General features: G+C 48.7%; 3 protein-coding genes across 3 annotated transcripts; all 3 read left to right on the top strand.

Moving 5' to 3' along the window:
• The first annotated feature begins 19,861 nt into the window (after positions 1–19,861).
• On the top strand, positions 19,862–20,903 carry LOC149344106 (uncharacterized). Its single transcript, XM_089547144.1, has 2 exons — positions 19,862–20,593; positions 20,679–20,903. The coding sequence occupies exons 1-2, from the start codon at positions 20,291–20,293 to the stop codon at positions 20,901–20,903; spliced, it is 528 nt and encodes a 175-aa protein (XP_089403270.1). The 5' UTR covers positions 19,862–20,290.
• Positions 20,904–39,142: 18,239 nt separating this feature from the next.
• LOC149344105 (ATP-dependent translocase ABCB1-like) lies at positions 39,143–87,880 on the top strand. Its single transcript, XM_089547143.1, has 14 exons — positions 39,143–39,302; positions 40,557–40,633; positions 41,247–41,382; positions 47,788–47,848; positions 53,016–53,179; positions 63,647–63,874; positions 71,116–71,287; positions 72,102–72,226; positions 76,777–76,972; positions 77,168–77,281; positions 78,511–78,624; positions 80,361–80,486; positions 85,803–86,006; positions 87,686–87,880. The coding sequence occupies exons 3-14, from the start codon at positions 41,264–41,266 to the stop codon at positions 87,878–87,880; spliced, it is 1,818 nt and encodes a 605-aa protein (XP_089403269.1). The 5' UTR covers positions 39,143–39,302; positions 40,557–40,633; positions 41,247–41,263.
• Positions 87,881–88,270: 390 nt separating this feature from the next.
• Positions 88,271–123,934, top strand: LOC149344104 (phosphatidylcholine translocator ABCB4-like). Its single transcript, XM_089547142.1, has 12 exons — positions 88,271–88,483; positions 89,623–89,751; positions 98,120–98,344; positions 105,361–105,465; positions 106,474–106,551; positions 111,552–111,635; positions 111,728–111,931; positions 113,343–113,443; positions 113,754–113,894; positions 120,687–120,843; positions 121,007–121,204; positions 123,530–123,934. The coding sequence occupies exons 1-12, from the start codon at positions 88,271–88,273 to the stop codon at positions 123,932–123,934; spliced, it is 2,040 nt and encodes a 679-aa protein (XP_089403268.1).
• The last annotated feature ends 8,492 nt before the right edge of the window (positions 123,935–132,426 follow it).

The raw sequence follows: 132,426 nt of genomic DNA, 5'->3' as shown, positions 1-132,426 counted from the left end.
AGGAATGCGGAAAGCACCATGTATACCTCTCGGCCACTGCCCTTCACCCTCGATCTCGAAAGCTGGTGTCAGCTGTCTGGAGCTCAGGTTTTAACGTGAATTCCCCTCTCTTCTTCAAAAAAGATAATGGTGGGTGACTAACGCTTCTGCCTCACGCTAACCCCTTTTGTGGGTTGGGCTTTGTCAATAGACCTGTCCCGGTCTACATCATGTTTCTGGCCCGATCGGCAAAGCATACCACGAACCGGGTTATAATTCGGAGAAGAAAGGCTTCGAGGCGTCTCTAATCGGGAGAATAAAGAGGAGGGGGGGGGGGGCGCTTGTCACCAGCTAGCTAAGCCGGTTCAGAAGTTAGAGTGGACGGCTTTGCTCATCGGGCAACGTTTGACGGCACGTTGTTTACACCAGGCAGAAATCTAAGGAGAGGTCTGCTTCGTCTGAAAAGGAATCAACATGCACACCCGTTTATTGCAGGTACAGCTCTGCCCAATACGCAATAATGCCGTCGTGCGCCGAGTGTATCTGCTGCCTCGAAGATTTGCAGGCCGGGCTGAGAATCCTGGAAGGCCACATGAGCGTTACTGAAAACGTCGACTTTCTTACTGCCTCACGCCATTCATACTTGAGGTCGATTACTGGAAGCTTCAGCGTTACCATTTGAGGCGCGTCTCCAAGACACCAGAGAACTGAACGCATGTTATTTGAATGATATTTTCAAAGAATTTTGATTATACCTTCTTCATTATTACTCAGTCGATAGAGACACACTGCCTGCGGTAATTTGCGCGGTGGGCGTATACGGTCGACTGGGCTTCGGCAACCACGTCGTCCTGCCCAGCTGTGTGGTTTGAAAAGATTCCGTCCCTGCAGTACACGGGCTTTAAGTGGTTCTAGGTAAATACTGTAATGAACGCAACGCATAAGTTTTTGTTCATTTGAATCGACATGTATTTCGCAACGCGCAGTGGCTTGCCCCACCGAGGCGCGCAAAGATGAACCAGCCCACCATCGGCACCGCATTGATGCCACGGTCCTCGAAGAGAAAAATATATATTTATTTTGCACCACAAATTTTGCTTCTGGCATATTCTTTCGCTTAACGCAGCACTTAATTCTCTTGAGCTCTCTTTTTAGACATCCAGCTGTTTTTATTGATTTAACTCGCGTTCACAGCACCTGTTCCAAATTTCTGTGCACAGGCAGGAATACCTTTCGACGGGGGAGGAAAATGAGAAGAAAAAGGAGAAGACAGGTCATTTTTTTTTATCAAGACAACAACCATATTGCACGCACAGCAGAGCGCAGATGTGCTGTTGGCACGCGCGTGCCCGCTCAAAAAAGCTGACTTTACAATACAAGCACTTCTACTTGGCCGCCATTTGAATATGCTTCCTTCCTCCGCTATATCCGAACTTTGCACAAGCTGTAATCGAATACTAGCAGGCAAGCAGCGCTCACTAGCATTACGGCGCGATCATCTTCGCTGAGGTTGCGCCAAGACTTTTCTAGTCTACTACAGCAAATAAAACACGTTTAAAACTTTTTCTACGGCGTTTCATTCGTTTTAAGATGTGTGTTTTCACATATAACCAGTATTTATCGCACAAAGTGCTGCACGCGCTACCGGTACCAGCGCTTTGCTCCAGCCGCAACGAGCAGACGCTCCGAACCCGTCCGGACTATTCTCAAACATGCGTCACTTCCGGCGGGCGGCAATGGCGCCCGTTTTTCCAGTTTCGGTATTGAAAACTCCGATTTTTGCGTGCCTTTTTCACCGTAACTGCTTGAAACTGGAGCGTAATATTTTGTGGGTAGCATAATGCGGGGGTGTACTATGAAAAAACAACCTTTTTACGGTTTGAAAAATTTCGGTCAAGTAGGCCTTTAAGCCCCATAAACCAAACCAAACCAAAACGAAACATTTTGCCTTAATCAGTCCAATATAGCTCAAGACCAACAGAACCTGTGAGTGCCTTCGCTGTGTTGGTGCTAAGTTTTCTTCTCTGAATGCGTCACACTCACCTACTCCACGGCACACGATTTGCTCTGTAATGCTCCACAATTCATGTTAACTAGTCTCATATTTCCTGACAGTAGTGTTATTTCTTGTTTCTTGGTGGTTCTTTTCCGGGTTTCTCGAAGCATAGAGCAGGCTGCGCTTGCGGGCAAATCTGGACCGTCTCTGGGGCAGAGAATAAATGCCTAATTCATAGAACCCGCGTAGTGCGGTATCCCTCCTTTCGTTCTTTGTGTTCATGCTAAGCGCTTAAACAAAATATAAAACCTCCCTGTTCGTTCTCTCAACTCCTGCATTTCTCTCCCATTCTTTCTGCCCTTTAATTCTACAGAAGCTTTCTGAACCCATTGCCTAAGATACGACAGCATTAGCACTCATTAAGTTTCAGCGAAGCATGGGGCCTGCAGAAGTTGACAATCTCTATTAAGTAATATACCGGACCGCAATAAATGTTTCTGCCTTTTTTGTTGCCGGACGGTAAGAGAGAACCGAGAAAGGGAGAAACAGCTGGGTTTGGGCTCTTTCAGCAGACACCACAGCGCACACCTTGCTGCTTTATGGTCTGGCGTGACATCTTGCGTGTCGGTGCCCATCCGATTGCAAAGTTTCAGGCTGTTCGACATACGCTTCCGAAAGTTAAACCCAAAGCTATGAGGCAGAAGACTGGCTTGAGGAGATTATTATCAGCCATTTGGTATGTCTGTTATTCGATGCACTTTACTTTCTTCTGGGCAAAAAAAGAAATAAATAAAAGAACCAATTCAACCATATCCCGCAACTAAGGAATTTGCACCTCTGTTTTCAAAACGAAGCACTTTTTTTCTTTCTGAAATTCGTAGTAGTAAGAACAGTACTGTTCTTTTAGCGTGATTATGACTCTTGTGTTGTCTAGGACCTGAGCTCGGCCTGCATACTCGGCGGTCCGGGCCGGGCCCGGTAGGTGAGGATTTCCTCGGGCTCAGGCCGGGCCCGAGCATGCATTAGAGAAAGTTGGCTGGGCTCGGCGGGTAACAGTAGAGGATGCTGGGCCCGGGCCGGCCCCGGACTAATAATCATGATCTATGCAGTGCTCCACATAGTACAGCCATCACGCTGTACGTGGATTCACACTAACACATTTTCATAAAAAACCAACACCCCACGTACACATATACAAGAATACCTTGAAATAAAAGAAACGTGCGCAAGCTAGTCAATTTCGCACATATGGCTCACAAGTAACAATGCACTCGGGTAGTGTAATACCCACCCACATGCTCTTAACTCTTCTGATAACACCTCCAAGTCACCTCCAAGATATTAACACTTACAATTATGAACCCGCAATGTTAGCCCTATCACTTAACATGTTTTTATGATTATGTAAAGCCGTCGCCATATATATATTGCTTTTCTTTATATCGCTATCACTTTTTGTCCACTGCTGTATTGCTTTCTGAAGGGGTGCTAGCCTTTGTCAAGCCGTTACAGGCTTTTTGCTAGCACCCCGTTGCATCACGAGTTCTGTAACATCATTGTTGATGCTAAATAAATTTGAATTTCAATTTGCAAGGCAAATGAGAAAAATAATTAGACGGAGTCTCATGGCGTTTAACTTCCCGAAGTACTAAGGCTATGAGGGCAATATAACAGTCTAATTGTGCAACCGGCGTCACAGCTGATTGCAATATTGTCTATCTGTGTGTATATTTGTTGTGTGTGCCTATAATCCATACTGATTATATCCCTCAGTAGGACACGCCGTACGCAATATAGGAAATGTCACAGCACAAGGGTCCCTAGCCACGTTGGTAAAGATGGAAATAATAGAGATGGAATTTTCGTATTGCATCAATAATACCCAAATAAGGGAAATAACAGAATACAAATACCTAGGCGTAACGTTTACAAACACTCTTTCGTGGTCAAAACACATTGAGAACATTTGAGCAGCCGCCTCTCGAAAACTCGGCTTTCTGTGTCACAAACTGAAAACAGCACCTCCTGATTTAAAACTTGTAGCCTACAGAACTTACATATTGCCAAAATTAGAATACGCAGCAATAGTATGGGATCCCTTTCACCTAAAGGATAAACGTGAACTTGAAATGGTTCAGAGAAGAGCAGTCAGGTGCATCTTCAACAAGTACAGGACCACAGATTCCCCGTCACAAATCATGGCTGTCAACCACATACCTACCTTAGAGTCACGAAGATCTATAGCACGACTTAAATTTCTTTTCACGATGTATCATAAGTCACTGAAATTCAACGGACGGCCGTACATTCAACCATACCTGCCACGCGCATCGAGACACCATCACGCTCACAATTTGCTGCCATTCCACGCACGCACTAATTTATTTAAAAATTCCTTTTTTCCTCGTACAGTTAGTCAGTGGAACGATCTGCCGGCTGAAATTTTTTCCACTGACAATTTTGACCAGGCGCTACTTATGTATTTTGTAACGTAATATTCTTTCTGTGTCATTTTCCCGTCTTTTCATTCAGTTGTGCTCTTTGTGTTTTTTTTTGCGCAGTAGCGCATGCAAGTGCATTCTGTGCTGGTTATGCGGATGTCTTTATTGTGCAAAATTGAAATGCGAATTTGTTCATTTTTGTTCACTTTTGGCTGCTCCCCCCATGTCAAACACAAGACAATAACTTATCACTTGATGTTAATGAAATGAAAATATTGTACACATGCCCACCTGCTTGGTCTCCTTGAGACCGCAGTACTTGTAAATAAATAAATAAATGTGCAACACAGTCCGGCAGTGTCGAAACCAAGAAATTAAGCATGGTCCATCGAGTCTGGATGAAGCTCATGTGCAGAAAAATTGAGGGCAAATGGCAGCCGGCTTGGGATAAGGATGCCGACAACAAAGTGCACTTCGTAAAGCCTTCTTGGGAGAATGAAGTCCTGCAGCCATCGGTCAACGATTCATCGAAATATTTTTATATCGTCTTCTCATTGGACATGCGCGCCTTACGCTCATCTTAGTGACAAAACAAGACGAACCATCCTGAAAAATGTGGACGAGCTTAAGAGTAAATCACATTTTCTTCTCACGCTCAGAACTCGAAAAGGATAGAATGGTTGTTTTACTGTTTCGTAACGAACACACATCCAACGTTGCTCGTAAGTATGCACTTGTTGATTTGTCTTGTGTTTTGTGGTTTGTGAAGTAAGCAAATGTCTTAAAGTGCAGATAAGTTAAGTCTATTGAAACAAAAAAAAAAACAATTTTAAACTCACGTCTGACTGGTGGTAGCCTTAGCGGCTTATGTGCCATAAAACTCAACCTTACAACTGAGAACAGCTAAAATGTTAAGCCCACTTTTTGGAACGATGTAGTTTGCACCCTCAAACCGGCCGAGGCAGAAGTGACGTTGAGTGAAGGGATTTTCGAACCCTTAGTTATTACAGGCCACAGCTGCTTTGAGTCACCTTTCTCGACATTGCATTACTATCAAACAGCGTTTCTTTGTTTTAAAACCGGTGCTAGAGTCTTTGTTGGAATTAATTGTTCTATGCACTCTGGTTCAAGCTTAGCTGTTTCGCTGACTGTTGATAGGCTTTTTAAAAATGTCCCTTTTTCTATCTTTCTGCGTTAGGGGGTTATCGGCTTATTTTAACAAGCTGTGCCACGCCGCACGCTATGACAGGGGGACCTGGGTTGATTTCCACCACCTTGTACTTGCCAAAGAAATATCGTTCGTTGTTGCTTGGCATGTAACCCAGACTGCTGAAGTGGTCGTTCAGAGCGTAAAACCACTTTTACCTAGTGTGCTTTGACGCAGTAAACGCATTTGCAAATATTGCCAGCCCTGGAAATCCGGAAAAAATCTTGTAGTTCGCACGGCTCTCACCCCTTCCCGCATGGTGCTGAACACTAAAAATCAGCGCCGGATTCGAAATTTTTGGTGCATCTCAATGATTGTCTGCGGGCGTCGGAAGTAGTTGGTGTTAGTGCAGGAAGCAGTTTGTAGGTTAGATTTTGCAGTGATGGCCCATGATAGGTACCTTGTTCACTCACTCTCTAGAGGGACATTCTAGTTTTCATGAAGTTACAAGTTTAAAATATCCCCATTCATTTTTGTTGTGTTCCCTACTATGGGCCATCAAATGACGCTAATTGCTGATTTCCAGAAAAGCTGGGCAAGTTGGAGCCTTGGAGTTGGAGTTGGAGTTGGGAACAAGCATAAGCTATAGTGTAGCGCATTTGGGTTCTCCAACCACTTTGATGTTCACCGTTAAGCTCTCGTGGAGGCGGCGGTGTATTCATTTTTCGAGTTAACATCGTCAGCTCACCTATGTCCGCTACAGGAAAATGGCCTCCCCCACTTACATCCAATAAACCTCCTCTTGTGCGAGCTGCTCCCACAGTATCCTCGCAAAGGTCCTAATCTCACCGTTCCTGCTGACACTTTTTGCACCCTACTAGGCGTGCTTTCTCATGGTACCCTCTCCATTACTATAATCGACTGTGGGTTGGCTATCTGGTTGGTTACCTTCCCTTGGCATTGTATGCCGTCGCAACGTTTCTCTCTTCTAGTTGACTTCAGCCAGGATATCATTAACTCGCGTTTTTTGTCTAACCACCTGCGCTCTCTTCCTGGCTCTCAAAGCTACGCTGAAAATTTGACAAATATTTTATGAGCTATGGAAATATTCCTTTTCATAGCTTGCTGCACTTTTCTCACTTTAACTTCGAGCATTTTGCCTTATGGGAGCACAGGCAGGATTTCCTATATGGGAGCACTTGGAGGATACGAGTATTAGTTAAATATTTTCATCTCGGGGGCTCATGGTGAACTTCCATTCATGATATCAAAATGCCTTCCAGGTGCACTCCATACCAATCTTACTTCTTACCTCGTTGTCAGGATCTTCGTTCGCTACCCCCTCGCCCCCTCCCTGGATAAATGTATGCCCAATTCAATGCCAGGGCCTCACAGCATACCGTAAACTGTTGTTCCCTTTTAAGACCGGTGATACTAATTTTACACACTCCTCATTGCTCTAACTGCATGCGACCTCGGACATGTCCTTAAGTTCCTCTCTTGAATTACTTGTAGCGGAAGTCACCAGCAAATTCGAAATCATAATTATGTTTTACATTAATTTTTATTCCTAGCATTTCGAGCACTTTCTATAGTCCATTTCGAAAGCTTTCATTTCAGTGTGAAATCAAGTTAAATTCATGAGAGGTGCAAAGAGACTCCGTTGATGTATTATTTCCTGAGGGCCTAACATCATATCTACCATAGCTCAGTTTTATAGTAAGAATTGTGTCTGAACTCTGCGTTACGTTTTCTTGTAGAGTATTTATGTTTGTTTAGCTTTTTTAGCGCCACAGGGGATGAATGACAAAGCATGATGAATAACTCAGACAGGCTGAGGAAAACGATGCGTCTAAAATAAATATGCACAAAACAAAAGTACTTTTCAACAGTCTCGCAAGAGAACAGCAGCTTACAACTGGTAGCGAGGCCCTGATAGTGGTTCGGGAATACGTGTACTTAGCGCAGGTAGTGACCGCAGATTCTGATCACAAGAGAGAAATACATCGGAGAATAAGAGTGGAGTAGAGCGCATTTGGCCGCTTCTCTCAGATCAGGAATGGTAGTCAACCAATATCCCTCGAGAGAAGTATATTACAGCGGCATCTTACCGCTACTCACCTATGGGGCTGAAACGGGGAGGCTAATGAAAACGGTTCAACTTAAACCGAGGTCAAAACAGAGAGCTATAAAAAGGAAAATGACGGGTGCAACGTTAAGAGACCGGAAGCGGGCAGAGTGGGTCAACGAACAAACGCGGGTTAATGACATCCTAGTAGAAATCAGGAAAAAGAAATAGGCTTGGGCAGGGCATGTAATGTAAGGACAAGATAACCGATGGTCATTAAGGGTAACGGGCAAGACACCAAGAGAAGACAGTGTTAGCTGGTGGCGGGAGAAAGTTTGATGGGCGGATGGGATTAAGAAGTTTGCGGTGATACGGTGGTCGCAGCTGGCGCAAGACAAGATTAAGTTGAGAAGTAGGAGAAGCCGGTGGCCTACAGTGTACGTAGTCAGGCTGATGATAAAGACGGTGATGCAATGAGAACTGAAAGAATTGTGCCAAGTTCCGTCTCTGTGCTACTACCTGCTGCGATTTTGAGCGAAAAGTAGGATTTGCGAAACAGTAAGAAACTGGCTTAATCGTTGTATTTGCCAGGACAAATCATGTTTTTATATTACTACGAAGTCGTCCCTGGCCAAATGACTGCATCCCAGCGACGCCGCGTACGACCCGAAGTAGTCCATGTCGTACGCCTAAAGCCCTGTCATGCACCTTAAAGGACGCCGTGTTTCCACATTCGGTGTTTATTTTTGCACAATCCGTTTTTGATTGTTGATAGCCGCATTATGTTCTAAAGCAAGATGCTTCTTTGAGAGGGGAGTAATGCCGCGAGTCTTTGTAGCGTTTGTTTGTTGTGTTTATTTGTTCATGCTTCAATGCTGCCGGCACGCCGCTTTATCGCTTCGTTTGTGACGCAAGACGCGCCTAGAGTTATCTCGATGGATCGCATGCGGACGGAGCCGACTCTAGTTTGTGCCAGAATGTTCTAGTAACTTCTAAAGCTTTATCTCGATGATTCGCTATCGGCTTTAAAAAGACCACGGCCGACAGCGGCGGGCATTCTGTTCGACGACCGCCGAGCACGCTTGTTGCTACGCCGCCGCCGAGTGATTCAGTTCTTTGTGGGCGCATGTCAGCCCGAATAAAGAGAGTCGTTTCGAAGACGTTCTCGCTGTTTTCCTGTTCGCCGTACTGCAGTCACCACTACGTGAAAATATGTTGAGCGTTTCTTTTCATTTAGGTTTATTTTGAGCTTATTTGTGTTACCTGTCATAAGTGACACGGATTAACAAAGAATTTGCTTATGTTTATAATTCCGGCTCGCTCCTGTAGAACAGCGTTTGCGCATGTGATTACGTGTCGCACCCAACTTTAAGTTTGTTTACAGAAAATCAGCGACGTTTGAGTCACCACGCATTAAGATGAACGCTAACCACATCTACAGACCAAAATGTCCGCTCTCCTTATGTAGGAGCGATTAGACACCACAAAATTTGCCTTGGAAAGGTCGTTTGCAAATACTTCGCCACCCTGCAAACTTTCAAGATTCTCTATGTGACAAGTAACAAGAAGCTATTCTTTGCTCGTCCTGCAGTAGTTCTCCTGGTCTATATGCACTGGCAGCAACTCGAGTACACCACCAGATATTCGTGCGGGAACAAAACAAAGCTGCGAAGAAAAAAAAAACCTTTTGGGGACGGAGAGATTAGGAGTGTTTACAGCATTGCCCACAAAGACGGCACAAAGATTTAGTTCCTGGTAAGGTTCGAAACCACAAAGTTGTTTTGAGGCCGATGCGTCAAAGTGGCAGTTAGCGCACTGCTCGAAAAGAAATGGTCACTTTTCAAACTTAAGCAATCACTAACAAATTTATTTGGCGTACTTTCGACCCATGGAAGCTCACCGCGCCCTAATAGCTTCGACTTCTTGTGAAGAGAAGCAGATTATGTGCTCTTGCAATGCACGCGCAAGGGTGGTCATGATGGCGACAGGTTATACCCATCGCTTTGTGATGCGGCACACGGTGAATTATTTGAACAGTGAATGTTTAATTTACTGAATACGAGAAGGATCTTAATCACGGCGTTGTTTGCGAACGCGTTTATTAATTAAAGTGATCATGTCAATGCCTTCTCTGTTCTACCGTTCACGGCTTTCAGCTTTTCATTCTCAAAGCCAAAGGACATAGGAGATTGGTTTAACAAGATAAGACAGAAATAAAGGCGGACGTGCTTTCACCATTCACTTCCGGTCCCATGAGCATTGCTTTCCGCGACCGCTGGCATTTTGCCCTCGGTTCCTTGTGCCATAAGGCGCAAGAAACGCAAGAATATCTTGGAGTATCTGCATGAAGCACATGTGTCCTGCTCGAAATGTGAACGAACGCGAAGTATATACAAACACCTTTTGACCCGTCGTTGAAGGCGCTAGAGACAGTCCCGGGTTTCTCTTGAAATGTTTGTCTAGAAAGAAAGATGATGCTTCATTTGTGTTAGAAACTACAGTGCAGCAATTCTGACGGGGACGACGTAATGTCAGCACCGGTGTTCTCCATTTCGCGCCTGCCTAATCAATGATTTCAGATTGGCAAATCAATTCAGATCGGCAAAATCAATTCAGATTGGCAAGACTAAATTCAGTGTGTCTATTTTTGTAGCGTCACATTTGTGGTGAAGGCCAACGTACCACCGGAAGGGAGCGCATAAGGTCAGAAATTTCCGTGGGAAGAGTGTGATATGCCGCGAACGGGTGAAAAAGAGATTATTGACGGTCGAACCGAGACCTGGCGACACTTCCCCTTTTTTATCTCGCTTTCAAGTGTTTTAAAAAGTGCTTTTTGCATATTTTCCCTCTGTGAATACGTTATTTGGCTAATTTATTTATTTATTTATTTATTTATTTATTTATTTATTTATTTATTTATTTATTTATTTATTTATTTTACAGGTACTGCCAAGCTTATGCATGGTCTTGGGCAGGAGTGGGTGGCTATGACCGTACAGATATATACGCATCACAAGAAAGTGCACTTCAAGATAACGGATGGTCAACAGCAACAAAATTCGCACGGTTCTTTGTACAGAGTTTGATTGTGACCGGAAAAAAAAGAAAGAAAGAAAATGTGTCGAGGGCGTAAGAGGTGAACATGGGGCACAAGAACAGGTTCAGAGCAGAGTACAATACATTGTTTTTTACTCAGGAGTGCGTCTGTGAACGCATCAAGAGTGGGACATTCAACAGTTTGGGCATCCAGTGCATTCCAGATACGTGTCGTCCTAGGAAAAAAAGAGTTGTTGAACACGTTGGTTTTGCACGTGAAATCCTTAACGTTTCTGTTGTGGAATGACCGGGTCGTACGCGCATGTGCGGGTTGAATATATCGGTTTTTGTCTATTCGTGTTTTTTCGTTGTACAGTAAATAACAAAACATTAATCTTTCACAATACCGGCGTGATTCCAGTGCTTCTAAGTTAGCAGCCTGTAAGCGACAGGCGCGGGACATGCGCCGACTATAGCAGTTGTAAAATAACCTCGCTGATTTGCGCTGAACGTTTTCTAGTTTCGTTATGTTTGTTGTTGTGAAAGGGTCCCAGACGATGGCTGCGTATTCCAAAATCGGTCTAATGTATGTCTTGTATGCTAGTAGTTTTATTTCAGGTGGGGATTTTCCGAGGGTTCTTCTTAGATATCCCAGTCGCTGCATTGCTTTATTTTTAATATAGTCTATGTGCTGGTTCCAACTAAGGTCAGGCCTGATTACGATTCCCAGGTACTTAAAACTTGACACTGTTGTTGAAATAGTTGATAGCCAATTGCCACGTGTCGAGGCATTGAAATTGCTTTCCGGTTTTGTCGGTTCATTCAGTACGTTCAGAATCGTGTCTCACGCGCTTGACGTGCACTCTTTGTTTACTATTACTGTCCCATTCGAATAGGTTGTTGTCAATTCTAATCTTATCATACACAAGCCTTATTTTGCTGCCTGCCCTTCTAGCATCACTCGTGCTTTCCCAAAGATGTTTTCTTACCTATCTTGTGGGTACGGAAAAGTCTTCGGATACGGAAATGTTTCCCCCCTTCAACTTATGGCAGTTTTTTTAGCACACTAATTTTTTCACAATTGTCAAAGAGTTTGAGTATGACAGGACAAGGTTTGTCTGTCTGCTTGCGACCCATCCTATGTATTCTGTCGACAGAAGTCACTGTGACGCCCAACGTTTTTTGGAAAACGCTCTCAGTAACATCTCTGGCAAGCGACTCCGGTGTTTCTTCGTTTTCTCGGATACCGAAGAAGATAAGATTCTTCCGCCGACTTCTGTCCTCAAGGTCAACAAGCTTTTTTTCGAGTTGGTGGACAGCTCTTTCCAAGTTAATAACCTTAGATCCAAGCTCTCTACATATCAGTGCAGTTTCTTCTACTTTTTGAAGTATTGTTTCGATTGCACCTAGGCTTTCCTGTATGGCCTTTTGGCCGCTTAGAATTTCGTTTAGCATTTCATCATGGGTGGGCCCTGGATTCTGTTCAACATCCCCGCATAGTAACTGCAATGACTTGCCAATGTCACAAACATATGAACAAAAAGTGCATAGCCTACGTGGGCACGTCAGCTGGATAAAACAGCGGTTGCTACTTTTAACAGTGGAATGCTTGTTACTGACCTGTGTGAACCGAAGGAAGAGATTTGACATGGATTGCTCGTTGCGCCAGCTGACATGCCCTCTGAAGGCGCTCAGGAAAGGTAGACTCCTTTTGTACTCGGATGATGTCGCACCAGGTGGCGTCAAGTAGAATAGATGGCGTGGTGATTCGTGCGCGCAGTCACCGTAGAAAAGGCGCGCGGTGCTGACCAGGCAAGTTGCATCTTGATGTGCGTTTGCCGCCTGAGTCCAGCCGAGTAGTAGGATCTGTGTGAACAGAAGAAAGGGATTTGACATGGCTTTCTCGGCGCGCCAGCTGACATGCCCACTGTTAGTGTTAGTGCAAGGAGTGTAACTCTGTTGGCGTAAGGAGTTGAATAAACTCCTGTTTTCTTCTGATGGACTGAAAATAGAGCAGAGGAATCATTCCGATAACGCGTAGAGTCCTCTTTCTTGGCCTTACAATCGCGTTGCGTGAGGCATCTTTACGAACGGAAAAGATTACAAGATCAGGGCTCAGTTGCACGAGCTAATCCGCAGGGGTGCGCCTGACGTCTGCTCACCACTGTTCGTAGTGTCTGCGCCCTATAGGCGCGATGAGACAAAGTAGCTACTTAGGAGAAGGTAACGCCGCCCTGTCCGATCGGCTCCATGGCCTCACGTTGTCTCTTTACATGCGCTAATCTTGGTAGGCACCAATGAGCCATTGTATTTTACCGACCCACTCTGATTACGAGTAAAAGAGCGGAGGCCAGGATTCCTTGCTTGATCGGAGGTGAATAGGTGCTTGGCAGCCGTCACATCATTTAATGCATGCCGCGTGAAACCTTCTCCTATTGGGCCGGCGACGTTCCGAGGCCCTTGTGTGCATGTACAGGCGCCCAAATCTTTAACTGGCGTGCGCGAGCGGCGACTTTTCTGTTCGTCAGCGCCATATGACGGGGCGAAGTTGGAAACAGGATGAGGCTAAGCGCATGCTCACAAAGCACGCCTGGCTGGGCCCGTCGTCTGCCAGGCTGTTCCTTCTTAAGGACGTCACCCCTTCTTATCGCGTTTCGAGGGGCATGCTGCATGAGTATACGAATGGTTTTGCTCGCATTTTACGTTCCGAAGAACAGCGTTGTAGCAACCAAGCGAGGAAATAAAACTGAAAGATAGACCGAATACTCCCAATCATGCGATAAGCCGGAGAACATATATCGTTCATGTGTTACTTGCCGACGCGAAAGTTTTTTTCCTCTGCACGAAGGGCGCTTATCAACACTCTACGTCCTTTATGCTTCAGCGTGGCGACGCAACTAAAAGGCCGCTGTGAAACTGAAGTAAAGCTGCTTTGCAGCCGTGTTCGCAGCAGGTCGGAACAGTTGTCATGATGCCACTCCGTGTATGTCAAGCGACAAGGCTCCGAATTATAGGAATGTCATTGGGCGGCTCATCGCAGAAGGAGATGCTAAAGCAACTGCAGTGGCTGGGGCTCATCATACGTGCCTACTGGGACGAAGGTTGGATCGAAGACGCTCCTCGCTACCTCGCCAGAAAAACAATAGAAGAAGACTTGCTGATTGTTGCCTGAGCTAGTGATAACCCTTTCATAACGATAATGACCCATGTTCTCCATTCATAATGATAACGACCCATGTTCTCCGGCTTATCGCATGATTGGGCGTGTTCGGCATATCTTTCAGTTTTATTTCGTCGTTTGGTTGCTACAACGCTGTTCTTCGGAACGTAAAATGCGAGCAAAACCATTGGCCTACTCACGCTGCCTGCTCGTCGAAACGCGATAAGAAGGGGTGACGTCCTTAAGAAGGAATAGCCTAGCAGACGACGGCCCCAGCTGAGCGGGCTTTGTGAGCATGCGCTTAGCGTCATCCTATTTCCAACTTCGCTCCGTCATATGGCGCTGACGAACAGAAAAGTCGCCGCTCGCGCACGCCAGCTAAAGGTTTGGGCGCCTGTACTTCGAAGCCGCAGTATTTTGAGTTCGCCTGCCGACTAGAGCGCTCCATTAATTTTTTGGCGTTGTTTAGCAGTCCGGAAAACTAAAGAGTAGGCATTAGCTGAGTAAGACAAACGACTTTGCCATCACAGCCTGTGTACGCCGTGCGTGTTATACGTAGGATTAAATAGCTAAAAAATCACTTTTGACGCAGAAAGAGCTTGCAGGCTGGCGAATTGTGTGGCAAGACTCAAGAGAATTAAACTGTAAACCTGGGGTCATTGGTTGTACTTACAGCGACGAAAACACGGCGTTAAAAACATCGGGCGCAAGAGGAAGCAAACACGACACGGGCGCCTAAGGCGTGTTTCAGTTCCGGGTCTTTTCTTCCTGTAAACACTTGCGAGTCAGCGGCGCTGCCGTCTTCTCTTACTCTTGTTCGCCCTCTTTTAAATCCGCACTCGAACACAAACAACACACAAACCGCACGCGAGAAACAGCTAGCGGAGGAAAATAAGACACTTAAACGTGAACTTGAGCAGCTTAGGAAGCAGCTAAGCGAGGTAATCAGAGAACTACGTGAATCGAGGACAGGCTATGCACCGCCTAGGACTCAGACCCCACCGGCTAGGGCGATGGAGACGGGGCAACAACACCACGAGGGAGGGACCTCCAACGATGAGCTTAAAACCTTCATGATGAACATGCAGAGGCAGATGCAAGAGCAGATGCAACAGTTAAAAAGCGAAATGCAGCAGGGACAACAAAAGTTTGCCCTGTTAGAACAGAATGTCAGGACGCACATCAAGAGCCAAAACACACAGAGAATAACCAATGATGCTAGAGACAGACTACTTAACGAACGCAGGTTCGGCACAGAAACCCCCAACGCAAATAATGGTAACCCATCATGGCAGAACGCCTCCAACAATTAGAGCTGTGGCAGTGGAACTGCAGGGGGTACAGGCAAAAACAAGGCCTCCTGCAGCAATTCATCTATGCCAGAGGAACCCCACCAGACGTAATTATGCTACAGGAAACAAACTGCACCCCTACGCTTAGGGGCTACACGTGTCAGGAAAATGGCCGTACGGCAACTCTCATTAGCAAACAAGTAGTAGCCATAGCACATAACGAAATAGAGGACACCCGGATCGAACACGTGATCACGGAGATAATCCCCAAAAAGAAAGCGCGATCTAAAAGCACTTATATTATAAACCTATACAGCCCGCCCAGACAGAAAGATGGGGACTTTAATAGGCTCTTTACGGAGGCGAAAAAGTTAGCGGGGAACAACACCCTAGTAATAGCAGGTGATTTCAACGCCAAGAGCCCGAGGTGGGGCTACAATAAAGACGACAAGAAGGGACGTGGCATTTGCGCTGCAGCAGAACAGGCAGAGTGCGAATTGCTAACCGACGAACATCACCCAACTAGACAGGGGAACAGCGTCAGTCCAGACACGTGCCCTGACTTAACCTTCGTAAGGGGCGCCAGACAAGCAGAATGGGAGAACCTGCTCGAGAACCTTGGAAGCGACCACCACATTAATAAGGATCAGCACAACCGCAAACAATACCAAGCGGAAAATAGGCAAGGTCCGCCTAACGGACTGCGACGCCTTCAGAGCACACTGCAAGCAGATCAAGGGCGACATTGTATCTGCGGAGGAGTGGAGCCAGCAACTCAGACAGATCCAAGAACTCTATACTAAAGAGGTGGATAGAACCGAACAAACTCCGGAGGTGGACAAGCGGCTCCTCAAGCTATGGGAGGCGAGACGCGGGCTCACCAAGCATTGGAAAAGACAGAAGTTCAATAGGAAGCTAAAGATTAAAATAGCCGAAATAACTAAACAAGCGGAGGAGTATGCAACGCAGCTGGCTAGGCAAGGATGGCAGCAATTCAGCAACGCGCTGAACGGCACCCTCAGCACGGCCAGGACGTGGCAGATCCTCAGGTCCCTCATGGACCCGAGCAAGAACAAATCAGAAAGCGGCAAATCGATTCAGAGGCTGGTGCACCAGTACACGGGCACGGACGAACAGCTACTCGAGGAAGTCCGGGTCAAATGCTACGGCAGAGACCAGGTCGAAAGCTACCAAGAAGAGTACCAGGGCGAAGAGAATCCAACCATGGATCGGCCCATAACGAGAGAGGAAGTCGTCGAGGCGATCAGGTCGGCAACAAAAAACACAGCAGCGGGGGCGGACAGAATCAAGAACTCGCTCATAAGAAACCTCAGCGATGGAGCCATAGATCAGCTCACAGCCTACTTCAACAAGCTCTGGCAAGAAGGAACAGTGCCGGCCGAGTGGAAACACGCGGTAGTGGTAATGATCCCGAAGCCAGGCAAGAAACTCCAGGTCGAGAACCTCAGGCCGATCTCCCTCACGTCGTGCCTGGGCAAGATGTACGAGAAAGTAATCACAAAAAGGATCCAGTCGCACCTAGAGAAGAACCAACTGTACCCAGACAGCATGTACGGGTTCAGAGCCCACCTGTCTACGCAGGACGTACTACTCCAACTCAAGGAGGAAGTACTCGAGAAAATGCCGAGAAGTGGCGAAAACGTTGTCATGGCCCTCGACATAAAGGGAGCCTTCGACAACGTGAGCCACGCCGCCATCATGGAAGGCATCAACAACACCAACTGCGGGGGAAGAACCCACGACTACATCAGGGCCTTCCTAAGCGACAAAACAGCGACCGTGGGACTAGGCGAGCTGAGAAGCGACGTCTTCACCACGCCTTGCAAAGGAACACCCCAAGGCTCCGTGATATCGCCCGTCCTGTTCAATATGGCGATGATCGGGCTAGCAAGACGACTCAAGGAAATCCCGGGCATCCAACACGCGATATATGCCGACGACATCACGGTGTGGGTCACCCAAGGATCGTTAGGGGAGAAGCAAGACAGACTACAAGAAGCTGCGACCTGCGTAGAGACCTACGTCTGGGAGAGAGGCCTCAGATGTTCGACGGAGAAGTCGGAAATCATCAGGATCGGAAGAAATCCTACCAAAGCCTCGCTGGAAGTAGTTCTAGAGGGGCAACTGATCCAAGAACAGAACATGGTACGAATCCTAGGCATGTGGCTGCAGAGCAGCCGAAAATGCAGCCATACCATCAGCCTGTTGAGAAGAGCCGCGGAGCAGGTTGGCAGAATGATCAGTAGAGTCTCTCAGAGAAGGTACGGGATGAAAGAAGAAGATACCCTCAAACTCGTCAACAGCCTAATCGTTAGCAGAGTTATGTACTCCTTGCCCTACCACGCAACAACAAAGGCGGAACGAGAGCAAGCCGACTGTATTCTCAGGAAGGCATACAAGATTGCTCTACACCTGCCCAGAAACGCATCAAACGAGAAGCTACTCCAACTCGGAATCAGCAATACCTTCGATGAGCTTGCCGAGGCTCAATTGGGGGCACAACTCATCAGACTCAGAGGCTCCTCTAGGGGAAGGGTGCTCCTGAGAAGGTTGGGTCGGAACACGTGCGGACTCATAGACAGATACGCGGACGTAACGGACGACCTTAGAAAGACCTTTAATGTAGGACCCCTGCCTAAAAACATGGGTCCTAACCTACACGAGGACAGACGAAAAGCAAGGGCCGAGCAGATAGAAAGGAGGCTAGGCCGATCAGAGAACACAGTCTATACGGACGCCTCCATGTACGTACATGCAGGGAAGCGCTTAGCCGCTACGGTGGTAGTTAATAGCACAGGAGACATGGCCACATGCGCCTCAGTGGAGGTCGTGGGCATAACGGAGGCCGAGGAAATTGCCGTCGCGCTGGCGGTAGCAGAAGGCTATAGGAAAGGCCGATCCCTAAACATCTTAACAGACTCGAAAGACACGTGTAAAAACTATACGAAGGGCAGAATTAGCGGCATGGCCCTCAGGATAATCAGTGGGGCAGCAGCCTCTGCTGAGAAGACACCCATACAACACATAATCTGGGTCCCAGGCCACGCAGGCGTAGCGGGGAACGAAACAGCAGACAGCCTAGCTCGAGGGCTTACATACCGAGCAGGCATGTCAGATGTTCTGGAGCTTCAGCTACTAGCATGCGAGGGGGGATACACAGAGACATTACAACTATACAGAGGGACTAGATTCAAGTACCCACCACCACACAAAGCCCTCACGAGGGAGGAAGCAGTCGGCTGGCGTAGGCTACAAACAAACTCCTTCCCCAACTTGTACATCTATAACAAGATGTCACCAACACAATACAGAGCAAACTGCCCCTGGTGCGGCGACACACCCACACTATACCACATCACATCGGAGTGCGAACGAAATAAAGCATTCCACCAACACGAATTCCCGAGTGCGGAGCAATGGGAGAGCCGGCTCACCAGCAGCGAGCTCGCGGCCCAAAGGGCCTTAGTGCGGCACGCTACTGATGCAGCGCGACTCAGTGGAGCCCTGGACTAGGGGCCCAACCTTGCTGAAGAGAAGCCTCAAGTCGCCGGCGCCACGAAAGACGACGGAGGCTTCGAATCCGCGAATCTCTTAAAAGATCTAAATAAAAGTTTTCTACTACTACTACTTGACGGGTGTGCACCGAGATATGTGAAACAGTTACTGCTTAATTTCCTTTCCTCAAATACAATTTTCATTTTCTTCATTGCGGGCCCTCTGTGCCTTTCTTCTTTCACTCCCACTTCCTACCTTCCTCTACGGTGCCGCTCAGGTGTCCACTCAGATGACAATGAATTACTGCGCCCCTTTCCTCAAAAAGCGTTGCGTTCAAAGGGCAAGGCATCGCGCCAAACGGGTGGTGGCGTTCCGTGGACTCCCCGGCAGCGCTACTACACGCTATCGCGTTCCACTCCTAGAGGCGAGGCTTAAGTTAATTAATTAGCATTCAGGCATTAATCACCAATTAATCATTAATTAGTAATTTGTCCTCACTTAGTAATTAGTACTCAATTATATGTGACGCCACCAGTGCCACAGAAGAACGAAAGTGGGGCGGAAAACGCTTTCGCCTCTACGCACTTTAGACAGTCAAAGTGCCCCTGAATTTTTGCGTTGTGAGGCATTGCTTCGCTTCCTTACTCCCCTCTGTACACAGGCGCGCTCCACCACATCGCTGGATGATAGCCAGGCGCTATTTGTTCGCTGTCATCAGTCACTTTGGGCAGTTACTTGGTCAAGCAGGTTTCTCCACGTCATGAAATGGCTCATGAAGTCGCGAAAAAGTCGGTATTCGTACCACCGCGATGATCCAGCGATGCTTTCATCGCTGCCTTCTTCACTCAGACCTTGCAAAGCCCGTCCGCTCTCTCAACCACGCGCAAGAAGTCTATGATAACATGACAAACAACTTTTGAAAGTTAAGTTCCACTCGCGTGTTTGTTGACGGCTCCATCATTTAATGTCTGTTGTTTTGTTTTTATGCGAAGCATATTAACGTAGGTTTCGGGCCTTCGCGCGACGCCCGGCGGTGGCCACCATTGACCTTGAAGTGAGATCACATGATGTGACGTCACGTGATGACGTCACACCGGCTGCAGATGGGGCCTCATATCGCGCCGTCGGACGTCGCCCGGCGGAGGCCTCCACGCTTCGGTTCGCGCCGTCGCGCGCGACGCGGCGGCGGCGCCACCATCGCTGCATCACGTGATATGTGACGTCACGCCAGGAATGAAGCGGCGCGCGCCCGCCGTCGCGTCAGGCCCGTTTCACATGCTGCGACTAGAACGAAAATAGTCGTCCTAGTCGGTGACGCCGCAGTGCGATTTTCGGGCAGTGGCTTCACATGCAACGCGTACTCAACGAATTCGGTCGGCGTGACAAGCAGGGTTGCTAGATGTCTGCTCATGCAACCCGTGAATAAACACGACTGTAATGAAACATGGAATGTGTTTATGTTATATTATTCATGCGTACTTTTAGATACCAGGTAACATTTCTTATCTTTTTAGTAAAGTAAACAGTTTTGAATTATTCGAGAAGTACGGTGGTGCGCTGAATGAAACCATTGAGACGTGAAAATAGCCCGGGCCACCAAGGCGTCGATATAACGCTTGGGCTCGCGCTGCTCGGGCTCTCTCCTCAATTTGGCAATGGCGACAGTCGGAATATACGACCCCGAAGGCGTGCGCCTTTTGATACTCGAGGAGTACTACCTCCTCGAGAAAAAAAAGTTGCTGATTGCCATGGACCCAGACAGCGTCTGTGAAGCGGAAGACGTCGACACGCCGGCGCTTTCCGCTTCCTTCGATGCCGAAAATCGCCGGCTCCTGTTGCTCGAGGAGTACTGCCTCCTCGAGAAGAAGAAGTTGTTGGAGGGCCTGCCGACACCGAGGCGTTGGTGGGTGCGGCCAGTCTGGGAAAACAGGAAGGCGGAGTCTGAATTTTACACAGCCGTGAGTTGAGAACTTTTAATGTCGCCTTGTGTGTTTTTCCGCATATTTGCTGCTTGCTGAGTCTAGCCATAATCGTGGTGTGCAGATGCCACTCCTGATCTCGGGAGACCGAGATTACTTTCGGAAGTTCTACCGGATGACGCCGGAGCGTTTCGAGGAACTCCATGCGCTGTTGGAGGATGCACTCACAAAAGATTACGTGACACGTGAGCCACTTCCTTCACGAATGAGGCTCGCGATCACCCTCAGGTTAGTGGCTTTACTGCGTGCAAGTTCGTGGGGTGTCTATACGTCTGCGGCCGATTTATGATGTCAGATTCTTGTTCTCATCCCAATAATTCTGTCATTTCTGCAATCAGTGGTTGTGGACTTGGAAGTCTGAAAAGTCACCGCACATACCAGAACGGGTAAGCGGTCATGTCTCTTACCTTCGTAAGAGACATTCGTAAAACTGAGCTGCAATATCGGGGCAAAAACTGTGTTTTTGACAATCGCTTCGGTAGGCTAACTATTTAATTGGAGCGACACAGTTTTGAGAAAAAGAATGTGGAAAGTTTTTCTAAATTTGGAGGGACTGCTCAGTGCCATAAATCTTGCATTAACTTTCTTCACCTTCTCTTTCACTTTTGTCTTTTAGGTACTTGGCATCGGGGATGCATATGCAGGAGGTGGCCTTGTCCTTCAGGGTAGGCATCTCCACAGTAGCCGGGATCATTCACTTCACATGTCGGCTCCTGTGGAAGGTGTTGCAACCTCACTGCTTAAAGGTATGCTTTATGGCATGTATACCTGAAGACTTTACATGCTTTAGTGATCATGCATGCATTTTTTGGGGGGATGATGGCCACATGACCCATGCTTTCTTCCTTCATTTCGTGAGGAAATTGGCACGTAATGACTGCAGACATAATTCAGTGGTTCCAGTTGTACAAAAGCTCCCAGGAATGTGTGATGAGGGGTCAGTGGGCATGGTGTGAATAAAAACAAACTAAAGAGTGCCAGAGGAGCGTAGGCTTTTAACTGAGAAACCGGAATGTAATGCTCGTCCTGTCTACTCTGCTTTTGTTTAGTCTCTTACAGCAGTTTTGTTTTCAGTTCTACAGTGCTAGTACGGGAAGTGCCAGAAGCCTATGCAGCTACGAGTGTTTACGCATTGCATGTCTATTCACTTTTTTAAAAAATACAAATATTAAGATACACTGAAAGCATTAAATAAAGCAGCATTAATGGACTTGTGTAATGCAGATGAACAGTGTCGTTATAATGCTGGTGCAAGAAAAATGTTTAGTCTTGCTGTGTTAACTCGAGGTCTGTGTTCAATATACCCTTGAAATCTCCATTAGCACTTGAATTTATAAATATACCATCACTGCCTCCATGTAACAATCTGATCTCTTACACCACCCCCGCTCATAAATGTGCATCTGATGGCATGGCAAATTTTTATTTCAGATGCCAACAACTGAAAAGTGGTGCGAAATCGCGAATGGTTTCCACCAAAAGTGGAATTTTCCCCACTGCGTGGGCGCAGTGGACGGAAAGCATGTACAAATACAGGCGCCACCCAATTCTGGAAGCCTGTACTACAACTACAAGGTACTACCAGTGCTTTGTTAGGTTTCAGCAAGAATGCTTATTGTTTTGGTTCCTTGCAGGGCACATTCTCCATTGTACTGATGGCGGTTGCCGACAGCAACCTGAAATTTATTATGGTTGACGTCGGTGGCTACGGTCGGCAGAGTGACGGCGGCACACTGAGTGCATGCAGGTTCGGAAAGTGCCTGGAGCAAGGTGTTCTTGGCCTGCCAGCCCCCAAGAAACTTCCCGGCTCTGCAGTTGTCGCACCCCACGTATTTATTGGGGACGAAGCCTTTCAACTTCGACCTGATTTCCTCAGGCCCTACTCTGGCAGGTGCCAGGAAGAAGAAAAAAGGGTCTTCAATTATCGCCTGAGCCGGGCAAGGTAAATTATGGTCTGAAATGCTGTTCTCAGAACATCTATTCATATATGCTATTTATTTTCAGGAGGTGCATCGAAAGTGCATTTGGCGTGATGGCATCGCGTTTCCGCATTTTTCGGCGTGTCATCAACCTTAAGCCGGAAAATGCGGATTTTGTGGTGTTGGCAACATGCGCATTGCACAACTTCCTCACCGAGGACGCCTACTACAGTGATGGGCAATACGTGGACCACGAGGACCACTTCGGTAACGTAACCGAAGGACAATGGCGCTCTACGCTGGCAGCTGATGGAGGCTCAGCGATGCTGGGCCTGCAGCCTCCTGCTGGCCATAATTTCTCTAGGGCAGCAGCTGAAGCGCGAGACATTTTTTGCTCTTATTTTTCTAGTGCTGCCGGTGCTGTACCATGGCAGCGTGCATCTGCCGGGTTGCGGCCATAATAAGATCTTTTTAACAATAAAATTTCGATGGGGCGAAATTCTAGAGGCCCATCTACTGTGCAGTGTCATCGCATGTTAAGAGAACTCCAGGTGGTCTAAATTTCCAGAGCCCCTTCACTGTGGCGTCCCTCATAGCCTGAGTCGCTTTGGGATGTTAAACCCCCCTAAACCTTTTTAACGAAGATCTCTCTCTTGGGTTTTATACTTTCAGGTGATGTACTGGTGGATGGCCGGCATCGTACCAGTTAAAGGGGGATAACCTAACTCTTTAGCTATCGACCAATTTCTATCACCTCTTCCTGTTACAAGTTACTTGAACACATAGTTTCTATCTAGCTGAAAATAACATTTTGTCACGTGTGCAGCAAGGTTTTCGGAAAGGTTTATTGGGGGTTTAACGTCCCAAAGCAACTCTGGCTATGAGAGACGCCGTAGTGAAGGGCTCCCTAATAACTTCGACCACCTGGGGCTCTTTAATGTGCCCTGACATCGCACAGTACACGGGCTTCTAGAATTTTGCCCCCATCGAAATTCGACCGCCACGGCTGAGATCGAACCTGCAGCTTTCGGGTCAGCAGCCGAGCACCATAACCACTGAGCCACCGTGGCAGTCTGTGTTGTAAAGTGTAGAGTTCATCACAGCAATCTCGTGTCTGTACAAGGGCAATAAGAAGCACTGGTGTACACACTTTCTCAATATGATCCTTTTATCAGGAGTAATGCCATGGTGCTTTTTGAGCTTTCATTTTTTTAAGCTATGGCTATGATCAACGCCAATAACATGGCTACATTTTTGTCTGAGCCCTGCGGTCAGATGTGGAACCTGTGTTGGTTGCTTTGTAGACGTCTGCATGCTCAGTACTCATTCATTGTGACTGCTGTATAACGCAATGTTAGATGTGCTTGTGTATATAGTGTATATAATGTGTACTTATGCATGTTTGCATTATTTGTCTGACATGTGTGAAGGGAGCGACGATTTGTTTTGTGAATATTTGTATGCATATAGATTACACTTGTGGAGCTGTATCTATTCTCTATCCAGTGTTTGCCTATTCCTTGTATTTTCGTACCACTTAGGATAGGATAGGACAACTTTATTTGGCTCTAGCACAAGTGTTTTTTTTTTTATGTGGTCAGATGAGTCCATCCGCAACGGTCGGTTGCCCCTATTCCAGGGCGCGTGTTCGCCAAATGCAGCCGGTACAGCCAGCGTTGACAGCACCGCCCACCGGCAGGTAGCAGCTACCATTAAGGCAGGTTATAAATATTCATTCAGAACGACGGCTTGACATCGCCGCTATGGCGCAGTGGATTAGAGGCACGTGTTGCGTATGGAAGGTCGGCCGTTCGACTCCGCTCTCTGTACTGTAATTTTATTGTTTTTTTAATACATTTTTTATTTCCTTTACCTTTTAGGTCGCAAATCGTGATGCTTAGTGGCATAGAACGCCGTTTAAGATTTTCAAAACATTTTCTGCATACTTTTACACAGATTATTCACAGCGCTGGAATATCAGTTTTGAATTTAAACTAAATATTACATGGTTAGTAACAATAGGTTGGTATAGACTTTTAAGCATTATTCAGGGAATAATTATCCCTTTTAGGTAAGCCGTTGTGACAATCTTCAGTCACCGTGATCAATTCACCGTGGTTTCAAGCCTTGTGGCTGTACAGGCTGCAGTTGGCGAATACGCTTCCAGGGCTCTGCTGGATGCTGCCGTCAGCCGAGTTCGCCGTATCAAACCGATCTGGTCATCGCGGCAGTCGCTGGAGAGCAGACCCTCCCATTATTCCACCCTTGGGTTTTGTATAACTGGAACGATGTCGGCTTTTTGACATGCCCATGTGATGTGATACAGTGTAGGTTTTTCATGGCACCACGGACAACTGTGTGCGTAAAGTGTGGGGTGAATTTTACTTAGTGTGTTTAGATTTGCATATGACCCCATTTGAAGTTGTCTCCATGTGACAGCCTTTTCTTTGTTTAAAGATTTGTGCGGTGGTGGGGACCGCATCCTGCTGCCTTTGTAGTTGTTGAGTATGGCCGAGTATTCCTGAGGTACTGGCAGGGATTCCTCAAGGTCGTTGACGTTGGATGCTCGGTAGTTAGTATATCCTCGAGCTATCCTGTCTGCTCTTGGTTTCCTGCCACCCCCGTGTGCCCCGGTACCCAGATGATCTTATGTTTGATCGGCTTGTGTGGTTTTGCATGTGCTTGTTGCATCTTGCAGTCTACAGAGCGGAGTACGCGGAGCGCTCTGTGACCGACTCCGCCACAAAGATTGCTCGAGGAGTACTGCCTCCTCGAGAAGAAGAAGTTGTTGGAGGGCCTGCCGACACCGAGGCGTTGGTGGGTGCGGCCAGTCTGGGAAAACAGGAAGGCGGAGTCTGAATTTTACACAGCCGTGAGTTGAGAACTTTTAATGTCGCCTTGTGTGTTTTTCCGCATATTTGCTGCTTGCTGAGTATAGCCATAATCGTGGTGTGCAGATGCCACTCCTGATCTCGGGAGACCGAGATTACTTTCGGAAGTTCTACCGGATGACGCCGGAGCGTTTCGAGGAACTCCATGCGCTGTTGGAGGATGCACTCACAAAAGATTACGTTACACGTGAGCCACTTCCTTCACGAATGAGGCTCGCGATCACCCTCAGGTTAGTGGCTTTACTGCGTGCAAGTTCGTGGGGTGTCTATACGTCTGCGGCCGATTTATGATGTCAGATTCTTGTTCTCATCCCAATAATTCTGTCATTTCTGCAATCAGTGGTTGTGGACTTGGAAGTCTGAAAAGTTGTCTCCATGTGACAGCCTTTTCTTTGTTTAAAGATTTGTGCGGTGGTGGGTACCGCATCCTGCTGCCTTTGTAGTTGTTGAGTATGGCCGAGTATTCCTGAGGTACTGGCAGGGATTCCTCAAGGTCGTTGACGTTGGATGCTCGGTAGTTAGTATATCCTCGAGCTATCCTGTCTGCTCTTGGTTTCCTGCCACCCCCGTGTGCCCCGGTACCCAGATGATCTTATGTTTGATCGGCTTGTGTGGTTTTGCATGTGCTTGTTGCATCTTGCAGTCTACAGAGCGGAGTATGCGGAGCGCTCTGTGACCGACTCTGCCACAAAGATAGTTGCGGCAGGCTGCTTGTGAATCAGTAAGAATTGTCAGTGACCGCCCAGTCCGATAGCCCTCCGCTGCCGCTAGAGCGACGGCCGCTTCTTCAGCCTCAGCTATCGTGCAGTCTTGCAGGGAGGCGCTGGTAATCTCGTGTAATTCCGAGTTGACTACAGTTGCCACTGCGTTGTTGGTGCCTTGTCCCGTAGTCATGGCATATGTGGCAGCGTCGACATACACTGTTGTATCTTGGGATGCGTGTGTTTTCTGTAAGCGGTCGGCCCTTGCCTCTCTTCGGTCTTTGTGGAGGTTCGGGTCCATGTTTCTTGGTATTGGTGCCACCCTGAGCGTGCTGCGGTACTCATCGGGGATCGTTTTAGTTCTCAATATTTCTCGAATTTGTTCGGTGTAGCCCAGTTTGTCGACCACCAAAAACCAAACTCTTGGGCAGCAGACCATAAAGGGGCTCTCTATGAGCACTGCCTAGCCAACAATGATGTCCTGAATCCTGGCGGTGCAGGCAGATAATCTTATCCTTTGTTGCTGTGGGAGCAAAGCAACGAAAGGATTTTGACAGCATTTCGTTAATAATGTGCGCTGTCATCAAGGGCTCCAATGCAAAGAGCCATGGGCAGTTTACCTCTGATGACAGTGAAGTTTCACTGCACAATTAGACCGAAAATAGTGTTTTTTTTTCAGAAAGAAATAAATGCCTCGAAATATCCCCCACTATTCCTCGGAAATAAACAAACCCTGCAAAAAGCACGGCCTAGTTAAATGTGAGCAACACCTTATTGTGCTCCTCAGTAGCATAATCAGAAACCGTGGCTAGGCTACGTAAATACAGTGGGCAGTCTCTTCTCTCTTTAGGCAATTGAAACAAGATATTTGTGACTGTAATGTCCTGGTAGCTCAGTTTTCCTTGTCTTTGTCATCAGTGTGCCACGTGTGGTCAACAGGTCTCATTCATTCGTCTTTTGTACCAAAAAAAAGCAAGTGCTACTGTCTGTTTTTCTCTCTTTTCCAGTGCAGATAATATTGTCTTGAAATAGGTTGCAGCACAGGCATAGTATGCGAAAAAAACATAAAGCCTGTTTCTGTTTCAGCTGTTCCCCCTGAACACATGGCATTGAGTAAAGCACATTCATACTATTGTTCTATGAGCCTTACAAGGTAATAACTTGCAGTGGCTTCTTTGCTCCATCTTTTCTTTTCACAACTGCAGCACAGTGAAATAAATGTGGTGCCATACATACCGCATCTCTTATTTATTTATTATTATTTAGTAATACTGCAGGCCAATACTTTGGCCCAAGTAGGAGGGGCATATCACAAACAGGAAAGCACAGAAAAACGTATACAATGCAACATGAAATGAACATAATGCACAAAAAGAAGCACAAATGAGAACGTCAACATCGCTAACTTGCACAAAAATGATTTTGCAATGCAGCCATGAAATCGTTTGACTGAAATACACTAATGGGAAGTGAATTCCAATCGTTTACCGTTCGAGGGAAAAAACTGTACTTGTAAGCGTTTGTTTTCGCGAAGATCGGTGCAAGGAAATACTCATGACTGTGTCGTGTTCTCCTCGTACAAGGTCGACATACAGAAGCTGGTAGCGTCATATTTTTTCCAGAAAGAGTGTTATGTAGTAGTACAAGACGATTAATTTTTCTGCATATTTCAAGTGTCTGTGTTCTATTTTGTAACATTATTGAGGACGGCGAATCCTTCCTGGCATATTTCCCGTGTATAAATCTCACTGCTTTTCTCTGTACTCGCTCAAGTTCTTTTGTGTCTTTCATGGTATGCGGGTCCCAGAGTTCGGAAGCATATTCTAACTTCGATCTCACTATTGCATTGTAGGCTAACATTTTAGTCCTTACAGGCGCGTTTTTAAGCTTTCTCTTTATGAACCACAATTTTTTTAGCGCTGCTGAGCAAACATCCGAGATATGAGTTGACCATGTCAGCTTATTGTTAAGGGTAACGCCAAGGTATTTGTATTTGTCGACTTCGAGGACAGTTCTATTTCCAAGCTGGTACGGAAAAATGCTAGCAAATTTTTTTCTTGTTACGCGTAAAAGTACAGTTTTCACACTCTTCACACTTATTTATTCTGATCGATCAAATGTTTAGGGGAATCCCCCAAGGTGGAGTAGATTTGTTATAAGGGTGTAATTACTCATTGACATTCACCCGAGCGCAGCCATACTGCTACAAAGGAAAGCTGTATAGCTTTCCTTTGTAGCCGTATGGCTGCGCTTGGGTGGATGTCAGTGAGTAATTACACCCTTATTACTTATTTATTCTGTCGTTATCATCAAGTAGTAAAATAAGTAATAAATAATAAGTAATAAGGGTAATAAATAAATAAATAACGTAATAAATAAGTAATAAGGGCGTAATTACTCACTGACATCCACCCGAGCGCAGCCATACGGCTACAAAGGAAAGCTGCATAGCTTTCCTTTGTAGCCGTATGGCTGTGCTTGGGTGGATCTCAATGAGTAATTACACCCTTATTACTTATTGTGCTGTCACAATAAATAGTGACAGCACAAGACATAACTAGGACGGGTTTGGTGCCGGGATAAGGCTATTTCGACGTTTGAGCACAGAAATGTTGGCAAAGCTGCCACAGTAATTTCAAAGGTCCAGAATGATTCCGGTCACTTGAGTGCCTTTATAGCGAACCGACAGCCCACAGCACGTGACTATTTTTCCATTTCGCCGCCACCGAGCCGTAACACAAACTCGGAGGCATTCGTCTCGCGCTGAGCGGCAAACTTTACGGTACTTAACCGGGCACAGGCGTGTAGTCCCAATTCGTGAACAAGACTGGGCATCATTACGCTTAGTGTCAGTTTTCTTGTTTAAGGAATAGAAATTTTACTGAAATGAGAGCCCACTCTGTGCACGTGGTTGGCCTTCGCAGTGTGTAAACAATTACAAGGCCTGAAAAATATGCGAGCAAAAGACGTTTTCGATATTTTTTTTTTTAGCAGAGCACAGTATACTATGGTTCATTGCCGTTTTTATGTTCTCGTTAAACAAAGCAGTGCAGAGTACCACTGTTTAAAACGCCGAGAATCCGCACGTGCAGCTGCGTACATATACAGCGTGCATTGAACATGTTGTCTGCGTCGACCTTCCGAGCCGGCTATCGTTTATTGTCAAACAAGGGGCGGCGCAATCACTCATGATCAGAACTTCGACATTACAATTAACAGCGCGAAGAAAAAACATACTAAAATAAAAATGGACCAAAAGAAGTGGTACTCACCGTTGGGGTCGATTGATCGCAAGGCGTCTCTAACCTCCTCCCACAGTCCAGTTTTGTTTGAATTTTTTCTGTAGTCATTCGATTTCACATTCCACAAAAGTGGCCGCCTCTCTACTTCATCGATGAGAAGTTCATTAAAACACGCGCGCGAGCCTTCAACACCTCGAGGAGCAGACATGTTTGCGCACGTGCGCTCGCAGCAACCAAAACACACTTTGTGTTTGCCGCTGCATTCGTTCTGCTACACGTGACCACACGTCCATGACGTCACAATGCTTCCCATTGGTCAGTCGCAGCGCGATCACATGACGCTGCGTACGGATTCCAACCGGACGGAACCGCTGCACGGAATGTGTTGATGATGTTATGACCCGCGTATTTTTAGATCCAAGGCAATATTTCGTACGTTTTGATTAGAATAAATAGTTTTGCTTACGCCGCGGGAACAACTCCCACGTGACCCCACGCCGAAACGGCGCGTGACGTCACGTCACGTGCCGTCTCGGCGCTGCCCATTGGTCAGTCGCAGGGCGACGCTGCGACTGAATTCCAACCGGACGGAACTTGGTCGCAGGCCGTCTGCGACTAGACCGACGGCCCTCTCCAGTCGCAGACCGACCGAATTCGCAGTGTCGCAGGCGAGAATCGCATGCATGTGAAACGGGCCTCAGTCTCTGTGCCCGCAACCGCGCCAGCGTATTTGCGCCGGGCGTGTATGCAGTCAAGAAGCCTCCAAACGCTAAGGACGTTAATAATAAGAATGCAAAACGAAGGCTGCTTCGCATACACTGGGGCTTAACCTTGATAAGCCTCCAACTTTTTTATTTTAATGGCGATCGCACTTTCGCCTTGTGCAAAGAATTCAGGATTAATTGCTAACAAATCGACTGCTTGGGCTGACGAAAAGACCAAGATATCTCTAAGTAAATTTTATCCGCACATGATTAGCACTTTATACCACCGAAAAAAAGTTTAAAATTCATCCGTAGTAACTATAGTATCCACCGAGACAACTCGAAAGCAGCGCTCCAAAAAACACCAAATAAATTTTGCCGAGTTCTCGAAAATTAAAAACCGAGAATTCCAACTCCTACTTACTAACCGCCGGTAAAGAAATTGGGGGTTAGTTTTTGAGAAACATCACTTCTTCGCGGTTTACTCAGCTTTTGTGCGTGAAGGAGCATTCCTCATGCAAGGCGGACGATTCGAGGCCGTGAAAAGATTTTGTAGCAGAATACGGCAGAGAGTTAGACAAGAGCATAACAATTAAGTAATTACATTTGGTTAAGGCACGTATTTTTAAAACGGGTTTCTAGGTGAGTAACAATATGGCGGTCCTTGCTTGAACTTCCTGGTAATTATCCGAAATCTCGGTGAAAGGTTTACAGAATATTCTGTTCATTTCGAATAATTTTGAAAATCCAGAATTTGATTCTTTTGAATTAAATAAAAGGATATTCGATTCGCTATTTGAAATTTTCGAATATATGCTCAGCCCTACTTTAAACTTTGTTGACGCCTATGCAGTGCCCAGGCTCGTTTTGTTTTAGCAAAAGGATCTCCTCGACATGTCTTAGCACGCCAGCATTTGCTGACTAACATCACGCCACCTGCAATGATGCCTTGTCGGAACGCTTCCGGTTCGGTCATTGCACTTCCGGTCACCACTTGCGTCACTCGCTCAGTCCTTTTAATGAGGCATTACCCGTCCTCTCCCGCCACGTCCGGCCTTCACCGCTCCGGCCGCCTCCCATAGATAGGCTCCATGTCAGAATCCCCGCAAACTGCCCCCAGCTTCTCCCCCTCCCTTCACACATACACTCCAACCTCCTCATTGAACCCCTCCCAGGCAACACATATCCCGAGTACAACGCCGCGCGCAGTGCGGCACGCACACGCGCCCTCGCTACGAATCGGAACATGACGCCGTATGGTTGGCCGCAGCCTGTGCGGCCACGGCTGCAGAGGTAGCGATTGTGGACCAGACGGGCTGTACACTCATCACCACCCCACTCCCACCCACCTCCACCCCAAAGTAAGCAGAGGAGGCTGCAATAGGCGCTGCCATTGCCCACATTGAAGCCCAGTACATGCTTCGCGACTCCAAAACCGTATTACTAAATTTTTCTGCATGCAGAATTCACGATACCGCCTACTCCGTCTTACAGTCCCTTCCTGCTACACCCGCCATGTGGAGGTGATCTGGTTGCCTGCGTACTCTGGAAACACTGGTAACGAGGCCGCCGATGTCCACTCCCGAACACTAATAAACTGGGTGCCGGCGGACTAGAGCCTAGAAGACTCGAGAGAGCGCATGCATACCTTCAGAGAGCTGACGCAGGCCTATCGCGCCGAACGTCAGCTCTACCCCCCACCCCACCCAACCCTTACCGACCACCACAGCATCGTTTGGGGCCGCCTGCAGACCCGAACGCTCCCCACCCCCTACCTGCTATCCCTCATCCACCCGGGTGCCTTCACCCCATCCTGTTCCTTGTGCTGCCACCCCACCGCTACCCTAACCTACATCCTCATAGGGTGTTCTGCTGATCCTCGCCCGCCGGGCTTGGAGCTCTCCTCCTGGGAGGAATGGGAGGCCTCACTGCTCGGGACGGACCCGCACTGCGAGAAGACCGCCAACAAGTGGGCCGCAGATGTGCTGCAGCGTCATGGGCTGCAATGCATCTAGCGCAGAGCAGCGTGACTGGCCCGGGCTTGTAGCCCACACAAGTGGACAATAAAAGTTTCTTCTCTCTCTCTCCCTTCCCTCTCGGGCGTGCGTTCTTTTCTTTGCTCGCTACTTTCTCCTCTCCAGCGGCGCTGGCTCAGTTGTTACGGCGCTCGGCTACTGAGTCGGCGGACCTGAGTACGAAGCATGATCGCGGCGGCCGCATTTCGATGGAGGAGAAACGCAAAAGGCACCTGTGTGCTGTGCGATGTGAGTGCGCGTTAAAGGGCCCCACGGGGTCGAAATAATCACGGCGCCTTCTACTTTTGCACCTTTTTCTCTCTTTCGCTCCCATCTTACTCCCTTCACGGCATGGACGAGGCGTCTACACAGAAGTGAGACAGCTGCTACGCCATTTCTACCCTTCAAAAAAAAAAAGTCAGATTCAATTCCTTGGCATTTCAGCGTCTGTTGGCTCTCGTTCAGCACCAAGAACTAAACATATATATTGGGTATGATTTCTTGACAAGAAAAGAGATATTTTTCTTTCCATTCCATGCAAGCTCGTAACTTCCATCATGACGCCAAGAGTATTAGGGCCTTTGACGAAGCTGGATGGCAGTGTGCAAATCCCTAGAGATTTGCGTGAAAACATTGACTTCGTTACAGATTTTTTGCGATAATGGCTGGCGAAACCAATACCGACATTGTGTTTTTTTTTTACTTCTCTAGCTTACCGTGAAATGTAGTAGCGTGCGGCAGCCGAGCGGCCGCAGCAAAGAACCAGCGAAGACCGGTGCAGGACAAGGAATCAGCGTTTATTTGTCTGACGCTTCTTTTATACGCAGGGGTTGCTTATCCGCTGCTGCTATCAGTGCGCGTCATGGCAAAGTGACGCGTCATGCACTTGACGCTATCACATTCCTTCCCTCCAAGATCTTCGCCTCCACTCATTAGGTGCAGTGACGGAGATCGTGGGAGGTATATCGGTCTGGTGGTTTCCGGGCGCGCTGGCTTCTGCGCGCTGTTGTTGGTGGAGAGTCGGAAGGCGCTTCAGCTTGCGCTTCAGGATGTGCGTTGTGAGCAGCTGGCAGTTGCAATTCTTGCCCGTCTTGTGGTGGCGGGGTCGGGGTTGGTGCATCATCACGAAGAGGGGGTGCTGCCGCGTCCGCGTCATGCTGCGCCCCTTGTGGTGGGGAGGGGAGCGTCTCCTGATGACGCCCAAAGTCATCGGCGTCGGGTCGTCTCGGGGCTTCCGCCCCGGTGTCCAGTCCTGCATACTGGAAACAGCTGCGCGATCGCAAATAATCAACATGAATGTGCCGAACTGTGTTCAGAGTCTCTACTAGATAGGTCACAGGGCTGACTAGCCGCACTATACGCCCTTCCGTCCATGACACCTTCTCTTGCCGGACAGTCTTCACGTACACCCAGTCTCCTTCCTTAAACGAACGAAAAGTTGGTCTCCGTTGGTCATGCTGCTGTTTTAGCACTTCTTGCTTACTCTGCATGTCATCCCAAAATGATGGCCTTAGTAATGACAGTTTAGTGCGCGGAGTTCGTTTCAGAAACAGTTCAGCCGGACACTTGCCTGTTGCCGTGTTAGGAGTTGTCCTATACGCCAGCAGGAAGTCGTCCAGTCTCTCCCGCATCGATCTGTTGTTACCTCCCTTGTTGTCGTGCAGAAGCTGCTTGCGAAGACTCCTTTTTACAGTTGGCACCGACCTTTCGGCAGCCCCGTTGGACTGCGGATGGTATGGCGGGCTGTACGTGCGTCGGATGCCACAGGCATCGAGGAAGTCCTGGAACTCCTGCGCTGAAAACTGGAGGCCGTTATCAGAAACCAGTTGTTCAGGGTATCCGTAAGCAGCAAACATACTCCGCAAGTGCTCGATAGTCTTCGCGGCTGTAGTAGAGCGCCTAGGAAACACTTCGATCCACTTTGAAAACGAGTCCACGCACAAAAGAAATGTCGTTTTTTCAAAGTCAAAAAAGTCCACATGCATTCGCTGCCAACAACGGGCGGGAAACGGCCATGGCTTGAGTGGAGAACGGGGAGCGCTATTTTGCATTTGTTGGCAAATGCTACACGTTTTTACCGTGCTATCGATGTCTGCGTCTAGCCTTGGCCACCAGAGCAGGCTACGTGCGAGCATCTTCATGCGTGAAGCACCGTAGTGTTCCGTGTGCAACAGACTCAACACTGCATTTTTCAGCTTTGTTGGCACAATAACACGACTGCCCCATGTGACGCATCCCGCTTCTAGCGACAGCTCCGCTGGTATGTTATAGTACGGTACAAGTTGAGCATCTCTGATTTGTGCTGGCCATTCTTCAAGCGTATATCTGTAGACTTTGCTGAGAATGCCGTCATACTTGCTAGCTTTGGCAACGTCTTTAGCCGTCAGTGGCGTAGTTTCAAAAACAGCGAGCGTATGTGTCTCATCAACGCTGTTTTCGATTGTAACAGGCAGTCTGGACAGCGCGTCCGCCACTTCCATTTCAGACCCTTTCCGATATCTCAAGTCGTAGCGATAAGAAGCCAGGATTAACGCCCACCGTTGCATTCGAGCAGCCGCCAAAGATGGGACCTGCTTCCGTGGCCCTAAGATGCTTATTAATGGTTGACGATCCGTCAACAACGTGAATACCCTTCCATATAGGTAACGATGAAACTTCTTGAGAGCAAAGATTATTACCAGCGCTTCTCGCTCGATCTGGGCATAGCCACGCTCAGATTGCGATAACGTCCTGGAAGCAAAAGCGACAGTCTTTTCTTGCCCACTTGGAAGTATTTGAAAAAGAACCGCGGCGACCCCATACTGCGACGCATCACAGCTTAGAGCCAAGGGTTGCTTCGGATTGTAGTAACCAAGTACCGGACTGGTCGTGAGCAAGTTCTTTGTTTTTCGAAACGCGCGAGAACACTCGCTTGTCCATTTCCAACGCGTGCCCTTCTTCAGGAGCTCGTAGAGCGGCGTAGCCACAGTCGCCAAGTTCGATAGGAACTTGGAGTAATATGTTACCATTCCCAGGAAAGACTTCAGTTCAGTACCATTTGTAGGCTCCGGTGCACGCTCTATTGCCCTTGTTTTCGATCCCAGTGGCTTTATTCCATCCGCTGAAATTATGTGGCCCAGATAGCGGACTTCACTGCAAAAGATCTTGTATTTTTCCATGCGCAGCGTCACATTGTGCTCCTGCAATCGTGTGAAAACTTCTTCCAGCCTTTGCCGACATTCCTTCGCACTTGAACCTCCAATGATGACATCATCAATATAACACCCTACTTGAGGGATACGCTTGAGAAGCCCGTCCATAAGCGACTGGAATATGGCAGGAGCACTGGCAATGCCGTAAGGGAGCCGCTGGTACTGGTAAAGGCCTTGGTGGGTGTTTATAGTTAAAATCACCTTTGCATCTTTAGCAAGTTCTACTTGCTGGTAAGCGGCTGCAAGGTCTAGGACGCAGAATACTTTTGAGCCTGCCAATGTTGTGAACAAATCTTCTGGCAAGGGAAGAGGGTAGTGCTCAGTCAGCAGCACAGGGTTCACCGTGACCTTGTAGTCACCGCACAACCGCACTTTTGCTCCTCCGTCTTTCGGTACCACTACCAAAGGAGTCGCCCAATCGCTTCTGGTGACCCTTTTCAGTACCCCCGCCCGTTCCAAGGACTCTAGCTCCTCGGACACAGCTTGCTTCAATGCAAAAGGCACGGGACGGGCCTTGCAAAATACTGGCTTGCTGTCTGGCTTCAAGAGGACCTGTGCTTTGTAGCCCGTTATCAGCTCCATCTGCGGTGAAAACAAAGACTGAAACTTCTTAAGTTCCTCCACGGCGTCGTCTTGCTGTATAGCTTCAACTTCCTGCCAGTTTAATTTCAGCTTCATCAGCCAGTTGCGGCCGAGCAGACACGGCAACAATTTCCCACCGTCATCTACTATCAGAACAGGTAGAACGTCAGTTTGATTAGCATGCTCAACACGCACATTAGCCGACCCTACGACCGGCACTAGTTCTCCTGTGTACGTTCGTAAAGGAACTGTAGCCGTCGTTACTGTCAGATGGAGAAACTTGCGATGAAAAACTGACTTCGGCATGACGGTGACGGACGCTCCTGTGTCTATTTGCATCCTTACGGCCAGTCCTTCCACTAGAACTGTGACATAGTATGCAGACTTATTTGTTGTCATACTGTATATTTCTTGCTCTTCGTCTGATTCATCGGCCGAGCTATCGATTGCATTCAGCGCCTTCAGTTTGCCTGTGCGCTGCCTGCACTTTGATTTCTAGTGACCTTGCTGTCCGCAGTTATGACACTTGTACTTGCTATATCGGCAATTACTGGCCGCATGGCGTTTACCGCAACGGAAGCACTCTACGGGCTCAGTCTTGCTTCGGTAGTTGTCCTTAGCACGGTCGCCTTGGTTCAGAACATCAACTTCTATTCCTGAGCGCCTTTGTGGTAATACTTTGCAGCTCTTCTAGCTTTACTTGTTGAGTCTGGGTGGTGGCTAGTTTTCGATTTAACGCAATTTCGCACGCCCCTTCGAACGACAGCTTTTCAGCTGCGAACAGCTCACGCTGAGTGTCGACGCAGCATAGCCCGGCGACAAGCCTGTCTCTAAGCGCTTCGTCGAGAAATTCGCCAAACTCGCAACTTCTGGCCAGGTGCTTCAGCTGCACAATAAATTCGCCTACAGTCTCTTGCTCAAGTTGCAATCTTCGGTTAAATCGGCACCTTTCCGCAATCACGGCGTTTCGGGGACTGTAGTGGGTTTTCAGTACCGCCGTGACCTCGTCATACGTTTTGCTGGCAGGGGAATTCGGAACTAGCAGGTTCCTCAGTACTTCATACACTCGAGGTCCAACTACAGTCAGGAATACGGCTAGCTTCTTGCCTTCAGCCACATCATTTGCCAAGACGTAAAGCTCAAATCTTTCCAAGTAGGACTCGAAGCTGTCGCTCCTTTCGTCAAAAGTATCAATTTTTCCAACCTTGGCCTTTGCAGCATCGGCTAGGCAGTCGTCTTCAGCAGCAACCGAAGAAAATAGCCATCCGCCTCGATCCCATGCTCGTCGCCAGTGAAATGTAGTAGCGTGCGGCAGCCGAGCGGCCGCAGCAAAGAACCAGCAAAGACCGGTGCAGGACAAGGAATCAGCGTTTGTCTGACGCTTCTTTTATACGCAGCGGTTGCTTATCCGCTGCTGCTATCAGTGCGCGTCATGGCAAAGTGACGCGTCATGCACTTGACGCTATCACAACCAAACCTGTGTTTTGAGTATAAGCAGGCCCCTTATTACAAGAACACGGTAGTGAAACAATATTCTACTTACACCGATTACCAGGAAACATTAGTGGCACATTCTTAGTGCAGGAGTTGATCCGGCGATTAATATTTACTCTCAATATGCACAGAGGAATTAAGCTTCCTCGATGCAGGTAAATATGTCCCCTTTGCGCATGAAGTACCTGCCCAAGCCGACAGCCATAGTGAGCATGGAAAACCGTTCCGTTGTCTCATAATTTGCAATCACAGGATCTTACAGGCGTTTTACACACGAGCTGTCTCGACTCAAGACTGTGAGAGGGACTTTTTTCTTCTTATTAGTTCCCACTGTAATAATAACCTTCCTATTTTTTTAAATCCCCTGTTGTACAAATATCAGCTGTTCTACTGCAGAAATTGTGTCGCGATGGTCTACCCTGGTGCAGAAACGGATATGGAGTGCTGTTGAGGAACGTCACCAGTAAATTGAAAATAGGCTTCGCCCAGAATTGGGAGACATTTTAACGATCGTTAGAGAAGCGCTCGGATAGTGTCGCACACACTGTCTGAATGCAATCTCGAAAGGAGATGGCCGCCGCCCGGAGTATTAAATGTAAAACATGAAAATTATTACCGACTTTTAAAAATTGTGAAATTTCCGCCGCGCGGCGACAAACATGGTGGCGTCTTTTGAAGCCGGACCCATCGCTTCGGATTTAATTCTCGTTGTTGCTGCCTTTTTCAGTGCGTTCACTGGCCAGAAATGCGGCACAGGTCTTTCGCTTCGTCTCACCTCGCCTCTAAGAAAGCATGTAAGTGATAAATTTGTTGTATTTTTTTTATTCAGAGTGACGATTCTGCCGCTTCTAGGCTTTAGAGCAGAGTCGGTTGTTGACAGTATGACAGTAATGGTTCCCGCCCTGACAACCAGATGGCGCCACTATAGGCTGAGTTTATTTTTGTGTCTGTGCTAGCATACGCTGAAATAAAAATGAGAATGTGCCTGCGTTTAACGTACATAAGCATGCATACGCTTATGGTACGTAGCGTAAATTTATGCTCTTTTCTCACTATATCTGTGTGTGCCGCTAGCAGCGACGTGGTGTGGAAGAGCGAGAAACAGCAGCGGCGCGGCGGATCCGCCTCGCCCGCTCGTGAACAAGTGAGAACAGGTCCTTGTTTTCGCCGCCGGATTTCTGGGCAAGTGTGAACGGGCCTTTAATGGCACATACCCGCGGCAGATAACATATTTTCTTCTTCTTCTTCCTATTAAAACATGCCACATACCCGCTTAGGTGGATTCGCCAAGGTGTAGTGGCTTAAATAAGGAAATTTCCTTAGATGATTACGGCAAGATTTTTGCGCCAAGCATGAATTTTTTAAAATATATGGATGAAAAACGACAGAAGAATATTTAGTCACATAAAAAACCGCAATGTGCTGAAAAAAGAGCTCAAGGAATTTTAAAAGTTAGCAAATCAACCTACCAGTTGCAATTACGTAACCATGGAGGAACCCATCAATTGAATCCAATGCAAATCCTTTGGCGCTGGCACCGAACGATAATAACACTGGCAGAGAACATTTTATCTGCGATTTATTCACCTTCATCTGCCTGTTGCGATTAGTGCCTAGGTACGTGCACGGTGACAGACATAATGGGAGCGAATTCCCTGCCTATACCCCTATACCTTCTCTCCAGCAAACGCCTGCAGGACTTGCTTCTCAAAATACGTTTACTGAATTGAATTCCATTATTTTATTTTCCTCTCATTCGGAACAGCGCATCCTCTGGCGTACCGCCTCCACGAGCGCGCAGCAGACAAAGAAGGAGAAGACGATGACTGCAGCCTCTCCTGCACGCGACCGCCTCACGCGCAGTCTTTGTTCGACGTACGCAGCGTTAGGCCACGGTCTTCCCTGTCTCGCCGCAGCGTAACGTTCCTGTCCACTGGCACTTCCTGAAGGTGAGTGCGAATCCCTTCACCAGCCATCCCTTTCTGCTCAGGGCCTCCGGGCGTAGCTGTCTCATAGGAGGTTCTCAGTCCTAGCTAAAGAAAATAGCCCTTGACACTTCCTGGCCCCGCGAATCTCTAGCTTTTGAGGCTAAGGTTCCCCGTAAACTGCTAATTTTCACTATTCTTGTTGCTGTTTCACCGCTAGGTCTTTGCAGGGTAAGTCTCTAGATGCGCTGTTCTCTATTTTCACAAAGTCCTCAAGCAACGTTCGCGTTGTTCCTCCAAGTAGCTGGTTCATGCAACGCGTGTGGGCAGTGTGCTAGAAGGCGTCTCTTGGAATAAATGTCAGCTACCTAAAAAATGTAGCTCATTTTAGCACTAGCCGCCTTACTATCACCGCAGTGTTCTGAGCCCATATCTCCACTAGAGGAGGTTTGTTTGTCAGAGTTATTTCGGGATTTTCCCCTCTTAGCCTCCAGTATCTTACCATTCTTGACTACTAGGTTGCGAGGTGCTGCGGCTTCCACTGTTTAGCACGGAGACCCCGAGGTGTTTTATTCTCGGGGCTCTCCAAGCTCTCTTTAACAACGTTTTTACCATGTGAAGGCGCATGCCATAATCTGCATATGATCGCAGCATTAGGCGTGACAGAAAACAGTGCGAGAGTGAGGCCCCATACTAGACACAGACTACAGGGTTATCGCGTAAAAATGCGAGTTTACTTCAAACACAGTACTGTGCTGCACGCGGCTCCTTCTTGCCGGACTTTCTAGGTATGTTACGTAACGGCGGCCGTCTCTCCAGAATGTTCACTTTGCGGCATAAATGGATCCCTGCTTCATGTGGACCGGTCCCTTTACTGTGCTTGCTTGCTTATTGCGATATGAGGTGGCGGCATGTCACTGAGGCATGTCAACACAGCTCTCAATGCTCGCAACAAAAGCAACTTTGCTTGAGTCGGAGGATTGGGACGTTCACTTCGTTTCCTTAAAAAGAAGGCGGAGTGCTTGGCTTTTCGTTCTGGACGGCCGAGATTCAAGCACCCGCGCAGCGGACGGAACAGTTCATGGGGACGCCTGTCCTGACTCACCTACCTGTGGCGGTCCTTTTTGTCGACAAAAGCCCGAGCCATCCGTGCTCTGGACTACTTTAAATGAGTCCTGGCAACTGTTTCTCCTGCTGCGTGACGAAAATCCATGACATAATTGAAATTAAACGCACGCCGGCCAACAACTGAAGCGAGACAACCTATACTCGTTCCAGACGATCCGGCCCAACTCGCTCCCGTACATCAGCCCTTCAAGCAGTGCAACAGCGGACAATCGTCAACCCGACTACTGGTGAGCCCACTGCCGGCAGGTTTTGGGGCTGTTTGCCGTGAGACCGGCTTTCTCAACCTGGTGTCCGAAGTTGCTAGTCCCCTAACATTGTAGCGAATACTTTGCGAGAAGACGTCGCTGTACAAGCGGGTGATCAGTGCTCCTGAATCGTGAGCTCGGGCTTGTTAACCATTTTCTGTTATGCTAGAGGCTAAAATCAGCTCGGATAAATCGGATGACGACCGCGGTATATATACGGATTAGCGTCTAGAGTTCTGTTATTTTCAAGACTGGATTGTCTCCCCTTCAGCAAGCACTATAGTAAACGCAGGAAGAGAAAGCAAGGAAGCTATAAACTGACACATGGTGGAAACAGCAACAGACCGTATAACATAAGCTGGAACTACTCCTTGAATTACCACATCAGCAGAAACTGCGAAACGAGATTGCGGGAAATTTCACCTAGGCTCGTTACCATGTCTTTCTCTTCGCTTCTCGTTGACTGCAATGCTTCATTTACAGAGCCACCTCCACAATCTCTTCAGCCACTGTACGGCTTTGCATGCTTTCTAGAAATGCCTCATTTTGTTTAACCTCCCCCAGCGACCTCCGCCCCTTCTCTCCGCAACCACAGCAACAGCAGCAGCAACCATGGAGCCGGCGACGGACACCACGGCCGCTCCAGACACGAGCAGCACCAGCGCGGCCGCGGGGGGATCGACCACGGGCGAGGTCCCGTCGGGAGATGCGGGAGCTGCCATGGAAGCAGAGTGAGACCGCCTTCTCTCTTTCTTCTTTTTAATTTTTTTTTCAGCTGCGCACTTCATTCAGGTCTTGGTCAACCCAAGCTGGCCACTCTACGGCGGAGCGTTTGGCTCACGTGACGTTCTTCGAAACGGCGCGATGCTTTCTTGAGAATTGCATTGTAGCGATCCTTTTACCCTCAATCCCTTCTCATACGGCGGAATTCAGGCATCCACCGATAGCTAGAAAATGACCACGCCCTTCCTTTCCTTATAACCCCCTCCTTACTCGCTGGTGCATTCGCATGAGGTTTAATTGATGCCCGACGAAATTGCCAGCCCTAAACTAAAGGCTCCATGTTCAGCGTTAGTCAGACGGAAAATTTGTTTGTGATATGAATTGGGCTGTTCGAATTTCCTCAAGAGCCCTCCAATACGCCGCCTCTCTGTCTTCCTTCTTTCACTCCCTCTCTAATCCCTTCCTTCAGGGCGCGGTTGAGGTGTACAACCCTACGCGGACGCTCAGCGGTTAGCACGCTCGGCTACTCAACCGAAGTACCCGATTTCGAACCCTCCGTGGCGGCCGCGTTTCCAAGGAGGCGAAATGAAAAAGAAAAAACAGCCGGCCGCGTTCTGTGCGATGTCAGTGCTCGTTAAAGATTCCCAGGTGGTTTAAATTATTAGTAATGCTCCACTATGGCACTTATTTATTCCACCTTTCACTACTTTCTTCATCGCTTCCTTCACAGAACGGTTCAGGTGTCCACCGAGAAGTGAGCTACTGCGCTATTTCCTTTCCTAAAAAAAATTTACGCGTCCAACCAGAAATTAAACGGTTACGGCGCCTTCCCCTTTCTCTTAAACTAGTCTTCTCTCAGGCCATATCATTCCCTTTCGCGCTTTAATTTATGGCTGGTGCTATCGTCGTGTATTAGGACGAAGCAGAGATGAGTTGCTAGATATTTTTACGCGCTCGCTTTACTGGCCGCGGTGACAACTTGAGCTATGTGTTCAGTCTTTCTGAATCACATAAGAAAAAAACAATAAAAGAGATTCCACGGGTTGGATTCGAGTACGGAACCTCCATGCTATAGTGCCTAGAATATACTATATCCATGCTACGACCAGTGCGCAGAGGTGAGCACCGTCTGTGCGGCAAGGCAAAAACATTGGCAGTTGGACTTTGCAAGGCCTCATCCTAGGTGCCGTAACCGAAGAAAAAGTGGATGACTTATACAAACTTCGCCTCCGCGTCCATCGACGCCCCGCGGTTGCTCACGTGATTCCGACGCCAATGGTGCCCCCCCCCACCGTAGCCACCAGTAGTAGTTTCAAACTTAGAGAGCTGGGTCGGCTGAGCACGTCTGTAAAGCGGTGTGGGCGGGAGTATCGGTCAAGCGGGGCCGCTAGGAGTGTATACGATGTTGTCAGATGGCGCAACCATTGGCAGTGATGTTGCAAACCCACAAACATCGCAAGATCTTGCTCGTGGATTGCCCATCAGAATAGTGCTTTCGTACTAAAAGGAAAAAGTGTTCCCAATGGCCAACTAATTGTTTGCAATATGTGGCTTGAAAAAGAGTCAAGCAGTCGTTAGTGTGGTCAACTGCTTGCTAGTGCATTCAAACCTTGCACTTGCAGAGCATCACCTGTCATTTTTTTTTCGAGAAGCGCAGTTGGCGTTATTCTTTCACATTCGTGCTGCTACTTTCACGCCGCGTGTTTAAACAGGTGCGTAACTGCTGTGAGCACTCCTCCTTTCCGCGGAACGTTTTTGTTAGCAAGTCCAAGCGTCCTTCAGGAAATATAAAGCGGCAGTTAAGAAGGCACAACAGGGAAACTCCGCCACACTTTCGGATGGATGTGTTTTACCCCTCTCAGGTAACTTCAAAGATTTCAATTACAAACAGCATTATTCATTATGGACGCGCATATGGTCTCTAACTTGCGACTGGGGATATTGTGCCGTCCTGAGGCCTTGCTTTTACTCGACGAGAGAACAATTCTGACACGTGGCTGTAATTTTGCTTAAGTTCTATGGTGATTCGCAGCTCTTGGCTGGCCGCCCCAGGCTGTGCCCTGCTGTCCCTGATCAATCTTGACCTCACCGGACCTCCTTCATATATCTAAAGTACTCTGCTCACTGTGTCCACATGACAGCTTTGTGTGCGCCTCACTGGCTGCGCTTCTACGGGACTCGGGAACTGGCTTACTCGTTTCCTATATGCTCAGACCTAAAGGGGATCATGTGAACGGACACCGCAGGGTGTTCCCAAGCAATAAGGAACCCACGCAGCGCTTTTTCCATACATTAATCCTATAGTGCACTTCCATCGGCTGATTGCTTCGGCTTGGTGTCATGGGCCTGTGCCATGGGTGGGGGAACATTGTGGTTACCACATAAGCAGTACTCTAAAACACACGTGTTAAGCGGCATCTGCCTGTGCGGGAACAGTTGCGGCCAGTTCTCCGATTGATATTTTAAAACGAGCTGTATCTGTAAGCGCGGAGTAGCTTAAGAACGATAGAAATTGCGGGAAATGTGGTTTTTCATGCTACCTGCATTCGAACGATGAAGATAACATGGACGGGAGATATCCACGACATACAAAAAATGCAAAGACCATAACACGAGAGGAATTACTGAAGCTGGAAGAGGGCATCGCATCGGGTGAACTGTCCTGCAGCTAACTTTCTCCTCTGTTTGCGTAGGAAAAACTCACTCGCTTGAATGTTTGCAAGAAACACTTAGGACTGTTTTTTGTAAATTCCTTGTGCATTGTGTTTTTTTCTCATTTCATTCGTTGCGCATCGTGCTTCGTACATACTGCGTAAATCTGTCAACTTACCACGTGTTGAAAACAAGCGATGTGTTTCCCTAGTGTTCTGTTCCTTCCCGTTATTTCCGCTATTTTGTTCCCGTTAACTATTCCGAACCGAGCGGTACACAATGAGTTTATTTTCGGAGCGACCACCGAATATACACTAAACAGGGACAATTTTCGAGACGCTTATGCATATACGGTGCACCGGAAAATTGTGGTGAGCCATTCCTTATCATTTGGGGACTGAAACGAAGCAGAAGAACGCCCGTGTTGTTCACTGGCTCTCATGCTCTGCAAAGCTACACGCCCCCTCTTTCAGTGAGACAGCGCAAAGACGTTTTGTTTTCTGACATAAGTTGCCTGCATGCAAACAGTTCCTTTCTGCAACAGCTGAAACATGTTTCGACATGATTTGCGGGTTCCCTTGTGCATTCGGGAACTGACCCCAAAGGCGTGAGACCTAACCCCAGCCGCCTCTGCGCTGTGAGAGTTGAGTGCACGTGAACTATCCCCAGGTTGAAGTAATTAATCCACTGCATACCATTGCGGGACCTCTTTCTCTCAACCTTCTGTGACTCTCTCCTTTCTAATTATCTCACGGTGCACTTCAGGTGTTCACCGTGTTATCAGAGTTACAGCGTCTCTGCTTTCCTCAAAACCTATTAACTTGCGCTGCCTCTATGCAACCGGTCCCAGCAGGCCGCCTCCATAGTCGATGCATATGCTGCCGACTGTGGTCTCCAATGTGCTCCCGCCAAATCAGAGCTTCTACACGTCAGGACAAACCACAAGGACAACACGTCTCTACACATATCTCTGTCGGACGGTCCCATCAGAGAAGTGGCAGAGCTCCGGATCCTGGGTCTGTTCATCAATAACAAGCTTAGGCCGGACTCTACTACAGCGAAACTCAAGAGCATAGGTGAACAGGTAGGGCGCATGATCCACCGTGTTTACAACAAGCGAGGTGGACTGCGGGACAGGGACGCGCTACGGCTCGCCCATGCCTTCGTGACCAGCCGGATCCTCTACGCCATGCCGTACCTACGCACCACCAAACAACAAGACGAGCACATTGACGCCATCATCAGGAAGGCAACAAAGCGAGCACTGGACCTCCCGGTGGCTACCTCCAACGCCAAACTGAAGGCGTTGGGAGTGGTAAACTCCTATCAGGAGTTGCAGGAGGCCCACCTCGTGAACCAATACGCGGCTATCGCAGACGGTTCCTGGGCACCGCCTGCTAAACCGCTTACACATCCAACACACATGCATACCAGAGGGGACGAAGAACATCCCGGTGCTGTGGCGCCACATGCTCTGGGTCGCTCCGCTCCCGCGTAACATGGACATAGCTTCACATGAAGGCAGACAAGCGCTGGTTCGCACGCTTGAGAGGCAATATGTATATAGAGAGGGCGTCTACTACGTGGACATCACAGGGCCGTCGCCCGCGAGATTCTTCACGGCTGCCGTAGTCCACCGGGGAATGAATATCGATGGGCTATCTTTTCGGGCCCCAAATTCAACACGAGCGGAGGAAGTCGCGATAGCTCTCGCTGCCGCCATTCCAAAATCGAGAACGGTTATCACAGACTCTCGCCGGGCCTGTGAACATTATCTTGCAGGCGAAATATCACCTGTTGCCTCCCGAATTCTAAGACGCGCTCCCGCCGATCCAACTCCACAAAAGTGATCTGGACTCCTGGCCACCAGGGTCTACGAGGCAATGAGGCCGCTGATGCGGCCGCCCAAGCGCTCACACACCGGGTTCCTCATCCTAGCTCTCCTGGCTCAGAAACCGCTTCTGCTGTTCCGCGAAATCCTAATTCATTATTGCGACAGCCACCGTCTCTACCCGGCACCTGCTAAGGGGCTGAGTAAGGCAGAGGAGCGAACTCTCAGACGCCTGCAGACAGGAACTCTTCTCTGTCCTGCCATAGCAAAGCACTTCGATCCGAACGCAGATGGGCGCTGCCCGCAGATGGGCGCTGCCCGCACTGTGGAGAGATCTGCGATATCTTTCACATGGTGTGGGCATATACTCAGAATCCTCACCATCCCCCTTCCCCCACCCCCACCCGAAAGGCATGGGAGACTGCCCTCCTCAACTACTTCACACTGGAGTCTCAAAGGGCTCTAGTAAAGCGGGCGCGAGACGGGGCCTCGTCGTGCGGTGTCCGGGACTAAGGATACCGACCATGCATCAGGGTTTTTATGCGAAGCATATTACAATAGTAACCTAAGCCCTTCGTGACGGTTACACGCCGTGCACACCACGTGACACAATGACGTCACGACAGATGAGAGACTGGGCTCCAACTCGTGCCGTCGCTGCGGTTGCACGCCGTGCAGACCACGTGGTATGGTGACGTCACACCACATGACACAATGACGTCACGACAGATGAGAGACGGGGCTCCAACTTGTGCCGTCGCTGCGGTTGCACGCCGTGTGAATCACGTGGTATGGTGACGTCACACTCCCGCGCATTTCGAACGCGCGTTCACACTCGGTGTAGGTGAAACGCTCGCTCCACCGGGCAGGCGGACGCGGCTTCCGTGGCAATCCAGGCGCTCACCCAACGCGCGTCTCGGGGTTAGTCGGCGTTCCGCTGTAGCCATGCCTTTGTCTTCCCCCACGACGAAGGCTTCTAGTGGTTGTATTAAAATCAAGTATTCAACCAAGGAAAGCCATGTATTACCAAGCCTAGCCATCAATATGCTTCGCATCTGACTAGGCTTACCCTTAGCTAAGCCTCAGCCATATTTTTTGACCCTCAAACTCTCTTTGAATATTAAAGTTTTTCACCACCACCTTATGTGCAGTCGCCGTTCTTTAGAAAGGCGCCCTACGATGTTGGTTTCCACGCCGTTTTGAAGCAGCACAAAGCTGAAAATGTTTGCTTGGTGGTGTGGCATGACGTATCTCAGCCACGACTTGTCGAATAGGTTGTGCCTCCACTCGGGACAGGGACATAGCAGAAATAGCGTTGCCACAGCTTACCACAACTTTTTTTAAAGTGCAGTCGCGCAGCGCACCACGCCAGACATTTTCCAGTGAGTTAGTGTCGATACTTGAAAATTTTCCACTTCGGGCAATTTCGCTCGGCGTGCCCGCACAGTGGCCACGCGCATCGTGTGTAGCCCGGCTCGCGTCGAGTGATGCACATTGAGGGAAGCCAAATTTACGCCTTTCTTCCTGAGATCCAGACACCCACTAATGACCAGCAGTTCTTTATGATGAAAAGTAAAGCTTAGTAATTGCCTCTCTCTCGCTGGATACCCCGCATTGTCAGGACTGAGCCGTGGGGGAAAGCATGAAGGAACCGTAAATCAAGCGAGAGAGAGAGTCACCGCTGTTGTAGGTCATGAATCATTTCGACCGCCTGTGCGGTCCTTCAACGTGCACTGGCGTAGCACAGGACACAGACTTAGTATAACGCCGCCGTCGAAATGCGACCGTCGCAGCCGGTATTTCATGCCGCGCCGTCATTCGCAGCATCCAAACTAAATGTCTACTATTTGGTTTGCTAGGCTACAGAAGATCTCATGAAGTGATGCAGTGAACGTGAATTTTCCTTTTTTGGTTTATCTTTTTGCTGTAGGAAGGAAAAGGCCACCAGCAAATTCGAAGAAGAAGCGGAGCCGGCCTCCTTCCTGCAGCTGGTGAGCGCGAGTCAAGGAGGCTGCTGTGCCTGGATTTAAAGGTCCTGAAACAAGTCTCTAGGAGGAGGTGGAAAAGAATACGAAAGCTATCCGAGCTCAAGATTGTAGCTTCTCGAGCATCAGCAATAGCGGCTAAATGAAGGGACGGAACCAGCAAGCTCGCCATCCGCTGCTCTAAATTTTCCGCAGATGCCAAGACTGAGACCTTTTCTCTAGAGCAAACATACCTATTTTTTTATGAACACCGGGTCAAATGCGTTTCAGTTATACCTCCGTGTTATAACTAGCCTGTTGATAGTACTTTTTTCTACTTTTCAAAGTTTCCTTAAACGCACTGCTCATTACCCCCTCCCTCTCCGCTCCTATGTAACGCTCGCTTAACCTCGTCCTTAGGGGCGTCCTGAACAAAGAAATAAATATGAGTACCGCCGGACGGGGCTCAAGACGCTGCTTTGTTTTCATTCCTGTATGGCAGCAAAGCTTAACATTTCCAGGCGTCGCTGGCAGTTTGTCCTCAGAAAATAATTCTTACGCCAGAATTGTCTATGCAGGCCCCAAGAGAGCCATTCAATTAACCAGGGTTCGGACGCAAGACACCTAAGGATATTTAATAAAAGGCATATGAAAACTTTATTAACAATGGTTCAAATTTCTAACTTCGCAACAGCTGAATTTGTCAAGTGGACATCACATAGCTTATTTTGAAGGTGCCCGGGACGCTAAACACAGAGAAAAAAATATTACTAGTGATAAAACTTCTCTCGATGAATATGAAAGAAAACATGCTAGCACGCTAATCGTTTGGAGAAACACTAATTACGGTATTCGCCAGCGGAGATAAAGGCTTCACCTTGTAATACCAAAAGCGCTAAATTCGTCTAATACAAATAACTCACTGCTACCTGTGACACACTCCCAGAAAACGCTACGAATTCGCAATGTGCCTTAAAATGTAAGACTAGTAATAAAGGAGTAATTACTCATTGACATCCACCTGAGCGCAGCCATACGGCTACAGAGGAAAGCTCTGCCCTACCATAAGCTTGCCGTCCCGGTTAGCTCAATTGGTAGAGCGACTGCTCTGGTGAAGCGGTGGTGCCGGGTTCGAACCCCGGACCAGGACGAATTTTTCTTTAACTACGAAGCTTCTGAGAAAGCTGTATAGCTTTCCTCTGTAGCCGTATGGCTGCGCTCGGGTGGATGTCAATGATTAATTACTCCCTTATTACAAATTTACTCCACCTTGGGGGTTTCCCCTAAACATTTGATCAACACAGTTCCCACTTCGAGTTATTGATCAATTCGCTCTCGCTCTACCATAAGCTTGCCGTCCCGGTTAGCTCCATTGGTAGAGCTACTGCTCCGGTGAAGCGGTGGTGCCGGGTTCGAACCCCGGACCAGGACGAATTTTTCTTTAACTACGAAGCTTCTGAGACAGCTGTATAGCTTTCCTCTGTAGCCGTATGGCTGCGCTCGGGTGAATGTCAATGAGTAATTACTCCCTTATTACAAATCGACTCCTCCTTGGGGAATTCCCCTAAACATTTGACCAAAATGTAAGACAGAACACTCCTTGTTGGCAGTTCTTCCACTCTCGCCTCAGCAGGCCTCAAAGGTGGCGCTGAGCGGGGCGCGTTCCTTGTGATCGATACTTAACATCACAATATAGGACCAGGGTACAGCCCATTTCGGGCTACAAGAGGCACCGCCACGCCGTTGTGATATTGCTGAAAAAGGAAACACTTTTTGGTTAGACAGGCTTATACGCCGTGCAAGATAATTTTCAGGATTAGAAGTGTTACTTGAAACCGAATTTAGAATTGATTGGTACTGAGCCTGGAAAAATGGCGTCCTCCCCTTTTTTCTGTACAGCCCTTGCGCTCACGTTGAGCTGTAATTCTACGATATGTTCTCTTATATTCGCTGCAAGGAGTCCATGGTAGATAGAGGTTGGTCAGATGGTTCTCGATAATCACAAAACGAACAAGGTAGGGAAAACCTCAGGGTGTTTGCAAACATTTTCACAAGAGGACTTGTCTTCGTCTGCGCAAAGCGTTCTTCATTAAGACAGAAAATTTTATTTATTATTTATTTATATTTATTTATAAATACCGTGGTCTTGAACTACAAGACCATCGCAGGTGGGTACATGATTTGTGTAATACTCAAGGACAATGAAAAGGAAATACAGCAGACAAGGCGTCGCAGCAACGAAATTAGTACATCACACTGTACTGTATCAAATTCACAACCTCAGAATATATATACTGCAGTCATAGAGCCAAGCATATAATTCAGTAAATCTAAACAAATTACTCATCAACCGAACATTCAAAATTTCTTCACTTGTTGCAGCATCTCCTCAAAATGGGACAAATTATTCTCTTCGACTATATGACCAGCAAGGTTGTTCCATTCGGTAATGGTTCTCGGAAAATAGGAATATTTGTAGCAGTTCGTTCTTGTGGATAAAGGTTTTACGGAAAGAGAATGTCTCAGGCGTGTTGCATAACCACTAGAGTAACTAACAATTTTCGAGATGTCAATGTTGTATTGCGCATGAATTAACTGGAAAAAGAATTTCAAACGACAGATACGGTTTCTATCAGTAACGGATGGTAAGCCACTCTTTTTAATAAGATTAGTGATAGAGGTGCGGCCATAGGAATTATAAATAAATCTTACTGCTTTCTTTTGAATCCTTTCTAATTTGTTAATGTTAATCTTGGTATATGGGTCCCAGATCATTACGGCATATTCTAAGATTGGCCGCACAATAGTGTTATACGCAAGGAAACGTGTTTCAGGAGTAGCGAACCGTAGTGCACGCCTCAAGAAGAATATTTTGCGCAGAGCATTTGCCGAGATGGTATCAATATGTTTGTTCCAGGAAAGATTATTGGAAATCCATAGGCCGAGATATTTGTAGCATATTACCTCTGAGAGTGCACTATCGGAAGTACCATACTAAATACATAGAGGCATTCCTGATCCACAAGTGTAAGAGCTTACAACCAGCAGGGATTAACATATCCAGAGGAAATTAGAATCTGTCAAGTACATTGCGGCACTGGCGTAATTGTTTAAACAGGTCTTGCAGATATTGATTGAAAACATCTTCGTTTGCTCAATACTCTTTGAACATGTGGATCAGCCGCCTAGTCCAATAGTCAACTGGCTGCTGCTGCTGCGCTGGCCCTCCCCACCAGCCAGTGCTGACGGTCAGGATCATCGCTGAGCAGAATAGCCTCCCATTGCTCCTCTGAGGGGTTTGGAATGCGGTCAACTAAGGGATTTAATTGGCATGCCCACACCATGTGGTAGAGGTTAGCTACCTCTCCACAGTGTGGGCACTGCGGAGAGTATAGTGTAGGCTACCACTGCTGTAACTTAGCTGGCGTTGGGTATCTGTTGGTTTGTAGTCTCCTAAGGGTGTTCTCTTCTAACTTATTGAGGAATTTGTGTGGTGTTGGGTACTCCGTTCTGGCTGTTCTGTATGGCGCGAGATTGTCAGCACACACTGCTAAACCTATTAGGTCGCGGCACCCTTCATGGTCATCAGGGGGAGACGCCCGGTATAGAAGAGCTCGGGCATGCCTGTGGGCGGCTTCGTTTTCTCCTGGTAGTTCCACGTGACCGGGAAACCAGATGACTGAGGCTTGATTGGGTGGATGCTTAGTCAGCAATGACAACCCTGACCTGTGAATTAATCTGTCATTGAAGTTGCGACAGGCGTTCTGGTAATCAGTGAGCGCAACGGCGTTGGGGTTAGATGCTACAGCTAATGCAATAGCTGCCTCCTGTGCGTTAGTGGCGTTAGCTGTTTTCATCGAGGCGCAGTTCACCATCAACCCTGAAGGCGTTGGGACCACAATAGTCACGATTCCATTCTTTGGTCCTGCTGCGTCTACGTAAAGGGTGTTAATTTGCTGTCCCATTTCTTCTGCAGGGCTCCCCTCTTGCTTTCCTCCTCTCGATTTTATATGCGGGATGCATATTCCGCAGAATGGGGTGCACGTTGATGCATCGTCTCAGATCGCGTGGGACCCTCTTCCCTTTGGTCTATTGTAGAGGGCTGATCAACATGGATTTTCTCGAGCAGTTCTCTGCCAGGTTTTGTAAGTGCAAGCCTATTGAGTTGAGAGCCCTTGTGCTTCCCATATCACTTTCAGGATATTCCCACATCTCTTTGAGGGTATTATGTACCCCTAGAGCCATGAGCTTTGCCGTTGGCGTGGAGTTCGGTAGCCCCAGTGCCATCTTGTAGGCTTTCCTGATGAGTGTCTCCAACTTTTCATCGAGCAAATTCTCCGGGTGATACATCGTATCCGAAATAAACACCATTGCATGAAGGAAAGGGACACCATCCGCTTAGTGCAAACTTTCGTGATCTCCAGGTCGGAAATTGAAAAGGTCTTGCAGATAGTCACATCGTTTACCAACACTTCATACCGCCGCTTGATCGTTGCTTTCACCCTACCATTCCGCCCCGACCCGTCCTTTACCTCCTCAATGGCATTGTTTCCTCTCTCTTATTTGTTCAATTATCTTTATCTTGTGCCCTGCTTCTCTTGCCTTCCGCATGCCTTTCCACCCCCTTCCGCCTCTTTCGTTTCATACTTTCTCTGCTTGCTTTTTTTGCTTTATTACAATTTTCCCCAGGTATTTTTTGCCACCCTGCTGAATAATTCCTTATCTCAGTCTATCAGGTCAAAGCCCCCAGTGATACAAAGCCACCTGCCCCAGCTGGACACTTCCTTTCTAGCGCACGCTGGTTATCTCTTCACGCTCCACACCCCCGGATTTTGCTGAGCTGGCCTTTTTCTTGTCGCAGTTTTGCAGGTCAGCCGGTTAATCCTCCGTAGCAACCATCATGACTGGGCATCATTCACTCTCCCGATCCTAACACCATTCCCACTTCACACCCTGCTCCCCTCACGGGGCCTTCCTGCTTGGAAGGATGACCTTAGTTAAACCCCGCCAATGATGAACTCTTTGTCTAGACGAAGACAGATCCTTTTTTCGAAAAGTTGGCAAGCGCCCTGACCTTTTCATTCTCATGTTCACTTTGTGATTATTCGCTATAGGGGTTGTAAATATGCCTAAAGTTAACCGTGTGAAACTGCACTAAGCTCCCATATAGATATAGGTGTTTTCAACCCCGCAGTTCAAGTACTCGTCGTTCAAGGACCGCGCCTTCACAGCCATTGGGTGTGCGGTGGCCGTGGTCACAGGCTTCTCTCTGCCCACCTTGATCGTGCTCATGGGACACCTGTTGCGCAAGTTCATCGTCTTCCAGTCGGTAGAGGCGGAGCTTTGCGGAAACCAGAGGTGTGTACAATTGGTCCCGCTCCACGCCATTACTGTAACCTTTGAACCGATTTGACACTACACGCTGCTAACGTACCTTACCGTCTGCTAACCCAGAAAAGTGCAGCTAATTCCTCTCCACAAATAAAGTGCGCAATTCAAGTCCAACGTTCTTGGACATTGCATTTAACTGTAAGGAAGCTGTGGAATATCGTAGGGTACTATTATGAACATACTGATTGGAAGGGTATAACCATTGCATGCGTTGCAAAATCTTGTATTTAGTGTTGGCGTTCGTATCAAGTAGTTAGGGCTGCCATAGAATATGAGGGGGACCTTCTTTTGACAATGATTGTGAGGCGACTGTGATACTGCATTAGTAAGAGGTGTACTAGTACTTGTAAAGTTCAAGCAACTGCTGTGGATTGGTCACTGCGGCGTCCGACTCTTCGGGAGTCGACGAGAGATGAGGTCGCCAGTTCGATCACCGCTGAGACAGCACCATTAGGGGGAGGCGAAAAGCAAATGATATCCGGAGGGCGAGATTTGAGAATCCGTGGTCTTTGCAATTAGTGAGGAGCCCCTCAGCAAAATGTTCGTGGGTAGCCAAAGAGTGGCCTTGGCAGGTGCAATTAATTCCTTGAACTCCCTTTCTTTTCTTTTTCTAAAGCTACTCAGGTCGATGTTCCGTTCTTCAGCTTGAAATATGAATATGGATATTGCCATCACTAATGGAACACAGCATTCAATAGCCAAATACGCATCTTCTTGTTGTTCTTATTTCTTTTATGCTGTTTTGAATTCAATTTTGCGAAGTCTGACATCACAAACGAATGGTGGCACATTTGGCGCTGATTACGTGGTCATGTGCAATGGATTCTTAAGAATGAATATTTTCCTCCATGCCATCTAAGCCACAATATGCGCCTGTTAGCATTCACAATGACTAATTCTGCGTGCCGCAGCAGTTCTTTCTCTTTGATGTAACGATAGTGCCGACTAAACTGTTTTGATTTCCAAAACTACGTTCGGAAAGTATAGTTACGAATTACCTTTTGTGATTTGGAGGATCATTGTTTGCGATTTAAACCATGTTTCTTTATGTAGACTATTCTGGTCCTGAATTTTCATATATCTGAAAAGCTCTATTTCCTCTAGCACAACGCACCGACATTTCAAGTTAGTGTTTTGCGGATGTCTGCCACAGCTGCTTATGGGTAATAAATCCCAACAGAGACACACGGACACACAAGCAAGCTTTGCTCACTTATGGTCCTTGTGTTTGCCTTTCAGTTCTGCAAGAATACCTTACATTTATGCTACTCAGGCGAATGAAACGTAAGTATGAGATTCTCTTGGCACAAGAAAGGATTGGATGAGGGGTGAGCTTTGGAGCGAAATAATGACACTAAATTCAGCCTGCGTTTTCACCGCGAGATTTAACGGAGTGCGGTATGCGCACAAACCTCTGTATGCGAACAGCCTCTATGTCGGCTTGTTCCCTTTCTGATAAGCCATTGCGTTTATTGTGTGAGCTCATGAATACATGATGGGCCCGCCTATGCTAGAAGTTGTGGCCATGCGCTGTGACGTTGTGCTTCATGTAAGTTAAGCTACATACTTAAATGTATTTGTTTTCTATTACCATGTAATTACTTGTGGTTATTTGAATTTGAAACACTGAAGGCAGGTGAAAAAGTTTCTTATGAAGTTGTAGAGCATCACAAAAACTCCTTTTGGTAGTATCTTGAAAAAGAGCGGAAACAACTATGACGTATACGCGCGCAAATCAATATGCTGACTACGTCAACGCCTGCTCTGATAATGCGGTATTTTGGTGGTGGGCATTCGTTGGCCGCTGCAGTGTGTGTGTGCGTGCAGTGTTGTGCTAGGAGACAGCTTGTTGTGCGACTAAATTAGAAAGCTGTGGGCACTAGGCGATGCCTTGCATAGACCGGGGTTTTCTCTTTCACTTGTGCACGAGGGAACGACAGAGGCATCTAACCACGCAGGTTGCACTAGATGCTTCTGTACCAGTGCAACATAGTTATTCCGAAGTACAACGGAGAAATTATTTTAAATAAACGTTTGCCATGCTTTGCTTAGTTGCTGACTTGGCGAATTTGTTGTGAAGTGGAGTCGCTTTTACGCCAGAGATTGAAGATGCGAGGTTTCATGCACAGATGTTGCGTTACGCTGTCTGCTGAACCGCCATAATTATATCAGTGCATTGAATTTAAAGGCAGCAAAGATAGACTGCTTAAGTTCAGAATGAAGCCTTTCACGAGGTAGTGCTTTACACGGACTGCACTGCTTAGTACGGAAGTCTAACCGTCGCTGCGCACAGGGCAACGCATTTCCTAATGCAGTTTTCCTCTCCATCTATAAGAACACCAGGTTTGGAGCCCGAACTGTCTTTACCACTGTTGGATATTTTTTCGTAGAGGTCGCTTTGGAAAATCTTGCTGCACGGATGACCTTCTCTGAACCTACTGTTTACGTAATGCAGCGAATGTTTACGGGATATAGGTGCGCAGAAAAATGCTTACTTCAGCGTAGCCACGCAAGCCAATCACTTGAAAATCCTCCAAGAATCCGCGGACATGTACACCCGGCCAAATCTTTGACTGGCTGTGGTGTTTCATCGCTAAATGCACCTTGTCAAGGGTTCTTTTCGGCTACACCGCTTGTGTGAGATGGCATTTCGTCGTTCCTTTTTGCTCGTATGTTTGAGTGAAGTACTTGCGCGTTTAGATCAAAGTTATCAGAAATATTCATCGTCGACCAATACGAAGAGCCGAAACAAGCGGAATACGCAGCACTGGTTCTGGTGGCGCATTTGCGCTTACTCTTAGTAAACCACTTTTCCGCCATGAAAGGAGTGGTAGTTTACCCAGAGAAGAATACCACACGGACCAGAACCATTGCTGCGTATTCCGCTTTTTTCGGCTCTTCGTAGTGGAAGACAATGAATATTTCCGATAACTTTTAACTAAACACGCAAGTAGTTGACTCCAACATTACATGAGCAAAAAGAAACCACGAAATGCCATCTCACGCGTCAAATTACAGCATTAATATGCCGGTTTTTCAGCCGAAAAGGACTTTTTACAAAGTGGATTTAGCGATGCAACACCCGAGTCATTTGGTCGGGTGTACGCTCCATGCGCCGGTACCATTATCATGTGACTCAATAGTAAGGCAGCCCTCTAGTAAATTTGTTAGACACACGCGTCACGTACACGTTTGCTGCCGTCTCTATTCAAACCACGGACATGACATTGTTGTGAGCAGCGCTGTACGGACAGCGAGGGCAGCTACTGTCTTCGTGGCTGTGTGCGTAAGGTGTGCTTTCTAAAGCACGGATGTAGCCAGAAGGCGCGCCTCGGCGCATAAGGGCAAGAGCACGTTTCCGACCTCTTCTGTGGTGCATATTGCCACCTAGTATTGCCAGGTGGCGCATAGGAAGTAGGGCGACGACGACGAAGTAGGGCTCGCGCCGTGTGGAGTCTGTCGCTGTTGTTGCCCCAGCTTGCCTGGCCTTCCCTTTCGTGCCTGCTCTAATAAAGCCCCCCTTCGTCAGCAAGTACGTTACAGTCTGGTGTAGGCGCTGGGTAAGATCCCTGTATATGTCTAATACTCCTCCGCATACCCTGGGCTCCAGTCCTTCGCTGGTGGACACCCCTGTGCACCGTGCTTGCCGGGGAAACCAAGGCCTACCTCCCGAACACGGGCTTTTGGAGTCTGCAAGAGCACCCACCCATCGACCTGTTATGCCAGCTGCAGCCTACTATACCTTGCAGAATCCGCGACTGCCCAAACCATTCCATGGCAGTCAGCTCGAAGACGTCGAAGACTGGCTGGTCGAGTTTGAACGCGTGGCCTCGTTCAACCAGTGGGACGACGCAGCTGAGCTTCGAAACGTCTTCTTTAGCCTGGAGGATGGGGCACGTACGTGGTACGAGAACCGAGAAGATGCGCTAACATCATGGCATGAGTTCCGCCGACGCCTGCTGGAGACCTACACCAGCACGGATCGCCGAGAACGGGCTGAACGGGCTTTGCAGTCTCGCATTCAAATGCCGAATGAGTCTGTAGCCATGTACGTGGAGGATATGACTCGGCTCTTCCGGCGAGCTGACCCGGCCATGCCCGAAGAGAAAAAGGTGCGCCAACTCATGCGCGGCGTCAAAGAACAGCTCTTTGCAGGCCTCGTGCGCAGCCCACCATCGACCGTCGCTGCATTCCTTGCCGAGGCCGCGACGATGGAAAAGGTTCTTCAACAACGTTCTGCGACTTACAACCGGCCCGTGCATGCTGCTGCAGTCACCGAATCGTTTGCCACCGCCAGGAGCCACCCTGACGATTTGCGCGAACTGATTCGCACCATCGTGCGTGAAGAAGTCCTCAAGTTTTGCAGCCCTTCGCAGTCTGCACTTGGTTCGATTTCCGCTCTTGTTCGCGAGGAGGTGCAACAGGCGTTCAGGGGTCCTACCGTCGAAACACCACCTCTGCCGGGAGACTACAGCCACCCCACCTATGCCGAAGTTGCGAGACGCCCGGCTGCAGCTTCGCCACCGCCGATTCCAGTAACGCCTCCTGCACCGCTGTCCCCAGTTCCACCAGTCCCGTATTTCGACGATCGCCGAGTGCACTTGCGGAAGGCCGATGTCTGGCGCACACCTGACAACCGGCCACTCTGCTTTCACTGCGGAGAACCAGGCCATCTCTACCGCAATTGCTCTTATCGACGCCTCGGTCTGCAGGGCTTTCGAGCCGATTCGCCCAGACCCCGGTTTGGCCACCGGCCTCCAGCTATTGAAGACTTCCTCGCGGAACAGCGACTTTCAGCCCGTGCGCCGCATCAGCCGCGCTCATCTTCTCCGCGGCGCTCTTCCCCGAACCCGCACAGCTCCCCGCGAGCAGTACAGGGTCGCTCGCCGAGCCCTCGCCGGGAAAACTGAGACCAGCGACCTTCGGGGGCGAGGTCGCTGGGAGTCGCTGCGCTGAAGACCTCCCGCCGCCGCCGCTACGCTCCGACCGTGAACAGCTAGTACCGTCATCTGACCAAAACAGCTGCGTTTCCTTGGACATACCTGTTCTTCTCGACGGTCACAGAGTCAGTGCATTAGTGGACACCGGGGCCGACTATTCAATTCATCATCATCATCAGCCTGACTACACCCACTGCAGGGCAAAGGCCTCTCCCATGTCTCTCCAATTAACCCTGTCCTTTGTCAGTTGCCGCCACTGTATCCCTGCAAACTTCTTAATCTCATCCGACCACCTCACTTTCTGCCTTCCCCTGATACGTTTGCTTTCTCTTGGAATCCACTCCGTTACCCTTAAGGACCAGCGGTTATCTTGCCTCCGCATTACATGCCCTGCCCAAGCCCATTTCTTCCTCTTGATTTCAACTAAGATGTCATTAACCCGCGTTTGTTCCCTCACCCACTCCGCCCTCTTCCGATCTCTTAACGTTACACCTATCATTTTCCTTTCCATAGCTCGCTGCGTTGTTCTTAACTTAAGCTGAACCCTCTTTGTTAGCCTCCACGTTTCTGCCCCATAGGTGAGTACCGGTAGGATACAGCTGTTGTATACTTTTCTCTTCAGGGATATTGGTAAGCTACCATTCATGATCTGAGAGAACCTACCATATGCGCTCCACCCCATTCGTATTCTTCTAGTTATTTCCCTCTCATGATCCGGATCTGCGGTCACTACCTGCCCTAAGTAGACATATTCTCTTACTACTTCCAGCACTTCGCTACCAATTGCGAACTGCTGTTCCCTTGCTAGGCTGTTGAACATTACTTTGGTTTTCTGCATGTTAATTCTCATCCCCACCGTTCTGCTCTGCCTGTCTAACTGATTGATCATGCTTTGCAGTTCTTGTCCTGAGTGGCTTAGCAAGGCAATGTCATCAGCGAATCGCAAATTACTCAGGTATTCTCCATTAACTCTTATCCCCAACTGTTCCCATTCCAGTCCCCGGAATACCTCCTGTAAGCAGGCAGTGAAGAGCATTGGCGAGATCGTGTCTCCCTGCCTGACCCCTTTCCGTATTGGAATTTTATTGCTGACTTTATGGAGAACTATAGTAGCTGTGCATTCGTTATAAATATCTTCCAATATTTTCACATAACACTCTTCTACACCCTGATTCCGCAATGCCTGCATGACAGCTGAGGTTTCCACCGAGTCAAATGCTTTCTCGTAATCAATGAAGGCTATATATAAGGGTTGGTTATATTCTGCGCATTTCTCTATCACCTGATTGATAGTGTGAATGTGGTCTATTGTCGAGTATCCTTTACGAAAGCCTGCCTGATCATTTGGTTGACTAAAGTCCAAGGTTGTCCTGACTCTATTAGCGATTACCTTAGTAAATACCTTGTAGGCAACGGACAATAAGCTGATTGGTCTGTAATTCTTCAAGTCCTTCACATCTCCTTTCTTATGAATTAAGATAATGTTAGCGTTCTTCCAAGCTTCTGGTACTCTCGAGGTCACAAGGCATTGCGTATAGAGGGTGGCTAGTTTTTGTAGCACAATCTCTCCTCCGTCCTTCAACAAATCTGCTGTTACCTGATCCTCACCAGCTGCTTTCCCTCTTTGCATTGCTCCTAAGGCTTTCTTTACTTCCTCCTTCGCTATTCAATTATCAGTGATAAATTGGCGACTCTTCTAAAAAAAGTCCTTACGCCTTGTTCTGTAGTGCATCTCCGTACTGCCGGTGGTCATCTCGTTACTCCAAAGGGTATTTGCACGGCTCGCGTTCAGATTCAGGGATCTACGTTCGTCGTCAGTTGTGTAGTTCTGTGCAATTGCTCCCGCGATCTCATTATCGGCATTGACTTTCTGCGGGAGTATGGTGCTGTCATCGACCTCCGCCGACGAATCATCACCTTTTCGACCAGTAACGCGACCCACCTCGCCGACTCTTGCCACCGCAGTGCCGCCCTTCGTGTTTCTGCAGACAGTGTCACGTTGCCGCCACGGAGCAGTGTTTTGGTTGAAGTCACTTGCAACGACTTGCATGACGCAGAAGCAGTCGCCGAGGCTAACCGTTCACTCCTGCTTACTCAAGGCATCTGCGCCGCTCGCAGTCTACTGACGTTTCGTGGTGGCCGGTCTGCGGTCCTGGTCACTAATTTTTCTAATGAGTACCGGCACCTTTTTGCAGGAAGGGCTATCGCTTCTGCCGAACCTGTTACCGATATTCCCGTTTGTTTTGCGTCCGCGGCAGCCGGCACTGACGAACCTTCCCTTGAAAACGTCGACATAAACTGCCACCTGTCTCGGGAGCAACGCTTGGCTTTGGAACAGCTGCTGAAGGAATACAAGTCGTGCTTCGCTTCCTCCTCGAAGGTTCGTCAAACACCCATCACGCAGCACCGCATCATCACCTATGACGACGCTCGCCCTATACGACAGCAGCCTTATCGTGTTTCTGCTAAAGAACGGGCGGTTATCCAAACTCAGGTTCAGGAAATGCTTGACGACGGCGTTGTTCAACCTTCCCAAAGCCCGTGGTCTTCACCTGTAGTCCTTGTTAAGAAGAAGGACGGCACTCTCCGGTTTTGTGTCGACTATCGCAAACTGAACAGTGTGACCAAAAAGGACGTCTACCCGTTGCCGCGCATTGACGACTCGCTGGATAGATTACGGCGCGCTAAGTACTTCTCATCCATTGACTTAAAGAGCGGCTATTGGCAAATTGAAGTAGACGAACGGGACCGCGAAAAAACCGCATTTGTGACTCCAGATGGCCTCTATGAATTTAAAGTGCTTCCTTTCGGTTTGTGCTCTGCCCCGGCTACGTTCCAACAGATGATGGACACCGTCCTCACAGGCCTCAAGTGGCAAAGCTGTCTTGTTTACTTGGACGACGTCGTAGTTTTTTCGGAAACGTTTGACCAACATCTCCAGCGCCTGCGGGCTGTCCTCGAAGCCCTCCGCTCGGCAGACCTTACCCTGAAGCCCCAGAAGTGTCATTTCGGTTACGAAGAGCTCAAATTTCTGGGTCACGTTGTGAGCGCTGAGGGAGTGCGGCCGGACCCCGAAAAGACTGCCGCCGTCGCACGTTTTCCCGTTCCGACCGACAAGAAAGCTGTCCAGCGCTTCCTGGGTCTCTGTGCGTATTATCGGCGCTTTATTGCGGACTTTTCCACGATTGCTGAGCCGTTGACGCGCCTCACAAGGAATACCACCTCCTTTGTCTGGACCACTGAGCAACAGACCGCTTTCTCTACGCTCCGCCAGCGCCTTCAAACACCTCCCGTTCTTGCGCACTTCGACGAAGATGCCGATACCGAGGTCCACACCGACGCCAGTAACATCGGTCTTGGCGCTGTCCTTGTTCAACACCAAGACGGCCTTGAGAGGGTTATCGCCTATGCTAGCCGTACTCTCTCCCGCGCCGAGAGCAATTACTCCACGTCTGAAAAAGAATGTCTTGCGGTCGTGTGGGCCACCATGAAGTTTCGCCCTTATCTTTACGGCCGCCCATTCAAAGTGGTCACCGATCACCACTGCCTATGCTGGCTGGCAAATTTGCGAGACCCATCTGGACGCCTGGCACGCTGGAGCTTACGGCTCCAGGAATTTGACATTACTATTGTTTACAAGTCCGGCCGCAGACACGAAGACGCCGACACACTGTCGCGTGCACCAGTTGATCCTGCCGACGCAGCGCCCGATGACGACAGCGGCTTCCTTGGTACTCTCACCGCCTCCGACCTACTGACTCGGCAGAGGGCGGACTCGGACCTTCGCCCTCTCATTGACGCCCTTGAAGGTAGTGATACGGTTATACCTCGCCACTTCTCTCGACGTCTTGGCTCCTTCTGTTTGCGGCAAGGTCTCTTGTACAAGAAGAACTCGAGAGGCAACGATAGACCTTACCTTCTCATCATTCCAGCCGACCTCCGATCTGACGTTCTTTTCGCCTGCCACGATGAGCCCACGTCTGGCCACTTGGGCTTTTCACGTACGCTCGCCAGAGTGCGGAACATGTATTACTGGCCTGGACTTTCTGCTGATGTCAAACGATACGTTAAAAGCTGCCGAGAATGCCAGCGCCGGAAAACGCCACCACTTAAGCCGGCGGGTTTTCTCAAGCCCGTTACTGCCCCTCGCGCTCCGTTCGACCAGATCGGCATGGACCTCCTCGGCCCTTTCCCCTTGTCGCAGGGCGGCAATAAGTGGATCATAGTTGCTACCGACTATTTGACTCGCTACGCCGAGACCAAGGCGATCCCTCGTGGCACAGCTTCAGAACTCGCAGAGTTTTTCATGCACAACATCGTCCTGCGACATGGCGCTCCTTCGCACGTGATTACAGACAGAGGGACGGCGTTTACAGCGCAACTAATCGACCACATCTTTCGGCTGAGCTGCACAACACACCGCAAGACCACGGCCTACCATCCGCAGAGCAATGGCTTGACCGAACGATTAAACAGGACCCTTGCGGACATGTTGTCCATGTACGTAGATGTTCAACACAAAACTTGGGATGAGGTCCTGCCGTATGTCACCTTTGCCTACAACACCGCCCTGCAGGAAACTACGCGCTTCTCCCCGTTTCGCCTTGTGTACGGACGCGAAGTCCAGAGCATGCTTGATGCCATGCTCCCGTGCCCAGAGGATGACCAACTCGCCCCAGACGCCCAACAGTTTGCCCAACGTGCTGAAGAAGCCCGTCAGCTGGCCCGCGTGCACATCGGGCAACAGCAGAGCTCGGATGCGCGCCGTTACAACCTTCGCCACCGACAGGTTGACTACAAACCCGGTGACCAAGTCTGGGTGTGGACTCCTGTTCGTCGCCAAGGCTTGTGTGAGAAACTGCTCTCCCGCTATTTTGGCCCTTACAGAGTGGTACGGCGTGTGAGTGAGGTTAACTATGAAGTGGTTCCGGACGGTGCTGCGCAACCGCGACGCCGACAGCCCGACTCTGACATTGTGCACGTTGTGCGGCTTAAGCCGTACTATACACGGTGACGCAACCGTGCTGATGTTTTCGCGAGCTTCAGTTGCGGCAGTTTGCTTGTTGTTTTTTTGTTTTTTTGTGTCACCCTTACGTCGACAGCGACAGCGTTTTTTTTTCTTCATAAGGGGGGAATAATGCCACCTAGTATTGCCAGGTGGCGCATAGGAAGTAGGGCGACGACGACGAAGTAGGGCTCGCGCCGTGTGGAGTCTGTCGCTGTTGTTGCCCCAGCTTGCCTGGCCTTCCCTTTCGTGCCTGCTCTAATAAAGCCCCCCTTCGTCAGCAAGTACGTTACAATATTATTTGTGAAACAAGGCTGCCAGGACCAATTTCTCTTCTAAGCATTGCTGCTTTTTGAGCCATAAGCCATATCTGTGAAAGTAATCAAATTTTCCATGCAGCTTATAAAGACCACATTATTGTGTGAAAAGATGCATCATTCGAATACGTGGTGCCAATGCCAATGGTCTCGGTCGGGTTGGGGAGAGCAGGCTGACGATCGGCCGGTTCCAGAGCGAGGCGAAGCTCATCGCGGGCTACATGGCCCTGGTCGGCCTGGCCATGCTGCTCAGCAACGTCATCATCGTGGGCAGCCTCGGCATGTCGGCCACCAAGCAGTCCTTCCGCATCCGCCACTACTTCATGCGGGCCATGCTGCACCAGGAGGTCGGGTGGTTCGACACCCACACCGCAGGGGACTTCGCCGGTCGCATCACGGCGTGAGTGACCGGAGGGATTAGCCTTACAGATGCCTCTCGCCAACTGCTCCGCCTGAATCGCTGAATCCCTCTGAATCGGGGCGGTGGCTGGTGCCTCTTTGCACAGCACCACCGAAGAGGAGTTTTCGTGAAAGCAGATAATAACACAACTAAAATCTGCGGCTTTCGTTGGTTCTGTGGCACACTAGGGTAGCGCTTTCCTTTTGAATACTTTCTAAATAATTTATGTTCAAGCACTTCGGGCTATTTACTATCTTTCTCAATAAATGTTACCTTTCAGGATAGGTTTTGAGGTGCTGCTGAGCCGAAATGCCCGTATACAAAGCTCTGAGGTTTTTCCCCCTCTGCGAGGCGAAACTGGAAGTTGGATTGCTGTACCCTGGAGAGAACGGAATTTCGCCCAGCTAACGGCAGTGCAATAGTTGAGCTCCCTCTTGCAGCTGCGTAACTTATTTCAGTCATTGTGTCAATTTTCGTGCCTGACACGGAAGTACTGAACTAAAATTTGCAAGCAACTGAAGTGTTCAGGCGCAAAGCTTGTGCAAAGCGAATATAAAGCATATACACAGCCGTAGTAGACCTTGAAAGTTCTCTTGTGCTTAGTCCATTTTTTATGCTTAGGGTAGTCCATTAAACAAAACACACATTTTAAACATTTTGCTTGGTGCACGACAGCCTTAGCTGGTTACGTGAAATAAAAACTGAGCAAACATTGCATAACACAGCTGAAATTAATGGATTTCTTGAAACGGAGTAATTTGCAGTCGCAAAACTGCCTAGACAAGGATGGCGTCGAGAAAGTGAGTTTTCGCACGCAGAACTTTTCGAGCTTAGTTATTCTTCGCAGCATATTCTCGACATGGCATTATTATGCAACCGCGTCTTCTTAGTTTTGATGCTCTGCTACTGTTTTACAATAATTAATTTGCTTACGTAGTGTAATTAACGTGGAGGTTTTTCACCAAGTGTAATATGTTTCTTCTAAATGTCTCGTTTTGAACCTTGCTAGGTACGTGGGATTATTAGGGCCACTATAACAAATTATGCCACGTCCTGCGCTGTTAAGGGGTGACCATGGGTTGGTTTTCACCACATATGACATGCCAAAGAACTGCTTTTCGATGCTGCTTTCCTTGTAGCCCGGAATGCTAGCGTGCTGCTTCAGCGCGTAAAACCACCTTCCCCGATTTTGCTTTTACGCAATAACATTTGTAAGATATTTCAAGCACAGGAAATGTGGACAAACGCTTCAAGCTTTCACGGCTGCAACCCTGGCAGCGTGCCGCTGTACACTCGAAATGAGAGCGAGAATCTGGAGTGTCCAGTGTTTATGAATGTTCAATTTATTTTCTATGGAAGCCGAAAATAGCTTGCTGTCAGCGCAGAAAAGGATTGTACACGTCATATTTTCCAGCGAGGAGGAACAGTTGGCCACAGAAATGACCTTAACCGCAGAATCTCTGCCGACTTTCTAGTTCTCTCCAAATTGTCAGTTTAATATATCGCCATTAAGTTGCAGGATGCTCGCTACTGGCTGCCAACAGATGACTATCGCTTATGATATCCTGGAAAGCTGGACGTGTTGAAGCCTAGGCGCCGCGCGCCGACTGTGTATTGTAGAGCATTTCGGTTCTCCGATCGCTTTGGTGTACGCTATTAAGCTTGAATTTATTTATTTATTCGTACTATCAGCTTATTCCAAGACAGGAGTTGCAATTTTTGAACAGTATAAAACATAATACAAAGCTGTAATGTACAATCAAACATGACACAATTCAGTAAATAGTATTTAGTGTAAAAAGCACTACATAACAGAAACTGATCAAAATTGGTTTCCTTCAAACCATTCAAAAAGGAAAGCCACAAAAGTAGCGGAAATAAATAATCAGACGCAAGACGCAATACATCAACAGATCACCGCCTCAAGAGGAATACGAATAATACTAACAAGCAATTTGAAACGATACCGCATCCCAAGCAGGCGCAAACAGCAGGCAATAAATTGTAGGAAGGATGAAGACAATGACATGTTATATTGGTCAAAGATATACCAGTTAAAAACAGTCACAAATATTTCGCGAGGCTATTTTCAAAAGCTTTTAAATCCGAACACTGCATAACCTCTTTTGCTAATTTATTCCATTCGTGTATACTGCGATCAAGAAAAGAATAATTGAAAGAGTCTGTTCTAAGATCCAGCTGTGGATGTGATATGTTTGGAATGTTTCGTTCTGCTGCCAGAAGTATTCTGTGGTCTAATGTGTCGGTCCAGACTGACCTTGTTGTCACCACTCAACACATAAATAAAGAATATGAGCCTGATTAAACTGCGTTTTCTCCTTCACAGTTGTCCGCCCAGACCTGTTTCTAAGTTCAGACACTGATTGGGTTCTAGAGTACGAGTTCAAGTTAAATATGAGAGCTTTGTTTTGTATGCGTTCACATTTTGAAATGTTTTATATAGTGTAGGGCTCCCAAACGTGACTAGCATGAGTGAGCACTGGAAGCACAGTCATCTTGTAATCTATTAATTTTACCTCTGCAGTGGCATCATGAAGTTTTCGTCGCAATAACCACAGCTTTCACATGGCCTTATTGCAAACGTAGTAAACGTGTGTTGTCCAGTTTAGGTCTTGTTTAAGGTCAATTCCTAAGTATTTTACATTAGTTACTTGAGTTAATGCTGCACCATTGATACTGTAAGGGTAGATTAAAGGGACCCTGAAATGGTTTCTTAAATCATATTTTATTGCAACAACTCTGTAGAGGTGATCTCTGCGAGTATTCTAGTCTGATTCAGAAAGCTGCGCGTGGAACCAATAATTTACAAACAATTTTCCAAACTTGCCGCTCACAGCCGATTAGGGCGACATCTCACCGCGCGTTTTTACCCGCCCCCCCCCCCCCCCTACCACATGACGTAAACTGGGCAGTCTTGGCCATGGACTGGGCGACCCTTCTCATTGGATTCATATTTGCTAGCGCTTAGTGAACACACGGGACAAGAACACAAATACACAGGACAGACGCTAGTCTTCAACAGCAGTTGAAGTCTAGCGTCTGTCTTGTGTATTTGTGTTCTTGTCCCGTGTGTTCACTAAGCGCTCGCAAATATGAATCCAAATGCTTTCCAACTAGCCCAAGTTTCCGCCTTAATAAGTGTCTTCTCATTGGCTCTGCCAAATGACGTCACGCGCAATTTTTGCAATATTTAATTTGAGACTGAGCACTGATGCTCCTTGAAATACTATTTTATTGATTGCTTATTATTTTTTAAAACACACGTATACAGAGGTAAGAATCCAGCGCATTTCTTGAAATCAATGTGGTACTTCAGGTAAAGAAGGAAATCCGTCTGCTCACAAAAGCATGTGTTCCCGTCAAATCTTGGCGCCCGCCTTTGCGAGTTTCCTTTTGCGCCGACGAGTCGCTGCTATAGTGTACTAGAATTATATATATCGCTGCTGTCGTCGCCCTGTGGGTCTCAGTATGGCGTGTACTGAAAGGCTCGAAGCCCATCTCAGCGCAGCCGCGCTTCGAGCTCCGGATCCATGCCGTTCGAGCAGCAATCAGGAGACACATGTGCGAAAACTTGGACGGCGCGCCGCACCGATCGTCATCAGAAAGACTGCCAGCTATACTCGAGCAGAGATAAAGCATGCCTGCTTATGTTGGGAGCTATCGGCAACGGCACCGCTCGCGGGATCTCCGAGCGACGAGCTCTGCTGCTGCCTGGCTGCCGTGGTCGTCGCTAGGCCTATAGCTCGTTTCGCGACGAAGCCGCAGCGGCCGGCGCTTCGGAAGTCGCCTGAGCTATAATAAAAGGCTTACTCTACACATTGCTTTACAGTCAACAGCATCATCGCACAATAAAGTAATAGTATGGTCACTTTCCGCGACGCCTTCAGCCGCGAAGCGAGCGGGCGCCAGGCGAGCCGCACCCCAACGTCAGGCCAGCGCAGCTGCAAGGCGGTTGTGGCCAGAAATTTGCTCGTATCACAGTTGTTACCTTTACCAGCAGCTCAGTATTGGTCAGCGATCCTCAAAAATGACACATTTTTCACATTTCTTGGCCTAGGGTTTATTGTTTACGTCAAGAACACTCTTTAGCTCATTTTTTATGACGCCGGCCGACCTGATCCAGGCCGGTCGGCCGGCCGGCATGCTCGGCGTACTTGACGTTCGCACAAGGAAACACAAAACAGCCATTCTACAAGAGATGATGCTTCCTAGATTCGAGCAACCACGACATGTCAGTTCAAAAGTAGATCTTTTGGCAACGACACCGACTGCGGCAACGCCGGGCGACGAACTGCGCGCTGGTCCCAGGCTGCCCAAGTCGTCGCTAGGCCTAATGGTTTCGCATCGAAGCAAGCGCTTCGGGAGTCGCTTGCGCTATATCAAAAGGCCTACTCTTCACATCCCGTTACTGCGAACTCGTCCCATAATAGAATATATATTCGATTTCCACGACGCCTTCAGCAACGGAGCTAGAAGGCGGCAGGCGAAGCGCCGCAGCAGCACCAAAGCGGCTATGGGATAAAATATGCTAGTATCGCATTCATCACTTTTACGATCAGCTCGGTATTGGCCAACGACCGTCAGAAGTAATGCATTTTTGACATGCATCTATCCCAGGGCTTACTATAAACGTGAACAAACAATACTAGCGCGTTTTTCACTCGCCGGCGGCCGGCATCAAGGCTGACAGGCCGGCCCGGCGTGGCTCGGCCCCGAGCGCCCTGAGGAGCGCGCTTAACGTCATCACGACGCTGCCGCTCTCCGCGCTCGCTTTGGCTTCCGCTTCCCGACGTTGCGTCTGCCGAGCGCGGCTTGTCGTTGACATCTAGCAAGTTGCACGCAGGCGACGAGCTGCGATCGGACGTTGCGACGCCGTTCGCAACAGCGCACCGCAGTGAATCGCACTCACTTTCGCACATGTGTCTACGACCACCGGAAGTAAACAAGCAGAGCGCCATTGCTTGACGTATGCATGGGCGGAACATCGGCCCGTCTTTTCTTTTTTTTTCGGAGCGAGCCCCGCGTGTATGAGTTGACGGTGGTATGTGGGGGAGAGGAGGAACATCATTTTTAATCGGCGATATCTTCGGTGTTGATGGAGTTCGCTTAACAATTTTTGCGGTGCGGCGACAAGTGATGGAACACCGATCTTTCGTGGGCTTTTGCTAACCTTGACAAAGAGCTTTTCAGGGCCCCTTTAATTAGGGGTCGTTTTTGCGTGTCATGCGCATAAAAAATGATTTCAATGCATTCAGTTCCATTTGCCACTCGTCACACCAGAGACTTTCTCCAAATGGTTGCTAAGTTCTTGCTTGTCAAGAGGAATATATTTTTTAATACACAATGGTCTCATCTGCATAATGTTTCATCGCATGTTCTGAGGGAAAAACCTGTGCTCAAATCACTGATATATATTGAAAACAGTAAAGGCCCTATTACCGATTCTTCATCGGTAATAACCTCATCGAATGGATATTTGAGAACAAAGAGTAGAGTTTAATGAAACAAATTGCTCCCTTGTGTCAGCGGAGGATTAACTTTTAGAATTATCTTTGTCAGCTCACTTATGTCGGCTGCAGCCGAACAGCCTCTACCACTAGATTCCAATTAACACCTCTTGCCAGCTGCGGCCACATTATCCCTCTAAAGGACTATCTCTCTCGCTGTGCTGGCTCTCGCAGCCTACTACGCTTGCAATGTGTTAGAATCCAGTCCGTTACAGTAAATTTTCACACAGGTTCTTTATCTTCTTCGCACCGGACGTGCCCCCGCCAGAGACGGTTGGTTTCAACTCGAAGACTGAAGCTTCTTTCTTCGCACCATGGGTGCCCCATCAGAGACGGTCTCTCGATGAGTTCACACGCAGGGATGAAAAAGGCAATAACTGAAGATTTATATACAAATAGACACAGAATATACAAGTTAGATACAACGGCAGAAATATACAAAACAACAAACAGGGTGGATCTGGCTAATACTAGGGGAGACCCCTACTCGGCGTTGCCGAAGATGCGTTGCATCTCACCTTAGCCCAGAACCCCGCTTCCGGTTCCGGGGCCCAGTTTTAAAGACTTAAAGGCCCGGCCCACATTTGGTGGCTTCCAATCATGTTACGATGTTCACATGATTGGTTTATCGAGAGCCTGGCCAGCCCTCCAGCTTCCGTAGGGCAAAACGCCCTTTCCACAAACCCAAACGCACGGTCGTGTCAAATGAAAATAAACACAAATATACATTCGTGCTCGGTACCGCGTGTCGGGTGGCCACCCGTACTTCCCGGCGCGTTCGCGAGCGGCCGCGTTCCAAGAAAGGAGACGCTCCGCTTTGAGTGCCCCCAGCCGCGTTCCGATGACCCCCGCGAACGCTACCGATACCTTACAGTTACCATAACAGATTATGGGTTTGTTATCTTGCCTACACATTACATGCTCAGATTATGTTCTCATTGGTTTCCACCAGAATGCCGCTGAGTCGCGTTTATTCTCTAACCCGCTCAGCTCTCCTCCTGTGTCTTATGATTACGCTTATAATTTTCCTTTTCGTAGCTAGGTACGCTTTTTCGGATTTTAACTTCAAGCGTTTAGTTTACCCTCCACGTTCTTGCCCCGTATATGAGTACTGGCGGGATACAAATATCTACTGTAGTATCTAGGGATAGTGGTTAACTAGTTCACTGGCATTCATAACCCCAAAGTGCCAGCCACAAATTTACTTCACACAAATTTTACATTTTACCTATATCACTCGAGTTGTTCGGACCTGTGGCCACTATGTGCCCTAGATAAAAGTACTCCCATCGCAATTCCAAAGCTTCACCGCTTAACCCTTGCAAGGCAGGTGATCTCCACCGGAAACTGTACAGAAACTGAAGACTGCAGTTTTCTTCATATTATTTTCTTCGTATTATTGCTTTGATTGCCTGCCACCTCGATAGCGTGCTAAAATTTGTCTCCAGAGTTACTCAGCCATGAAATGCCGCAAGGAAACCGGATTTTATTATTGTGTTCGCCATTGACATTACGTCCAGCACTTTGAGCACTTCCCCAAAGCCATTTTTAAGCTATCATTGCACTGGGAAATCAAAATATTGGCATTCTAGCGCACAAACCTCCTAGCGCACGTGCCAAACAATGATGCCCTGGAAGTTTTCATACCGTTCTTTTTATAAAGTAGGCGAGTAAACAGCGTGCTTCGCGTCGTTTCTTCTTGTCTGTATGCAGCGACCTGGAGAAGATCCACGACGGTCTGGGCGAGAAGATCGGCATGTGCCTCTTCTTCCTGTCGACGGCGGTGGCGTCGCTCATCTCCGCCTTCTGGCACGGCTGGCAGCTGGCGCTGGTGCTGCTGGCGCTCGTCCCCTGCCTCGTCATCCTCACCACGGGCATCGCCAAGGTGGGCGAGATGCGACCCCCCCCCCCTTTTGTCCAGCGCTGCACGCAGGATGCGACCCTTTCAAGACCACTTCCACCGCTGTAATGAGGGGTGCGGGTTAGTTCCGAGAAATTGGGCTTCTTGGAGGGACACTAAGGACAAATTGATGTTGGCCTGCATGGATCGAGTACCGCGTTTCAATCACAGAAGCTAATCTCAGTGAGGAAGGAGGTTATGCAAGCTAGAGGATAATAGAAAATTCAATGCAAATAGCGCCGCCACCTAGCGTTATTGCAAAGGCTTCGACACCAATTTTAACGCGGATCTGTGAGGTTAGGCTACTTTGCCATTCATGTCTCAGCGACAAAGTGGGAACCTTCTTTGAGTTTGACGTCACCAGTTAAACTCTGGCGATGGGGAAACCAATTGTTCTATTTTCAACGCAATGTTTCCTCCGATAAGAGTGCATTTTGATCTCGAACAAGCTTCAACATTACCAAAAGGAATATCATGCCATCGATGTTTACAAAGAACAAAAATTACATAACGTCTTTCTCACGCGCTCCAAAGTTTCGAGGCTACAAGGGCAGATTCGCACTCTACCTCCTCCATTAGGTGGCTTTCGGAGCCGGAATGAAGCCCATAAAATTTTGCTGAAAGCGAAACGTCACAGCTACTGAACGACAGCAGTGCGTCACAGCCAGGAACTCCGTCCTTCTTATGTCCTCGTTGATGTTCAGACAGCAGCCTGTCGTCGGTGCGCGCTTAGCAGAGTCTCCACCGTGACCAAAATTCGTCAGTTGATTCCCTCAAAGCTCGCGGTCGTGCTCCGCAGGTGCAGAGCAAGCTGGAGGGTGAGGAATCGACCGCGTACCGCAACGCCGAGGCTGTGGCGATGGAGGCCGTCACCTTCATCAGGACGGTCATCGCCTACGGGGGACAGCTGAAGGAGACGAAGCGGTGAGCTGTCTAGTAATGAGCCAGGAGGAAAGCATGGAGCCTCAAGCCTTCACCGGCGCGCACTGTACACAAAAATCAACCCAAAAGGAAGTTGAAATGGTTGACGTCGCCCTTTCAACTCCATGTTCAAATATTTACAACATCAATGAGGTGCTCAAATCATGTAAATGTAGAAGTGTCATTTGAAAGGCCAGTTGGTTCATGTTTGAACTCAACGTGGCGCGAAAGGGACACGGATGGAAGGAAAAGGCAAGATTAGTCGAGCGCCGACTACCAACTGACCTATTTAGAGCTTGGCAGCATCGTTCTATACAATACACCACAGCAATTGGCGTGCCATTTCACTGCGCACGCAAACACACCTAAACACAAAAAAAAACTTGGCTACAAATATGGCATTCAAAACATCCTACAAGATCGGTACTGCTTCCTAATCTACACGTGTCCTGCTAAGAAACCCTTGTCGCTGAGTCCCACGGACGGTGTGCTGATGCACATGTTGCTAGCATGCTTAGGCCTCAATGATTTCGCGTGCCCATTGCCCCTTACCTTTGGCGATAAAATTTCGCTCTTTTGAATGTGAATGGTTCGCTTTTTTCTGGTTCCACATTGGCCAAAGTGGCCGAAGATTTAACGAGAAAGCGCGTGAGCATAAGCGCTGGGTGAAAATCAATTCAGGACGGAACCCACCTGATCATTTTAATGTGTGTAAAGAATGTGACGGAGAAAACTGCGAACCGTTCACTGGAGACGGCGTGGATTTTCGTGCGCCTTTTATCGAACAGTAGCGATGGCAGCAGCGATGCGATTGTCCGAGGTGACAGCGAAGGCAGCGGCCAGAGGCAATCCAGATCGGGAGGCGTCGGAGCCGGGCAGTAGTGCACTGTGTCTTGCGGCGAGGCTGGAAGAGGCTAGCGATCAATCTGCATTGGAAGGAGTTCAGGCTCGAGCGGCAGGGGAAGTGCTGTCGACCCGCTTACAACACAGTGCACATCAAGGCCTTGCGGCAGAAAGCAGGCCACGTTTCAGGCTCTGCACGAAACGCAGTGGCGTCGTGTGAGGTGTACGCATTGTGACTGCGCTGCTGAGCCGACTCACTTGTTCTTGGTAGGTATTCGGCAGAATCAGTGCTAATGAAGCTCTGAGTCTGCCCAGCGGTATCGTGTAAACTACCGTGTAAACTCTGTTTCACAAGGTTGCACGGGGAATGTGAACCTCAAAAACGCCAGCATCAAGACGCTGCTAGAAGCCGAAGGTAACAGTGCACGCGTTTACTGTTGCCGAAAACATTTAGTATTACCGTTTTGCACTCGGAAGAGTCGAATGCAGGTGTCCTTAGAAACTGGTCAAATCTAGCGAGTTACAGGGTCACTAAGGCGTCGCTCCCAAGGTCTTCATCCACGCCAGCTATACATGATTTTAGTTTCGATGTCTGGGCGCCACCATCTTACTTTGCTGGTGACGTTCCGTATGAGCCAAACCTAAAATCCCGCACCGGCTCTTCTAGGCGTCATCTTAGGCTGTGCGGACAGTTTGGTGCAGCGGCTACTGGTCTGGGCTTGTGAACGCTGCCGGAGAGCGTGTTGTTTTGCGGTATTCCTGAAATTATAAAACGGCTGGAGTTGTGTAAGTGAGCCCACAAACCACATCTTGCGAGTAAGAACAGCTAATGCCGCATGACAGAAGAGGTTGCAAGCAGCAGAAGCGGCCAGAGTGACGCCGAAGGGCGGCGCTCCTCTTACTACCGAGGTATCTAAGTTTTATCATTTGTGGAGCACATAGCTGAAGTTATGAATTGTAACTAACTGTAACTGCAACTCTGTATACACAAGCACACAGCCCAGGAACCACATGCGGAGCTACCGATCGGTTTGGTTGGTTTGGTTTATGGGGTTTAACGTCCCAAAGCGACTAAGGCTATGAGAGACGCCGTAGTGGAGGGCTCCGGAAATTTCGACCACCTGGGGTTCTTTAACGTGCACTGACATCGCACAGTACACGGGCCTCAAGAATTTCTCCTCCAAAGAAATTCTAGCCGCTGCGGCCGGGATCGAACCCCCGTCTTTTGGGTCAACAGCCGAGCACCATAACCGCTGAGCCACCGCGATCGTTAGATGCAGGTATATATCGGCTAGCTCCAGTATACTTACACCGCGCACTGATCATTGCGCTGTGCAGCCTGTTTCGTTTATATCTCTTGATAGCGCCTGTCACAACTAAAATTGTACTACCTTCATATCACATGAAATAATTTCAAGTTAAACACTCCACTTCACATGTGTATCGTTTACCGTTGGTTATGATATTTTTTGTTCCGTGCCAATGGACCTGAAATCATATATTATGTCTTTTATCTCCTGTGCTGTCTTATATTATTGGGCTGGTGATTTGCGTCATCAAACTCTGGGTATTGAATGTGCGCTGCCGGACATTTTTGCATCTCATCCTGATAGAATTCGTTGATCGCGCTGAGCGGCAGCCGCAGAAAATGCGGTGGTAAGCAACGAGCATTGTGACTGGGCCCCGAAATCGGGTTACGGACGTTTGAGTGCACTGTGGGAACTATCACTAGTGCAGAGATGTTGCGCATGTTGTCTTTAACTACGCTCACTGCACAAACCTTTTTATTAGCTAGCTTTTTTTTTTAACATGGCTCCTCATACATCCGCGGAAGTCGTCGAAATGGTGGATAACGTAAGAGAGTGACCAGAAATTTGCGGTGCCCATATTGTGCCCATACTGCTAATGCAAGGTAGAAACCAAGTTTGCGTTTGCGGACGTGCCCACAATGCTTTAAAGTCTTCGTGCAGCACCGCGATCATACCATCAATAAGCAGGTCAAATTTAACACAAAACGGAAGTAAATTTACAATTGCTGTTTTGACATGACCTTAATAGCTTGTTAAGCAGTGCGCGAAGTGATCAGAGTAGAGAAATCGCATGACTTACGCTTATATCTATGGGTTAATTAGCATTGCCTGATTTTCTTCCGTTCGCCTGCCATCCGCGAAATGGGTTTAACATATCTGAGAGTTCGTAATTAGTACGAAAACATTCCCGTTTTCGCAAGACGTGTATTAGCAATCGATATCTCGGTCGGCGGGAAGGCGGTGTAGCAGAGAATTGTCGCCACCGCATTGGGACTGCCGTCGCATGTCCCCGCACGCGCTTTGGGCGATCCATTTCCTATTTCTGTGATTATTTGTGTATCCCACGATCAAGCAGAGCTGTCCTGGCGACCTTGCCACCGAGGATGGCATTGCCAAAGGAACACAAATATTTTAAACGGAAAAGACTTACGGAAGCGGCTGCTCTAGAATGCATAAAATACGTGAATGTACAGCCAACTCGAGACTGGCAACAATGGACCGGCAGAAATAGAAATGGCAGTTCACGCGCATTGCATGGGGTCAGAGAGTGGTCTGCGCCTCCCCAGGTTGTCTTCAGTGAAATTATCTATAGAACAGCATCGGCGACTGCTTTGTTCTCCATTCGCCGCTGTGCGTACTGGAGAAGAACCACTGTGCACTATTCATCTGCATGTGAATAATCGAAACGTGCAAAGCGTGGGTGCTGAGCAACTTGTGTAATGGCTGATGGAATGATAAAAGCGTTGCAAACGCAACCTCTGGAGCGAAAATAACAAGGTAAAGCATCCCTCTTCTGCGTAAACTAAAACGTTTTCTTTGTGCCAGTCACGCATGTGAGCTCGGTTACCAATTCAGCAATTCAGCAGGATTACTGCCCTTTGTCATATGAGCAGCCCGCACTGAATAGGTGCGCTTGTTGTTATCGGTGACCGTCAGATGGTGGTCTTACAGAAAGGCAGACAAGAAACGGATACTAGAGGAACAGGGGATACAGGGGCAAGAATAAAGAGAAAGATGAGCGAAAACGAAGTTCAACATGCAACATTGTGCCTCAAGCTACTTTCATTTTTCTTTCCTAAACGCCCGAACTAATGAATGTATCTAGCTCCTCATGCATCTGACTAGGTATCTAACTAATTAGCAGTCTAAAAAGTACAAGATCCCATGTAAAACACCATAACGTGTGCTTTCAAATTTAGTTATGCATAAAAATTGCAAAAAGGAGCTGTCTTCCTGAAAGGACTCGCGCTTTCCTCATATCAAGCGGCTGTTTTAGTTGCATTGGCGACTGCTATACTTCTCAAGTTCAATTCCGCCCGTGTTGGAGACGCCCTCTCTTACCTAGCACTTTTTTTTTCATGCTCGATTCTCATTGAAACGGAACAAGCAAAATCCATGGTTTCGTTTCGGTATGTGAAGTAGCGCAATATGGGACAAGGGACAGAGGAAGACGCACAAAAAGGGGGCAAGGGACACAGAAAGACGCACACAACACAGGCGCTAACACCTGTGTTGTGGCGCTAGGGCGCTAGCGCCTGTGTTGTGTGCGTCTTTCTCATCCCTTGTCCCGTTTTGCTCTACCTCACATACCATGGATCACAGTTACCGACTCGCTCAAGTTTCTACCCTTGTGAAGCTTTTTTTGAGGTTTCTATACGAAACCTATAATGTGTGCCGCAGGTACTCCGACCGCCTGGCGAGCGCCAAGCAGACGGGCTTCCGGAAAGGCCTGGTGGCCAGCGCCGGCGTGTCCGTCATCTGGGCCTCCATCTTCGCCAGCTACGCGTTCGGCTTCTGGTACGGCATAGACCTGATCGTGGCCGACTTCGACAACCCACCCGGACAGAGGAAGTACCTCGCTAGCACGCTCATAATCGTAAGTGAACCGCGCTACGCTCGCTCACTGTGGTGTTGCTTTCTTTCTGCGAGTTCTCAGCACACATCTGTTAAATGCTAATCGAGGGCTCGCAGGTTTATCTGCCAACTGCAGTGCACATTATGTGGCGAAAGTGGAAACCAGTCGCCTGTTTAAGGTGCCGCATTTGAAGCACGAATTCCTTCTTTATTCCAGGTGTTCTTTAGCGTGCTCATGTTCTCCATGAGCTTGGGACAGGCGACACCGTATTTCCAAGCCTTCGCTAATGCGAAGCGTGCAGCCGGGAAGGTCTACCAGATCATCGACAGGGTAAGCTTTGCGTAGTAGAGGCACTACAAGGGACCTTGAAATACTTTGGAAAGAAAAAAGAAAGTGCTGCATGCATTGAGAGTACAAGGTCATTGATTTTTGAATCTCATTTGGCTGGGATTTTTGAGGTCCGTTTTGTAGAATCGGAGATAACGAAAATTAGCATTAACCCTTCCCCTTCTACGGATCTATTCTTATCTCTCTCGTAAATCCTAGCACGCTCGACTCTTTGCGGCATTTAGCGGTGCCATCCAGTGAATTCCCAGCGTTGAAGTAATGATGTCGGTTTTTTTTTAATTTGTCAAAAGTCAGCTACTTCAGACACCACAAACGATATAGGCGCATCTGCCGACGAAGCACGGCAGCGTTTTTTTTGTCTGCTCGTTATTTTAAATTTCCTTTTCCGGTTGTTACTACGTAATGCTCCTGTGACACCTGATGCTGCCTAACGAATAGGATTTCTGAACATATCCATGTAGATTTGTTATTCAAAGGAGGCGCAAGTCTAGGAAGTGGAAGAAAATAGAAAGATTTCTTTCGAGCATAATTCAGCGTTCTTTGGTGCCCCTCAAGCTCCGGCCATTTTTTAGTTATATTGGGGTTTATGGCACATAAGCATCTGAGGTATAAGATATTTATGAAAACGCAACCTCACGGCAATCTCACGAGTGAGCGAACTTAATTTAGACCTTCGAAACGTCAACTGGACGCTTCATATTGTGTCCCGGTTCAGGGTATAGTGTTTTTTTAAATCCTCACATTCGCATTTGAATTTTCAATCTACACAGCTGCTGCTTCGGACAATATGAATGGTAATTTTTTTTCCCGTGCCACAGTCTTTTCTATTCATTAATTCGCAAACGTCGACGACTACTTAAAACTTTCTTCATGTCTCTCTGAAACGCGTTTTCCTCAAAATTGCGAAAATAATGCATCCTGCTGCTCATGCACTATTTATCTAGCTTGCGAGTCGTGGTGGTATAGGCGATAAGAGTAGCAGGACAGTTGACTGATGCAGCAACCGAAAGTTTTAACATGCGCAGGCATAGCTTATATTCCTGAACGCAAACATTCTGCGCTTGCGCTCATATAATCAGTTGTTAGTTGACGCTCATCCTATCTACTACTGCTTTCTTGCGCCGTTACATATCAGCTGTGGTTTACCGCCGACAAGTTGTGAAAGTAAAAGTCTCGCTGATAAATTCGCATCATTTCTCGCCCCTTCGTAGAAGCCGACCATCGACAGCAGTTCTTCGTCCGGTCTCAAGCCAGCGGAACTGGAAGGCGCCATTCAATTCAACGAGGTTACCTTCAGCTACCCTTCTTCGACCGCAAGCACACCGGTGAGCCGTTGTTTGTTTGCTATAGGATTTGTTTACTATAGTATGTTTACTTCTGCTGTTGAGCGCTGCTGAGAAAAATGGCAGTCTAGTTGGCAGGACCGCTTTTATGCTCATCCCCTGGCTCTACTGGTAGTGAATGATTATGCTCACTTCAGCGTTAAGGCCGCCGCGGTGGCGCAGTGGTTATGGGGCTCGGCTGCTCACCCGAAAGAGGCAGGTTCGATCTCGGCCGCGGTGGTCGGATTTCGATAGCGGCGAAATTTTGTGCGATCTCAGTGCACGTTGTAGAACACCAGGTGGTCGAAATTTCCGGAGCCCTTCACTATGGCGTCTCTCATAGCCTCAGTTGCTTTGGGACGTTAAGCCCTGATAAACCAAACCAAACATTAGCGTGAAGTAAATATATGTTTTTCCGGCATATCACGAATGCACCGTTGGGTGAACTTGAAGGTCAACGTGTAATGCGCTAGTTCCATTAACTCTACCAAAACAAGGCATGCACAGTGCCAAATATGGCGTACGTCAGAGCTTTGCCGCTTCGGATTGCTGTGATATATTATTCAGCCATCTACTCAATCCGGAACGCATCTTGATATGAGCTTCAGATATCGAGCACAAAAACTTTTTGCAAGGAAAATGGGAGGTGGTTAATTAGAGTGTATTGATAAGAGCTCCACCACGCTTAGAGCGACCTTGAATGCACGAAGACTTGCTACGGTGGTTAGCATAGCTTCTTGGTTGTGTCATGACCTCCATATTTCGCCTAGTTTTTGTGCAGTCACTCTTCGCAGTGAATCTAAATAATCCAGCTTCCCAGCCATAAATGCGGTAGAGAAAACCGGCGATCCCGTTCCGCCCACCATCGATGAGTACATGAGTCGAGGGTGTCGTGCCAAAGAGCTCTGGGTTTTGTGCAACACACGGCACGCCCTGTTCTTTGTTGCGCACTCTGTCCGCTTCCACAGTGCCTTCCCGCGTCACTCCTCTGTCCTGCCTGCGGACTCTCGTGAGACGGCGCCGCTGTTCCACCTTTATGAACGGCTCTGCTACCCCCCTTGTTGCACTCGGGACAACATCGAAGGGACGGCCAGTTGATCGGGTTCTTGGCAGCAGTTTTAGCATTCCTTATTGGGATAGATTTCTAAGCGTAAACCTGCTTTTGTAAATTTGCGCTGCGAAAGCTTATATTAATAAGGGAGTAATTACTCATTGGCATCCACCCAAGCGCAGCCATACGGCTACAGAGGAAATGTTTACGGGCTGCGCTGGGGTGGATGCCAATGAGTAATTACTCCCTTATTACAACTCTACTCCACCTTCGGGGATTCCCGTAAACATTTGACCAACACAATTCCCACTTCAAGTTACTGATCAATTCGCTCTCGCCCTACCATAAGCTTGCCGTCCCGATTAGCTCAATTGGTAGAGTGACTGCTCCGGTGAAGCGGTGGTCCCGGGTTCGAACCCCGGACCAGGACGAATTTTTCTTTAACTACGAAGTTTCTGAGAAAGCTGTATAGCTTTCCTCTGTAGCCGTATGGCTGCGCTTGGGTGGATGTCAATGAGTAATTACTCCCTTATTAGAAATCTACTCCACCTTAGGGGATTCCCGTAAACATTTGACCAAAAGCTTGCATTCGATCGAAGTCATTTCTGAATCTGGACATCGATTACCGAGTTACTCGTAGTGAGCAACGCTTTCTGACCGTTGTGAAGTGACCCCTTTTTGTTCGCAGGCGCTCCAGAAGTTCACCATGACTATCGATCCTGGAGAGACGGTCGCTGTTATCGGGAAGCAGAAGTGTGGCAAGAGCACCATCATCCACCTTCTGCAGAGGTTCTACGATGTAACGCAGGGACAGGTGACCACAGCTATGCCCCAGATTATGCGACTTTAGTCTGTGTATGCGTGTGAAATAATTGCGTCAAATAATAAAGAGACTGAGCCGACAAACGAACCCGCTACATGCGGAATGTCATCCCTCACCCTGCTTGCCGCAGGAGTGCTGTATGTATGTGGTGGAGCAGTACAACGCCCACTTGAAGTTCAGCAAAGCTGGAAGAATGCCACCTTTGCTTCTGTGATCATTTGACTTCGTTGTGTATGCTGTCAAGGTAACTAGTGATGCAAAAAATAAGCCTCGTAGTGTGGACAATATTTATTGTTTCGAAGGGAATTATTTCAGATCATCTTGTTTTGCATTGCTTGGTAATAGTGATTTTTTACTGTGTAAGGAAAAGCCTCACGTTTAGTTACACATAAACCTTTTGAGGAGAAACACTGGATGCAACGATTGAAAACAATGCTGCCAATACCCTTAGAAAACCCGCTTTTCAACTGTTTAAAAATCTTAGCTATAGCACTGTATTAAGCCTCCATAGCAAGCCATTATTTTGGTACTTCGTGGAAAATATTGCTCATTTAGCGGTTAGACTTGCCTTTCTCCTCGGCTTCTTTCTTTGTGAATTGGTTTGTGAATGCATTGGCTGTTTTCTAGAGGACTGCTATGTAGGTTTACGCAAGGAAGAACGGAGTCTCTAAAGTTCCTTTAAACGGTTTTGTGAAAGTTCTCAGCTCCCGTGATCGTATGAATTCCAGCCTTCCTCTAACTGCCCGTAGTTTGTATATTGTGCATAAATGTTACTTTGTTCTTTCCTTTTTTACCCATTTCCCCCAGGCATTCCGCGGTCTCCTAAAACATGCAGACAGGACGGTTCCGTCCTAGACTCAAAGGCCTTCGTGTGCGCATGCGTTCCTCTCATGTGTGTTTTCATTTACCGCGGTTCGGACTACATTTGTTGATGCAACCATTCTTTTTTAGCATCAACAGACTTCGAAAATGAAATGCAATCTTTATTTGCTATCAAATACAGATGGGGGGATTGTAGAAGAAAAGCTGTCCTTGGACAACTTGACGGGTCCACAATCCCTCCTTTTGGCACAGTGGCGGCATCACATAACATATTTTTGATATCCAAACATATACATACTTATTTAATATGATACAGATATAGTACTCATAGTAAACGAAAACAGAAAACAACAAAAAAAAGAACAGAAAACAACAGCGGAACTCACTGCTACAAATCCAAAAGAAAACAGCAAGGCTAGATAGCATTACATAGGAACCAACTACATCGACCGGAGGTCCTTGTAGGTTGCCGTGTTGAGGTCAAAACGGACCGAATTATAATTGAAAAGCGTTGGTATTGTGCACTTAAGGCACTGTTTCCCGTAACTTGAACCTGACATCGGTACTGACCAATCCTCGAAGTGTCTTGTAAGGTAACTTGGAGTTCTGTCCTTTAATTGGGATAGGTTACGTATATTGTTGATATTCCTGTGGATTTCCTGTTTACATACATGGCTTAAGCGATATCTATAGAGATTGTGAGCTGGAATTACACCAGAGTTGCAAAGAAAGTTGATGTGGCAGCAGTATACGAAGCATTATATGTGTGTCGGAGATACTTTTTCTGTAACAGGTGGATGTGTTCTATATTAGTGGATGTTGTGTTTCCCCATACTAGATGACAATAGTTCAATTGTGACTGAAAGAGTGAATGATAAAGCAAACGTTTGATGCGTGTGGGAAGGATATACCTTAAACAACCTATTACACCAGTTATTTTACTTATTTTGCTTAGCCAGTATTGCTGTTCACCGCTGTCAAAGCTCTGTTATCAACCTCCCACCTGCCTTGTTCGCTCAGCTTCTACTTTACGGCGGGAACATCTCAATTACTCCTTGTATTCACAAATACTGACACCACCACCCTGGCGGGGCTTGCTCTTCACCACAAGGGCATCGAAAAACTTGTGGATGGATACCACATAAATTGGCTGTAATATAGTTATTAACTACAATTTATTAAAATCGGAAAACGAAGTTCTCACATTACTGTTCTTACAGCGAATCTTGAGCGCTGCCTTTTCTGCGTGGATGTATGGGTGTCCCAAAAAGCGCCGCCGATACAGCGCACTGCAGAACACTATGTAACTAGGTAAATATCATAAACTGACATGTTGAGTCTCTAAACATTCAGTGCCGTTTCGAGAGTGTCGAATTCATTAGTCCCACTTAGATCTCTAAAGAGCGGAAATAGCGACTTCAGTAGCTGTCGAAATATAGGCTCATGACTCGCATTGCAGAAAAGGCAGTCCTTCCAGTTTGCATCGCACCGATCGAAAATGAATGGACTTTGAAGCGATAGAGAATGGACGCAGGTCGCAGCGGTGGTCTTGCGTCAGGGCATACGCCTCGCAGCTGGAAACTTCGTCTGGAACAAACTGCCGCCCAAAAAATCAGGTGGCTGTTGCAGCGCCCTTGACCTACTTTTACAGCGCTGTTCAAAAAACGCTCATTTCAGGACCTCGCTAGATTTGAGACCATAAAAAACATGATTTCTGCACACGAACTCCGCGGCGACAGTCTTGTGCAAGGCATACTTTCGTTGTGCACCTGAGCCTTACGCTGATCGTCTTTGAGGCGCCTCTTATCCTCCGCAAAACGGACTTCTTTCCGGCAAGATTTTGCCGAGTTTTCAAACTTGTTTGAAAGTCATAGGGCAGCAAGGTCGGACGAAGTCTTCCTTTACTTGTCACCGGAAGGCGCGGACCCGTCTTTGGCAGCTCTGTCGTGGTGGTTTCCTTGATCAGTCCTTCCACTCTGCTTAACATCTGCATTCAGAAACTTGCTGCCGTTCCTTCTCACGCTCACATAATGCTTAATCCAAGCGATTTTCTCGTGTGGTAAACATCTATTTTTTTTTCAGTCATGACCTAGGCTCTTCGTAAGGTTTTCAGCGCGTTACTAAGCATTCAGCATAAAAATTTCAAGGCTTGTATCTTTGACCTCCGTATTGTAAATATACCGTTAAGATTTACTAGCTCGAAATTTTATGGTTTCCAAATGCTTTTTGCTTCATTGTCCTGGCATTGTTTACGCGCTGCTTGAGTTCTCCACTGCGGAAAAAACAGTTGCTGCTTTTGCAGTAGCCATAGTGATTGTCCTAGTAGTCCGTTCTTTGAATTGTGGCGGCCTTTGGAGTAGCAGAAGCATCAAATTGAATGTATCTCTGACAGTGCGGAATTCAAATAAGTAGACGGCAGGAAATAAAATCGCGGTAAGGTTGTCGTCGGGGGATGTTCCTCTCGTATTGCTACAGTAGCGTGTTGTGTGTGACTTATGTTCCGGAGGTCGCATGTCCATCACAGTCAACTTTTAGCAGAGGCTCCAGTGCTTTCGGAGAGCAAAAAAAAACTAAAAAACTAGGAGATATTCACGGCATGCCCGAACTAGGGAGCTGCAATGATGGCGTCTTCGTATCTAGGTTGGTTGGTTTATGGGGTTTAACGTCCCAAAGCGACTAAGGCAATGAGAGACGCCGTAGTGGAGGGCTCCGGAAATTTCGACCACCTGGGGTTCTTTAACGTGCACTGACATCGCACAGTACACGGGCCTCGAATTTCTCCTCCAAAGAAATTCAGCCGCCGCGGCCGGGATCGAACCCGCGTCTTTCGGGCCAGCAGCCGAGCACCATAGCCACTGAGCCACCGCGGCGGCTCTTAGTGTCGACGATTTGGTCATACGTTTCCACCTTGGCGCTGAGAGCGCATGACTACCAATTATTTCCTGGTGACAAGTGCAGCTAGACCGGATAGCACTGATTGAAATACGTGGCTGTTTCTTTGAGTATATCTGTGGTTTCCACAGTTTGTTTTTACTTGATGTTCTTGGTAACCTGGCTTCGCATGTTTTGTAGCACAAAAAAACTGATTTCAAGAGTTCTAGCACTTTTTTCGGGATTTCAGTACCGTAAATACACTGGAGGAAACCTTTTTCATTCAGCGTAAAGGCACTCAGCTCTAGTCAGTCCGAGCTCGGTACGAGAAGCTGGGACTAACCATATCTTGCTCTAAGCATATCAGCCACTTCTTGCCTACCCCAGAAACCTGTAGTCGCCTTTAGTGTTGTGCCGTTATTTTCAGCTCCTTTGTCGGTATCGTGCCAAATGAACTTGGTCGCCTCCTTTATGCAAGACCCAATTTTGGGACATGGTTTCGAAATGGAGTGCATGCTCGGTTCCTCACATGCGCGGCAGTTGACGCAACGTGGTTACTCATCACAAATGTCATGTGCCTTCAGTGGCTGTCATTATAGGGAAGGCAGATTTGGGGTTCATTGCTATAATGTATTTCCCCTGCGAAAAACATTCGCTTGTGATCAATGCGATTCACGTCGCAGAGTATTCCTTAGAGTTAGTGCTAACGCCGCACGGAGCAGCCTCTGCCGATAGCAGGTTGAAACCCTGCGAGCGGGTGGCGTGATCCAGTCCGTCAATCACCGTTTTACACCATACCTCCGCTCCACTGTCTCCACCTCTCAACTCTGCTTACCGACCGCGGTGTCCCTCTCCTGAAACGCCCTTTCTCACCCTCTGTTTCGTGCTCCCATTTCACTCTCCATCCCCTCTCTCAAGTGAAAAGAGGGCTTCCGTCTCTTCCCTTATCCTCCTGTCACTTAATGCCAACGGTGGACTCCTTTTGCAACAACGGGAATTTAATGCTAATAGAATAATTGCCAGCACCATTGCTAGCTCCGTGTCTGTTCGTTCTTCGCCCCAAGGCAGGCGCGTACATACACACAGTATCAGCAGTGCAATTCCTTCTCCCTCTTGTGCCGGGCGCGCGTCCCCATTGGTGAGGATCTGGAAGCCTTCCAGAAGCTTCCAGACCCTTCTTGCGTTGCGCAGCCACCGGCGCACGTATGAAGGCGCGTGGGCATCAATTAGCACGCTCAAGGCTACGCCCTCTCCGTCGACAGCGAGCAGAAATTAAGCAGACATTCTAGAACAATCAAGCCATCGTCTTCCTCCTGTACTGTCGGGAATGTAAAGGAGCCGGGACCCTTTGTCAAGCTGTCACCACAGCTTTTAGTCCCGGCTCCTCCTTCGTAACAAAGGAAATAAACTTCAACTTCAACTTCAACGACGCGCTCTGATGCAATTCCTCTGGCTCTGCGCCGGAGAGCGAGGGGTAGGAGACAGCAACACACACAAGGCTTTGCGCCCTCCGGAGTTCTTTCTTCCCTAATTCAACTTTCCGCGCTTGCGAGATTGCTTCCGCGCGGCGCCATTTTTTTTCTTAATATGCGCCAAATTTTGTGACGATCACAGATCTTGGTGGACCAGCGGGAGCTGCGTTCGTACAACCTGGGCTGGCTGCGCGGCCAGATGGGCGTGGTGAGCGAGCGGCCGGTGCTTTTCGACACCACGGTGGCCGAGAACATCCGGCTGGGCCTGGCCACCGCCACCCAGTACGACGTCGAGCAGGCCGCTATCGCCGCCAACGCGCACCACTTCGTCATCAAGCTGCCCAAGGTATCCGCACTCTGCTACGGCTACCTTGCTGCCCACAGTCACTCCGGCAAAGCACCTGTGCACGCGTTCTCCTTGTTAACTAGTTCTCCTGTCAGCTGCAAAAAATAGTTGCAAAGTCTGATTTATCGACGGCCCGCCGTGGTGGCGCAGTGGTTATGGCGTTCGACTGCTGACCCAAAAAACGCGGGTTCGATCCCGAGGCCTGTGTGCTTTGCGATGTCAGTGCACGTCAAAGAACCCCAGGTGGTCGAAATGTTATGAGTCCTCCACTACGGCGTCCCTCATAGCCTGAGTCGCTTTGGGACGTTACACCCCCCCCCCCCCCCCCATACCAAACCAATCATTTATAGATGGGATTAACCGGTGGCATCGACAGGATCATTGCAATCATGCGTACTGAATAGAGAAGAGTGTTCAGTGATGGCGCTAAGTTACATGGCATGGCTCTCGTTACAGGACAGGGTGCCAAACTGAGCGAAGTCCAATCTGAGCAAACAGTATCCGCGGTAATGCGAGAAACATGGCAAAACTGCGTCTAGCCTACGTGTGAAATAATGAAGCATTAGCCAGGCACAGGTAAAAGCCTTCGCCCTTAGTATGAATCCGTTACCGATAACTATCCCTCTTTTCCATACGACAGATAGGTATGTACGCAAGCATAGAGTAAGCACGGAAGCATCCAAAAAATTCTCAAGTGGAAGCTAGCGGGGTGGCGAACTAAATTTTGTGTATAACACTTTGTCCACAGTCAAATCGATCTGCCACGCCCGTTCCTTTTTTAATAGTCATCGTGCGTTCTTGTAGCCTTGTTAGCATTTCCCTGGTTTCCGCGCTATCTGTGGTTTAGTGTGGGCAAGGCTGTAGACATCTCACACATTTATTCTGTGATGGTTTTCTTGAAACGTATGGATTATGAGAAAACAGGTGGCCACTTGTTCGCAGAAGTGTGTGCATGCGCCATCCTGCCGTTCGTTCTTTCTCTGCGTGCTTTCCTGCGCTAGTTATTGCGCTATTTCTTCAAACGCAGTTAATATGGGATTTCTTATTCAACCCACATTTAATTCGGTGCACGAGAGCTAGATACGCTCATCGTTATTTTCGGTATATTCGCTAAAAGGGACATCGCGAAGTTAACAATTGAAAGTTGTGATGAAAAATGCCCGCATTAACCCTCCACTGAACCCAAAGGAATAGTCAAGGTAGCCATTCCAGGCATGCGCGAGGTTCGCTTGATTGGTTTTGTTGTAGAAAACATTATAATTATTTAACAGAAAAAAACACTGTTTTATGCTGCATAAATGCGATAAAAATGCGATCCGGAGTGTACATGATTGCGGGATCAGGTTCTTTCCCTGCTGCTTGCGACACTCATGTTTAGATAGTTCATTGGGGCTACCAAGGCACGACACATAGCAATGGTTAGCAAAACGAACAACATTCTTCGTCGACAAAAATACTAAGAACGCATTCCAGTCGGTGGCCTGCAGCATGTTGTATTGCTACACGCACCGGAAAACGTGCTTCAGTGGGTGATACGGATTCAAATCCTGAGTTCTTGTTGGCCGAGTCAGATTTTGTGTTCCTTCGAAGAATCGGGGTTCTGCCGATTGTACTACGCCATATGAGCTTCGCAGATGAGGCACAATGGAGACAAGTAGAGACCGTTTGCCTGCTTGCAGAAGTACGACACGGTGGTCGGTCCCCACGGCCACCCGCTGAGCCCGAGCGAGACGCAGCGGCTGGCCATCGCCCGTGCGCTGGTGCGCAACCCGCGCATCTTCCTGCTCGACGACCAACCGGCCACGCCCGGCACAGAGACCGACCTGTCGCTGCAGGCCGCACTCGACAAGGTGCGCCCGACGCATTATGCCTAGCTGCGCATCTTGGCCTCTGTTGACTATGCCCGATTATTGTTGCCACCCAATCCCATATTTAGGGAGAGCGTGATGACTTTGCATAGGCTGTTTTTAGTCCCGATCTGCCTGGTGAGGACAGGTATTTAGCGGTCCTGAGACTGAATAGTAGACACAGGGCGTTTCAGAGCCCCGCACCAGATACGTCAAACAGCACTGCCGCCATGGAGATTAATTTTCGTTGCGAAAAGTTTGCGGAGGGACGAAAACTGTCAGATGCGCGCAGAAAACGTCCCATCGTAGATGCAAAGCATGCTAAACACCCTCCTTAAATCTTGGTATATGCAAAGGTACATCCTCAGAAAAGACAACGCTCTCCAACCGTAAATTTTCCACTCCTTAATACCACTCATGCTCGGCCAGGCCCGCGAGGGGCGCACGGCGCTGATCGTGGCCCAGCGCCTGTCGACGATCCGCTGCGCCGACCGCGTGGTGGTCATGCGTGCCGGCCGCGTGGTGGACATGGGCAGCCACAACGAGCTCATCAAGAAGGGCTCCGCGCCGTACCTCGACCTCATCACCACGCAGGTAGCGTTTGTGGCTGCACTGCCCTTCTCTTGTTCGGTGGGCACGGGTGAACCCCTCGCGAAACGGTTCGTGTGGAGTTCGAAATGCGGCACCCAAATCCGACAAAATGCTTCGCAGCAGTTCACTAACCTCTCTTTGAAACGTGATGGCGAACACCAAAAAGAGACTCGCTTGAAGATTGCAACGAGTCTGGGACTAGTCACATGAACTCATTGGTCATTACGGCCAGATGTAGAACGTGTAAGTTATTCCGCTGCTTGGCCTCGAGGAGAATCACATGGGAGGGCAGGGTGGAGTATGTCGTCATTTCACTGAATCAATATTGGTGTTAGGTGAGCTCCTTAAGGTAGACCCCCCCCCCCCTAAGCAGCAGCCTGTGCTGCTCGGTTAGTGACTGATTTTTTTCATTTCCAGTTTCTTAAGAGCAGAAAGTTACTCTTACGTACGTGCTCGACAAAGCGAAGGCTTACACTTGATCAGTAAAAACTTTCGCGATCCTACGCTCGATTTCTAGCTTAGCGCGCTTTTAAACAGCGAGCACAGCTTTTGCAGTCCTTGGCCTGTCGTATATTTAAAAGCCGGTCTACTCGCTCAAGACCAATTTAGCTAGCCAGGCCACTTTAAAGGGACACTGACGAAAACTCCTTTAGGTTGTTAGCAAAATCAACTCTGTGCATCTATCTGGCTATGATGCTGTTTATTCCCGGCAGGAAACGACTAATGCATTGCTGAATGGTTGCTCCGCTAAATGCACCGCTTTTGGTGAGGGCAGTCTCTGTGTAATTAGAAAGAGGAAGCCTATCGATGCCGGCGTCAGTCACCCTTTGTCGCAATAAACATAGACAAACACGTAATGCACATCAATTCTTCTTTTCTTTGTATAATGGAGCATGGTAGATGGCCTCAGTAGCTGGCAATGACTGTCCCTGCCTTGGCGTTGGTCTTTCTTTGAGCATACGCGCGCATTACACAGTGGCAGTACGCATGAACCTGGTTGGGTCTGGCGAGTTTTTCGGAGCTGCTCAGTCCACAAAGCCAATCGTGACCGACTCAGCAATAAATAACTGAGCTGTGCTCAGAAGCAATCCCCGATCCTAGAAAAGTAACCTTCGTCGTGATATTAGCCTCCTGCGCTGATCTGCTGCTGCTCTTGCGCTGTGCCTTCTTTTCCGCAGATGAGCCCGCCGAAGGAGGACGCCGCCATGACGCCCCCGCGTCACCGGTTGTTACTGCGCCGGACAAACGCACTTCCGATGACGCCGCCCAAGCAGCCGGCGCTGCCCAGGAGCTTCCAGCAGGGCGACGTGCGTATGCGCCGCATTCGACACCCCACTCGCACCCAATCTATTTCTTCGCTCAGAACGCGTCTATGGACACACCGTGAGACGAACTAAGAGGGCCGAAAGCTAGGCTTAGGCAACGAGTACAGGCTTTGTTAAAAGTAAAGAACCCAACGGATTAAGTTCTCTCGTTGAGCACTGGGCTCTTGTGACTTCAATGCAGTCGTAACTTTCTGAAAGAAGGACGAAAGTTCCTCACTGTTTTAACATATTTCGCACGCTGAGGATGGGTATGTGTACTGAGCCACATAGCAAGGTTCAGATATAAACCTCTTCATCTCGACGCTTTCGGCAAAGGGTGTACAGCAAATCGTCAAAATAAACTGTGTTAAATGCTCATTACTGCATGTACAGTCTTTGTCAAAAGTTTAGAGCCCAGGGCGTTTGCTTCTAAGCCAGTAGTTGAGTTTCTGCAACATTCGTGGACGGGGCAGGACCAAAAATCTTCTTAGTCTCAGCAGATTCGGAATGCTGACTCTGGGAATGCATTACGAGTCACACGGTCTGGCTCGGAAGGGGATTCCCTGACTTCTAGTTTTTTTATAAAGGACCTACCTACATACTTGAATAAGGTAGTAGAAAACGCGACCTGCTGCGAAGTGCAATTCCGCTGTCCTACAAGATGGCGCCTATAAGCCTCAAGGCAACTCGAACACACACCCACAGCTGAGTGCACAGTACGATGCGGGCTCGACAAGTCGAGGATTTTTGGAAATCAATTTTAACTGTGAGGCAACTACATGTGGAATATTGTACGATACTGTTATAGAAATGTTGAAGGTAATGGTTCATTCTTACGATGCACTGCAAAACCCTTCTTTTAAAGTTGGTCGATCGCTCGCGTCGCGTAGTTAAGACTGCCACTGAAAACCGATATGGAACATTTTTGACCTGAGCAAATGCGTTAATAGCAAAAAAATTTCAAGAGTGACAAAGGGAGATCTGCGGATATTGTGATTGTTATGGAGAAATCTTGTGATATGACATTTGCGTTCATAAACAACTTCTCGTTGAAAACTGCATCATCATCATCAGCCTGACTACGTCCACTGCAGGGAAAAGGCCTCTCCCATGTCTCTCCAATTAACCCTGTCCTTTGTCAGTTGCCGCCACTGTATCCGCGCAAACTTCTTAATCTCATCCGCCCAAGTAACTTTCTGCCGTCCCCTGCTACGCTTGCCTTTTCTTGGAATCCACTCCGTTACCCTTAAGGACCATCAGTTATCTTGCCTTCGCTATACATGCCCTGCCCAAGCCCAGTTCTTCCTTTTGATTTCAACTAGGATATCATTAACGCGCGTTTGTTCTCTCGCCCACTCCGCCCGCTTCCGATCTCTTAGCGTTACACCTACCATTTTCCTTTCCATAGCTCGCTGCGTTGTCCTTAGCTTGAGCTTAACTTAAGCGTTGTCCTTGTTAGACTCCACGTTTCTGCCCCATAGGTGAGTACCGGTAAGATACACCTTGCTTGTCCATAATTTCTGGGCATGAGGTACCACGCTTGTGAGGCGAGCACCTCATTGATTGTTGCCAATGTACTTTTTATGGCCTGCTGCATCGACCGCAAAGTCATCGGGCGTGCTTGACGCCGCGCGTAAAGCACAGCCATACACACTGTTGCACTGTACACTGTTCAAAGAAATTTTCATTTCTGCGGCAATGTACAGGTCTATGCTGTCAGCTGTTGTGACGTTTTGTGATTTTGTTGTGGGCTGTTCTGTGCATTGCCTCTTTGATTGGTTTCATTAGCTCTCGATGACACACCGGTGAAATGCTGTGCTTGATGTGTGACTGCTAGCAGGGACGCTGAAACTGAGGAGAGGGAGGAGAAGAGGCTGGGCGGGCCAGACACCCCCAAGTATTTTAAGCGAGGTGGGGGTGGGGGGCTCAGTAAATGTAATGAGATCTGGTTGCGCCTGTGTTTTCCACATAGGTGGTACGGAGGGTAAAACATTTGCCTGGAACACCTGAGCTGCGTGTTGTTTACGTGTTGTTGTGTGCTGCAAAAGCCAAATCTTGCGATAACGCCTGGTTCCATACAGGCTGGATGTGAACGCGCGCTGCTGCATTCGCGATAGTGCACCATCATTTTTCCCCCTGCTGCTCGCTGCGGCTTTGACACCCGCTCTTGCAGACCGGAGCACGGACCTGGCGTGTTGTATAAACAAGTGTAAGTGTAAGAAGTAAAGCTAATCGCGTGCTGTGTTTTACTTGGAGGAATTTAACTTTCACGATTTTCTGCTAATATGGGAAAAGGAGATACTCTAATTGTCTGAATGTCTGCGACCGGTCTGGTATGAGAAGTTCTAGGATTGACCAATGCAACAATATGGAAGGGCAAAGCTAGTAAAGTTTCACAGGTTCTTTCGTCTTCCTTATTGCACCAGCGGTGCCCCGTCGGAGACGGTTGGTTCCAACTGGAAGACTGAAGCTCTTCGCACCAGGGGTGCCCGTCAGAGACGGTCTTGTGTTCAGTTGAGACGCAGGGGTAAGGCGAACACTTCAAATTTTATGTACAGTATTTACAATAGATACAAGTTAAGGCATTCGAGACAAATTAACGGCACAAAGGACAAGCCACACAACAAAAAGGTGGATCTGGCTAATACTAGGGGAGGCCCCTACTCGGCGTGGCCGAAGATGCGTTGCATCTCACCTTAGCGCAGAACCCTGCTTCCCGCTCCGGGGCCCGGTTTTAAAGCCTTAAAGGCCCAGCCCACATTCGGTAACTTCCAATCATGTTGTGCTCTCAACATGATTGGTTCTCAAGGGCATGGCCAGCCCTCCGGCTTCAACAAGGTAAAACCACCCTCTCCACCACAAAATAAAAACAAACACAAATAGACGTTCGTGCCAGCACGTGCGCGAATCGATACCGCGGGGCGGGGGACACCCTACTTCCAGGCGCGTTCGCGAGCGGCCGCGTTCCGAAAAAGGAGACGCTTTGCTTTGAGCGCCCCAGCCGCGTTCCTATGATCCCGCGTACACTACCGAACCCTTACACGCCCTTACCAAGATTCTACAAAGGGCTCAAATGCCACTTTTAGAATTACAAACAAAAGGGATCGGTGTCTGACACGAAACTACCCTTCGGGTGACATAACATAAACAAAACGTACACATTCAAATGCGCGTTTCACACCTGTAAAACCAGCGCATTCACCGAAGTCCAAGCTGTCGCGCTGCGACCAGTTGCACGAACAAAACCAAAAACAACAAAATGCACACGGGCACCAACACAACATCACGCAAAATGCACACTTAAATACACACAGTGGCATGCCTGCCGTGCGCCGTAACACAGCGTCCAAGTTGGTGCGTTGCACCCAGTTCGCCTGCATGCACGCCGTCGTCCTGCTCGCGAATGAGCACAGACACAGACACTCGCGACTGGAGCGTTCACAGCACTCGCCCAATGCCCACGTGAGCCTCCTTAGTCGCACCGAGCGTCCCTGTGTACATTCGAGCCACCACGTATTGTCAGTAACACAATTAACGCCTAAACGGTAACTCACTCATTAGGCTGGCGCCACAACGGGGCGCGAACTGAAAAGATGGTGCCCTCCAGGATCAAAAACGTCCCGGGTTTTGATGGGTCCAAACCCCTCACTACACGACGCACCTGAGGGCCCGCTCTCTCTAACGCGCCGGTACGAACCGCGTGCTGCGTAAGGAACATCTCTCTTGCCGAGTTCAGCTGTAACAGTGCGGCCGGCTTTGCTGAACATAATTTGGCGTACCGCAGCACGGAACGTACTGTTCCACGCGCCGGCATTCACTGTGAAGGCTATGCGCCTGTCCCCTGGTACTCTGGAGCGTTTGGAGCTATTTGCACCGTTCCTGCACGGGCAAACATTTAAATCGCCGCTCCCTGCTTGATAGACGCTGGCCGGCTTCGTGGCATCGTCTGCTACACGAGCTGACTCGCCGTCGCTTGACCCGAGCTTGCCTTGCGGCAAGTCTCCACTCATTTCCGGGTACTCAAACGACCTGGCCAGACACACATCGGGTGCGTTCCACAACTGTGTGGCGCTCTGCCCGGTCGGCCCAGCAAGCCCGCCTCCGTTCCCTGGCTCGCATGGAACGCTCTTTCCATCAATGACGCTACGGGGCCCTTCATGCCCTATGACCGACAAAGTGTGCGGTTCCAGCAACGCTAGACTTTCTCCTGTCACTAGGTCCGCGATCTGACATCTGTCGTCGCTGGCCATTCCCTGCTGAGCTAAATGCTCTTTTCCGCAGCTTGCTTGAGACTGCGTTTTTGGAATTGTGAGACTCACTTCCAACAATCCTGAGCACGCGTCCGCGTCCCTGGTGTCATTTGGGATTGAGCTAACCTCGGCGGCCGTGTCGTCGGCGTGCGCGTTCACCGCCTCTGATACCGCGACGCTGCGTTCCGTCAGGCTGCTTTCTTGAACTGCGACTCCAGCTTCGCAGAAATCTGGCTCACCCTTTACCTCTGCCCGGCTGTCCTCTTGACCTGCGCCCGGCAGGCATATGCCGTTGCCTTCCCGCACTGGCGACCTCTCTGCTCGTGACTCGGAGCAGTTCTCCCTGGCTAGTTGGCTAGCTCTCCTAGACTCCTTGATCTTAGAAATCTCGAGCTCTACCTGCTGGCGTCTCGCTTCTAATACCCCCAAGACATACTTAACATCCTGAGGTTCTTCCTCGCGCAGCAGCGCCTTTCCGCCATTTACTTTCGCAAGTTGAGCCTGAAGGTCCGCTAAGCGCGCCTTCGCTAACTCAACCTGGTACCTCACATCGAGTGAGGGCTGGCTTGGATAATTCTCCATACCGCCTTCCGTACCCTTTCAACTGCCCTACCGGCTCGAACACAGGGACGTGAACAATGCGACCAAGGAAACTCACGGTTTCGATGCGTCGATCCGCATTGCCAGCTCCTTGGCGTTGGAGTACACCGCCACTTTCCCCGGACGCTGCGATGAGCTGTCGCACGCCGCTGGTCCGCCGCCGGTGATCGTCGAGTTCCCGACGCGCTGCTTCCTTGACCGGACGCAGTCCCGCGTCGCTGGACTACTGCCGTGGTCCTTGCGTCCTTGCCGCCGTGTCTCCGCAGGTCCGTTCACGAACGCTGACCTGTCGCCTTGTCGTCACCTTTCTCCCTGCCTTGTCTTCTTCCTGCGCCGTCTTCCGATGGCCGCAGGATCCTGTCGGCTGCGCCAGTAAAGTTTCACAGGTTCTTCCGTCTTCCTTATTGCACCAGCGGTGCCCCGTCGGAGACGGTTGGTTCCAACTGGAAGACTGAAGCTTCTTTCTTCGCACCAGGGGTGCCCCGTCAGAGACGGTCTCAAAATGTGTTGACACGCAGGGATAAAAAAGGCAATAACTGAAGATTTATATACAAATATACACAGAATATACAAGTTCAGGCACAACGGCAAAGAGACAAACAACCAAAAGGCGGAACTGGCTAATACTAGGGGAGGCCCCTACTCGGCGTGGCCGAAGATGCGTTGCATCTCACCTTAGCGCAGAACCCTGCTTCCCGCTCCGGGGCCCGGTTTTAAAGCCTTAAAGGCCCAGCCCACATTCGGTAACTTCCAATCATGTTGTGCTCTCAACATGATTGGTTCTCAAGGACATGGCCAGCCCTCCGGCTTCAACAAGGTAAAACCACCCTCTCCACCACAAAATAAAAACAAACACAAATAGACGTTCGTGCCAGCACGTGCGCGAATCGATACCGCGGGGCGGGGGACACCCTACTTCCAGGCGCGTTCGCGAGCGGCCGCGTTCCGAAAAAGGAGACGCTTTGCTTTGAGCGCCCCAGCCGCGTTCCTATGATCCCGCGTACACTACTGAACCCTTACAGATTTCAACTAGGATATCATTAACGCGCGTTTGTTCTCTCGCCCACTCCGCCCGCTTCCGATCTCTTAGCGTTACACCTACCATTTTCCTTTCCATAGCTCGCTGCGTTGTCCTTAACTTAAGCTTAACTTAAGCGTTGTCCTTGTTAGACTCCACGTTTCTGCCCCATAGGTGAGTACCGGTAAGATACACCTTGCTTGTCCATAATTTCTGGGCATGAGGTACCACGCTTGTGAGGCGAGCACCTCATTGATTGTTGCCAATGTACTTTTTATGGCCTGCTGCATCGACCGCAAAGTCATCGGGCGTGCTTGACGCCGCGCGTAAAGCACAGCCATACACACTGTTGCACTGTACACTGTTCAAAGAAATTTTCATTTCTGCGGCAATGTACAGGTCTATGCTGTCAGCTGTTGTGACGTTTTGTGATTTTGTTGTGGGCTGTTCTGTGCATTGCCTCTTTGATTGGTTTCATTAGCTCTCGATGACACACCGGTGAAATGCTGTGCTTGATGTGTGACTGCTAGCAGGGACGCTGAAACTGAGGAGAGGGAGGAGAAGAGGCTAGGCGGGCCAGACACCCCCAAGTATTTTAAGCGAGGTGGGGGTGGGGGGCTCAGTAAATGTAATGAGATCTGGTTGCGCCTGTGTTTTCCACATAGGTGGTACGGAGGGTAAAACATTTGCCTGGAACACCTGAGCTGCGTGTTGTTTACGTGTTGTTGTGTGCTGCAAAAGCCAAATCTTGCGATAACGCCTGGTTCCATACAGGCTGGATGTGAACGCGCGCTGCTGCATTCGCGATAGTGCACCATCATTTTTCCCCCTGCTGCTCGCTGCGGCTTTGACACCCGCTCTTGCAGACCGGAGCACGGACCTGGCGTGTTGTATAAACAAGTGTAAGTGTAAGAAGTAAAGCTAATCGCGTGCTGTGTTTTACTTGGAGGAATTTAACTTTCACGATTTTCTGCTAATATGGGAAAAGGAGATACTCTAATTGTCTGAATGTCTGCGACCGGTCTGGTATGAGAAGTTCTAGGATTGACCAATGCAACAATATGGAAGGGCAAAGCTTCTTCCGTAAACACCAGACTCCCCTCAGTTTTTTAGCTCGTGGATCAGGTGCCATCTTCGCATTGCCTAGCACTGCCCTAGGCGGTAATATCTGCACGGTAAGGCCTGTCAGTCTGTGAAAACAAGTATGTCGTGCTTCACGAGCAGTGGGACTCAGTCGTTTCCGGAACTGGTTCGAATGGTTCCCCTGAATTGTTCGCGTTCGGGTTAAGTTCGAAAAGAGCGAAAAAAATTACGGGTTCGGTACGCTTCCAGTACGAAGCAAAATAACGCGTTCATTGCCGGTCAAGTGTCGCTTCAACACTTCGTCACTTTATGAACTCATCTGCGACGTGTCCAGTAGTCACGCATGGCGTTAGCCGGTAAATACGATGGTTGCTGCCTAGCTGGGAAAAAATGCCTGTAACCTTCAGGTAAGTAGGTGGGTAGGCATACAGGTAGGCGGATAGAACATAACTGGCGAAGCTGTTAAAGAAAATATAATGGGCTAGGAATACAGCATGCTCGCAAGGACGGAGGTAGCCTGAGAGCGATCAAGAGGATTTATTATCCTTATTATTTATTATTATTATTTATGATTTATGATTTATTATTTATTATACGCAGAAATCAAATGTACGCGCTAACTGACAAGGAAGGAAATAGCATATAACCTTACTAATATGGGGAAGGCAGTTAAACTAGCCTAATAATTCTACACAGGTCTCTATAGCAGTCGATAGAATCCAGACGGTAATTATGAAGCCAGTGGTGAGGACAAACTGTACATATACCGCAGGTAACGAAAGGAGGAGAAAGCTTTGCAAGCAGTGCGCAGAGGGAGAGAGGCAGGTAAGGATCAGGTAACTGCAGAATTATTGAAGGATGGTGGAGACAATGTGGTGAAAAACAAGCACCCTGTATACGCAGTATGAGTCAGGATCTCGATCGTACCAAAATCATGGAAGAACTCTAAAATAATCGTAATCAAAAGGTGACAACAAAGCGTTGAGAACATATGTAACAACCAGCTTCTTGTTCGATTGTTAAAGTAACCGCTGATAGCGATTAGCCTGAGTTGCTTTGGGACGTTAAACCCAATAAACCAGCCAACCGATAGCGATTAACAATTCACAGCGGCGGCCACCCGCCCTTTTCGGCAAAGACGTCACGAGCTGACTCCACTTGCGGGAGTATTTTTAAATCCAGCTTTCGCGGCGGTAGATGCCTGTCTTGCTGTAAAAAAAAAGGTGAAACATCAGTTTTCACTCATTAATAACTGAATGGAGTCGGCGTCATTGTCCCTTTAATGTTCAGCGCCATGCGGCGCGTGGTGATAACCGCGCAGACTAAAATCATCTGTGTACATTCTTCTGCGCACGGCTCCCGCCGAGAGTTTCTTTGCTGCTGCGGGAAAGGTGACGCGAAGGCCGACTTACGCGCGCAGCAACCTCGGCCGACCAGCCCTCCCCTGGTGCACGTGGTGGACGGCAAGCCGGTGCCAGTCGCATCCCCGAGCGAAGAGCGGCCTTCGGCGACCGAGTCGCTGACGGCCAAGCTGAAGCGCCTGACGGAGCCCGAGCGCCGCTACATGGCCGCCGGATGCGTCTGCTCCTTCCTCATGGGCTTCTGCGTGCCCGTGTACGCCATCTTCCTCGGGGACATGTTCCAAGTACGGACGCCGCGCTTAAGGGTATATGGCGCCCTTTTTGCCGCCCACACCCTGCCCTCGAGCGAACTGTGCCAAGCTTGTCCACAAAGCAGTACCGTACGCTCATTTCTTTGCGCGCAGTCTACTAACACGTGGTTTACCACAGCCGTACAAACCACCTACTAACTTACACGGGAATTCTCCAACGCCGCACAGGTCCAGAGAGGAAGCTAGGTGAAAAAGAAATTACACCCGGACACTTAGACAGATTACTCAATGTACAGCCCAAAGATGACCAAGAGGATATATCCGGAATTACAAATCAGAATACGTACACTGAAGAAAGGAGGATATCCTGTAGCACATGGTATGTCACTATCAAGAAACCCCGACATACCTACAATACACAACCCGATGGCTGAGCAGGGGCTTGATTCTTAATCCGGCTCTGACTTGCGGCAACAACAGGAGTTGGTGTGGCGAGCTCCCGAGCAGCATCATCGTCAAACGGACTCCGGAATAGGGGGTTCGACCCCATAAGATTTCTTCAGCACAAATCCTTTCTCTCCCTTTCTAAACGCCTTCTCGTAGGCAAATTCTTCATGCGTGTCGCGTGGGCCAAAGGCCAATCGCCAACGAACGCGTTTTTGCTGTCGTCTCGCGCCTTTTGCAGACATTTCTTCTGAGTGATATGCATTTGATACGACGCGTCTATCTTTTTGCGTAAATTACCGGTGTCTTTTGTTAAACTTCGTGTGCCGTGTACAAAATAACGGAAAGGCGGCACCGCACTTCACTATGGCTTGGAGCGCGAGCATTTCGGCAGATATCTTTCCAGTCGAGACGTGGATTAGAGAGAAAGCAACTGATACTCCTACCAAAGTCTAACGGAAGAAGCAACGGTTCGGTGTCTACTCTGCACCTTCTTCAGGGTGAATTGTGTAAGGGTTCGGTAGCGTTCGCGGGGGTCATCGGAACGCGGCTGGGGGTGCTCAAAGCGAAGCGTCTCCTTTCTTGGAACGCGGCCGCTCGCGAACGCGCCGGGAAGTACGGGTGTCCACCCACCCGCGGTACCGATTCGCACACGTGCTGGCACGGATGTGTATTTGTGTTTGTTCTATTTTAATTTTAGGGTGGAGGGAATGTTCTCTGCACGTACTGGCACGACCGTGCGTTTGTATTTGTGGAAAGGGCGTTTTGCCCTACGGAAGCTGGAGGGCTGGCCAGGCTCTCGATAAGCCAATCATGTGAACATCGCAACATGATTGGAAGTTGCCGAATGTGGGCCGGGCCTTTAGGGCTTTAAAACCGGGCCCCGGAGCCGTAAGCGGGGGTTCTGCGCTAAGGTCAGATGCAACGCATCTTCGGCAACGCCGAGTAGGGGCCTCCCCTAGTATTAGCCAGTTCCGCCCTTTTTGTTGTTTGTCTTTTGCCGTTTAATTTGTCTCGAGTGTCTAAACTTCTGTACGCTGTAAATATCTGTACATAAACCTCAGTTATTGCCCTTTTTTTCCCCCTGCGTCTCAACTGAACACAAGACCGTCTCTGACGGGGCACCGCTGGTGCGAGGAGCTTCAGTCTTCGAGTTGAAACCAACCCGTCTCTGGCGGGGCACCGCTGGTGCAAAGAAGAAGACGAAAGAACCTGTGAAACTTTACTGGCGCAGTCGACAGGATCCTGCGGCCATCGGAAGACGGCGCAGGAAGAAGATTGTAGGCAGGGTAGAAAGGCGACGGTCAGGCAACAGCAGCGTTCGAAAAAGGACCTGCAGAGACACGGCGGCAAGGACGCAAGGACCACGGCAGGTGTCCAGCGACGCGGGACTGCGTCCGGTCAAGGAGGCAGCGCGTCGAGAACTCGACAGTCACCGGCGGGTCGCAGCAAGGCGACAGCAGCGGGCACATGACCAGCGGCGTCCGACAGCTCATCGCAGCGTGCGGTGAAAGTGGAGGTGGACTCCGACGCCAAGGAGCTGGCAATGCGGATCGACGCATCGAAACCGTGAGTTTCCTTGGTCGCATTGTTCACGTCCCTGTGTTCGAGCTGGTAGGACAGTTGAGGAGTACAGACGGCAGTATGGAGGGCTATCCATGCCGGCCCTCACTCGATGTGAGGTACCAAGTTGAGTTAGCGAAGGCGCGCTTAGCGGACCTTCAGGCTCAACTTGCGAAAGTAAATGGCGGAAAGGCGCTGCTTCGCGAGGAGAAACCTCAGGATGTTAAGTGCGTCTTGGAGGAATTAGAAGCAAAGCGCCAGCAGCTAGCGCTGGAGCTCGCTGAGCTCAAGGAGGCTAGGAGAGCCAGTGAATCAGCCAGGGAGAACTGCTCCGAGCCAGATTTCTGCGAAGCTGGAACCGCAGTTGAAAAAAGTATCGTGACGGAACGCAGCGTCGCGGTATTAGAGGCGGTGAACGCGCACTCCAAAGATCAATCTGCAGAGGTTAGCTCTACCTCAGATAAGACCAGGGACGAGGACGCGAGTTCAGGAATAAAAACTCGGTCTCAGGAAAGCTGCAAAAAAGTGCAGTTTGTTCCGCGTGAAACGACCAGCGACGACAGACATCAGATCGGCGAGATAGTGGCAGCGGGAAACCTAGCGTTGCCGCAACCGCATGCTGTGTCGGGCATAGGGCGTGAAGTGCCCCTTGGCGTTTGTGATGGCAGGGACATTCCATCCGAGGCAGAGAGCGGAGGTGGGCCTGCTGGACCGACCGGGCAGAGCGCCGCGCAATCCTCGAACGCACCCGATGTGTGTCCGGCCAGGTCATTTGAGGACCCTGAAATGAGTGTGGACTTGCCACAAGGCAAATTAGGGTCAATTCACTGCGAGGGGTCTCATGCAGCCTCAGGGTTAGAAGATGCCACGAAGCCGGCAAGCGCCGATCAGGGAGGTTGCGGCAATTCCAGTGTTTACCTGAGCAGAAACGGGGCAAATGGCTCCAAGCGAGGTAGAGTAACAGGAGGCAGGTGCGCGGCTTTCACGCTGAAAGTCGACGCGAGGAACAGTATGTTCCGTGCTAGAGGTCGTCATATCAAGTGTAGCGAGACTGACTGTACTGCTATATTTGGACGGGCCAGGGGCTATGCTATTTACGCACCACGCGTGTCGTACTGGTGCGCCGGAGAGAGAGTGCTCTCAAGTGCGTCGCATGGTCAGAGATTTTCACCTATTGATGAACAGGACGTTTTTGATCCTGGAGGGCACCGTCTTTTCAGTTCTCGCCCCGTTGTGGCGCCAGCCTAATGGGTGAGTTACCGTTTAGGCGTTAATTGTGTTACTGACAACACGTGGTGGCTCGAATGTACACAGGGACGCTCGGTGCGACTAAGGAGGCTCACGTGGGCATTGGGCGAGTGCTGTGAACGCTCCAGTCGCGAGTGTCTGTGTCTGTGTGCTCATTCGCGAGCAGGACGACAGTGGGCATACAAGTGAACTGAGTAGCCTATCAACTTTTGAACTCCGTTTTACGGCGCACAGCAAGCGTGTCACCGCGTGTATTTGAGTGTGCAATTTGCTTGAGTTGTTTTGGTGCTCGTGTGCATTTTTTTGTTTTTGGTTTTGCTCGTGCCAGTGTTTGTGTAGCTGCGGTATGTCACCCACAGGGTGGTTTTGTGACCCGTACCGATCCCTTTGTTATAATTCTAAAAGTGGCATTTGAGCCCTTTGTAGAATCTTGGGAAGGGCGTGTAAGGGTTCGGTAGCGTTCGCGGGGGTCATCGGAACGCGGCTGGGGGTGCTCAAAGCGAAGCGTCTCCTTTCTTGGAACGCGGCCGCTCGCGAACGCGCCGGGAAGTACGGGTGTCCACCCACCCGCGGTACCGATTCGCACACGTGCTGGCACGGATGTGTATTTGTGTTTGTTCTATTTTAATTTTAGGGTGGAGGGAATGTTCTCTGCACGTACTGGCACGACCGTGCGTTTGTATTTGTGGAAAGGGCGTTTTGCCCTACGGAAGCTGGAGGGCTGGCCAGGCTCTCGATAAGCCAATCATGTGAACATCGCAACATGATTGGAAGTTGCCGAATGTGGGCCGGGCCTTTAGGGCTTTAAAACCGGGCCCCGGAGCCGTAAGCGGGGGTTCTGCGCTAAGGTCAGATGCAACGCATCTTCGGCAACGCCGAGTAGGGGCCTCCCCTAGTATTAGCCAGTTCCGCCCTTTTTGTTGTTTGTCTTTTGCCGTTTAATTTGTCTCGAGTGTCTAAACTTCTGTACGCTGTAAATATCTGTACATAAACCTCAGTTATTGCCCTTTTTTTTCCCCCTGCGTCTCAACTGAACACAAGACCGTCTCTGACGGGGCACCGCTGGTGCGAGGAGCTTCAGTCTTCGAGTTGAAACCAACCCGTCTCTGGCGGGGCACCGCTGGTGCAAAGAAGAAGACGAAAGAACCTGTGAAACTTTACTAATTGCGTTGACGCTGGAAAGAAAATCCTCGCCTTGCAACTTTCGTAGTCATATTTGAAAGCCTGTGTCATCGCGCCGCGGCAACTGTGGTTTATATTTCAGTTGCTCCACGAGATGCGAGGCGGTGTAGAGCATGTCTCTCTAATGTGAATAAACACCCATGTACTCAAATTTTGATCTGCACGGAAGAAACCCGAGGTATCGTAACTTATTCGTGATTCCTGCACTATAAGGAATACCTTTGTGGCTCTTAGTGCCACTTTGATAAACCTTTAGTTTAGTACCTAAAATTCTTGTGCTTCTCATCACTGCTGCCGACGCCAGTACTCAAGCAAACAAGCAAAGGCGACAACAGTGTCGCTGTGTGTAATAGCGGCTAGACAATGCGGTTGTATAGTGGCGTCGGTTTTGTAGACACACGTTGAGAGAAACGTGTGAACAGCCATAGCTGGAGTCCGCCGCGGTGGCTCAGTGGCTGCTCCTGACCCGAAAGACGCGAGTTCGATCCAGCTGGGGCGGTCGCATTTTGATGGAGGCGCAACGCTATAGGCCCGTATACTGTGAGATGTTGGTGGATGTTAAAGAAGCCTAGGTGGTAAGAATTATCGGAGACCTCCGCGGCGTACCCCTCATAACGTCAGTCGCTTTGGGACGTTAAACTCCTGACGACCAACAAACAAATAACTGCCATGCAGGTAGGATTGAAGTGTTGAATGTCTTACATTCGAACTGTGAGCTCCTGCTGGTGGTGGAAGGAGAAAAACTTCCTGGTCAATGTCCCGTCTAAGCCGCCCTGCCCTTTTCAAGAGAAAGAAGTTAAAGCCGATCTCTGTACAACTCGAAGCTTCAATTAGTAAGGAGACGTTAATATTCCCGGAGATCTTTCAGAAGTTTGATACGGCAATATACAGCGTTTTTTTGCTGGAAAAGAGGTAGGCTTTGGATTTAAATGTGCTCATGGTGATCTGAGGCCGTGCTTACATACTTACAGAGGAGCTTTCAGTCATATTAAATTTATTTATTTATTACCTCAAAGGCCCCGGTTGTGGGGCATTACATGAGGGAATGCTTTTGATCCGCATAGTGGAGCACTTAAGGCACCCTTAGAGAACAAAAAGCCCTGCAAGGCTACGCCAAAAGTTCTTATTGCATGTAAAGTTTCAAGCTTGACGGGTGCATTAACATTTCAACTGCATGGCTGAAAGCAAACCGATTGCCGTGATGAGTCTTGACGGGGGACGTACCTGGATAAAAGGCCACTAAAGCGCACTTGTTTGAACAGCGGAATTGAGTTATGAGTTGTGTGTCTGCCCGCTGAGAACAAGCGTATGAGAAAGCTGATTCCGCCGCAACCTCATTTTCGCCCATTCAAAGCTCCCTGCCTCCTCTCCCCGTGCTTGACGCTCCCCTCAAAAAGAGGCCCTTTCCATCCTACCTTCCCTTCTCTCTCTTTTTATACACCTATTACATACTCGAGGGAGGACAGTGGAGGCCTTATTTCGCCGCCTTCCCAGCGTCATCCCTACCACTGCAAAGCCGCCGTCACATTTTTCTCACCTGCGCACCAAGTCTCCTCAAGAAGTAGTTTTCTAGGCTGCCGTCGCTATAATATAGTCCCCCATGAAGTCAGCAATAATATTCCGATCAGATAGGGTGTCAGGCACGGCGACGCGATTTCGCCAATGGTATTCCCCGCCTGTTTACAGGAGGTATTCGGAGCCCTGAATTGGGTACAGTTGGGGATAAGTGTTGATAGTGTATAGCTTAGTAATCGCCGATTCGCTTCTGACGTTGCCTTGCTAAGTCATTCAGGAGATGAACTGCAAATCATGGTCAATGATTTAAACAGGCAGAGCAGACCGGTGGACATGAAAATCGTTATGCAGAAAGCGAAAGTAATGTCTAACTGTTGGGAACAGCAGTCCAAAGTTGGCAGCGAAGTGTTGCAAGTGGTAAGCGAATACGTCTACTTACGGCAGGTGATGATCGCAGATCCGGATCCCGAGTGTCAAATCACTAAAAAGATAAGAATGGGGGTGGAGCGCATTTCTCAGGTTCTCTCAGAGCATGAATGGAAGTTTACCAATATCCTTCAAGAGAACAGTGCATAACCGCTGCATCTCACCGGAACTTACCTGTGGGGCAGAAACGTGGACGCTAACGACAAGGGTTCATCTTAAGGACAGCTTAGCGATTTATAGACAGAAAATAGATAGGTATAACGTAAAAAGCCAAGAAGAGGGCAGAATTGGACAGGGATTGAAACGGGATAATGACATGCTAGTCGAAATAAAGAGGAAGGAATGGGCTTGGGCAGGGATGCAATGCGAAGGCAAGATAACCGATGGTTCATAAAGATAGCAGACTGGTTTCCAAAGGTAGGAAAGCATAGCAGAGGGCGGCAGAAAGTTAGGTGGGTGGATGAGATTAAGTTTGCCGGAGTAGGATAGCCGTAGCTGGCATAGGTCAGGTTTAATTGGAGAGATGTGAGACAGGCCTTTGTCCTGCAGTGGGCGTAGTGTAGACAGGCTGGTGCTGATGGTGATGACGAACATAAACGCCCGTCTAAGCAAGCTTGAGACTCTCGCACTGCGTGGACCGTCCTGACGTGGTCCCGTTCCCTTCTCCGCAGGGTTTGAGCACCGCCAACGCGGCGTCGGTCAGGGCCACCACGCGGTTCTACTGCTTCCTCTTCCTCCTCGTCGGTGTCTTCACGGGAATTTGCGCCTTCGTGCAGGTAGGCACCGCAGCAGAGTGGAATGGTGACCGTTATTTCTGCTTAAGAGCCAACCCTCAGCGCTCTCCGGATGTGGATATTATCCGTCCACGGTAGATAAAGCAACGACAGTCACAGGACGCACCCCTGCCCTCGAGTTGTCCTTCCCGTTGTAGTTTACATGATTCTCTCATAAGGGATGCTGAACGCGGTTTCTGGTGGATACATCCAGAGCATCTGCAGCTCTGTCTACAGGTCTTGTATTATTTCGCTTCTATGATTTTCGGTAAGAATGAGCAAATAAAATTCTAAGTTGCACAGCTCAACTGAGGGAACGAGTGGCACTAGTGTGTCCGACTTGATAGCGGTGATTAGTCGCGTTCGGTTAACATGTGATACTAGCAAGACGATTTATCACCGGCGAGACATTTGCTCTATCCACGTGCAGCGTCTCCATGCATCGCTGAAAACGCCTAAAATATGAAATAAACAAAATCAACACGGGCTACTCTTCACTAATGGCACTTACTACCGACATTTGATTGAGGCATATTAATGCAAAAGCATTATATGGGTCGTCTGTGGCGAAACCCGGCGTCGGCATTCACCACCTACAGTTGTACTAAAGATCTCGGACGACGTTAACATGGTACCAAAGAAAAAAATTTCGCTTCCGAAGGTGCGGGGAATTGAACCCAGGATTTATTGCGAGGTGAGCACACAGTGACCCACACTCCACAAATCCGCGTTGCTTCTTGGCGACGAAAGGTGAACCTAGTATATGCGTTCCCTTAAGACTGTATGGTAATGAGTAGGTGTGCTATGAAAAAAAAGAAGAGAAAGGGGTCAAAATTACATCAACAATACTTTCGCATTCAAAGCACGTAAGTAGACTTAAGTGCCCTACATAATGTTCACTGCAATGGTTGCCAGAGGCCCTCCGCATGAACGTCGGCGTTCCCTAGTGGGCGGTTCTGGAGAGCTAACTGCCTCCCAAGCAGGCATTGTGTCTACCCTCTCTCATCGCAGACGTTCACATTCTCCGTGGTGGGTGAGAACCTGACCCGGAGGCTGCGCGCCATGACGTTCGCGGCAATGATGAGACAGGTGAGCCCATACTCGACAGCCGCAGCTGATGTGTCGGAAGCGCGTTCTCAGCCTGGCTAATATCCATAGGTAAGGTTCTTCTGGCCTAGTTTGCAGCGTATTTTTTCTTCGATAGAGCATGGCCTATATAAACATACTGTCAGGTACAAAACCTGAATTAAGGTTTTCAGAAGACTGGTTCGTGCTAAAAGCATCACCTAAAAACCATTCCGTATGTAATGTTGCGTGTGTGCCTCTGTCTACAGCGTGCTTACTGAGATAGGTGACTAATTTTACCGTAATCATCATTTGCCCAAGATTGCAGTCGGAAAGGTGTCAAGTGCCGGACAACGAATTTACGTACACATCCCAGCGGCTGAGTGAACTTACTCTGTTGTAATTATCGAGCCAGTCTTCACCACGAAGTCCAGCCAAAGCTTACTCGTGGTCGTCCAAGTTGCAACAGCGGATGGAACAGGCGTGGATGATGGAGTAAGCGGGTTCTTTCACTGTCCTGCATACAGGAGTGTTGTAGTCGCAACCAGCGGCCCGAATAAAGCTCCCCGGAGGAGAACGTCGCATTCAGGGCAAGAAGTCGAAGACTTAGAACCCCACCACCTCCACCTGAGACCCAGCACTTGAAAAATTCGGGGGACACTGAAGCTCCGCTTTAAGGTTATGACGTGGTTGCGTTAACGGGTAACTTCAGCGGCCTCGTGGCCTCCTTGCATACCACTTCCTAGACACGTACACTGTAGGACAAGACCCACGAAGGTCCCGCGGCAGCTTAGGGGTAGCACATCTTACACGTGGCGCAATGGTTACGGGTTTGATTCCCATCTTACCCCCAACTTCAGCGGCCTCGCGGCCTTTTTGCGTACCACTTCGTAGACACGGACACTGCAGGACAACACCCACGAAGGTCCCGCGGCAGCTTAGGGGTAGCACATCTTACTCGTGGCGCAATGGTTACGGGTTTGATTCCCATCTTACCCCCAACTTCAGCGGCCTCGTGGCCTTTTTGCATACCACTTCGTAGACACGGACACTGTAGGACAACACCCATGAAGGTCACGCGGCAGCTTAGGGGTAGCACATCTTACTCGTGGCGCAATGGTTACGGGTTCGATTCCCATCTCACCTCCAACTTCAGCGGCCTCGTGGCCTTTTTGCATACCACTTCGTAGACACGGACACTGTAGGACAACACCCACGAAGGTCCCGCGGCAGCTTAGGGGTAGCACATCTTACTCGTGGCGCAATGGTTACGGGTTCGATTCCCATCTTACCTCCAACTTCAGCGGCCTCGTGGCCTTTTTGCATACCACTTCGTAGACACGGACACTGTAGGACAACACCCACGAAGGTCCCGCGGCAGCTTATGGGTAGCACATCTTACTCGTGGCGCAATGGTTACGGGTTTGATTCCCATCTTACCTCCAACTTCAGCGGCCTCGTGACCTTTTTGCATACCACTTCGTAGACACGGACACTGTAGGACAACACCCACGAAGGTCCCGCGGCAGCTTAGGGGTAGCACATCTTACTCGTGGCGCAATGGTTACGGGTTTGATTCCCATCTTACCCCCAACTTCCGCGACCTCGTGGCCTTTTTGCATACCACTTCGTAGACGCGGACACTGTAGGACAACACCCACGAAGGTCTCGCGGTAGATTAGGGGTTGATTAAAAAACTAGCGCATAAAACTAGGACAAAGACAGAGAAGGAGACTTATCACATTAACAGGGAAGGTGACAAGTGTGTCAGCACGAAGTCACTTGCCCTGACCAGGAAAGAAACCATGTATCTCCGAAACAGTTTGCCACTTCTTGATTAGTTTGAGCTCTTTGTAACCCAGTGTGCGCATGTGCCACTGAAGTGTTTTTAAGTACCTGTTTGTTGTAGTAAACCTTCAGTTGATGTTTAGCGCTCGTCCTGTCTACTTCTCTGTCTTTGTCCTAGTTTTATGCGCTAGTCTTTTAATTAACTATGACACACCAACTAGCCCAGCTTTCCGCCTTGATAGCTCAGGGGTAGCACATCTTACTCGTGGCGCAATGGTTACGGGTTTGATTCACATCTTACCCCCAATTATCAGCGAAGTTAATTTACTTTACATTCTTACATGTCTAACGACCTTGGAGCCATGTTGCGATCTTATAAGGCATATTTATCTGTGTTTTCATCAATTTCACTTCTATGTGACGTAACGACCCTGTAGCCCAATGAGAAATTTCGCTCACATTTTCAGGTTCCCGCCGAACCTGCGTTGTAATAATATCACATTAGTAATTCTTCATGCTCGTGAATCTCGGCACGCAACTAGAGATGTGAAGGCCTGAAAAAAACACTGCAATTTTGGAAAAAAACCGGTTTTTTTCGTTTTTTTTCAGACGACGAAAAATGGAAAGAAAAATCGAAAATTTCACAATGCAATTTCAAGGTTTTATAATTGCTTGCTTTTAGTTTAGACTTTTGATTTTGCTTTGAAAATCATTACAATGTGCATAGTTGAACGATTCGAGAGCAGTCGTCATCGCCTGTGCCAGGTAGTGTTTTTAAAACGTTCGTGCTGCGAGTACGTGGGTTGAAGGCCAGGTCACATATAAGATCCAGGCTTGAATTAAAAACACTAATATTTGAACTCACGGCTCAAGTAGAACAAAATAGCTGCAAATTCTACAGCGCGGCACACACGGCATAAATAACATAGGCTGCTGTGTACGTAAGCGGTTTTAGCCAAATACAAGCCTAGCTTCTTGATTTCAAACGTAGCAGAGTAGAGGTCATCCGCAGGAATTTGATCCAGGACAGGGGTCTGGGACTCAGCGATGCACGTGGCCCCATCTACCTGGTGGCAAGGCCTTTGCACCAACCAGCCGCTAACTGGTCTGGCTTGCCGACTGCTGCCGATACCACAATCAACTGCCAGCTGCGAACGAAACTGGTCACGTTTCGGAAACGTGCCAACAAGGATTCGCAACAGGCTTTCAGGGGAACGCGTTCGAAAGGTTGTGTATGTGCAGTCGAACCTAGCTGTGGACACAACTTCAGGCCATGCTGCTGCGCGTAGTGCCGCATCCAGCGACAGTGACTCTGAGTCCGATATGGAGTGACTTAAAGATCAGTTTTCATGTTCCCTTTCTCGGTGCAATAGAACAAGAAGTTCGTTCCACAAATATGATATTTATATCTCCATATTCGCCTGAAGTGCAAATCATTATTTATCTTCTCGGTGCAATAGAACAAGAAGTTCGTTTCACAATACGACATCTATAACTGCATATTCGACTGAACTTCGGAGAATTATTATTGATCGTCGTGCTGTTGCAAATAAATCTGTTTTTGATACGTTTTGCAAAATTTCCAAATTTTCATGAAAAAAACCCGAAAAGAATGGTTTTTTTCACGCCTTTCAAAATTTCTTGAAATTTTACATCTCTACACGCAACGTACGTAGCATACAGCATGACGAGCGATGACCATTATGCACGGACGAAAGGCGTTAGAGGTCATTCACAGCATGCGCAATATAAGACGGGGTCGCTTTTTTCACGGGGACGTCTCTTGTCCTGCATACATTGCCAGAAAACTCTGGAACTGAGGCGCAAGGCCGCTCTTTCAGAATACTTCTGTTCTAGATTTGGGGATTTTTAAACCTCAAAAAGAGGCTTCACAATAGGTAATACGGAAAAAGGCTGTATTAGCTGTTTCGGATGTCGGTTTGCAACATTCCAAGTTCAATAAGAGGAGCTTCATGTACAGCGTGCATAGCCCGCGCTAGGAATTTTTTTTATCAGCTAACTACGAGGTGATTTTGCATGCATGTGATATCTTTCAGGATATTTCCAAGCGTATTCGCGTTTCCACTGCGCAGAAAACAAGGAAGACCACGCGCTCGCATCGTGCTTCACATATAGACGGTGTGGAGGCATGAGCGTGTCTGCATGATCGCGTATTAAAGAAAGGAAAAGAAACAGGCACTTAGTACTTTGAGAACGCCCGCAGCCTCCATAGAGTAGCCAATTCGACGTCTGACATTAGCAGGAAACCTCTTCACCGCCTGCATAGTGTTGGGACTGGTGGTCCGAGCCAGGAAACGGTCGAGGCGACGGTGAGTAAAACGACGTTTATGTACAGTATGTACAAGGGCTTTTACATGATACAAGGGTCAAGAGCACCACGGGCAGGCACCCAGAAGAAGGGCGGCCCCGGCGGCGAGCGTTGCTCCGGCGTGATGGCTCTTCTGCTGCCCGTCTGCTGCTCGGGTTCAGCGCGGCTCCGTTTTTATAGCCGCTGGTAACGGTTACGGCAGCCAGCCGTTCAAATCCTCCAATCACTGGCCACCGTTCAAATTAGACCAATGGTCGAGAGCCGGCGAGCGTCGGTGGAGTTCGCACCGACGGAGAGGAGGAGAGGAGGAAGGGTCCGTGTCGGCGCCGCGGCGGCGGGATGAGTCACGCTGCATGTCGCGACTTGTCCGAGAAAGTCTGGGCCTGCTTTGAGCGCCGGCGGGCGCGCAGCGCTGGTTTAGACAGGCCCGCCAGCGAAATGTGGGCTCCGGCACTACAATAGTAAGCCGCACAGAGACGTCTTTGACGTCTCGCGTTTTTCAACTTGCTCCTACAACGACCACACGCAGCCTGCGCGCACATTATGCGAGGCGGAATATTCAGCACTCGTTTTTATGTCTAGTCTTTCTCTCCGTGGTCAATTTTACGCTGTTCTAATTATTAAACTCTTGCCACTCTACTCTCGCCGCACTGCTTTTCCTTGTATTTTGACGGCTATCGCCCATTGTAAGCGACATAGCGTTTTGAGAGGCCGTGAAATAAACACGTCATAGCCGGAATGGTGCGAATCCGCGAGTGGCTGTTCGCCGTATTATTTGCTTTTATGCAGTTTTCTGGATTATAAGAGTTTTGTTGTCAATAAAAATGAATTGCTATCACGGAACGCTAAGGAACCAGTTTATCCTTACTGAATTCTCCTTTACCTTTAATGCTCATCGCACGTACAGGACATGGCCTGGTACGACGACCTGGAGAACACGCCCGAAGCTCTGCTGACGTCCCTGTCGACCGACACAGCCCGGGTTCACGGAGTAAGTCGCCTTGTTCCTGTCGGTGAAAGCACACACTAATTTGCTTGTTAGTGTATCCGCAGGTAGCAAGAGACTTGGCGTGGTGTGCGCAGGGCACGTGCAGCAAGCTGGCGACGCTGTGCCAGGCGTTCTCGGCCCTGGTGGCGTGCCTGGGGATGTCCTTCTACTGGGACTGGCAGCTGGGCTTCATCGTGCTCGCCTTCGTGCCCCTGGTCCTGCTCGCCACCTACCTGGAGAGCCGCATGCTGCGAGGGAAGCTGGTCGCCACCAAGCAGGCGCTCGACTACTCCACCAAGGTACACCTCGGTACACTGCTCGAAGGATGTCGAGGACAAATTGAAGCTTGTCTGTATCGATAAGGGACAGCGTTTAATTGTGGATAGAGCGCTTTCACAGAAAACGGAGGAGAAAAGACCAGGAAACGAATTAAAGGTGTCGTCATCATCGGCTGATTTGTGGAGTAAACTTCATGCGGTTGCACTTCATTTTTTGGCGGATCTCAAAGGCTCTGCTACGCTGCCTTTCAGTTTTCTTAGCCATAAATTGTATTTTCTTTCTTCTGTCGGCCAAACGCTAACATACTCAGGAAGATTCAGAAAATCAAGTTTTACTGAGAACTCTAATTCGACGCAGTTGTACCCAGGTTAACTTTAACATAGACACAAGCCTCAGTGAAGAACTTAGACTTCGCCCGCCTGCCTTAAGGGCCAGAACCAACGAAAGAGTCATCGCACGTAATTGCACACTTGTAAAAAAGGAAGAAGTAAATATTCTACACAGACGTGGGAGACGCCTTTGCCCTGCAGTGGACGTAGTCAGGCTGATAATGATGATGATGAGTCTTCCCTTTGGCGATGACATTAGATACCTAGGTTGTTCCTGGAAGGCATCATCACTCACCAAAGGCATCAACATAGAAATGAAATAGTACATAAAGAGATGCTGTCATATCTCTATTCCTCCGTACAAAATAAACGCAGTTGAAAGTCGAAGGTTAACGTGGTGTTCCGTTTTGGCGTCCTATTCTCTCTATGTGCTTTCTATTTTTTCATGCTTTTTGGCCTCGACTTGGTGACTAGCAAACAGGGTTTTTCTTCTCGTCTATCGTTTCCGCATATGTTGTGCACTTGACCGCTTTTTCTTTCTTTTATTCGATATTGTCCGTAGAAGAAATGCCCTTGTGGACCCAACGAAAGGCGTTAAACGTTCCAGAAGAGGGCAAATACGGGCTGGTTGGTACATGTTTTACGAATTGGAAAAGCAGCGCAATCATAGACGAGACACAAGAAGGGCAAAACACCAGCGCTGGTGTTTTGTCCTTCTTGTGTCTCGTCTTTGATTGCGCTCTTTTTCCAATTCGTAAAGCGTTAAACGTGCCTGACTGGCTTCCCCCTTTCCCTCTCTATTATAAACTCAGAACCACACAGTACAAGATCAGTATAGAGACCAAATGTAGCACATATTGGCGTGACATCCGCTATTTTCAATCCGCGAATGGTTTTCGTTCGCCATAATTTGTTTGTAAACGCGGCTGCTTTAGGTGTTTTATCTCCTGGATAATTTCGTAAAATTTCACAAGTGGGCAATATCTTATTGGATTCAAGCTAAATTTTGGATTGCTCGGACCGCTCGCCTTCGCGGGTACAATGGGTGGTATCACCTAGTCTGGGTCAAAACAGGGACAGGAAATCTCGTTTTTCGATGCAGGTGGCAGTCGAGGCCATCCAGAACATCCACACGGTGGCGTCGCTGCACCAGGAGGAAGTCTTCTGCGCAAACTACGTGCTCTCGCTGGCAGAGCCGCAGAGGTAGGGAGGATGCATTGCCGTGTTACACCCGACGGTCCTGGAGTGCACCTCTTAGGACACTGCTGAATGAAGGCAACTAACTAGAGTAAAACTGGAAGGCTCGATGAGAAAGCCTGTAGGTGTCGGCGTTGTTGATTTGCTGGAAGGCTCGATGAGAAAGCCTGTAGGTGTCGGCGTTGTTGATTTGCTTTCGTCATCTATTGAATTACGTGTTGTTGCTCTGAGGAAGCATCACAGGAAGAGAGCAGTCATCCCGCTAGCCGTAGCTTAGTTGCATATTGCAGTCACATTCTTTGCGCTTCCTGTGCAGGATCATGATGCGCAAGGCCGTCGTCCGCGGCTTCACGTTCGGCGTGGCGCAGTGCATCCCGTCCATGGCGTACGCGACGTCCCTCCTCTACGGCAGCTTCCTCATCGGACGCTGCGACCTCCAGTTCGGGAACCTCTTCAAGTGAGGGCCCATCATTTTAACGTCGCATCATGCACCTACTCAAAATACATATGAAGATATAGCAAACCACTAACTTCCTCAGCCTGGCAGGGGGGGAAAAGCTAGCAGATATTCAACTGACGTCAATTCAAGGTAAATGTGCAGAATTGCTCATTTTTTTTACACACGAGAGTGCAAAGCTTTTCACGTTTAGATGTGAAAATTCCTGAAAAAGAAAAACACGTGAGTGCGGCAGCAAGCAGATTGTCAAAAAGGCTTTCATTGCGTACAGTTCACCTCGCGTTATGAATTGGTTTGTCGCAGTGACGGGATTTCATCACACGCCCGTATGCAGATCTCTCCTGCTACGCTGAACAAGAGAGAGTTTACTCAACTCTGAGGCTATATTCTGGCCAGCACCGCGTAAGTTTCCTGAATCCCGGCCCTTCTGCAGGGACGCACGAAGAGACTTTGAAAATATGGGAGATAAGACTAGCATGCTAAAGTAAAAGCTTTTAGCGCAAAACGACTAAGAAAGGACGGTGTAAGGGATCGGTAGTGTACGCGGGGTCATCGGAACGCGGCTGGGGGCGCTCAAATCGAAGCTTCTCCTATTTGGAACGCGGCCGCTCGCGAACGCGCCGGGAAGTACGGGTGTCCACCCCGCCCCGTGGTACCGACTCGCGCACGTGCTGGCACGAATGTCTATTTGTGTTCGTTTTTATTTTATTTTGTGCTAGAGAGGGTCGTCTACCTTGTAAAAGCCGGAGGGCTGGCCATGCCCTTGAAGAGCCAATCATGTTAATAGTGCAACATGATTGGAAGTTACCGAATGTGGGCTGGGCCTTTAGGGCTTTAAAACCGGGCCCCGGAGCTGGAAGCGGGGTTCTGCGCTAAGGTGAGATGCTACGGCATCTTCGGCAACGCCGAGTAGGGGCCTGCCCTAGTATTAGCCAGATCCACCTTTTGGTTGTTTGTCTTTTTGCCGTTTTGCCTGAACTTGAATATTCTGTGTATATTTGTATATAAATCTTCAGTTATTGCCTTTTTCATCCCTGCGTCTGTACTCATCGAGAGACCGTCTCTGACGGAGCACCCCTGGTGCGAAGAGCTTCAGTCTTCGAGTTGAAACCAACCGTCTCTGACGGGGCACCCCTGGTGCAAGGAAGACGAAAGAACCTGTGGATCTTTACTGGCGCAGTCGACAGGATCCTGCGGCTATCGGAAGACGGCGCAGGAAGAAGGTTGAACATAGGGAGAAAGGCGACGATCAGGCAACAGCAGCGTTCGAGAAAGGACCTGCGGAGAGACGGCGGCAAGGACGCAAGGACCACGGCAGAAGTCCAGCGACGCGGGACTGCATACGGTCTAGACAAGCAGCGCGTCGATAACTCGACGGTCACCGGCGGCGGACCAGAGGCGTGCGACATCTCATCGCAGCGTCCGGGGAAAGTGGCGGTGGACCCCGACGCCAAGGAGCTGGCAGTGCGGATCGACGCATCGAAACCGTGAGTTTCCTTGGTCGCATTGCTCACGTCCCTGTGCGTATGTTCGAGCCGGTAGGACAGTTGAGGGGTACATACGGCGGTATGGAGGGTTATCCATGCCGGCCCTCACTCGATGTGAGGTATCGAGTGGAATTGGCGAAGGCGCGCTTAGCTTACTATCAGTCTGAGCTTGCAAAAGTGAATGGAGGAAAGGCGCCGCTATGCGAGGAAAAACCTCCGGATTTGCAGGCGTTAGAAGCAAGGCGCCAGCAGCTAGAGCTCGAGTTGGCTAAGCTCAAAGAGTCTAGGAGAGCTAGTCAACTAGCCAGGGAGAACTGCTCCGAGTCCCGAGCGGAGAGGACGCCAGTGCTGGAAGGCAAAGGCCTGTCAAGTAAAGGTCAAGAAAACAGCCAGGCAGAAGTAAGAAGTGAGCCAGATTTCTGCGAAGCTGGAATCGCAGTTGAACAAAGTATCGTGACGGAACGCAGCGTCGCGGTATTAGAGGCGGTGAACGCGCACTCCGACGATCATGCTGCACAGGTTAGCTCTGCCCCAAACGACACCAGGGACGCGGACGCGAGTTCAGGATTGTTGGAAGTGAGTCTCAGAATTCCAAAAACTCGGTCTCAGACAAGCTGCGAAAGAGAGCAGTCGGTTCAGCGTGAAACGACCAGCGACGACAGACGTCAGACTGGCGAGCTAGAGATAGGAGGATGTCAAACGTTGCCGCAACGGCACACTGTGCCAGGCATGTGGCATGAAGCGCCACGTAGCACTATTGATGGCAAAGTCCTTTCATTTGAGGACAGGGAAATTCGTGGCGACTTGCCACAAGGCAAATTAGGATTAAGTGGCTGCGAAAGAGCGCAGGTAGCCTCAGAGTTATATGATGCCACGAAATCGGCAAGCGCCTATAATACAGGGGGCGTAAATTTCATTGCATGCCCGTGCAGGAACGGGGCAAATGGCTCCAAGCGAGGCGAAGCAACAGGAGGCAGGGGCGTGGCTTTCAAATTGAAAGTCGGTTCGAGGAACAGTACGCTCCGGGCTGCGGTATGTCAAATTAGATGTAGCAAAGCCGGCCGCACTGTTATAGTTAGACTGGACAAGGCTAATGTTCCTTACGCAGTACGCTGTTCGTACTGGTGTGCCGGAGAGAGCGTTCCCTTAGGGGCGTCGCATGGTCAAAGATTTGGACTTATCGAGGATCAGGATGTTGTTTTCGATCCTGGAGGGCAGCAATTTTTGAATTCTTGCCCCGCTGTGGCACCAGCCTAATGAGCCGAGTGGCAGTTAGGCGTTAATTGTGTTGAGACGCGTAGTGGCTCGAACGCGCACAAGGACGCTCGGTGCGACTAAGGAGGCTCACGTGCCCACTTACGGACGTCGTGCGAGTGCTACTGAACGCTCAAGTTACGAGTGTCTGTGTGTGTGCTCGTTCGCGAGCAGGACGAGGGTGTCTACTTGGAGGTGGTGAACTGGGTGCAACCCACCAATTTGGACGCCGTGTTACGGCGCACGGCAGGCATGCCACCGTGTGTATTTGTGGAATTTGCTTATGTTGTGTGTGCATTTTGCATTTTGCTTTTGTTGGTGCCAGCGCTGGTGTAGCTGCGGTATGTCACCCACAGGGTGGTTTTGTGACCCGTACCGATCCCTTCTTGTTATAATTCTAAAAGTGGCATTTGAGCCCTTTGTAGAATCTTGGGAAGGGCGTGTAAGGGATCGGTAGTGTACGCGGGGTCATCGGAACGCGGCTGGGGGCGCTCAAAGCGAAGCGTCTCCTATTTGGAACGCGGCCGCTCGCGAACGCGCCGGGAAGTACGGGTGTCCACCCCGCCCCGTGGTACCGACTCGCGCACGTGCTGGCACGAATGTCTATTTGTGTTCGTTTTTATTTTATTTTGTGGTAGAGAGGGTCGTCTACCTTGTAAAAGCCGGAGGGCTGGCCATGCCCTTGAAGAGCCAATCATGTTAATAGTGCAACATGATTGGAAGTTACCGAATGTGGGCTGGGCCTTTAGGGCTTTAAAACCGGGCCCCGGAGCTGGAAGCGGGGTTCTGTTACCGAATGTTACCGAATGTGGGCTGGGCCTTTAGGGCTTTAAAACCGGGCCCCGGAGCTGGAAGCGGGGTTCTGCGCTAAGGTGAGATGCTATGCATCTTCGGCCACGCCGAGTAGGGGCCTCCCCTAGTATTAGCCAGTTCCACCTTTTTGTTGTTTGTCCTTTGCTGTTTAAATTTGTCTCTAGTGCCTTAACTTGTATCTATTGTAAATACTGTACATAAAATTTGAAGTGTTCGCCTTACCCCTGCGTCTCAACTGAACACAAGACCGTCGCTGACGGGGCACCCCTGGTGCGAAGAGCTTCAGTCCTCAAGTTAGATAAACCGTCTCTGGCGGGGCACCTCCGGTGCGTGGAAGAAGAACAACCTGTGAAAATTTACTGACGGCGACAGAACACAGACGCAAAGGAGCGCTACTCTCAACTAAATTTATTGCCAGGGGAAACAGTGATTTTATACACTGGTTCCAGTACAGAATCTGCTCACATTCCGAAGACTGCGTACATGCGCACATGTGCAGCGTCACTTGGCGTGTGCGCATGTACGCAGTCTTCGGAATGTGAGCAGATTCTGCACTGGAACCAGTGTATAAAATCACTGTTTCCCCTGGCAATAAATTTAGTTGAGAGTAGCGCTCCTTTGCGTCTGTGTTCTGTCGCCGTCCTTTCTGAGTCGTTTTGCACTAAAAGCTTTTACTTTACCAAGATGAACCAACTCGCCCAGCCGAACGTGTTACTGAAAGACTAGCATGGACCATGCGTACCGTTGCCCCCTCCGCCGGAGTGCTGTTGCATACTAAGACTCTTGTCCAGAAACACTAGATCCCCCCCCCCCGACACACACACAGCACACATCGGTTACTAGAAACCCACTGACAGCGGAAGAAAGTCCGGGCTGTCAGTTCCGAGAAGCCAGCGTGCAGCTGACGTGGCCTTGCCGGATTCGTGCCAAGGAGGCGGGCCGCCCAAGAGGCGAGCGACGCGCGAGCTTTGAGCGTCAGTAATGACTTGAGCGACGTGCTTTTCGGACGTGTGAGACTCGAGCTTTCCGAGTTACTGCGTTCAGAGGGCTCACTGTCCTTGTGTTGTAAATATTTTTGCATACTGCATATATTTTGTTTGTGTAAGTACATGCTTCGTTCCATACATAAAAGGCCAAAGCCGCCAAAGCTACCACGCCTGTTCGCACAGGCTAAGTCCGCGCTCAAAAAATAGTCCACCATGTAACCAAAGTGAACGTAAGAATATTTTGTTGTGACAAACCATAAGTGCCGCGACTGGGACCTCCTTGACTTCGTTTTGCCTCTGGCCACACTTCCGTCCTGCCACTCATCACGACTTCGAAAAGCAAGAATTACATGTGGCGGTATGATACGCGGTTGGTAGGGCGGGTCGTTTGTATTTAATCCGCGCCCCAAAAGTAGTTCACACTCAGTGAAAATTATAGCCAGAGGGCGCGAGCTCTAACTGCTTCTACTGCGATTTTCAATGCTACCACATTGTTCTATATCACTCTTTGTTTTCGTCCAAACACTCACTGGAGTTCTCTCGAAGAACGAATGAGACTTGGCGGAGTAATGTGCCTTCGTGGAGGCCCTACTTCCGCAGCCTCCGCAGCGTTGCCTGCTATGTATGAAAAGGAGTATAAGTGCGTTCAAGTGCAGTTGCGGTCAAAAGTAAATGGAAGGCGACTTTGTAAAAAAAATTTAATTTCTTTAAATTTAAAGCATAATTGTCCGTGTTTGTTGGTGCACAGTGCAATTCGCACAATCAAAATTAGTCTGCACATATGTATTCAAGGATGCATGATTTGAGCGGGCAATAATTCAATTTTTTTCATTAATATTGCCTTCCATTTACTTTTGACGTCACCTGTACAGCCCTTTGTCGTCACTGGTGCCAACTGTATCCTTCAGACAACAACCTGAATATCACTGAAGGCTTGCGTATGTCTAATGCAGTCATTTATTTGTAAACAAAAAGCTCTTAGGTGGTCCTCGGTGTATCGTTTGAGAGCGTTAGCAGCTAAACATTCTTTGCATCCGAGGTTGACACACAAACGTTCGTTATATCCGCTGCGGTGGAGTTATGTTCGGTATATGCATAGTTAACACACTACAGTTATACCTGAGGTGGCATACTAAGGTTCGTTACATCTGAGCTTGTATACAAATTCGTGTAGGTAGCATCCTAAGTTCCCTCTTATTCCGGTGGACAGGTTGGCACCCTCCACTGGCTACTCGCAGACTGAGGTCACCATTTGCGCTTGCACTGACACAACACACTAATGATAACGTAATAATTAGGAAGCTGTGCTCACGAATATAAGGTATAGTGAATGATTCTACGCTGATAAGCAAAATTTACTGAATATGTTCGAGACGACTGGTAATCAGTGGGACTAGATTAGGTTAATTGGTGGTCGCGCCATTATATGTTCGTTCAGCAAACGCACTCCGGGCTCTTTGCAGCGAATCTGCTGCAGTTTCCGTACAGCGCCTCTTGAATATGAGGGTCGTGTTCTCCAAAACGTAAAATATATCGATAGGTGAAAAAGAGATAGGTGAAATATCGATAGGTGAAATATATCGTTAGGTGATGTCGATAGGTGATATCGATAGGTGAAATAGTTGGTTACGTTATCATCGAAACGATGTGGATTTTGTTCATTCTTTTCGCAAATGCCTAAATTTGTTAGAGAAAGTGGCTCCAACAGCCGCCCCGATTCAAATGGTTTGCCGATAGAATGCAAAGAATTCAGGGGGCACTTTGGCTCTCTAAAGTGCTGCAAAGCGAAAGCGCTTCCTGGCGCACTGTTTCTTATTTCCTTATTATTTTTCATATTTTGTTTTTTATATTTTTTATTTTTGCTCCTTTTCTTATATTTATTGCCTTTTATTTTTATTTTCGTATCTTATTTCTATTTTGTTTTTATTTTGTTCATTTTGTTATTTTTTATTTTTTATTTTTCCTTTTCTTGACTTTATTCCTTTTATTTTATTTATGAAACCTATGCATCCACTGGATGCGCCTTCATTCATGCTCGAACCTTGAGCCTTCGTGGCGGAGTGGTAGCGTCTCCGCTTCAAATGCCAAAGGCCCTGGTTCGGTTCCCACCCTCGGCGCACTTTCTTTTTAAGCAGTGACGCCGAAAGGCGGACAAATCTCCCGACGCGTCTGTCGACACGGCTGCCGAGGCGTCTGCTAACGACAGTCTGAGGCACTAAAGGCTTTCGCCTTAATAATCTATTCGTGTTCAGGGTGGTGGAGGGTGTGATCCTTGGCACGGCCATCGTGGGCCAGGCGGTGGCCTACTCGCCTGACTACCACAAGGCCAAGGCGGCTGCCCAGAAGCTGTTCCGATTCATCGAGCGAGTGCCGGCCATAGACTTCCTCGACACGAGTGGACTCACGCTGGTCAGTACCGCAAGGATCTTTCGCTCGACGCCCTACAGCTGTCAGCCCTAGCCTAATGGGAAGCAGTACTGGCAGCCAAACTCAGTGTAGTTGCCCTGCGCTTGCCCCGGGCTCTGCTGGGGCCGACTGCAAGGTGTTTTACTCTCTGTCTTGGCTACCGCAGGAGACTGTGCGGGGCTTCCTGACGCTGAACGAGGTGACCTTCTCGTACCCGAACGAGCAGGAGACCAAGGTCATGGACCGCGTGACCTTCTCGGTGGAGCCCGGTCAGCGCGTGGCCATCGTTGGCGCTCCCGGCTCCGGCCGCACCACGACCATCAACCTCGTCGAGCGCTTCTACGACGTCCTCGAAGGCGAGATCGTGAGCTTCCCCTTCTTTGTGGATCAGACTTACATTCTCTTGGATCATTTTGGACAACTCTCGGTGCCTTGCGAAGGAAATAGCAACTAACTGCACCATACATTTTAAGGCAGAAAGGATTAAAGAGAGCGCAGAGGTTAATCTTTTGCGGTTCATTTGCGTTGATTAGTCCCTCAGCAGCAACTATTACTCCCTTAGCGAAGAAATGCAAAGCGATTATTCCTCGCACTCTGCTTGTGGGCCAAGTGCTACAGTTTATTCCATTTGACCAATTTGTTGGCTTCGTGTGGCCGTGCGTACCGCCAATTCCTTTAGCGGCGATTAAGTCCATGAACTCAGACGCATCAGCGGCTAAATTTGCTGGATTGTTTCTCAAGCTTGGAGCACGCACTGGCCGCTGTGCTTTGAAGTGCGAGACAGTGAGGACTGCCTGTCACTTAGTCGATTATCTTTTCGAAGAGGTGACAATATTCTTGTGACCAGCTGACATTCGGCCGCAGTTCACTGTCCATACCGGTTACGATTCACGAATTCCATGTAATCTCGAAAATCTCGAGTTTTCGACGCCAGTTTATATTTAAATATCCATTCACATCGGTATGACCTTTTTGTTTTGCCAGCTTAGACAAGTATTCTCGTCAATATAAGACTCGTACCTGCGAGCAATACTATTAAAATCTCGATAATGTCTCCTGTGTATGCCTTCCCAAATGGTCTTTGCGGACACGAATGAGTGCCGCAATTCCATGGATCAAGGAATAAACGTCTGTTGTTCCTGTTCTCCAGAAACAGGCGACCATCATTAGCTTTATTCACTCATCGATGCTGACAAGTGTATGCTGCTGTCCAGGTTGACAATGAATATGATCAGTGGATGTCTCCGTTTGAGTTGTCACAGAATTTTTACATTTCCTTGCCTATTTTCGAGTGAAGTAATTGGGGTCAAAACTCTTGCAACACTGTGAAAGCAAGCGCTGATGAAAACTTCACTCGAGCCATTCAATTTTCAAGAAGTATGGCGCCAGAGAATGCATGAGCTGCTTTTTTTGTGTGTTCGTTGTCTAGCGCTCAGTACCGTTAATAGGTTATATAAGCTTTCAGGTCGGAAAAAACAGCGAGCAAAAATTCGCTTCGAGCGTTACTTGCTTTGACGTGCCATGAAATTGCACGTGTCACTTGCGTTTGATTCAGAAATAACTAATAATATATCTATAAGCCTCAACCTCAAGTCATTTAAATCATCGTAAAAACTTTCTTCACGTCCTACTGCATTGCACTAAACAAGGCGTGTCATTACGGGCGGTTAGGGCACACTTAGCGTCAGTGCACTGCTGCAGACAAATATCATGTCAACGCATGCAGCCTCGAGAAATTAAGCGCTTAATCTATTCAAGGCAAAAACACAAGAGCAATTAACCCTTTCTGCCCAGCGTTCCTCAGAAGCAACACTTGAAATATTTTCTCGTGCACTAAGATAACTTTGATCATTGTGTTGCCCTCTATTCTAAGACAAGGCCCTTTGAACTCATCACATAAAAAAAAACAGATTACTGCTGTCATCTACATTTTTGTTTAAAGCGCACTGATTGATGACGGTCGAACGACCATCGCATGTTCAAAAAAATGTTAATGACGAGTGATTCATGTCATTACCGTAGGTCACAGGAAGCCACAAGTATCTTTTTCTAATCACTTGAAAATGTAAGGGGCTCAATACTGAATCTACATAGCCTAGCTATAGCTTGTGATGTTGAAATTAAGAACAACGAAAACTGCCCCCTGGGCACGTACAAATAATGTTAGTTGTTTTTCTTACTCCATTGCATTGTAAGCTATTACACAACTATTCAGCTTCTTGCACAACAAGATGAACTTTTGGGTATGAAAAGGTTAACAGCTGGTATGCGGTGGTAGCCCACTTAAACTGCTGACAAAACAACGCCAACCACGAGGTCGACACGGATTAAAATGTGTTTGCCGTGTATTCCCGTCTCTTCTTCTCATTTACAACTTAGCCAAGCCGCCGCCATGGCTCCGTGATTGTGGTACTGGGCTGCTGACTCGAAAGACGCCGGTTCGATCCCGGCTGCGGCGGTCGGATTTCGATGAAGGCGAAATTCTAGAGGCCCGTGTGCTCTGCGATGTCAGTGCACGTTAAAGAACCCCAGGTGGTCGAAATTTCTGGAGCCCTTCACGACCGCGTCGATCATAGCCTGATTCGCTTGGGGACGTTAACAACCCTAAACCAACAACTGAGCCAATAAGCAGGCTTCGAGTGGCGCTAGCGAGCTTCTTCTAACTGCACTGCTCTGACGTTGGGCGCAGCTGATCGACCACTTGTCGACCAAGACGATGCGGCTGTCGTGGATGCGCGAGCAGCTGGGCTACCTGAGCTCGGAGACGCTTCTGCGCAGCTACAACGTCGCCGACAACATCGCGTACGGCGACAACGGCCGCGAGGTGTCCCGGGACGAGGTGGTGGCGGCGGCGCGCAAGGCGCACGCGCACGACTTCATCGCGCAGCTGCCGCAGGGCTACGACACCGCGCTGCAGCCCTCCTCGGCCCCGCTGCTCAGCGCCAGCCAGGCCAAGCGGGTGGCGCTGGCCAGGGCGCTGGTGCGCGACCCCCGCATCCTGCTCGTCGACGACGCCGTCAAGGGACTCGACGAGCAAGAGCAGCAGGCGAGCATCCACTCACTAGCACAGGCCGGGTCATTGTTGGGCTCCTGAACTTGCCAGGACATTTCAGTTTGTTAAAGCAGTCCAGTCAGCAAATTGTGTTTTTTTTTTCGTCTTTGGTATATTGCGCAGGACATTAGTACATCCGGTTCACCCCATCGAATTTCAGTGCACCGGTTAATATGCGATTGCATTACGCCATCCATGCTGCTTCAGTAATAGTTCGTCGCTTTGATTCCCGTGGACTCTTACGCCAGCATGCCTTAAGGGTCGCAGTGACAACGAATGAAAGAGAACAGCTGTGAAGCCGGAACTGTTAGTCCTATACGTGAGCTGCAATTAACTTTGGCGCTATCTATGGGCATGGGCTCTATGAAACGAAAACAGCACTAAAGGAAGAGTTCATTAAGTTATTTACCAGGAGTAAAAAATTTCTACATCGCTATTTATGCTCGCTGTTTCATCGAAGATAGCGCGGAAAAAACAGCCTGAAGTAGGTGTCTGTACTTTCCAGATAATATCCTAACTGCGCGCCTTGGTGGCGCTGACATAGCCACTCTACAGACAAATAAGGCTGTTATTGTGGATCGCTACGGAAGAGTAAGAGCAGGCTCAAAGGCCACGTGTTCTGTCCAGGAAGTGAAACAACGGTGTCGTTTTATCTGGCCTCTCTTTCACTATACCGGAACTTTCGCACTTCTGGGTCACAGCCATTGTGCTACCCGCGGCAAACAAGAAAGGGTGTCCGCGCGAGCAGCTGTGATTTGCAGCAAGCGACTGGTGGGGACACTCGTCGCAGTTCCTGGACCACCGCCCAATACAAATTAAAAAATAATTGTACACCCTGCCGGGTAGCCCTGAAAAACGCACTCCACTTGCATGGGCTGCATTCTAATCTCCTGTGGTCACCCGAGCGCCGGGGGAAGTGCGCCTCATCAGCGTGTGCACGTTCCAAGCTCACAAGCTGGAAAGACACAATTTCATTAGTTCGTAATGAATACGTGAAGTGAAAGCGGCATTCTACGTGAAAGACAAATGACTGCGAAAGCTTCGCACTATAAAAAGCTGTTGCTATAAAAATATGGACGCAATAAGTTCAACGGGCAGCTGTCTCATATCTATTGCCGTCGTTGGCTACGTTAAAAGACTTCCGATCGGAGTGGCAGCCGTTAAAATAGATAAGCGAACGGCTGCCCAACTGCTGTCCCTTTTCGCTGCCACGATCATCGCCTAGTGGTTAAGTCAAGACGCGTGAGTTCTAGCGGCCGGCCGATCTACTCCTCGCTTTCCTTCTTGAATTCCTGTATGCATACAGGCGGATAAGAGGAACGTTAAAGGTAGAAACACAGCGTGGACTTTAAGGCAGACTTGTGTTAATTATTGTTTCACAAAGTACTTTATTTCGTATGTTTTCCCATACTACTGTTTCTGCAGGCTTGAAAACGTCGGCTGACTGCGGTACTGCAAACGATGGTAAAGGGGCTTAGCGTGCAAAAGATTTCACATTCATGTCGCAAACAGTATAAAGAGTGAGGTGCCTTAAAGAGTATAGACACCTAAGTTTTGGGTGCGTGTTTTCTTGTTTGTACTGATGCGTAAGGAATTGTTATACATGAATTACCATGTATGTGGCATTCTCTTACGACCGCTAAATGGTTTATAATCGAATTTCCTTCTCGACCGTTTTCGGTTTCGGTTTCAACAGCCGACCAATGACTGTGACGCCAAAGTGTGGCTGAAAGGTCACGTGAGGAATGAAAAAACTGCAATATACTTGCTGCTGCTACATCCATTGTTATTCCGGCTCTTGAGGAAGGCTGCCTTCAGCACTGTAGTCAATTAACAGTGAAGCAATGATTGTATCGAAGTTTTCCTATGCCTCACGTCACAGCCATCGTTTGGCTGTTAAAACTGAAACAGCACGACAGAAAAATTCGATTATAAATTATTTAGCGGTCGTAGGCGAATACTACATGGTACAGAATAAAACATGCCACCAAAATTATGTGTCTATACTCCTTTAAGATTCGCAGTTGTGCGGCATCAATTGTGCTCACGCGGCATTCCCCGCGGACGGGAACTGTTGCGCAGCCTAGATGTCGATATATTCTACAACGTTAGTTGCACAGCTTGCACTCTTCAAGTTGAGCTTCAGACCACCTGAAAGCAGACCAGAAGCGCTTTCTAGCGGTCGCGCCGCGAAACACCGAGCGAGCAGGTGAGTGGCATCGACGCGTGCAGACACAAGAGAGGGATCAGAAAGAACACTATTGGATGCATGTAGTAGCTACCCAGCGAAATGAAGCAACGGTGACAGGTGCATGTGAGCCACCGTTCACGAACACCCCTTCTGAAACGGAAGCCTTCCAATGCGATCCGATGTCTCGAATGTAGAATGCCATTTTTTATGCAGAAGTTAATGTTCACATGAAGAAAGAAACGGAGGTTACTTTATTTTTCTCAACGTAATAAAGCACGACATCTTTGACTTTTACTTCAGTGAGCGTTCATTAACCCTGTCTCATGCAGTCCAAACAATTCAATTATGGCACTTCTCGAGCTAGCTGTACTCAGCCATTCTAATCACATCATCAAGTTTACTTCAATTATACAAATTTACCGCGACTAAGAACGGTGCAAAGATAGAGTGATAGAGTACCGCTGTGGGTTTTCGGGGCTGTAGAAGATTAGTTGGGAGCAGGCTGATCCCTTCCAAAACGGCAGTGTGAGACGCTATGAATAGGATACCCCTTAAAGATGTACAGTGACTATAGGACAGACGAGTCGCGTGCACGCCCTTAGCTAGTCGCTGGTAACTGCACCTTATCGCGGAATTGAATGGCATATTTCTTTGTTTCTCAAGGGCGGCTTAGCACCAAAAGAAGCTGGTCCAGAACAGTTCCTTATGTGTCGCTGTAGGGTGCTCTACGTATCACTCTGGGGATATAATAATGTCAAGTTATTCGGGGGATGTGGAGAGGCACAATGGTGCGCGGGTTTGACGTTTGTAGACGCTGGATGCCCTTGGTGTCTGCCACAAATCCCGAACTTGAAATAAAGGAGAGGACAGTCGGTAGGCTTGCCTGAGGGCACATGCAAACACTTCAAATGAGGCAGTTGAAGGGGATATAGAGTGTCCGGCATTCGAATCGCGTGAGACAAAAAAGTAACGCGCAGTATGAAGCACGCTTGAGGCAAATGAATGAGAAACGATGGGAGGCAAAAAATATACCGACTCAGAATCGCTACTACATGGAGGCGAAGAAATAGATGGCTTGCTAATAAATACAATTGTAAACTATGGAATGCAAATGTTGTGCAATGTAATTCCAAGACTGTTAAATAATCTTAACAAAGGCCATACAATGCATGAACATACTAGAAACCTTGACGTCTTGTACAGTTGATTTTATTTATGGTATATGAATTCTGATGAATGCAGTTAATGTGTATATGTGTGTGTTAAAGTGGTGTATTATGTCGACATTTTTTTACACGGCAATAGAAAATTGCCACTCTCTGGTTTGTGAAATTTGCATGTTATTACAGTATTTATAGAGTTGCCATGTGTTTTGATAATAATTGTTTACAAAATATCTAATTTCCTAATGTTTCGCGCATGTACTGTGTCTGCCCTTGTCCATATGTAACAGGGGGTGCGAGCTTGTCAAGCTGCCCGTAAGGCAGCTTTTTTCTCTCGCCCACTCATGTCCTTTCAGTACATGAAATAAATGAAATGAAATGAAATTCTAGAAAGGAAGAAGCCGATAGTAAGACAACTTCCAAACGAAAAGTACGATTCTCAGAGAATACTCAGTGGTGAAAGAAAATCCTGGATAAGCCGACGCTGGACGTTGGAAGGGAAAACTTTTTCGACAATTTTGGAGGGGAGTGGTTTACTTTTCGACGCCAGGGCTGGGTGCTTAAAGATGTGTTACTGGCAAAAATTTGCCACCACAGATGACGATTGCCCATGCTGCACTCAAGACAGAGAACGGATAGAACATTCATATACAGTGTAACACCCTCCAACCCTAAGCGCCCGATCCCACCGCAGGAATCCGCGGAGCACTAGGGTGTCGAAATACAGGACATGCTCAATTTTCACAAAGTAGAAACAAGAAAAGACGACTGGAGGATTGGTGGAGAAGGTCAAGACAGTAGTTTACAAACAGGAGGCTAATGTTTATCTATATAGGCGCTCCTCAGTTTCTAATAAGGTTTCTATGCCTGCGAAGCCACCTTTTCGAAATTTTTACTTTATAATATCGGCTAAAGCATCATTTGGTGCGATGACATTGCAAACGACAAAGCGAAAATTTGGTTTGGTTTTCTGGGGTTCAACATCCCGTAGCGACTATGGCTATGAGGGGCGCTGTAGCGGAGTTCGTATAATTTCGACCACCTGGGGCAGAGTACGCGGGCCTCCAGCACTTCGCCTCCATCGTAATGCGACCGCCAGGGCCGGGATCGAACCCGCGTCTTCCGGGTCAGTAGACGAGCACCATAACCAGTGAGTTCCACCGCGGCTGCTCAACCAAGGGAATGGCGCACCACCATGCAGAATAGACATTCATTTAATGGAAGAATTTTTCCTTACACACGTGACGCCTATGACGTCCGCCACATAATGACCCTTTGCAGCAAGTATCAAGCGCTTCCCTTGTTTCAAAACAAGCCAGATAAAGTGACTTCGGAAGAAGGCTTCTCGTTGTAGCTCTCCCATTCAGTAGATTAAGTGCTTACAAAAGGGTGTTCTGAGAGAGGGGTCACAGTCATTATCGACAAAAGACAGTGAATTGCCGGACAAATATTTAATTTTAGCGCGACAGCCGTTAATCGCCCATTCCTGGGTTTCGCGTCGCCGTCGTAATAGTAGTAGTATGTTCTAGTCGTCGGCGTAACCGGTGGTACATTACATGATCACTCTGAGGGCGGATACCATGAAAGGAGGAGGGTGCGACGTAAGTGGTGGAATGCGTAACTGGTGGGTGGTTACGAACGGAACCATCCCGAAGGTGGTTACCGTGGAAGAAGGGTATTGGGAGACGGTTAGCGCAAAAGGAAGACAGTATGGTGGATGGGTAAACAGGCATGACCGATGATTAGCTGTCGCGCAAACCAGCCGCAGGGTAGTTGCCCTAGAAGGAGCAGGAGAGTTACCATGGAAGAAGCTAATAACGAGTAGGAATATGTAACCGGAAGGTGCTTGCCATGGGAACCGTCCCGAAGGTGGTTACCGTGGAAGTAGGAGGGTGTGAGGAGTACGGAGGAATGCCCAACCAGAGTACGGTTACCGTGGAAGGTGCACGGTATGGCGTGAGCGTAAGGCGCAAGCGGACGATGGTTGCCACAGGAACCACCCCGAGGATGCCTGCCGTGGGAGGAGGAGGAAGGGTATGGGCCGCACACCTAGAACGGCAGACGGGAGAGGAGAGGTAGTCGAAAAGCAAGTATGTGCGGAAAACTAAAATGACGGCCCTATAACTGTATTACAAGTCATTGATATATCTGGTAACTATTATTATGTACCCCAACATATCGTGAAATATAAATGCCTTAACAGCTGTCGCTGAACCTTGCGTTACTCAGCGGTAACAGTCTTTATTTTCTTTTCTTCATATAACCTCATGTGGTGCGTTTCAACAATATGCACGGGTCCTGTTGCCCTGAAAAAAAAACAAAAAAAAACCGATCAGGCCGCTGTCTGAACACTAAACAGAAAGAGTGGCGCAGTGCCGTCAAATGTAGGCAGACGTTACCGTTTGTTCAGGCATAAAGACAAACCCGCGATAGGGGTAGCGGAGGTATTCTGTATCGACAGAATAGGTGACCAGTCTAGTGACCAGTCTGTTAGCCAGCTTTCGATAGCTTGTCAAACTATGGAATAACCCTGCTTTGTTCAAGGAGATATTTGACGAAGCAGAACAGGAGAAAGAAAAATTTGAGAGGATACTTCAGCTCCGCCATAAGTGCATGACGGGATAGCGTAATGGATTGATTCCCATATGTACAGAATTGTTAATTCTCTACTTTAGATTCATAGATATCACTCGTAGCTCTCATACCACTCTTGACGCAATGGTGCAGCAGTTACGCGGTGCGCAACTGCCCTGCTAAGGCAGGTGCTGCCATGGGTATGCCTTCTGCGACCCAGGTTTCTCTTCCCGAGCGGGCCAATCATTGATTTAAGTGTCACCTGTCATTGCGAGCACTTTGCTCACAATCCGGTGGGCAAGTTGTGATTACGTCGCAAGGTAACGTGACCTAGCTGGCCCGCCTGCGTCCTAGGTTGCTTCTGTGTGGATTGTGTTCGCGGATTTTTCGCTCACAGTCAACGATGCCCGATTTTGTTTGAACCGAGCTCCTTTTCACTATGGTGTTAAAAGTCCAGGTAGCCAGGTTTTTTATGGCGGTAAATAGGAGCTGACAGGCGACGCTCATCGTACGAGCCGTGCTTATCGAACGAGTCACGCTGCTTGTAAGATGCAATCGTACTAACACCCAGTCGTGTGTTTTGTTGCCTGATAAAGCTCTCTTGTTGAACTCTGGAACCTCGTCACGGCAAGGTGCCCGCATTTTTCTCCTCAGGTGGTGCGCGACGCCATCAAGGAGGCGAGCACGGGGCGGACGTGCGTCATCGTGGCGTCCAAGCTGTCCGTCATCAAGGACGTGGACCGCATCTTTGTCATGCAGCGTGGCAAGGTGGTCGAGAAGGGCTCGCATGCCGAGCTCATGCGGCGACAGGGCGTCTACCACAAGCTCTACACCGAGGAGGAGGGAGAGCCTGCCGCCGCCGAGGGAGCCACCGCAGCCGGGACCAAGGACGCCGACGTTCCCGCCGCTAGCGGACTGTCCTTCTCGCCTGCCTAGATTCGACACCCCCCCTAATTCGCCATGACGCTTTCATTTCACTACATACGTTCCCATAGAGACACTGCTTACGTGATATTGTGGTGGTTACGATGCGTGCCCTCCCGAAGACGGAACTTCACAGACTGCTACCTTCATTGATCATCGTCCATGCGCAACCGGGCAAGATGCTCAGGGGGCGCCGGGTGCTGGCGTTCCTAAGCTGCGTTCGCCGAGACTGAATGTGCAAGTGCCCTCGCCTTTCGGAGCGAAGCGCATCTTGCATACGCATATCAAACGATCGATAATTAGTGTCACCGCGCGTGAGTGCAACGCCAGAGCACTAGACGCTGGAGAAAATTTATTGACCTCTAGTCACATACACACAAGGGCTCTGGTCCTTGGAATTGCTGATACGAACATCGCTGCAGTGAAAGCATTCCTGGAAGGCCCGCCTGGATCCAAGGCCTTCGTGGGAGAGCAGCCTTAGCCAGTTATGACTAATTATGCTTTCCTCCACACAACTGCATAACTAGGCGCAATAACTGGCGCTACCCCAGCCCTTTTTGCTGCAGTGGTGATTGCAGGATGCCTGTCACTTTTTTTACATTTCCGTAGCGAAATTTTTGAACTTCTAATTCAATGCCGTAGGTATCTTATTGTGTAAATACTGTGATTTTTCTTGTTAATAGCCAGTCAAGGCGCATTGTGGTTCGCGCTTTCCTAATGACGACCTTGCTCTGACAGCTATTTCAATACAGAAAGAGACGGTACGCTTTGCTTTCCGAGGAAAACACGGCAGTACCCATTTGTCTGTTTTGCTGAACCTCATTATCTTACAGTGACCTCGCATGCCCCTATGTAATTGGCACTGAATCCTTAGTTCGTATCACAAGACAGCCCTAAAAAATTGCCGCCTTCACATACGATTTTCCGCGGCCATTCGAAATCGTGAGCTTGGGATGCCATCCTTAAAATATATTTCTTCTGCCTTACAAAGTCTTGGTACCGAACGTACCACACAGAAACGCGGGGGAAAAAATGACGACGTGCACCGCCGTTGAACGAGAACAAATTGCTGTTTAATGCAGTGCAATTGCCCGATGAGTGTCCGGGATGCCTATGGTTGCCCGGAGGCAAACTTAAACTCGCTGACGTTAGTTTCTGCGTACCTTCTCATCACTGATTTGCCGCGGAAAAGCCGTAAATCATTCACTGCTTTCAATCAAAACCGCCGCTTTATGAAACAGAGGCATTGTTCTATTTCTTGTTTCCAAAGCGTACGCCGTGGGTTCCTGCAACGACACTTTACGATTAGATGCAGCAGCTTTGCTAGCCGTGATGACCACACTATGCGTATCGCTTCTGTCACATATGCGATCTTCGATCTGCTGTCATGTCACACTGAGGTCCAGACGCTGCAGCCTGATGCAGAAACCAGCACATAGAAAGGACATGAGAGTTCCTCATTTTCGGACAACCCCACTGCCACCCAGAGAAATCATTCCGCAAGGTACGCCTGGATCCGAGCCTACGTGGGAGATCAGTCTTAGCCAATTAATACTAATACTGTAGTGTAAATAAATACATTTAAAAAGTGTCCCGGCTCGTGCCACTAAATGTAACTGGATGAATCCAGTTAGAAGTAGAAAACTGAAGTACCCATTGGTAATGTAGGAGCCGGAGCCATT

The sequence above is a fragment of the Amblyomma mixtum genome, chromosome 5 (genome assembly GCF_055824585.1).
Source record: "Amblyomma mixtum isolate Tamu chromosome 5, ASM5582458v1, whole genome shotgun sequence".
NCBI lineage: Eukaryota > Metazoa > Arthropoda > Arachnida > Ixodida > Ixodidae > Amblyomma > Amblyomma mixtum.
This window is presented reverse-complemented; position numbering and strand designations above follow the sequence as displayed.

What these genes read in the sequence shown, in the direction of transcription:
- LOC149344106 (XM_089547144.1), top strand. Translation starts at nt 20,291, where the DNA reads ATGGCGACAGTCGGAATATACGACCCCGAAGGCGTGCGCCTTTTGATA. An exon ending in AGTCTGAATTTTACACAGCC is followed by an intron (nt 20,594 to 20,678) that starts GTGAGTTGAGAA and finishes CGTGGTGTGCAG; the next exon opens with ATGCCACTCCTGATCTCGGG.
- LOC149344105 (XM_089547143.1), top strand. Translation starts at nt 41,264, where the DNA reads ATGGAGCCGGCGACGGACACCACGGCCGCTCCAGACACGAGCAGCACC. An exon ending in GGAGCTGCCATGGAAGCAGA is followed by an intron (nt 41,383 to 47,787) that starts GTGAGACCGCCT and finishes TTTTTGCTGTAG; the next exon opens with GAAGGAAAAGGCCACCAGCA. An exon ending in TCGTCATCAAGCTGCCCAAG is followed by an intron (nt 86,007 to 87,685) that starts GTATCCGCACTC and finishes GCCTGCTTGCAG; the next exon opens with AAGTACGACACGGTGGTCGG.
- LOC149344104 (XM_089547142.1), top strand. Translation starts at nt 88,271, where the DNA reads ATGCTCGGCCAGGCCCGCGAGGGGCGCACGGCGCTGATCGTGGCCCAG. An exon ending in GAATTTGCGCCTTCGTGCAG is followed by an intron (nt 105,466 to 106,473) that starts GTAGGCACCGCA and finishes CTCTCATCGCAG; the next exon opens with ACGTTCACATTCTCCGTGGT. An exon ending in TCGCGGCAATGATGAGACAG is followed by an intron (nt 106,552 to 111,551) that starts GTGAGCCCATAC and finishes TCGCACGTACAG; the next exon opens with GACATGGCCTGGTACGACGA.